At 47.3% G+C, this 108,260-nt stretch overlaps 9 protein-coding genes and 1 long non-coding RNA gene across 15 annotated transcripts; 4 read left to right on the top strand and 6 right to left on the bottom strand.

Moving 5' to 3' along the window:
- Positions 1–25,793: 25,793 nt before the first annotated feature.
- LOC104584213 (antifreeze protein Maxi-like) lies at positions 25,794–26,726 on the top strand. Its single transcript, XM_010238396.1, has 2 exons — positions 25,794–25,926; positions 26,170–26,726. The coding sequence occupies exons 1-2, from the start codon at positions 25,794–25,796 to the stop codon at positions 26,724–26,726; spliced, it is 690 nt and encodes a 229-aa protein (XP_010236698.1).
- Positions 26,727–39,272: 12,546 nt separating this feature from the next.
- Positions 39,273–41,932, bottom strand: LOC112272027. Its single transcript, XR_002965697.1, has 3 exons — positions 41,843–41,932; positions 41,288–41,583; positions 39,273–39,478 (listed from the first exon to the last, which is right to left on the bottom strand). It is a non-coding gene; the product is annotated as an uncharacterized LOC112272027 (long non-coding RNA).
- A 1,906-nt stretch (positions 41,933–43,838) lies between these two features.
- Positions 43,839–48,173, bottom strand: LOC106866494. Its single transcript, XM_014900749.2, has 3 exons — positions 47,812–48,173; positions 47,313–47,620; positions 43,839–44,132 (listed from the first exon to the last, which is right to left on the bottom strand). The coding sequence occupies exons 1-3, from the start codon at positions 48,022–48,024 to the stop codon at positions 44,123–44,125; spliced, it is 531 nt and encodes a 176-aa protein (XP_014756235.1). The 5' UTR covers positions 48,025–48,173; the 3' UTR covers positions 43,839–44,122.
- Positions 48,174–50,188: 2,015 nt separating this feature from the next.
- LOC112272041 lies at positions 50,189–54,954 on the bottom strand. The gene is made up of 3 exons (XM_024462563.1): positions 54,853–54,954; positions 54,313–54,576; positions 50,189–50,390 (listed from the first exon to the last, which is right to left on the bottom strand). Exons 1-3 carry the CDS (start codon positions 54,928–54,930, stop codon positions 50,361–50,363), a joined length of 372 nt encoding a protein of 123 aa, XP_024318331.1. The 5' UTR covers positions 54,931–54,954; the 3' UTR covers positions 50,189–50,360.
- A 23,446-nt stretch (positions 54,955–78,400) lies between these two features.
- On the top strand, positions 78,401–79,866 carry LOC100843485 (2-oxoglutarate-dependent dioxygenase AOP2). Its single transcript, XM_003574440.4, has 3 exons — positions 78,401–78,932; positions 79,048–79,372; positions 79,461–79,866. Exons 1-3 carry the CDS (start codon positions 78,544–78,546, stop codon positions 79,719–79,721), a joined length of 975 nt encoding a protein of 324 aa, XP_003574488.1. The 5' UTR covers positions 78,401–78,543; the 3' UTR covers positions 79,722–79,866.
- Positions 79,867–85,998: 6,132 nt separating this feature from the next.
- On the top strand, positions 85,999–87,545 carry LOC100843183 (2-oxoglutarate-dependent dioxygenase AOP3). Its single transcript, XM_003574439.4, has 3 exons — positions 85,999–86,534; positions 86,669–86,996; positions 87,089–87,545. The coding sequence occupies exons 1-3, from the start codon at positions 86,137–86,139 to the stop codon at positions 87,359–87,361; spliced, it is 999 nt and encodes a 332-aa protein (XP_003574487.1). The 5' UTR covers positions 85,999–86,136; the 3' UTR covers positions 87,362–87,545.
- A 19-nt stretch (positions 87,546–87,564) lies between these two features.
- LOC100823484 (protein CHAPERONE-LIKE PROTEIN OF POR1, chloroplastic) lies at positions 87,565–91,602 on the bottom strand. Its single transcript, XM_003572144.4, has 5 exons — positions 91,409–91,602; positions 91,201–91,310; positions 88,852–89,234; positions 88,247–88,323; positions 87,565–88,160 (listed from the first exon to the last, which is right to left on the bottom strand). The coding sequence occupies exons 1-5, from the start codon at positions 91,483–91,485 to the stop codon at positions 88,010–88,012; spliced, it is 798 nt and encodes a 265-aa protein (XP_003572192.1). The 5' UTR covers positions 91,486–91,602; the 3' UTR covers positions 87,565–88,009.
- A 2,473-nt stretch (positions 91,603–94,075) lies between these two features.
- LOC100842876 lies at positions 94,076–96,048 on the bottom strand. 2 transcript variants are annotated; one of them, XM_024460747.1, is made up of 3 exons: positions 94,937–96,048; positions 94,763–94,856; positions 94,076–94,634 (listed from the first exon to the last, which is right to left on the bottom strand). In XM_024460747.1, exons 1-3 carry the CDS (start codon positions 95,268–95,270, stop codon positions 94,364–94,366), a joined length of 699 nt encoding a protein of 232 aa, XP_024316515.1. In that variant the 5' UTR covers positions 95,271–96,048; the 3' UTR covers positions 94,076–94,363. The 2 variants fall into 2 exon arrangements, with proteins under 2 accessions (XP_024316515.1, XP_003574486.1); XM_003574438.4 differs by having other exon boundaries at positions 95,001–95,019.
- A 493-nt stretch (positions 96,049–96,541) lies between these two features.
- Positions 96,542–97,364, bottom strand: LOC100842569. Its single transcript, XM_003574437.4, has 2 exons — positions 97,146–97,364; positions 96,542–97,058 (listed from the first exon to the last, which is right to left on the bottom strand). The coding sequence occupies exon 2, from the start codon at positions 97,041–97,043 to the stop codon at positions 96,798–96,800; it is 246 nt and encodes an 81-aa protein (XP_003574485.1). The 5' UTR covers positions 97,044–97,058; positions 97,146–97,364; the 3' UTR covers positions 96,542–96,797.
- A 3,249-nt stretch (positions 97,365–100,613) lies between these two features.
- LOC100842258 (RNA-binding protein 25) lies at positions 100,614–106,874 on the top strand. Of its 5 annotated transcripts, none has more exons than XM_003574436.4 (8): positions 100,614–101,123; positions 102,160–102,413; positions 102,547–102,699; positions 103,275–103,671; positions 103,757–104,419; positions 104,503–105,086; positions 105,604–105,862; positions 106,315–106,874. In XM_003574436.4, exons 1-7 carry the CDS (start codon positions 100,712–100,714, stop codon positions 105,853–105,855), a joined length of 2,715 nt encoding a protein of 904 aa, XP_003574484.1. In that variant the 5' UTR covers positions 100,614–100,711; the 3' UTR covers positions 105,856–105,862; positions 106,315–106,874. The 5 variants fall into 5 exon arrangements, with proteins under 5 accessions (XP_003574484.1, XP_014756595.1, XP_014756596.1 ...); XM_014901110.2 differs by lacking the exon at positions 106,315–106,874 and adding an exon at positions 101,429–101,537 and having other exon boundaries at positions 100,981–101,123; positions 101,642–102,413; positions 105,604–106,061; XM_024460744.1 differs by lacking the exon at positions 106,315–106,874 and adding an exon at positions 101,411–101,537 and having other exon boundaries at positions 100,981–101,123; positions 101,642–102,413; positions 105,604–106,061.
- Positions 106,875–108,260: the final 1,386 nt, after the last annotated feature.

The following is a 108,260-nucleotide window of genomic DNA, read 5'->3' as shown; positions in this document are numbered from 1 at the left end:
TTTGTTGTTTGAGGAATCTTAACGACCGAGGAAAAACTTCAGAAAATTAGGGATGCCGTTTTGAAGCAAACTTGAAGGTCATGCAAAAGATGTCGGCTAGGGCAGAGAGGAGGGTGCCACGCTTCCCCCCGGCACCCTGGGCCGCCCCAAAGAGGCGCGTTGGGCCCACCAAATGTCACTGCCTCCGCCCTTCAGTCATAAACCTAAGCCAAATATAAAAGTATTTCCAAGGTTGTAGCTAGGGTATGATTGAGTAATTAATCTTTCCGCAGAAGAAAATAATTCTATTTGACCATTATACATTGCTAGCATTCATGACCACCTACAAATTTCCATGATGTTTTGACATCAGAAAGAAGGCGAAAACAACATAGAGAAAAAAACCTAAAAATTCTTTCATTCAAACAAAGCTTTTAATCGGTCTTGCAACTTCTACCAGTGCAACTAACAATTCCACTAGTGTATATAGTTGGGGACAACAAGACACATTCTGATTCTTCTTTAAGGTCGCTTGACAAAGAAGGGGGTGGGGGAGCAAGCCTCAAAACTCCACACCCCCTCACTCTCCCAGCCGATCTGGACAGGCGGCTCTTCTCCTTCCCTCTCCCAATCTACACTGTCCATGGTGCTACTCACCAACGGGATGTCCACTTTGCCGCCTATCCGCTGTCTCTTCTCGTCATTGCTGGTGGAGCGCCTACCTACTCCTTCTCTTCCGTAACTTAAAGGAACCGCATATATATAGTGCAAATCGAACAGGACAAAACTGATGAAGTCAACAATGTGAAGGAGAATCCCACAAAAAAAATCATGTTAACAGCTAAAATGGGAGGTGTATTTTAGCCAACGATAATAAAATTTATATCACCGGTCACTGCAAAGTGGATACCCTTGAGCAACTCGCGGTATTTGTGCATCACGTATATCCCCAACTTAGGATCATACCATATTTGGTGCAATAAGCATGTTGAAAGTACATTAACATACCCGTTGAAAGAGCAAAACCAAAGGTTGCAATGTCGGTGAGCATCAAACCCATCCTTCATTGTAGGGTTCCTCAGCATACATTTCATACAAATAGCCAAAAGCATAAGTGTACTTAAAGGAACCACATAAACTGTGTCTGGGGCGTGAGTTTGGGCATAGGCAGTGCTCCACCCCCATCGGTCTGGACACTGCTTCTGGGTAGATGCCATCATCACATGCAAATCGTTTAGAGTAACAGAGTAAGCATATAGTTGTACTAGAGAGCTCCAGTAGAATCAGATTTCACTTATGAGTTCAGACAAAAATATGCTTGACATTGATACGTACAGGGCTGTTCGTATCATTTGCACTTCTTTTAGTAGTAAAATTTATTTTAAAAATTTTCTTTTAAAAAAAATATCCTTCCCATTTCATCTGCAATTTTTAAAATTGCGCATAAACTTTCACCTGCAATTTTAGAATCGGGCATAAACTTTCATCTGCAATTTTTTTAGAATCGCACATAAATTTTCACCTGATATATTTTAGAATCGTGCATAACATTTCACCTGCAATTTTTAGAATAGAGCATAAAGGTTCACCTGCAATTTTTAGAGTCGCGCATAACCTTCACCTGCAATTTTTAGAATCGTGCAATAACTTTCACCTGCGATTTTTAGAATCGCGCATAATATTTCACTGCAATTTTTAGAATCTCGCATAAAGTTTCACTCGCAATTTTTGGAATCGCGCATAAAGTCTAACCTGCAATTTTTAATATTTTAGTTGTTATTATTTTTGTTGCATTTTTCCCTTTCTTGTGGCGTTGGCTATGCTGTGCATGTGTGCTTTTGTCGGGATCTGTCATTTTTCAAGTTTCAAGTTTTTAGCACCGATTTAAAATTTGTAGCAATACACATGAGACGCATATAAATGGGGACTGCATCTATGTTACTACAAGGACGAATGCTTTTTATCATGATCTCAAACTCAAAAAAAAACACACACACACACCACACACACATGCATGGCTGTGTGAGCGGAGGGGGCAAAAGTTTAATCACGCATGCATGCGCTGAAGCGGCGGTCGACTGAGAAACATTGTTTCTCGGTTAACTGAGAGGCAGGCATTCCCAAAGCAATATGACGCCAATTCAAACATGAATAATATGATTGAGAAATCTTTACAGATTAGCTAATCGAACCTCGCTTAGTTCTATCATGTGCACTACTAATAGCTTGAAGCCCTGAACACACGCAATGGAACTCAAAGATCTGAATAATAATCTAATCTAAGATAAGAGCAATTAATTAATAGCAGCAACCAGTAAAATACGTTGGCCATTTTTCTCCATGGCGACGAACCTAGAGCAGCACAGCGTCCGAGCCCAGGCGGAAAAGGACGCGCAGCGCGGTACGCCTGTGCTGTGGCGGCACACGGACGAAACATTAACCTCTCGAAGAATTTGTCTCTCTCAGTCTCGGCGTGGGAAGCGGGAGTGCTTGGGATGTGGCGAGGCATACGAGAGAAGCTACAGAACTGAAGTGGGTTTGAAGGTCGGGAGACCCGGTCGTTCTATCGGGTTTGGACATGGTGTGCCAGCACCCGGTGTGGGTGCTTCAGCTAGATGCACCCGTCGACCGTCGTTTACATTTTTTTAAATGGAAATTTTGGTTTTCAGACACCAAATTATCATGTCTAGGAAAATTACAGCAAGAAAGAGGATATACACTGCAGTCGCGTTGACAGATTGTGACTACTGTATTTGAGTACCAAACTCCGTCCAAATCTGAATCGCGCCGACGCATGCACTAAAAACTTGTTACTTTCAATTGTACGAACCAAGCAAAAGCTCTACAGATTTGTTGCCACACACAAGATGCGACACCGCTCCCACCTAGCATGACTCTGCGTCGTTGCACGTACTGTACATTTTTTTTCTACTGCCGCATTTTTATCATGGCCATCGATGAGGACATCACCTCCGACGCTAGCCTGATGGCTCTCGACGTTGCTCCGTCTCGTTGTCAGGATTGACCTAAAGGATAGCAGTAAATATATTCCAATCTGTATGACATCTACCTCTTGCAAAGAGGAATAGCCCTCCGTCGATTTGCATAAGAATGGAGGGAGTAGAATATATATAGCGAATGCTTTTTTTTTCAAAATCTGTTAGATCAGCACAATAAATATAAAAAATATCCAAAAAAAAGGAACACATTAATTCCTTACGTTCAAAACATTTGTTCTGTTAAAAATAATAATAAATCATGCAATAATGCACAGAAATTTAGCTAGTATCATCTTAATGTTAACCTTAGAGGTAACACAGGACCATGATGACCGGAGATAACCACAAGCTTATTCAAAATGACAACCATAGAACCCACTGGCAAAGAAGTAACAATGTATGCAATTGCAACATTAAAATGTAAACAGAGTACACTCATAGCAATTTGTGACATTAATGTCTCCGGGAGTAGTTTGTACCAATAGCAGGGTATTAAAAACAGAGTACAAATTCTACCCTCATATATACACCATATTGTAAGCTTGAAAGGCAGTATCATACGGGAGTACTGAATATCGAAAGAAACTTCATGGCTATTGATGATACTGATCTAGTAGAAAGAAGAAAGTCTGCCAGAACATTGTTTCTCCGGAAACTTGTATCTTTTGGGATCACTCATCCATCAGCAGAGTGGTTACTGTAGCTCCTTGTCAATCTCCCGGACACCTTCTCTTCTTAGTTTCTGCCAATAACCCAACCCGAGCCTTAATCAGACTAGCGGCAGCAAATAGCATTTTTTATATCAACATTAAGGATCCAATATTACAATGGTGTAGGTATTGCACCCCATGTAGACAAATCTAAATATGAAAAGCTCGATAGAGATATACATAAGGCTATACCATTGCCAGCAATAGAGGTAACTTGTATCCTGTGGGATATCATATAGTAATTCATAACTTTTCTGTTCCTTCAACAGCTAACACTAACCAGCACTAACTGATGATACAAATATATAACGCCAGAGATTACCAATACCTCATAAGGAGTAAGAAGTAAGAACCATGTTATATTTATGGCGAAGCATTTTGTCTTGAAAAAAGATTTCATGGAACTATCAACCTGATTGTTTACTGATTGCTAGTGCCTAGTGGTGCATTATCTTAAGACACTCTGACAAAAGGATCTCTCACTCTGACAAAATCTATCATGTTAAGACACTTCTGCAAAAATGCAGTGACATAGCTACAACCACATACAAGTATATTGCCATTGAAGGACTAAAAGTGAGGACATTCTAATTATCATGTTTATTCATCTACATGATCAAATAGTACTTACTTATATTTATTAATTAATTATGAAACATTAACTCGATATACGGAGCATGGAACCCGGCACAAAGACAGTGGAAGGGTTATCTAATTAAGCAGAGTATAATAGAAACCATATCCAGTCTTTGTGACTTCAATGGAGAAAATCAGTGACAGAGTTTCCAGAAAAAGTGCTATATTTGGGTAGTAGCAAACCTCTCTTGTTATAATCCCACTAACTGCACACATAAAGATCACGGTGGAAGATTGAGCCTAAACAGTTGATACTGTCTTTTGGAATACACGACGATTTCGATCAATTAGATGGCCACTTCATATCAAAGGCGTCAGGTAGAATTGCAACAGTTGGAACCAAAACAGTTAATATATTTCCCGTAATACTCCCTCCGTCCCATATTAAGTGACTCAAATTTGCCCAAATATGGATGTATCTATACAAAAAAAGCGTTTAGATACATGTAATATTTCGTCACTTAATATGGGACGGAGAGAGTACATGATATTGATACTTATGACTACCTTTGTAACAAAGTCATGTGGTGGAATCACGCCAGTTGGCCACTCACAAAATTGAACACGGAGGCTAATCCCCATGTTGCGTGAATGCAAATATGGAATGATCAGACGAAATGAAACACCACATACACACATCAACACCGGTAGGCAGTAGGTTTTACAACTAAGTTAGGTGATTACAATTTAACACCGGAGAGAGTGGTTTCCACGTTTATTACGAGGGTCATTAAGAATGTACGGACAACATGGACATTAGGTGAAAATATCGTATGACTCAACACAGGGAACTAAAGCAAAGGGGAAGGTGCCTCGTCAAATCTGTTGGGCTGAGTCCTGATTTTCTTTCCTACTGTGCCTCCAGGTCTTCAGTGCTAAAGCTGGAATGAAAAAGCAAACCGTTTTCTCCCATGACTTCCAAATATCCCCACGTCCACGATCCAAGAACCAATTGTGCCCCCTTGAGATCCTCCACGGGTGATGACATCATGACAATCAGATAACCAGCAACCGTTAACAGGGTGAAGGAAACACACACGATGAATCCAAGGACCACAGTGCGGTGAAACAATTCCAGAGTCGACTTCCGCCTGATTGCTCCAAAGCTCTGATGAGTACAATGTAAGCTTAAAACCAAATCGAATCCGTTTCTGGTTAGAAGTCAAGTCCGTTTAGGTGTAGGTCTCGTATTCAGTGTTCTAGTCTAATTGCATCTTGCCGTGTATATATGCATGTATACGGTACCTGTAAGTTAATCCCAAAAAATAGAAAAGAAAAGACAGGTACGATAAGTACCTGTAGCCATCCAAATCAATTATCCCGTGTGTGCTTGACGTGCGTATTAGTTGCTAGCAATCGATCAGCTTGCTGAGAGTATTGTACGTGCGCGTCTCGCCGGAAATCAATTAGCGTGTTTGTTGTTGCTGCGTGACAGAGATTTTGGGCTGATTTCCAACATTTGGTATCAGAGCTAAGGTTAATCCGGCAAAGCGGTCCCTAGTACACGGGAGCTATGCCGACAGATGCGGGGATGTCGGGAGCCGCGGCTGGAAGGAACTCAGCACCGGCGACGTTTCCGAGGCTCGATCGCAGCGACCACAGCATGTGAGCAATGAAGATGGAGGTGGCTATGGAATCTCAAGAGATCTGGGACGCAGTCGACCCCGGCGGCGACACATACGCCAAAGGAGCGGCAAACTATCGCATTGATCGCCTGGCGTTGGCGGCCATCCATGCGGCTGTGCCGAACATGTGCTACAACACCTGAAGGGAAAGAAATCTGCGAAGGATGCATGGGATACGATCAAGACCCTGCATCAAGGACACGAGCGTGTCCGGGAGGCAAACCTTCAAACCTTGCTGAAGAATTATGAGAGTTTGAAGATGGGAGAAGACGAGGCGGTCGACGCGTTCGCAGCGCGTGTAACGACGCTCGTTAACGGGATCCGCGACCTAGGCGAGACACTCTCCGAGATCTCCGTGGTCGGGCGGTTCCTACGCGCGGCATCACCAAAGTATATCCAGATCGTAACCTCAATCGAGCAGTGTGTCGATCTGAAGACCCTCACGGTGGAGGACTTGGTGGGGCACTACAAGGGGCACGATGAACGACTCCGGATGGTGTTCGGAGACGGCAAAGATGACGAGCATCTGATGATGACCCGTGCGCAGTGGTTTGCTATGGCCACAAGAAAAACTGGTGATTCGTCATCGTCCAGTGGAAGAAGAGATCAAGCTAAAGGAGGAGGTCGAGCACAAGCAAAGAAAGCTCCTCAAGGTACCGAGGAGAAAGGTGCGGCCCCCAAGAAAAAGTTTGATCGCAAGAAGGTTAGGTGCCACAACTGTGGAATATACGGGCACTTCAAGTCGGAGTGCCGAAAGCCACAAAAAGAGAAAGCATATATGGCCAGGGAAGAAGATGATGATCCAACACTGCTGATGGTAGAGATGTGCGAGCTGATGGAAGAAGGTCAAGAGGAAGTCATCGAGGAGAAGTCTGAGTCCGTAACCCTTATTGAAAAGAAAGTCTACCTACATGATAAAGCAAGAGTGAAGGCGGGCAATGTGTGGTACCTTGACACGGGCGCTACCAATCACATGACTGGCGACAAAACCCAATTTGCAGAGCTTAACCTAGCCGTGGGTGGCTCGGTGCGTTTTGGAGATGGTTCCACGGTGGCGATACAAGGGCGAGGCACAGTTCTTTTCGAGACAAGATTTGGCGATCACAAGGTACTAACCGACGTATATTATATCCCCAAGCTAAAAAGCAAAATAATCAGTCTTGGTCAACTCGAGGAAAGGGGATGTAAAATCGTGTTAGAGGATGGGTACCTGTGGGGCTACGATCGACAACGCAAGCTACTGATGAAGGTCAAGAGGGCAAAGAATCGCTTGTATATTCTTGACCTAGACAGAACAGAGCCGATCTGTTTGTTAGCTGGTCTTGATGATCCGGCATGGAGGTGGCACGCTCGCTATGGGCACTTGAATTTTCACTCGCTTCGACAACTCGGCCAGAAGGACATGGTGGTTGGGATGCCGACGGTGGATCATGTTGAACAAGTGTGCGATGGCTGCCTAGTAGGGAAGCAACGGCGAGTGCCGTTTCCCAGAGAAGCAAAGTACCGGGCAGAGAAGGTACTAGACTTGTTTCACGGTGATCTGTGTGGCCTAGTTTCACCTGCAAGCCCAGCCGACAATCGCTATTTTCTACTCGTGGTAGATGACTACAGTCGGTACATGTGGGTTGTGCTGCTTAAAACAAAAGATCAAGCGTTTCAAGCATTCAAGAAGATCAAGATTGCTGCTGAAGTAGAAGCAGAGGCAAAGTTGAAGGCTTTCCGGACTGACCGAGGAGGGGAATTTATCTCACATGAGTTTGCTGCATATTGTGAGGAACATGGCATCAAGCGTTTTCTGACAGCCCCATACACACCGCAGCAAAACGGTGTTGTTGAAAGAAGGAACCAAACCATGGTAGCAATGGCTCGAAGCATGATGAAGAGCAAAGGCTTGTCGGGGAGGTTTTGGGGAGAAGCGGTGACTACAGCGGTATACTTGCTAAACCGTGCACCGACGAAAAGTGTCATTGGCATGACACCCTATGAAGCTTGGTGTGGAAGAAAACCTTCGGTCGACACCTTCGTACTTTTGGGTGCATGGCACATGTGAAGAATGTTTCTGGACATGTGGGAAAGCTGGAAGACCGGAGTAAGCCGATGATCTTGATGGGTTATGAAGCAGGCTTGAAGAGACACTCGAAGGCTTATCGTGTGTACGATCCACAAACAAGAAAAGTTCACGTGGCACGCGATGTCATCTTTGAAGAAGAGAGGGCATGGGATTGGTCCTCAAACAAAGAAGAGAATCAACAAAATTCGGATGATATGTTTGTTGTATCTTACCCTGTCCCTGAGCATGCAGGTCATAACCATGGAGAAGGCCACGACCATGACGCAGGTGGCGGAGATCCACCCGGAACGCCGCCGGGCCGCGGCGCTACACCGGTGTTCAGCTTCAGTAGAGCACCGGCCTCATCCTCTGCCGCGGCAGGGTCCGCGGCAGGAATCTCTCCCGCGGCAGGATCCGCGGCAGGAACAGCGGCAGGAATCTCTACCGCGGCAGGATACGCGACAGAAAATTCTGCCGCGGCAGAAACCGCGGCAGGAAGATCTGCGTCTGCCACGACGAGAGAGACTGCAGAAGTTTCTGCAGCGGCAGAAGATCCCTCTGCCGCGGCAGGAGCAAGTGAAGGGGAGGATGCAACAGCCGGCGGAGATGCTGAAACTTTTACCGTGGCAGCAACCTCTCAAAGGGCATCGACGATGGTACGATCGCCGGTGCAGACTCGGTCGCGGACTCGACGACCGACGCCCGAACGACTTCGACCTCTATCGGAGTTGTACCCTTCTCCAAAGAAGATGATCCGCAAGACGAAGACGATCAAGACGAAGCGCACGGCGAAGGAAAGGTGCTTGTTAAGTACCAAAGAACCAACCTCGTTTGAAGAAGCTAGTGAGGAAGAAAGTTGGCGCAAGGCTATGGAGGAGGAGATGGCGTCAATCCAAGATAACAATACATGGAGCTTGGTTGATCTCCCTGCCGGGCATAAACCCATAGGCCTCAAGTGGGTATTCAAAGTGAAGAAATACTCCAATGGCAATGTGGTAAAGCACAAAGCACGCTTGGTAGCAAAGGGCTGTGTGCAGCAACAAGGCGTTGATTTTGAGAAAGTGTTCGCTCCAGTCGCAAGGATGGAATCGGTACGGTTGTTGATTGCTTTGGCTGCTCAAGAATCCTGGAAGCTGCATCATATGGATGTGAAATCAGCGTTCTTGAACGGTGACCTACAAGAAGAAGTATATGTACAACAACCTCCAGGTTTCGTCGAAGGGGGAGCGGAACATAAGGTGTTGCGACTGCACAAGGCATTGTACGGGCTACGGCAAGCACCGAGGGCATGGAACACCAAGCTGGACGCTACACTGGTGTCCCTCGGATTTGAGAAGAGTCCATTGGAGCATGCTATGTACAAACGAGGTGATGGGAAGAAACGGCTCCTAGTTGGAGTATATGTTGATGATCTGTTGATCACGGGTGCAGATGAGAGGGAGATTGCAAGATTCAAGAAGCAGATGCTAGATCTTTTGAAGATGAGTGACCTTGGTTTGTTGAGCTACTACCTCGGGATAGAAGTATGTCAGCGAGGAGATTCAATAACTTTGTGTCAAGAAGTTTATGCAAGGAAAATCCTTGAGAAGTGCTACATGGAAGAGTGCAATGCTACCTCAGCACCGATGGAAGCAAGGCATAAATTGAGCAAACACGGTGAAGCAGATCCTGTTGATAGTACCGAATATAGAAGTATTGTGGGAAGTCTGAGATACTTGGTGAATACAAGGCCAGATTTGGCATACTCAGTTGGGATCGTTAGTCGATTCATGGAGAACCCCACAACAGAACACTTTGCAGCGGTGAAGATGATTTTGCGGTACATCAAAGGAACCCTGAATTATGGGTGTGTTTACTCAAAGAAGAAAGAGGAGAAGACACAACTAGTCGGGTACAGTGACAGTGATATGGCCGGCGACGTTGATGACCGTAAAAGTACTTCGGGCATGGCGTTTTACCTAGGTGAAAATATTGTGAGCTGGATGTCACAGAAGCAGAAGGTTGTGGCTCTATCCTCGTGTGAAGCTGAATACATTGCAGCAGCTACCGCAGCATGTCAGGGAGTGTGGCTAGAGCGACTGCTTGCTGATCTACTAAACCGAGAACCAGAAAAGTTTGAGTTGAAGATCGACAACAAATCCACTATATCTCTGTGTAAGAATCCGGTGTTTCATGATAGAAGTAAACATATCGACACCCGGTTTCATTACATACGAGGATGCGTGGAAGAAGGCAAGCTTGATGTTGATTATATAAGCACAGGTGAAGAGTTGGCCGACATATTGACGAAGTCTCTTGGAAGGGTGAAATTTCAGGAGATGAGGAAGAAGATCGGTGTTCATGCTGTCAAGTAATTTTTCATTTTGATCTTAGGGGGAGAATGTAAGCTTAAGACCAAATCGAATCCGTTTCTGGTTAGAAGTCAAGTCTGTTTAGGTGTAGGTCTCGTATTCAGTGTTCTAGTCTAATTGCATCTTGCCGTGTATATATGCATGTATACGGTACCTTGTAAGTTAATCCCAAAAAATAGAAAAGAAGAGACAGGTACGATACGTACCTGTAGCCATCCAAATCAATTATCCCGTGTGTGCTTGACGTGCGTATTAGTTGCTAGCAATCGATCAGCTTGCTGAGAGTATTGACGTGCGCGTCTCGCCGGAAATCAATTAGCGTGTTTGTTGTTGCCGCGTGACAGAGATTTTGGGCTGATTTCCAACATACAACAATTTCAGTAACGTGATGGACATGAATATATGGAATTCTTCACAAATGGAACAAATATGAACTGTGTTAGCAACTTAATTCAAATAAGCTACTCCCTCCGTTTCATAATTCTTGTCTCTAATTTGCCCAAATATGGATGTATCTATTCCTAAAAGGCATCTAGATACATGTAATATTTCGACAAGAATTATGGAACCGTCACACCAGTGGCACCCGGGGTGCCACCGCTGCACGACGCGTGGGTCGCATCGCTTGGTTCCTGGGACGATCACACCCCGGGCGGCAACGTACAAGCTGCCCGGCAAGCTACTAGCCCGGCAGGGCTAGCGGGGCTTCGGAGAATAATCTCGCCTGGGCGCTTCCCGGGAGGTAACTTCCCAAGAGGAGGCGTTCCCGTGCGCAGGTTCTTGCTGCGAAGGCGGGGCCGAGCAAACATAGCAGCAGCGCCACGTGGGCGCGCCGCAAGCACCTAGTGTGCAGGGTCGTCAGGACAAGGAGTATAGCGCAAGACACATTTAATGAGCTGACAGGAGGGGGGGTTATCCATCTAGTCAGGCTAACAGTGGCTGCTCAGAGCTAGTTTATAGGGTATTAGACCCCTAGTCGCGGGGCTGGCGCTCTTGCATGTCTGCCAGCGCACCGAGCAGGAGCTGCCCAAGCTCCCCGCTCGTCACTTGTAACCCATGCACCGTGGCACCTGTGGTATCCCCTTGGCCATAAGAGGAGGACCCCCGCCAGCGGTCAAAGGGGTTGGTTATTCAGTTTTTTCGTTTGACTAAGTCATGGTTTGCCACTAGCCTAGCCCAGAGTAGCAAGGAGCACTTAGCCAAAAAGAGAGCACCCGGAGACTCTCCCCCGGCAACTTCTAAACACTCAATCTTTCGATAATACGATCTCAGACAAGCAGGACGTAGGGCTTTACACCTCCGGGTGGCCCGAACCTAGGTAAAACATGCGTGGATGTGTTCGTTGCGTTTTTGCAGGCCACGCATCGGCCCCGCCGGCGACTGCCGGAGCGATCCCCGTCGCCCTCTGCCGAACCTAAAAAGGGGGTGCCCGCACACCCCCGGTGTCAAAGCCCTGTGCTGCGACATCTGGCGCGCCAGGTAGGGGGCGCGTGAGGGGAGCTCGTCGGTGACCGCACACGCGATCACACGACGCGCAACCTGCGTCGCGGGTTTAGGAAAATCCTGAACCCTCACGAGCGCAGCAATCGCAGCTGCCACCCCCACCTCCTCGGCCATCGGCAGACAACCGGCTGAGGGGGCCGGCGGCTCCCAGTGCCAGGGCCAGTCGCGCGAGCAGCCACGGTGCCGCCTGCGCCGGCCAACGAGTCGAATCGCGGGCCGAAGGCGCGCAGCGTCAGCTGCACCACGAGCACACCGCGTCGCGAGCGACGCCGACGGGGTCGCACCCCACGCACCCGGGTGCGCCCGGGGATAGGGCAGAGGGTAGACGATCGGAAAATCGGTTTCCTTCGGCCCAAACCCCGGCGGAAGCTATCATCGCCGCGTGGGTCATGGTGCGGTACGAGTCACAGCAGGGCACGCCGGCACACGAGGCATGGAGCGGGGAGCTAGATGCGCTCCTCGCGCTCGCCGCCCAACAGCCACAGGGCGAGGGCGGCCCGGCAGGCTCTGGCCGCGGGTAGAACCCGGGGTGCGGAGACGCGCCCCGCGCCTCACGACAAGGGGAAAACCCTCCCCCGCAGGGAGGCCCGGGAGGCGGGGACCCGGAGGGATCCTCGGACTTGTCACCGACCGTCACGCGAGGTGACGCGCGCGGCATCTTGAATGCCCGCCAGCAGGAGGATTTGCGTCAGCGCCTGGAGCGCCGGCGCCGGCGCGAGGTAGAGCACCAACGCCCGCAGGAGCAGGAGGATGCTCCTATGGGCCCCGAGAACGGCTGCACTGCGTTCACGCGCGAGCTGCGGCGGGTGACATGGCCCTGCAAGTTCCGAGCGCCCGCGCTCGGTACGTATGATGGGACCATGAATCCCAAGGATTTCCTCCTGACCTACACGTTGGGGATGCATGCCATCGGCGCCGAGGACAAGGTCAGAGCCAACTGGTTCCCGATGGTCCTTAAGGGATCAGCGAGGACGTGGCTGCTCAACCTGCCTGCTGGGTCCATCGCCACTTGGGCGAACCTGCGTGAGCAGTTTGTGAGCGCGTTTCAGGGCAGCTGCAAGCGTCCGGGAACCATGGCGGAGCTGCACACCATGGTGCAGAAGCCAGGGGAGACATTGCGGAGCTTCGTCAACCGCTTCTCAAACCTGTCCTACTCCATCCCGAAGGCGGAGGCTGCCGCCATCATCAACACCTTCGCCATCAACGTCCGCGACCCCAAGATGTGCGAGAAGCTGAGCACACATCGGATCTGGACGACGCAGGATCTGTACGCCCTGGCGCACAAGTGTGCCATGGCCGAGGAAGGGCGCTTAGCACCCGAACTTGCAGGTAAAGCTGCCGCGAGCCCAGGAGAGGGTTCGCGGAAGAAGAGTTCCCGCTAGCGCAGTGGGAAGCAAGTCCTCGCTGCGGACTCGGGGGCTACCCTGAGGCCCGCAAAGAAGGCTTCAGCCGGTGGCGGGTTTGGTGGCAAGCAGGGCGACCCGTCCCGCTGCCCCATCCACGCCAATTCTACCCACGATGCGTAGGACTGCCGCATCCTGCAGGGTATCAAGCAGCGGCGCGAGCAGCGCCACGAGGAGCGCCGAGCGGCCGGCACCTACTTCAACCGCGACGACATCAGGCATCTCTCCTGAGATTGCCCGAACGACCCCAGAGCGGGGCCGAAGCCTGCCGGCGGTAGCGCGGGCAGGGAGGAAGCCCAGGGGGGACGCGGCCAGGCCCGCGCTGGCAAGGAGCACCCTCCCCGGGGGCGAGACAGGACTCGCGCAGAGGAGCAGCGCGAGTCCGACTGCACCGGGGGCCACGAGCCGGGCTTCCAGGAGCCCCGCGGCGTCGCCTGCATTCATGGGGGAGCTTACGCTCTCTCGTCCCACGTCGCGGTAAAGCGCCTCACCCGGGAGGTGTGTTCGCTGTTGCCGGATGCGGAGCCGCAGCAGCCGCTGAAGTGGTCGCACGTACCGATCACCTTCAGCGCCGACGATCAACCAACGCGGCAGCTGGGTTCAGGGGTCATACCCTTCGTGGTCTCACCGATCATCAACAACATGACGGTGACCAAGGTCCTGATGGACAACGGAGCAAGGCTAAATCTCCTATCCGCCAGGTTAGTAGAGAAGCTGCAGTTGCCCGTGGAGCAACTGAAGCCCACTGACCCATTCAGGGGAGTAAACCCCGGGGTCGTGCGCCCCCTGGGGCGCATCACGCTGCCGGTGACCTTCGGGTCCCGGGAAGCGTTCAGGACTGAGCACATAGTGTTCGACGTCGTGCACACCCCGTTACCCTACAACGGGATCCTTGGTCGGCCGGCGCTGATCAAGTTCATGGCGGCGACCCATTGCGCCTACGGCGTGATGAAGATGCCGTCCGTGTACGGAGTTGAAGCGATCCCCCCTTCACCAAGGGTTCGATCTCTGTGCTTACTTGTGCTAGTCCCTGGATCGACTCACTAGCACACACAGTTCAAGATGTAATACCAAGATACAAAGGTCAAAAGTACTTTATTACATCGTATCATCCAGAACTTAAATTGTACTTACAAACTTGCATGACCTCCTCAGCATAAACAAATAATGTTCAAAACCATGATAACAAAGTATCACGAAGCTGCAGCGGAAAAGTAGAGAAAAAGGGCCTCATCTACTCCCAGAGGAGAGAGCATGTTGGAATGTAAGCACATGACCCAGAGAAATATCGATGAACCTCACTCTTCGTCAGTTTCACCTGCATTATTAATTGCAGCCACTACGTGGTCGATACATTTGAATGTATTGGCAAGCTCACTAGAGTTATAAAGGACCTACCAAGTACATGCATAGTTTGGCTAAGTGGGGTTTGGCCATTTTGCATAAAAGCATCATTATTCAAAACCTATCATTTTTAGACAAATAGTTTTGAATTCTATTGGACACGGGGTAGAAACACCCATGCTCCTATTAACCTAGGCACATTGAGTAGAAACATCAATGCTCCTACCCAGTTCAATCCATTCGTTTTATTAGGAAATTGGAATGAGTGAGACTTTCCTTACAACTCCAATATCTAGTTGCTCATAATTGTCCGTATCCGGGGACACGGCTAAGTACTTAGTTTGACACTCTCGAGAGGTGGTACACTTTACCCACAAGAAATCGACGTGTTAATCCCTTGCTGTCCTTAGGGTAGAGTAGCAACGGCATCGACTACAGGAATTTTCAGAACATAATCCCCCAGACCACCTGAGGGACGCGTTCCAACCTACACTGCTACATACCGATGTCACCTCGGATCCAGGTTCATATTTCTTACATCCATCCTGGCAGAGCCCATAATACCATGTGGTTGTACTGGAAGCTACTAAACAGGAAACTAGTCTAGTCTCTGGTTACCCCGGGTGGCATTCCTCGGTTGCAACGCAGGCGCTCCCATAGAAATGGCGAGACGACTCATAGAAATGGACCCATAGAAATGGACCTGACGCCGCATACATCTCCACTTCCTCAAAGCAGCCCACCCAGGACGGTTCATTGAATTACTTGTTTTGCCATACACTAGGAAAACTATATTTGTAATTCAATAGTATCACATTGTAATAATACCGCCCTCGTATATTATCATAGCATAGCGTATCACTACTACGATGGCAATTGGTGGTGAGGAAATGGCAAAGGTGTCCTATACTACTAGGAGAGATCATAGCTAGCATAGGTACAATAATAATCCTAACAATGCAACTAATAAAATCTAGTGCATAATAAAGTAATAGGTGAATGATCAAAGTGAACTTGCCTTGATAGTAATTGGTATTCAAACACTCTTCACAGTCACACAGTTCGCTCTCCGAGAAAACTATACAATCAAGCAAACATACACATACATAAACACACCATACAAGCAAAAGAATATGTATGTCATGATGCAATGCAAAACATGTGACATGAGTTTTGATTTATTTTATTTGGATGATCTGCTGATCCAATGCCTTGAGAATTAAACACATGTAATTAGGGTTTTTAAGCAAAAGCAAAAGCTAGGGTTTAAATCCTAAAATGAGGTTTTATTTGCATCTGCAAAACAATTTAATTCAAAATATTTATTTCTCTGCCCCATTGGACAGACGACATTAAAACAAAATTTTGGGCACTGGTTTCATTCAAAAAGGTCTTCTAAATAATTAGTTATGATTTAAATGGCATAAACCCTAATCTGTAATTTGAATGTGATTCAAATTCAAATTTGAAATTGGACAGTGCCAAAAGATTCTACACTTCCTAAGGATTCCAAAAAGGTGTGGATCACTAAATTTGGCCAAATAGATTTAAAGTTATGATCATTTGAAGTTACAGGGGCCTATCTGCAAAAGTGCCTTTTATTAATTCCGGGGGATTAAAATTACATTTCTATTTTATAAAACCGAGTGCCACGTGGCGCATTATTATTGGACGGTACCGGTTCGGTTTATAAATAAATCCGAGCCGTTAGATCCACAGTGCGTACCGGTTCGTTTTATAAGTGATCTAATCCTAGCCATCGATCTAGATCGGACGGACGAGGGGAGTTTTAGGGTTTTACCGGGCGGCGCGGGCGGCCGGAGTTGGAGGAGACGGCGGCGCGGGCACGGGCGTGGCGGCGCGGGGTGCTCCGGCGTCGCGGGCGGCTCGGGGAAGTCACGGGGAGGCGCGGCGCGGCACGGCGGAGACGGGGGCGCGGTCGGCGGCGCTCGGGGACGGTGCGGTCGGCGCCTAGGACGAAGAGGACGCGGCGGCGCGGGTGCGGCTCCGGCGAGGGATTCCGGCGGCCTGGCCGCGTGCGAGCGAGGGAAAACGGAGGGGGGGGGGAAGAGAGGGGGTCGCGGGGGTTATATAGACGTGCTCGGGCGTGAAAATGGAAGGCCGGAGGAGGAGATTGCGGCGGCGAACGCGCGGGGACGGTGGTCGTAAATCGCGGCGGCGTCGCGAGGGTTTCCTTCCGGGGAAGAAGCCCCTGACAGGTGGGCCCCACCTGTCAGCGGGTGCGGGCGCGCGCGGGCGGCCGGGCTGGCGGGGCCGGTCGGGCGCGGTCAGACTGGGCCGGTTCGGCCCAAAGTGGCCGGGCCGGTCCGGTTTACCTTTTCTTTTTCTTTTAGACCTTTTCTTTTTCTGTTTTTCTCATTTCTTTGATATCTTTTGAGTTTGAACTCCAAATTGGTCCAAATAAATTCCAGAAAATTTGTAAAATCATGTCCTACCATGATACAACTTTTGGGAGTAGATTCCCCTCAAAATAAAATATATAAAAATACATTTGCCCTATAAATGCCTTTAGGGCTATATATCTGTTTGAATAAAATACTTTTTCAACTCCAAATAATGAACCAAAAATTATGGGATAGCTTATATATGCATTAAACCCTTTTTATACATCAACCCTATTGGTTTGAAAATCCAAAGGTTACAGGGGTGTAGACAAAATCTCTTAAAGCCTTTTGTGATTCAAAATTTGAATTCAAACATGCAATTGTGGCATGATGCTCATCGATGCAATGCACATGTAAAAGTTTGAAATTTTGGGATGTTACAGGAGTCCTCTCCATTAGGTGTGACCTCAAGGACGTGGCCTGGTGTGTTGGCGAGGTCGTCAGGGCCGCCACCGCAGCCGACGCCGGTGACGACGACGTTGCCGGAGGTGAAGGGTCACCGGGCGATGGCCCGGCAACTAAGAAGGCCCGCGCTGCCCCGCAAGAGCTTGCTGGGGGAAGCGCAGGCTCAAGCTCGTGCCCCGGCAAGGGCTAGAAGCTCAGGGAGGAGGCCGCCAAGGTGAAGAAGCTGCCCCTCCAGGCCGGCAACAAGGAGCGCACCGTCACAATCGGTGCGAACCTTACGGCCGAACAGGAAAGCGCGCTCATCACTTTACTCCGGGAAAATGCCGACGTGTTCGCTTGGGAGCCGTCGGACCTTCCTGGAGTCCCTAGGGAGGTGATCGAGCATCGACTCGCGGTGCGTCCGGATGCCCGCCCCGTCAAGCAGAAGATTCGCCGGCAAGCACAGGAGCGCAAAGACTTCATCAAGCAGGAGCTGGACAAGCTCAAGGCTGCGGGGGCTATCAGGGAAGTTCTGTACCCCACTTGGTTAGCTAACCCTGTAGTAGTACCCAAGGCGGGAAATAAGCTTTGCATGTGTGTAGATTTTACTGATCTTAACCGTGCATGTCTCAACGATCCTTTCCCTGTACCTAGTGTCGATCAAATAGTTGATTCCACTGCTGGGTGTGATTTGCCGAGCTTTTTGGATGCTTTTTCCGGCTACCATCAAATTAAGATGGCAGTCGAAGACGAGGAGAAAACGGCGTTCATCACCCCGGTTGACTGCTACTGTTATGCACGCATGCCTTTCGGGTTGAAAAACGCGGGCTCGACATTCCAGTGCGCGCTGCGCGAGTGTTCTGGACCCCCGCTAGGCTGCAACGTGGAGGCCTACATGGACGATATCATCATCAAGTCGAAGCGCGGGGACTCGCTGATTGATGACTTGCGGGAGACGTTTGATAACCTCCGCAGGATCAAACTCAAGTTGAACCCTGAGAAGTGCACCTTCGGTGTAGACTCGGGCTAGCTTCTGGGTTTCTTGGTTTCACACAGGGGGATACAAGCCAACCCACAGAAGATAGAAGCTATCGAGAAAATGGAGGCTCCTCGCAAGGTGAAGGATGTCCAGCGCCTCAACGGTTGCGTTGCCGCGCTGGGCCGCTTCATCTCAAGGTTGGGCGAACGCACCCTGCCTTTCTTCAAGGTGACGAAGAAGAAGGGTCCGATTGATGGGACCCCCGAGGCCAAGGCGGCGTTCCAGGATCTCAAACAATACCCGAAGTCGCCGCCCGTCCTCGTCGCCCCCAAGCCAGGTGAGCCGCCGCTACTCTACCTAGCAGCAACTGACCAGGTTGTCAGCTCGGTGCGGGTTGCCGAAAAGGAGGAAGACGTTCCGGGGACTGAAGCTGCGGGGCAGGGGGCTGAACGGCCCCCGGCAACCGCCTCGGACCCAAGGACCACCCCCGAGCCGGCAGCGTCGGCATCGCGCAAGCGGCTCATGCAGCACCCGATGTACTTCGTCAGCACGGTGCTGCGCGACGCCCGTACGAGGTACCCGCAGGTACAGAAGCTCCTGCTGGGGATTCTGCTCGCGTCCCGCAAGCTGCGCCACTGCTTCTAGGCGCACCGCGTCATGGAGGTGTTGGGGTTCTGCCTTGAGCAAGCCCTCACCAACCGTGAAGCCATCGGGATGGTAACCGAGTGGAGGATGGAGCTGTCAGAGTTCGATCTGCGCTTCACCAACTTCAAGAGCATCAAGAGTGCGGCCCTGGCGGACTTTGTCGCGGAGTGGACGTCGACGGGTGTAGAAGAGGAGGAGCCGGAGACCAGCCTGCCAGGCAAGCTGGACGAAGGCCACTGGATCCTGTACTTCGACGGCGCGTTCAGCCTTCAGGGAGCCGGTGCTGGGGTCGTCATCGAGTCACCGACGGGGGATCAGTTGAGGTTTGCTATCCAACTCGATTTCCCGAACTCCACTAACAACACGGCAGAGTACGAGGGTTTGCTTGTCGGGTTGCGGGCAGCAATCGCCCTGGACATCAAGCGCCTGGTCGTTCGCGGGGACTCCCAGCTCGTGATCAACCAGGTCAACAAGGACTACGACTGTCCGCAGATGGCACCGTACGTGGAGGAAGTCCGCAAGCTAGAACACAAGTTCAAGGGTTTGCGATTCGAGCACGTCAAGCGGAAGGACAACTTCGCGGCTGACGAGCTGTCCAAGATGGCAGCAGAACGCCGGAAGCCTCCGACGGGGGTGTTCTGCCACAAGCAGGCGGCGCCTTTAGTCGCCCCCAAGCCGGTTGCCGGGGAAGCCCCTCCGACAACCGAAGGAAACCCCGCAACAGCGGAGGTCCATGCTACTGACGCAGCGGCATGCGTTGGCAAGGAGACCCCTCCCTGGGCGGTGGAAATCGCCCGTTACCTAAAGGGAGAGGCCCTCCCGGAAAACGACGTCGCCGCGGAATGAGTGGCCCGGCAAGTCAAAATGTACACCGTGGTAGACGGGAACCTCTACCGCAGGCGTGCGAATGGAGTCAAACTCCTCTGCGTGCCCCAAGACGAAGGGCGCGTAGTATTGGAGGAGATATATCGAGGCACATGCTCCCACCAGGTGGCCTCCCGGGCGCTGGCCAGCAAGGCGTTTCGGCACGGTTTCTACTGGCCCACGGCCCTGGCCGACGTGGAGCAGCTAGTGAAGACGTGTGAGGCGTGCCAGTTCCACGCGAAGAAGACCAACCAGCCGGCGCAGGCCCTGCAGGTCATCCCGTCCTCGTGGCCATTCGCGGTCTGGGGGCTGGATATCGTCGGCAAGCTACCGAGAGCAGTTGTTGCTCGTGGCCATCGACAAGTTCTCTAAGTGGGTGGAAGTGGAGCCAGTTCGAAAGGTGACTGCCCAGGCGGCCATCAAGTTTTTCAAGGGCATTGTGTGCCTGTTTGGTGTGCCTAACGGCATCATCACCGACAACGGCACACAATGCACGAGCGCAGTGTTCCAGGCCTACTGCGAGGGCATGGGCACCAAGATTCACTTCGCTTCTGTTTCTCACCTGAGGAGCAACGGGCAAGCGGAGAGGGCCAACGCAGAGGTGCTGCGGGGGCTCAAGACGAGAACCTTTGACAAGCTCAAAGGCCACGGGAAGCACTGGATCGAGGAGCTCCGGCCCGTGATGTGGTCGATCAGGACCACACCTAGTCAGTCAACGGGCGAGACTCCTTTCTCCCTTGTCTACGGGGCAGAAGCGATGCTGCCCCTCGAGCTCAAGCACGGATCTCCCCGGGTGCGCGCGTACGGCAACTCCAGCCAACACGAGCAAAGGGTTGACGATCTGAGCTTCATCGAAGAGCTTCGATGCCGGGCTGCTGTGCGAGCCGCGTGCTACCAGCAGGGACTCCATCGTTATCACGACAAGCGAGCCCGTCCCCGGGGGCTCGAGAACGGAGACCTTGTCCTACGCCGGATACAAGGAACGAAGGCCGGGAACAAGTTGACTCCGAAATGGGAGGGGCCCTTCCGGGTAGTGCAGGTGACCAGGCCGGGGGCTGTCCGGCTGGAAACTGAAGAAGGCTTGCCGGTGCAAAATAGTTAGAATATTGAGCACTTGCGCAAGTTCTACCCGTGAAGCGGCGGAGCCCGACCGTCAGGTGATGCCGTCGATGCATACCTCTCGAACTAGTGTGGCCGGGCAACCCCCGTTTGTAAGCCACTAGTTACTGTGAATAAAGATAAGTGTTTTTTCTCGAATTTCGAGATTGCCTCGTTTATTTGCATGTTCCTCCCCCTTCTGTCTCCTGCTCTAAGTGCACAGAAGTCTCTTTCCATACTTGGTTGTGAGCAGGGGGCTGCCGGAGCCTCGAAAACAATAACCCGTCTTTCCATACTTGGTTGTGCATCACACAGTCGCTGCGTCTGGGAATAACCCCTTGCCGGATCACTCCGGCACGGGGCATGCAGTTGCTGGGCTTCCGGCAACGTGCATCACACAGTCACTGCGTCTGGGAATAACCCGTTGCCGGATCACTCTGGCACAGGGCATGCAGTTGCCGGGCTTCCCGCAACGTGCATCACGCAGTCGCTGCGTCTAGGAAATAAAAGTGCTCACATCCAAGTTTGGCATCGACCCTTTTGTGCCCGGGGGCTGGGAGACAGGAGAGTTATCCATACTGCTCTGTGTTTTCATGAATTTCGAAAAAAAATTGCAGCATCTCGGGCTTAGTAAGAATCTAATGTGCAGGGTAAAGGTGGAATCTTGCGCACTGAAATGCTCGTGGACCGCCCACGGGCCGTGGCATGTAGCGGCGCCTTGTGGTGTGGAGTGACCACATCATGAGGGACTCGCCGCACTTCGAGGCCCCTGATTCAGGAGGAAGCAGCCATGTGTGCCACAACAACTTGGCATGCAGAGTGGCGAAGACCGTACCGCACTTCAAGGGGCGGGGAGCCGCGTGAGCTGCAGTGATTCGGCGTGCGCGGTGGCAAGCCCCTTCCCTGCGCCTATAAAGGGGGCGTCCTGGCCATGGAATAGCTCAGAGCGAAGCCAAGGAAGAGGCTACGAAGGCGAGCGGTGCCGCAGAGGCGCGATGGTGGTGCATCCCACCAGCGCTCGGCGCCGGCGGGTGCACGGCCATCGCATCCTTGTCACATCCCTCCACCGAGCCCACGCTGAGGGGTGCCGCAGAGACACGGTGGTGGTGCATCCCATCCGCGCTCGGCGCCGGCGGGTGCACTACCGCCGTGTCCTTGCCACACCTCCTCTAGCGAGCAGCTTCGGGGCGAGGGTTGCTGCGGAGACACTGTGGGGGTGCATGCCATCAGCGCTCAGCGCCGACGGGTGCACGGCTACAGTGCCCCTGCCGCATACCTCCAGAGGGTATCTCCCCAGGCAGCGAGGGCTGCCGCGGGGACGCCGCGATGTCTTCGCCACCCGCGTCTGCCGGTGGTGGCGAGGATGTCACAGCGTCCCTACTGCACCTCTCGGAACAGGTTGTTGGAGATATGCCCTAGAGGCAATCATGTGATGATGTTATTTCCTATGTATTTATGAGTTATTGTTATTGTCCTTGAACAAAATCACTGATATGTATCAATAAATACGTGATTTGTTTGTGAGACTATGTATTCTATGATGTTGTTCTAACGGTCCCTGGTCATTGAGGTTATGCGGACACATAACCTAGACTAGCAATGTGAATCAGTATGATGACTATGTTTCACAAGTCATAGGGCAAGGTGTTGCCGACTGATAGCATGGACTCGACAATGAGATTGTTGAGTCGGACAGACCCGCACTGAGACACAACGAGATGATTGTCATTTGTTAGTATCAAGTACGATGTATATGCCAGTCCTAGACCTGAGGTCATCGCATGAGCTTGGGATGTGAATCGGCCTACTTAGGGGTTGCCAAATGCTACTCCGTAACTGGGTGGTTATAAAGGTAGCTTTCGGATTTGCTAAGAAGCATGCTGCGAGTCATGGTTGATCAAGCTGGGATTTGCCCCTCCTGTTCGGAGAGATATCTCTGGGCCTTCTCGAGTGATCAGATTCAGAAAGCATGGCCATGAGACTTGGGTTAAGTGTTAACCCGTTCGGGAATCTGTATCACAGGAATGAGAAGAGAGTCGAGCTATCCACAAGGATGACAAGCACTCGCCTTGAGCTCGACACACATATCGTGAGGCAAAAGGAATGTTGCATATGACACATTGTATGGTTCGTCAACATACCTTGTGGTTACTCGGGAGTTGGCACGTGCTGCTAGGCGCCGCTACCAACTATCGACTTGAGTCAGTGCCAGTGGACGAGTAAGGTGTTACTCGGACCCGCATTCCGAGCTTGTAGTCGTGTCCGTCTGACCGTGAACCTGTAGGGTCGCATGCTTAAGGGAATTGGATCTGATCCCACTCATATCGGGCTTAGATTCCGAACGGGCCTCAAGTGTTGAAGCCCACCAAGGAGGTCTATATAAGAGGAGGAGGCGTACCCGGTTAGGGTTACACCAGACCAGACGCGAGTTAGACTCGGCCGTCACACCTCCACGCCCAAAGCCTTGCGATCGGATCTAGCAGTCCGCCGCACGGAGTTCCTCCCTGTACGTGTGGATACCTCGGAGGCGCTGCACCTGCAGCGCTTGGACGAACTGTTCGTTGGATCGGCGAGGAGGAGCAAACTGTTCGACTACTCAGCATCGACGCGCTACATCGACTCTACTTCCGCTACGGGTCTGCGCGTCTAGTGGTAATCTCGTGATCCATTATCTACAGCATTGTTACGGGCGGAAGCGGTAGAAATTTTTATTTTGGGCTAGCGTAGCATACCGCGTTCCCCAACACAGGTTCTTCCGAAGGCAAGGGCTCTTCTGAAAGCGAGGGTTGCTGCGGAGACGCAGCGGTAGCATCGTCATCGGCGCTTGTCGCCGGCAGTGATCCTGCCGCAGCGTTCCTGCCGCATCCCTCAAACAGGCTCTCTCAAGGGCGGCGTTCCAGGCGCACCCCTCCGGCAAGCATACTAAGCACAGGACAGAACGAAAAGCTAAGTGCTTGAACCTGAATGATAGACTCTCTGAAAACTAAACATAATTGAACGCTGTCTCGCTAAGTGTGGTCCCGAAACCTGCGTGTGGCCGGGGTGTTAGAAGGACGCTTGCGGGGGGAGTGCGCTTCCCGTGCGGCTTCCGGGTCCGTCCCGGGAGGGCATGCCTGGGAGTAGTTATCCTGCAAGCGGGGTGGCTCGCCACTGCTGCTTGGCCCCAGGTCGGCACTGCGGGTCCGTCCCGAGTTCCTGGTCCGGTTAAGTGTGTGGCGCGCGAGTCCCCGGCAACACAAAGCACAACACACAAGGACGAAGGGATCCACCCCGCGAGGCAACCCCGGGAACAAGGATCAAGCAGAACTAAAGAACTGTATTAACAAAAGTAGCAAACGATTACATGGACTAATAAGACAACAATTGTTTAAACGGCACCAAGCGCCACACTTGTAGGGAACGAAAACAAAAGAAGATAACACAAGGAAACGGCAAGGGCCGGCAGGGGGCTGTGGCGGCTAGTTGCCGGCGTCCTCCGCCGGGGGCTCCGAGGACGGCTCGGGGTCCGGCTTCCGCTGCATCCGCTCGACCACCTCGTCGACAAACCCACGCACCGCTTGAGTGTGGGTGGGTTCGTCCTCGCTGTCCGACCAGGCTTCCAGCAGCGCCTCGAAGGGGAACTCCGGGTGTCGGAGGTGCACCCTCGGGAGGATCGTCCCGGCAACCTCCCGGGCGCAGTTGGCGACCTCGTGGGCGCCGAACTTGGAGATCCAGACGTCGAGCGCCGCGAACTTCCCCACCAAGTCGGAGAAGAACGGGATCAGCGTGGAGACGTCCGTGTCGTCCACCTCTGCGGCCTGCAGCTCGAACCGAGGCAGCAGGTCGCGCAGCGCTTGGGTGATCTTGAGCAGCTTCTCGGTCTCCAGCTGTCGCTGCCCGATCAGCATGACGTGGTGGAGCCGGCCATCGAGCGCGGCCTTCTTGGCCTTGCGGAGGCGGCCCGCCTGCGACGCGAACTCCGCGGCCTTGGCCGCATTGTCCTCACCGGCCTTGGTGAGCTCCTCCCAGACAGCGGCCCGCTCGGTCTCGAGCCGGGCCACCTTGTCCTTAGCGGCGTTGAGCTAGATCTCGTGCTGGGCTACCGCGGTCACCGCACTTTCGGTGGCCTTGGTCTGCACCTCCAGCTTGACGCGCAGGCCCTGGATCTGGCTGCCTTAGCTGGTGATCAGGTCGCTCTTCTCGTCGAGCCAGGCCTGGGCCGTGGCGAGCGCGTTTCTGTGCTCCTCCTCGGCCTTCGCGTGCGCCACGTTCAGCGAGCCCAAGGCCTCCTGGTGCTCGGCGCGCTGAGCCTCCACCTGCCGGTGGAGCTCCTCCTCGGGGGCGACCGGCACTGTGGCCTCGTCTTGGGCTTCCCGGGCGAGGCGAGCCTCTTCCCGGGCGAGGCGAGTCTCCTGCCGCAACTCGCCGAGCTGGCTCTTGGTGATCGCATGGTGCTCCCTCACCTGGTTGAAGGAGATAACAAAGGCCTGCTGTTGGTCCTTGACAGCGTCAAGGAACCGGTGCCCCCGGTCAAAGACGCTCGGATCCTAAGTGATGGGATTCCCAGCCACCCCGACAAGGGTGCCGAGGTCGGTGCTGAAGGTGGCGGCCGACGACGACGAAGCCCCTGCCGCCACCGTATGGCTGGGCGGGGGATCGTCCGCTTGCGGCGGAGCATCCTGCTGCTCCTCCTCCGCAACCTCCCCCACACCCGTGCCTGGGGACTGCAGGGTTGGTGGGGTTGCCGCGCCCCCGGCCGGGGCCGCCTCTTGCTGGGTAGCAGAAGAATCCGCACCGACGGCGTCTGCGACCGCTGGCGTGTCGCTGGACACCGTTCCGATGGCGGCGGTGGTCGCCGCTGCCGCTGCGGCCGACGCAGCAGGTCTTGGCATGGGGGCTGCCTCCGGCTCCTCCGCCGTCCCCGCGACCTTGATGTCGGAGTCGAGGTCAATCACCGTAGCGCCCGCTTCCGGTACGGGCGCGCTTGGGCCTGCAACAGTGGAAAGGGTGAGAATCGGGAAGCTAAATGAGTTGCCCGGACGCAGACGCGAGGGTTTTGGATGAGTACCTTGCGGGGCCACTAGGCTTGCGGGGGGAGCCTCCCCCTCCTCCGTCCCGGCAGGTGTCGTCGGGGGGTCTGTTGCGGGCGGAGCGTCGCCTGCGGAAAAAGAAGGTAAAGTTGCAGGATTAACTGGCAAATGAAAATGCAGGTAAGGACGCGAGGAGGGTGTTGTACCTGTTGCCCCTGGGGGTGCCGTGGCCCGAGGCGCCGCGGGAACCATCGAAGGAGCCGCCCCGGCGTCGGCGGCCACTACGGGTCTGGCTGCCGCCGCGGCGCCGGCGACTGCTCCTGGGGCGGTCGCCGCCGTGGCCCCGGCGACCCCTGCCGGGGTGGTCGCCGCTGGGGTGCCGGCGGATGCCGCCGAGGCGGTCGCCGTCGTGAAGCCGATAGCCGCCGCGAGGGCGGTTGCCGCCGCCGCCACTGTGGAGGTAGCCGCGGCCGCTGCGCTCGCCCTTGATCTGCGCACGATCAGGGGCGCATCGTCGTCGCCCTCCTCCTCCTCATCATTCGCGGGGATGACCTCCCGGGCGGCGGCAACCCGGCCCGCCTCGTCGGAGGAGGACGAGTCGTGGGGCTGGCCGGTCTCCGACTCGCTCCCGCTCTCCTCCTGCGCCTGCTTCCGCGGGGTGCGGGCGGAGGGGAGCGCAGGGACTGAGTGGGGGAATCGTCCATCAGCCCCCACTCTTTGCAGGGTGGGAAGGAGCCAATGATGCTGCTCAAGTCGGGGACACCGGCGTGGAGGGCAAAGACCCCCGGCGGCAACTTCGCGAAGGGAGCATCCTCGCCGGAGATCCCCCACCCACACCTGGAGCGACTCCTGGTCCATGCCCTCCTGGCGGAGGCGCGTCCTGTCTCCGGCCCCCGTGTACGCCCATGCGGGGAGGGAACGCCGCTGAAGCGGCGCGATGCGCCGGGTGATGAAGACCCGCGCCACGTCAAGATCGGAGAGCCCGGCTAGCCGAAGGGCCTTGATCTTCTCCACAATGGGGAGGAGGTCAGCGTCACGGTGGTACCGGTCCCGCCAGCCGGGGGCCTCCCCCGGCAACTCGGTGGGCGGAAAGATGAACTCCTCGGGCTCGTCCACACGGACCCAGCACCAGTCCGCGCGCCACTCCTTCTCGATCTTCTTGTTTGACCGGACAACGAATTCTGACTTCATCCGGTCGCGGGCACGGAACACCACCCCTGACGACATCGCTTTCTTGTTCTCGATGCGGGGGTAGAAGTAGTGCCGGAACAACACCACCGATGGCATCACTCCGACGAATCCCTCGCAGAGGAAGGAGAAGATGGCAAGGAGGTAGAGGGACATGGGGTGGAGCTGCGCCACCCGTAGCTGGTACGTCTCCATCAGTGCGTGGAGGAATAGGGAGAATGGAGGCACCAACCCGGCGAGTATGAAGCGCCCGAACACCCGGAAGTCGGTGGACTGGACGTCGGTGCCGGCGGGGAAGATCAGGGTCTTCCCGTGCTCGTTGAAGTCCGAGGCGACGGCGTGCTGGAGCTTGCCCAGCGCCTCGCCGTTGTAGCCAGGCCGGAAGAAGGCAAGCGTGGCCCGCATCTCCTGCTTCTTCAGCTCTTTCTCTTCGGCGGCCTTGGCTGCCGCCGCGCTCTTGCTCTTTGAGGGCTTCGCCTCCTTCCCTTTCCTCGTTGTGGGGGGACCCATGGGAGCGTGGGTGGGAGATTGGCAAGGTTCTCGTGCGCAAGATGCGAAAAGATGGAAGAAGAAAGCTGGGGGCCTAAGTGTTTACCCCTCAGCACAGCAGTGAAGCTTTATAACACTTCGCCGTTCGGTAACGGTCGTTTCCGAACCCAGCGGGTGCACTGGGGTAACTACAGATCGTGGGGATAATGCGGTAAGTGGCCTTAACTTCCCTGTTTAAGGGGGAGGTTACGGCGGACATCTCGCACCCACCCCTTTCGCCCGTAACGGCGGGGTCACTGGAAGACGAAGAGACACGGGCCCGAGGCGAATCGGGACCCACGCGTCGGTTGGGGCGTAGCCCGGCAACCGGCCAGGTAAGGGTTCGCCCGGGAACAGGTGTTGCCGGCCCACGCCCGGGGGCTACTGTCGCACTAGTGGCACCCGGGGTGCCACCGCTGCATGACGCGTGGGTCGCATCGCTTGGTCCCTGGGAGGATCGCACCCCGGGCGGCAACGTACAAGCTGCCCGGCAAGCTACCAGCCTGGCAGGGCTACCGGGGCTTCGGGGAATAATCTTGCCTGGGCGCTTCCCGGGAGGTAACTTTCCGAGAGGAGGCGTTCCCGGGCACACGTTCCTGCTGCGAAGGCGGGGCCGAGCAAACAGAGCAGCAGCGCCACGTGGGCGTGCGGCAGGCGCCCAGTGTGCAGGGTCGCCAGGACAAGGAGTATAGCGCAAGACACATTTAATGAGCCGACAGGAGGGGGTTATCCGTCTAGTCAGGCAAACAGTGGCTGCCCAGAGCTAGTTTATAGGGTATTAGACCCCTAGTCGCGGGGCTGGCACTCTTGCATGTCTGCCAGCGCACCAAGGAGGAGCTGCCCAAGCTCCCCGCTCGCCACTTGTAACCCATGCACCGTAGCACCTGTGGTATCCCCTTGGTTATAAGAGGAGGACCCCCGCCAGCAGTCAAAGGGGTTGGTTATTCGGTTTTTTTGTTGGACTAAGTCACGGTTTGCCACTAGCCCTAGCCCAGAGTAGCAAGGAGCACTTAGCCAAAAAGAGAGCACCCAAGGACCCTCCTCCAGCAACTTGTAAACACTCAATCTTTCGATAATACGAGCTCAGACAAGCAGGACGTAGGGTTTTACACCTCCGGGTGGCCCGAACCTGAGTAAAACGTGCGTGCATGTGTTCGTAGCGTTTTTGCAGGCCACGCATCGGCCCCGTCGGCGACCGCCGGAGCGATCCCCGTCGCCCTCTGCCGAACCTAAAAAGGGGGTGCCCGCACACCCCCGATGTCAAAGCCCCGTGATGCGACAGGAACAGAGGTAGTAGAACCCAGCGACTAGTCTGTCTGCAGCTACAATTTCTAAGGACAACAATTTCAGTAACCACGCAATGGACAGGAGTATACTGAATGATTCGAAATGGAAGAAAACTGAACTCTGTTAATGATGCACATACAAAAACTTGATCACAATAACCTAGAGTACAGCCACTAGTCTACTTTTTTTTCCACAAAAGAAGGACGATGCCCCCGGCCAGCCACTAGTTTATCTGCCTCCAATGATTCGTCGCTCAAAGGAAAGATCACCGGGAGTTAGTTCCACGATACCTTCTTGAACTCGAAATCGATGGTAGAGCTGGATCTAGATCAATTTCAACCAGGCAGACAAGGCCCAGGCCGCACAGCAGCACAGCTCCGAGCGCGAGGAAGATTAAGATGACCCCGAAGCAGAATTTGAGAGCAGCATAATTGAGCGCGACGAGGAAGACGACGGAGCTGGAGCCCTCGCCACAGACACGGCGCGCCACGACCGCGCCGACCGAGCTCGCGGCCAAAACCCACACACTCGCGAAGCTAAGGTAGGGCAGCGCTTCGATCGCGACGATGAAGACGCGCCCGAACGCCAGCATCGGGGCGAACGCGAAGCGCAGGAGCGCCAGCACCGCGACGACGGTCTGCTCCGCCGCCGGGGCATGGGGAGGAGGAGAGGGCGCGAGCGCGACGGCCATCGGGGACGGTGAACCCTAGCTCCCGGAAGCTTCTCCCTCTCGACGGACGCGGGGTGGTTGGGTTGTTGGCAGTGGCATGAGAGGGGTTTGTGGGAATGGGCTAAATTTTTTTTAAATAATACGAATTTTTTAATCATTTTCGAAAATAATACGTGTTTTTCAAAAATCTCAAAAATAATACGGCTCGGCCTGGGCGAGGCCGATTGGGCCCAGTCGGCCTGGCCCAAGCCAAGTAGGCCCAGTCGGCCTCAGCCAGGCCGACTGCAGGCCGGCTGCCGAGCGCGCGGGGCCCCCATCCACAAGTCGGCCTGGCCCAGGCCGACTGAGCCCAGTTGGCTTCGCCCAGGCCGACTGGCCACTCGGCCTCGCCGTGGCCGACAGGCCTCACCTGGGCCGGGGAATCTCCTTTTCTCTTTTCTCTTTTTCTCTTTTCCCTTTCCTTTCCTCCCTTCCCATCGCGCGAGCCCAGTCCACCGAGCCTTCTTCTTCTTCTTGCTGCCTACACCTTCTGTTCTTCTTCTCCTCTTCTTCTTCCTCAAAAATGCCCCCAAATTCTTGCCAAAATGAGTGAGTTTTGATCCTGTTTAACCCACAAAACTGCATCCCCTTGCTATTTAGCACCCAATGACACCTTGATCTAGTCTTTTCGTTGAACATTTTGAGCTAATTTCGTGTTGCTAAGTTGGGGCAATGGTGGTGGTTTGGAGGAGTTTGGAGGTGGTGGTGGTGCTCATCCGGTGACTTTGACGCTGTTCGAGGTTGGGGTTCACACGCTTCAAGGGTACATCCTAATCTCTCACGTGTGTATGTATATATAGATGTATGTTTTAGCGTTCGGTAGTGCTCATTATTTTGGACAACTGTTAATGTCGTACTGCTTAGTATTTGATGCGTCTAAATATTATGGCCGGTAGTAATATATTTTGATAGAATAGATTTTTTCTGATGCCGTATTGTTTAGTATTTGACGCGTATTAATATTTTTAATATGCCGTACTGCTTAGTATTTGACGCGTATTAATATTTTTAATATGCCATACTGCTTAGTATTTGACGTGTCCTAATATTTTTTATATGCCGTACTGGTTAGTATTTGACGCGTATTAATATTTTTAATATGCCGTACTGCTTAGTATTTGACGCGTATTAATATTTTTAATCTGCCGTACTGCTTAGTATTTGACGCGTATTAATATTTTTAATATGCCGTACTGCTTAGTATTTGACGCGTCCTAATATTTTTTATATGCCGTACTGCTTAGTATTTGACGCGTATTAATATTTTTTATATGCCGTACTGCTTAGTATTTGACGCGTCTAAACATTTTTTTATAGGCCGTACTGCTTAGTATTTGACGCCTATTAATATTTTTTATATGCCCTACTGCTTAGTATTTGACACGTCTAAACATTTTTTATAGGCCGTAGTGCTTAGTATTTGACGCGTCTAAACATTTTTTATATGCCGTACTGTTTAGTATTTGACGCGTATTAATATTTTTAATATGCCGTACTGCTTAGTATTTGACAGTCTTAATATTTTTTTATATGCTGTACTGCTTAGTATTTGACGCGTCTAAATATTTTTTATATGCCGTATTGTTTAGTATTTGTCGCGTATTAATATTTTTAATATGCCGTACTGCTTAGTATTTGACGGTCTTAATATTTTTTATATGCCATACTGATTAGTATTTGACGCGTCTAAACATTTTTTTAGGCATCAGAGATGTCTGGTGTAGTGAAGTTTGTTTTTTACTACGGTTCCGGTACTGTCTTAACAACCGAGCACGGAGCTGATCTGAGTCAGTTTAAGTATGTGGAGTTGGATCTAACGGCCCCTCAAACATGGATGTTTAGTCAGCTGCAGGAATGGTTGGCAGGATGTTTAGCGGTCAATCCTGAAACATACACCGTCCTTGTGCAAGCATTGTGGACCAAGTCAAGTTCGAATATTTTCTGGGTTTTGAGGCCGATAGACCGGGCATCAAAGTGGGTGCGCTGGTTAGAAAGTTGCGAGAAAAGGGGAGCTACACCTGTCGCCTTAATCCAGGTTGTCGCTCATGAGACCAATCCAGCTGAAGGCGAGGGTGAATCAAGTTATGACTTGTCCAATGCAAACTCTGTGTCGAATGCTGGAGGTGGTGGTTATGAATCAGGCCAGAGCTCCGGGGCAGTAGGAGAGGATGAGTACACTGGCGAGGCAGATGCGGACGAAGAAGATGGTCACTTGCAGAACGAGATGGAGGATGAAGATATAGATGGTCGTAGTTCTTATGACGATGAGTCTCATGAGTCAGACGAAGAGGAGGTGCCGATTCCTGCATCATGGAATCAGCACTTCTCTTCAGCTATGACCATGAACGATGGGCATGACTCTGCATGGCAATATCATCAGAACAACAATGCGAAGGGTGCCAGATTTCCTGACAAGAAACCTCTGCAGGATGCCATAGTTGCTTGGGCAATGTCCACACAAAGGGTTTTCAAAACAACAGTCTCTTCACAAAAATATCTGACAATGGAGTGCGAACAAATAGATTGTCCCGGGAGGGTGCAAGGCTATGTTCCTAAGTATGATACAGATTGGGCTGTGAGTGACTTGATGTTGCACACATGTGTCATTCCCAGTATCCCTCAAGACCATCGTAATCTCTCGTCGATGCTTCTTGCTCGGTTGCTTTACATGGAGATAGTGGAGAGCAAAGCAATGGAAGTGAAGGCCATCATGCATAAGGTCAGGGTAAGGTTTAGGTACAACATTTCGTATGGCAAGGCTTGGAGGGCTTAGCAGAGGGCTCTTGAGGAAAGATTTGGTTCGTTTTTTGACTCATACGACTCTGTTGTCCGCCTCCTCCATACACTGCAAGCCCGTAATCCAGGCACCTATGTCGACATCCAACACTTCCTGCACCCAGAGTATCCAACTGTGAGGGTGCTGCAACGACTGTTCTTCACTCTCGGTGTATGCGTCCAAGCATTCCATCATTGTCGACCGGTGTTATGCGTAGATGGCACTTTTCTCACTGGCAAATACAGGGGCCAGATCTTGACCGCCATTGGTCAAGACGGCAACAATCAAATCGTTCCGCTCGCATTTGCTTTCGTGGAGGGTGAGAACACTGAAAGTTGGTTATGGTTTTTCAGGCAGCTCAAGAGAGTAGTTGTGCATGATAAGCCGAATGTGTGCATCCTTCATGACAGACATGCAGGCATACTCAGTGCGATAAGGACACTGACAAACCCTGGGCCTGATGAACAGACTCCATGGCAGGACATGCAGAGTCGTTGGTGCATGCGGCATTTGGGGGCCAACTTCTTCTCGCAGTTCAGGAACAAGTCACTTATGAATCTATTCAAGAAACTCTGCAATCAGAACCAACAATGGAAGTACACTAGGATACGTGGTTATCTTGATGAGTTCACGAATAAACATGTTAGGGAGAGGACAGCGGCACGAAACGCGGCGGTAGCAGCACATGTAGCAGCAGTGGCTGCACAGACAGCAGTTGGAACAGGACCATCTGAGGAAGAACCTGTTGGGTTTTGTGAATTGCCAGGGTTTGACCCTCCCGGCACTAGGAGAAGGGTTGGGAGGCAGATTAAAAACTTTCAGCAGTGGATAGAGCACGAGCCTCTGGAGCGGTGGTCTTTGCTGCACGACACACATGGCGTTAGGTACGACGTCATGACTACTAACCTGGTGAAAGGCGGTACATCCCTGACCCCGGGCTACCGCGGACAGGCACAGGCAGACGCCCGTCCAGGTGCATCCGAAATGATATGGATGAATCTGAAGCCGGAGGACCGTCAAGGCAATGTTTTCTATGCAACCATTTTGGCCACAGGGACACTTATGTCCAACTTTCTGTACTGGTGGAGCTACTGCCCGTGGAAGAGGGAGACGTGGACGACGAGGGAGAGGAAGAAACTAGGCTTATCATGCATATGTGAAACTATGTGTTCATTTGTACCCTATGTTTTAATTTGTACTATATGTGAAACTGTGTGTTAATTTGTACTCCGTGAAACTATGTGTTAATTTGTAGTCTATGTGGAACTAAGTTTTATTTAGTACTCTGTGAAACTAAGTGTTAATTTGTGCCCTATGTTTTAATTTGTACTCTATGTGGAACTGTGTGTTAATTTTACGCTTTGTTCAACTATGTTTTAATATGTACTCTCGGTTTAACTATGCTTAACTTTAATTTGTATGTCTAACTATGTTTATAAATGTTGCAGGTACAAAATGGAGAGAGTATCATTGCTATCTCCAGAGATTGAGAGTAAGCATCGGGCTGCTCGATTGGTGGCGCATCCTGGAAGTGTCGAGCCCCTTGTCACGCGCACTCCTAAGGAAAATTGGATGATACACCCTGCCTGGATTCAGCAGTATTTATTCAATCATCCCTTGCATGTCCATTTTATTTATTCATCCCTTGCATGTACATTTCATTCAACAATCACTTGCATTTACATTTTATTTATTCATCCCTTGCATGTCCATTTTATTTATGTAGTTTGAAGTGGGCTGGCCTTTTACCTTTCGCACGACTTGTTGAGGCAACTCGTGCGGAAATGGTAGAGGGCGAGCGACGAGGCTTCAACCCTACACGGGTACAAATTGACCATTCGCTGCTGAGCTGCTTAGTGGACAGATGGAGACCTGAGACACACACGTTTCACTTTCGCTGGGGAGAGATGGCTCCTACTCTCCAGGATGTGTCGATGCTGCTGGGACTACCATTGGTGGGTGATCCCATAGGACCGTTGCAGGCACCAGCTGATTGGCAGGAGGGTATGACACTACGCTTTCAAGGTATGTGTTAATTCGTGCCATGTGTTTTAATTTGTACTCTATGTGGAAATATGTGTTAATTTGTGCCCTACGTTTTCAAGGTATTCTTGCCGGAGCTGGGCCACTCACCTCGGAGGCTCACGGACCTAAGCTAGATTGGTTGCTCAATTACCAGGTTAGATCGATGTGTTTTAAGTTAATATATCTAAGAGCATAGCTCATATACTTGCATGGGTTTACTAACACTTGGTTTTTGTTGCATGTAGATTCAGAAGTTTAGGTATCCAGAGACCCAAATGACTGAGCCTCAGATCACTTGGAGCCTTGAGGCATATATAATGTGGCTTCTCGGGAAGGTGATATTCACCGAGAACCACGTCACCACCATTAGCGCACGCTATATCCCTATTGCAGTGGAGATCGCGAATGCAACTTGTGGTGACGACATCACACAGAGGAGTTGGGGTTCGGCCGTCTTAGCTGCTACGTACCGAGGTATGTGCAACGCTTGCCAGCTTGCGTCGCCCAAGTCAGCCCTGCTTGGATGTCCTTTATTGTTGCAGCTCTGGTCGTGGGAGAGGTTTTCTATCGGCCGACCAGACGTTACGGGTGATCACCCTAACCCTGAGCAGGAGTTGTTTGACTTAGAACACATCGACCTGCCTACTTTCGCGATAATTTGGACACGTAGCAAGGTATGTCGAATGAATGAAGCTAACTTCTTTTTTTTACAGAGACGCTTTGCACACGATCAGGTCAGGAATTGCTACCCATCATTCAACGAGCAGTTCGACGTGTTGCACTCTGAGGCGGTTGTCTGGGAGCCGTACACACAGGACGCCATCGAGGATAGATACCCTGGCGGGATGTCCACAGTCTGCACGAGAGATTACGCTTACTGGATGACAAAATCAAAGATCATCTTCGACGTCTGCGTGGAGGAGATGGCCCAACAAAGGGTCATGAGGCAGTTTGGGGCACGCCAGTTGGTCGTTGCTCCACCGACGGAGGATCCACTTCCACAGGTCGTCCACAGGTATGTGCAGTTCTCCAATTTATGATTGTCGTCCAGAATTGTCCATAATTTAATTGTTCAACTTTCTATTGCGATCTCAGGTTTACCAAGAAGGGAAGTACCAGGACCCAGACTCAGTGGCTGCAGAGGGTTCAGTCATACGTCATAGAGTGGGAGACTGCGACGACACGGGTTTGGCCATTGGCGGCCTTTGATCTCGATCTATTCAACGGATATTTGCAGAGGTACATGACAGCTACCCGATTGACCATCATTCAGCACTCTCACCCCCAGGAGATAGCCGAGCCGAGTTTGCAAGATATGTACCCTAGCCAGTCTACTTCAGGCTCTAGACAGCACGCGGTAAGTATCTTCTCTTAACATAATGCATGTGTTTGTTACGTACTTTGCCATATATATGTAATACTCTTCGTGCCAATTGCAGGCTCAGTTGACACAGGATTTACAGGCCGAGTTTGCTGCGTATGGACGTTCGCTTTCGACCGGTCCACTTCTACTACCACGGGAGCTGCACCAGTCCTGGCTTAGACGAATGGAGGAGAAGCTACGCTCTGTTTACGCGGCTATCACGTGCACCCGCACTTCCGACGTCGTTCACCACCAGGCGTCCGTACGGCCCCCTCGTCACTCCACGCACCAGCAGCGGCCACGTTAGCAGGAAGCACCGCACCCCCGACACCACCCGCGTCCACGTCTACCATAGCAGTCGACGCCCAGGCCACCTCCTCCTGAGCAGGCCGGAGGTTCGTCGTGGCACCAGCCGCAGTCTTCTTTTGACTATTGGCACCAGCAGCAGCCCTCTTTTGAGGCTGGAGGTTCGGCGTGGCACCAGCAGCAGCCCTCTTTTGAGGCTGGAGGTTTGTCGTGGCAGCACCAGCAGAGTCCCAGGATGAACTTCGAGTTTCGTCCACAGACCCAGCCACAGGGTATGTATATTTCTATCTATTGTGTTCATTACCATGACTGCTACGCAATTGTAATGCTAAGTACTTTCCCACATGCAGAAGCCTACGGGCATCAGTCGTCGTTGTCCGAACCCTCATGGGGTAGTGAGCAGGATCACGCTCAAGGAGAGGACTATTCTGTCCAACACAGCTGGAGGTTCAGTACTCCGCCACCAGACCCCACACAGGAGGATACACAGTATCGTGAGGATGGGTCCGTGATTCCTTCGCGCAACGTAGTGCCACCTCATAGGTATGACTGGACCACGCCACAGGCACCCTCGGAACGCCGTCCCAGACGCCGTGCCTGATATTTGGATGTAGGTCCTATGTATGAGACATATTTCTACCTATGTATGAGAGAGACATGTTACTAATTTTCGCATTCTTATTCAACTTACATTTGCATATAAATAACGGCAGGACTGAAATACATATGCAATAGAAAGAATGAAATTAAAACCGACAACTTAAAATAGACGGGAAACGGTGGCGGTAAAAGGAGGCGGGAAAAGGAGGCGGGAAACGGTGGCGCGAAAACGAGGTGGGAAACGGTGGCGGGAGAATGAGTTTGAGAGCCTATAAATACCTCATCTCCGGTAGTCATCCAAGCATCCTTCCCACTACTGTTTTTTCCAATATTCCGGTGTCTCCAAATGAGTTTGCCTTGCTCGGACCAGGGCGAGAGGCCGAGGAGGATGAAAGATGCGATATCTCAGGTGTTGGTGCGGCAATCTATGCAAGGTGAAGGAGGTCACAGATTTTTCAGATAAACTGGGCATGAGGTTTTTCATGTGCGCGAACTATGAGTATGAACCATCTGTCCCGGTTTCGCCGTACGACAAGCCTCCGGTAAGCACATTTAGGTGTTCTAAAACATGTTTTCTGTGTCATATCAGATTTGTAACAGTAGGCTTTTTTGTAATCTCCTCCGCCCCTATGCATGTGGTATCGTTGGATTGACACGGAGATGCCGGATTGGGCGGTGGAAGAGATCAAAACAAGGTCCTGAAATGCATGGCAGCGTTTCCACGCGGAGGAGCGTGCGGAAAAAGCTGCAGCTCAGGAGAAAGAGGAGCAAGAGAGAGAGATGAAAGAGCATAGGGAGGTATAACGTCGTTGGATTGACGAAGCACTAAGGAAAAACAGGGCTTAATCGGCGTGGGCCAGGCCGACTGGGCCCATTCGGCATCGCCCAGGCCGAGGCCGTATTACTTTTGTAAATTTTGAAAAACGCATATTATTTTCGAAAATGATTAAAAAATTAGTATTATTTAAAAAAAAATTAGCTGGGAATGGGGTGGGGATTAACGACGAACACGGGAGGGGGTTTTACGGTGAGCTGTTCTCGATTCGGGTTAGGGGACTCGGGTTGTAACCGGGGTACGCGAAAATGTGTGCGTGCCCGAATCGTTTTGCTCTATTTCGGATTTGTTAACTTGCAGTTGTCTTTATTTTTCTTTCAAAAAAAATCGCCTAGAGTCAAAAAAAATTGATCATTCCTTTCTTCTTTTTTTCCCCTGGTGTCATTCTTTTCTGTGTTGAGCGGTGACAGCAGGAAACACCGTAGCAATGTCATATGCCTAATCTCGTTTGCATCCGTGGTGCTCATGTATTAAGACGAGAAAAATGTAAAAATGAATAATTGTGAAATAGACACTCTACTACGGACATCTTTCTCATTGAAAATCGCCGGATTGGCATGTGTAGGAGTTTTGCAAGCACTTCAAACAAAAACGAATTGAGCAAACAAGGATTGTTTCAGTAGTAAGTTTCGAAAGTCTTTTCTATTTGACTATTTGAGAGGATCTTTTTGTGAGGGCTAGGTTTGATGGTGTTGTATACGTGTCTTCAGGGGCACTGGTACCTTGTGCTGTGCTTGGTTCTTTGTCAGAAAAAAGAGGGTGTGACCGTTTGAGTTGTCCTAAAATGTTACTCAGATGACACTTCTTTCATTTTCTTTTCTTGACCGGGAGCGTACAGGCTCACGTTTGCAATTGGGCGAGAAGCTAAAATCATCCGAACTTGTGTAACGAGTAACTTCACACTTCTGGCTAGGAGCTTGATACAAAGTTGAAACTTTTCAGATAAAAGTTGGAATCTCGATATGTTCTGAACTTCCGGAAGCCGGAACATTATTATGTCTCCAAACAACCCACCCTCCTCTTCGGATAACCACAACTTCAACAGCCAGTTCTCTTTCACAATACTACTCTGTACTGTAGTTCAATGTAATTTACTAAAAAATCAATGATGATGCCATGCTTGTCAGAGAAATTGACTTCACACAATAAAAACTTTGGCGAACTGTTTAGCAATGTACATCGCTTAGAAATTAGAACATAGTCGTTACAAAAGAATAAACATCTGGGGTAGCAGATTCAAGGTTGAAATCACTTTTTAAAGTTTTAGCTACTTAAGACCTTGAAATCAGCACTACGTAATAAACTCCACAACGTAACGTCCCTGTTTATTTGGGCTTCTGTTTCAACTTTTGGTGCTTCCAACAATCTCAAAAGCACTTCTCCCGTGAGACCTTCATGTGTAAACGGGAAAAGTGCTTTTGAGATTGCTGGAAGCACCAAAAGCTACATTCATGTGTAAACAGGAGAAGTGCTTTTGAGATTGCTGAAAGCATCAAAAGCTGAAGCAGAAGTCCAAACAAACAGGGCCTGAGATCTCCACAAACGTTTTAATGAATTCCATGGGGCCAAAAAGAAACACTAGTCATATAACCCAAAACTGCAAACATCGCAAAATTTTCAAGTCTAGAGTCCTTCGGTAGGATGTTATACCCATCATTTGTCAGGTCACATATTCCAGCAACAAGTAAACACTGAAACAACACAATGTCGAATTACGAGAACTAGCAAAGGGAATATGCAATACTAGCAGTGGACCAAACTACAGTTGAAAATACAGATAACTATTGTTCAGTACTTATCACTGGCCATAATCTTCAGCAAAGAGTCAGTTCTTGTATGCCTTGCCCATCTTCACACCGTCTCTTCAGGGTTTAAGTCTGTTAATGAAAAAGCCCAGACTTTAATTAGATTAGCTGCATAACATAGCACTTGAGGAAAATATGGGTACATGATTTATAGCTTTCTTGTCCAATCAATTACTCCCTCCGTCCGGTATTAAGTGTCGCAACTTTGTCTAGATACGCATCTACCGACACACTAAAACGCGTCTAGATACATGCATATCTAGACAAAGTTGCGACACTTAATACCGGACAAAGAGAGTATTTTTTTATCCTAAGTACCCTTAGACTTAATTAACAGACCACAACTGAAAATAATGAACCCATGATGTCAGATCATCATAAAAGACATCTTACAAGACCTGGGCTGGAATGCAAATTTTCCATGGGATTAACCAGACAGAGGACCTCTTGCCAACATAACCATGGTTGAAACAGGGGTAGAAAAGCCATCTTTGATCTCTAAATTACCATAACTTTATTAGGGACATCTGCCATAATTTTGTGCAGCAGATTACCACAAAATAGTCCATTCTATTGACAAGTGTCATTACCATGTGTCCATGTCACTGCAACTGTTTCAGCAAGAAGGTTTTTTCAGATGAAGAGAAAGAAGGTGTAAGTGGATCCTCAGACCTGATGGAGAATATAACAATTGCAACCTCGCTCGGTAAAAACAACCTAATTGGGAATGTGTGGGTGCCTCAAAGATGCAAATCCAATGTATGCACATGGTTGCAAGCCGAAAATAGACTGAATTGCAGGACAGATGGTAAGGGGTGGCTTAATTCAGCAGTTATCTCACATACAGGCATACGACAAACATCTTTCACATACATTACACACTGAGGACTGGCTGATGGAGCAAAGCATGAGATTCCACACTCCACATTGTACAAAATAATTGCGTAAATAGTGGAATAAAGAAAATTCAATACTAGTGGCATTCTGTAGCTTGTCCGAAACAAATATATTTGTCAGTATGCAGTCGACACAACCATTATGTAATATCTCTTTCCTACTATAATCACAAGCAACTCTTCTTGTCTGTTGTTTCAAAATTTCCTGAGATCACCAATAGCTATAATTTTTCACCAATAAAATGAACAATAATCATACAAACTATCAGAATGATTTCTTGAAAATTGCTCTCATGAGACAATTTAGATTTAGGGAAATATAGGGAAACCGGAAATGTATGGAAGTGAAGAACATCTCATTTGTTCTCAAAGGCATTCTACAAAAAGAGCCATGTAACAACACCACATGCAAGTTGATAACATGGCAATTCAGTTAAAGTAGCAGCATCGAGTACTTTATTTTCCTAACTTCACTGAACTAAAGCACTATGTTCATACATGACAAAATAAAACATGTCACACAAATAACATTGAAAATACAATTAAGTAGATGATGCCCAACAGCTCAGACCTTTGAAAATCATATTTAAGGCTTACCACTCACATAGGGTTTCAGTGGATAATTGTAAGCTGTCCAATCACAATAATCACGGATTCATGGGACTGACTAGACAGGAACAATGTATGCTTGGTTTCTACTGATGATGTCTCCTTAAGCATCTAACTGGCCAATTGGCAATTTGTATGAACAGGTCATTGTGGGTCTACCAGGGATGCATGACAAAATGATTTAGTATAAATTAGTAACACAAATAAGTGTACCCGGTTACATTTATGAATGATTTTTGCATGTCATCAGGATTCATGAAACTAGAAACCTAAATGCTTATCAATAAAATTTATTACATGGCACATAAACACTAGGATAACCAGACTAGAGGGCACATAAACACTAGGATAACCAGACTAGAGGGTAAATACATACCTCAACAGCATAGCCTCAAAATCACCATTCCATCCTCCATTCCCTCAATAACTTAGTTGGCAAGACGATGAAACATTGTGTTGCGCTGACGCCCAACAGCCCCACATCAAACAATACTGAACCAATCCGTTCACCCCCAGATCCCTCCACAGGAGACTGACCCACCACCAGATTAACAGAAATTAGCATTAAGAAGGGAACCGAGATGAGGGCTCCAATCAAATTAACATCCTGGAGCATCTTTCGCAAAATCTGACTTGAGTTTTCAGTGGCTCCTTGACATCCCTTACAACATTCTACACAGAGTTTAAACAAAAAGAATCAGAACAGCGCGGTATTAGGATGCAGATGCAACTACACATAGGACAACCTCTTCTGATCGAATTCAAGAAAAATAATGTGAATTGCTTTTCAATTGTGAAGTTGGCAACATAATTTAAAGCGGGCCAAATGTAAAATCCTATTTCCAGTGCTACAAATAGTTCGGATTAACTTCTTCGGAGCAAATCGGATTAATTAAATATTCAAAGGCACCAAAAAGCTCTTCCGCGGTACCTTCTTGGCGAGGGTTTTGTCGGAGACGGAGAGCATTCCGCGCGCGCCGAGGAGCATCATGCCAACGGGCGCGAGCAATATACCGGACCTATATGAGTTGTGCATGACCAAGGACGCCGCCGGGAGCACGGGGGAACCCTCGCCCATGGCGCGGCTGGCGAAGACCTTGACGAAGGCCCCCGCGGAGCCGCCCCACAGCATCACATAACACATGAAGATGAACGCGTTGATGGGGGCGGCGAAGGCCTTGAGCTTGAGCGCTGACGCCGGAATCGCCCCCTGGGCCTGCGCGAAGGTCATCGTGGCGAAACCCCAGGCGCGGCGAGTGCGGGGTTTAGCGGGAGTGCGGGACTGCCGGACTGGATACGACTCCTGTTCTGGGATTAGTAAAGCGAAGCACAACCGGGTGGTGGTTAAGGCCTGAATGGGCGCCCGCCTGCCGGACTATTACTAATTTGGTAGATGAAATTTTTTTTTTTTAGACGGTCCTGCAAGTTTATATTATTATATTAACATACGAGATCAAAGGACCTCGATGCAAAGTTACCCGAACTTTCATCTGGGATCCGGAAAAGAACAAAAATTACAACTCGATCCCTAGAGGACACGTACACAGGGCACGTGTCGAGTCTTCTCGTTCTGGTAGGCTCACCTCGCTGCCGACCACCGCTAAAGCCTTCGAAGCTTCACCGTCGCCGACCAGCAGCAGCACGAGGCAGGCTCATGGACGAAACCCTCCAGATCTGGAGGAAGAAGAGTCTCTCCCTGATGCCATGGATCATGGTTGCGCTTTTGCGTCGGAGAGTTGGAATTTGCCCCTTTCATGGGCTGTTGTCTTCTGAAATTAGAGTAATCACCAGCGCCCTTCTTCTTGAGAGGCGAAAAAGCCTGATACCCACAAATGGGGCCTCGCGAGGAGGTTGAAGAAGGCCCTTGCCGGGATCGTAGGTGAAGAGAAGCGTGCATCCTCCACCAAAAGACATGATTAAGGTCACTTCTTGGCTGCCGGCGAGCAGAAGTCGGAGATATGAATTCCGGCCGTTGGGGAATCGGGCCTCTGCAGGATTTATTGAAAGGAAAAGCAAGAACGGGAGTAGGCTGGTTCAGGTCACGGCGAACCTCGTCGATTTCACTCGTCTAAGGCAGAGGAGGATCTCGACGAGGCATCGCCATGGTTGAGTCAAGCGCAGCTCCGAGAAGAAATGCCGCCGAGACGACGAAAAGCATCCTAATAAATACAACTAACGCACATACTGCCTTTCCCATTCCACTCCAGCCGACGGAGGGAAGGGAAAGGGGAGCAGGCGAAACTGACGGCACTTGGCCGAGTAGCAGGGTCCGGAGAGCTCGAGCTTGCTAGAGGAGAAGAGAGGAGGGGAGACTGTCGACAGCCACTAGTTCACTGAAGCTGATGCTTCCTTCACACTCCTTACCCCGTGGGAGATTGTTCAAATTAATCAAGTATGTTGCGGAAATATAACTCATTTATGTGAACACTGATCAGTACTTACTTGCCAATCTCCAAACAATTAGCGAGAAAAAAGATAAGATAATGCCAAAAGGCAAAAGGCTGGCCTGAATCAGATGCTCTGATTAATTGCCATTTTAAACGGACACATCGATCCAGTCACATAGTGGTAGCTACTTTGGTTGTATTTCGGTTCACATATGCACTAAAAACCTTTGGAGGAGATGCACAAATGAACACGCGGAGTTTTAAATGGGTATCACATTAAAGACGTTGCTTTATTTTCCTTTGGATCGTTCAGCAAATTCAGAACTAGGAGATCCCCTACTCCTGAGTCCTGAGGTCATATGCTACGCACCATGCTATAGTGAACCAACAACATCATCTCCAGCAGGCAGCCGCGGCGATGTTGCAGGCACCTATCAACTATCCATTGCACAGGCATGCAAACACACATCAGAAATCAATAAGTCTGCACTACTCATCACAAGATGCAGAATCGCTAATTAAGCATGTCTGATCCAAGCACTAATCATCAGTGTTCAAGGAACCAAGGAAGTTCAGCAGCAAATCCAGGAGGCGTCGGGAGCGCATTCTGTGCGTGCCGAGAAGTCTAACGTGGCATCACAAAGACCAAAGCTACAAAGTGCGCTAGCTTAGCAGCTAGAGGTAAAGTGGTAGTTAAGTTACATGACATGCCAAGAGTGGTTCAGAAAACGACGGGCAGTACATTGTTTTAACAGTAGCATTCCTGGGTCTTCTGGTTGCTGGGTAATTAAACTTCGGTGTCGGCTTTTGCAGCGTTGCCGTCCTCAGCAGGTACTGAAATGGCCAGAGAAATAGAAGGTCAATTTTAATGAGGGGGGATGAGCCATCCATTAGCTGCAGATGATATATCATGCACTGAGAACAGTAAAATAAAGTATTTAAAACTAACAGTGAATTTTTGCAAGATATTTATTTGCATTTGAAATAGACTTCAGATTTATTATAGCTCTAATGCATACAATGAAAAACACTATCTATTATATAGCTGTAATAGCTCTCCACATTCTGTAATTTTGACTCGCCAAATAAGGAGTTTACAGTGTAGACCATTTTTTATCAATAAATCAGCGGAGGCATTTCTAATTTTCCAAACCGAAAGCGGTTGATATTTTTAAACACTTCATACACATTTAGAAAGCTAATCAATGGCCGTGAAATCAACTTACGGAAATGCTGATTCAAAACTCACTGAGACCATCTAATGCTGACTGCTTAAAAAAGGTGCTGGCAATATCTTAAGAGTACTACTCCCTCCGTTTCTAAATACTTGTCGCTATTTTAGTACAAACTTGCACTAAAACAGCGACAAGTATTTAAGAACGGAGGGAGTTCATGACAGACCACTCACCCCAAGCTAAAACACGACTGATTGCCAGTGCCAACAGGCATTCGTACCGCATATAAAAAGAACGAGCACAATGAGGCATGTAAAAGTCTCATGTGCACTCCATGCACCACCTGCCAATACTGCACAATCCTCTAATATTGAAAATAGAACAAGTGCATCAAAAAATAGCAAACTACGTAATTTAGTGTCGGACTCCTCGAAGCGTTACATATGCTATAGCGTGCTACAGCAGCCACTAAATCAGTTTATCGTTCGCACCAAAACAAAAAGGCACATATGGCCAAAAAACAAGGGATTTTAGCAGATATAAATATGGTATAAGTACTTTTCGATGACCATCACAGGCATAACCGCCTAAGCAAATAGTTGTCCAATGACCAAACTCCATGGCATAAACACAAGTCCATGAGGAATAAAGCCAAACAGTTAAACACACTAAAGAGTAGATGACTTAACAGTTTAAGATAGCTTAACACAAGAGCACACAGGGCAACAAGTCAACAACATAACATAAAGTGCATAACAGAGTGGGCGAACAGAGCGGATTAGGTTTCTGGGTAAATCAAGAGTATGTTAGGCATACAGGGTCTGGATTTGGGCCAAAAGTGGGCTGTAAATCAAATGGGCTTTGGTTTCGACCATCTGACAACCTGCTCCAGAATAGGCCGCTAAACGCTAATTTGTTTAGCCTCACTATCTTGCTCATAGCGGCTGTAGCGGAGAAAAAGGTCTAAGCGTAGTGGCAGCTCCTCTCAAATGCAATGGCAGCACTATAGTGACACTATAACGCTCTATTGTTTCCGTTGATATAGTCATCCAAACAGACATGTCATATGTATTAATATGATGAATTTTCTGATAGAACGGCTGTCCTTTTAGACTTCAGGTTAACACTTAGAAACAACTGAAGATAACAAACCCATGAAGTCAGACCATGATAAAAGACAGTGGAGAGGCCCTGGCTCTGCATGCAAATTCCTATGAGATTAACTGGACCAAGTGCCTCTTGCCACCAGAACAGCAGGGGCCAACTGGCCCTTGCGGGAAGAAGGCAGCTTTCGGTCGTCTAAAATACCACAAGTGGATTAGGGATGTATAACATACAGTCCTGTGTTGGGGACATGTGGACCACGTGCAGCTGCACAGGACCCTAAAATCATGGGGTCCCATGTTTTTCCTAACCCTCAATCGGTACTAATTAATTTTGGTCTTAGCACTGTCTCGCGCCATCATTGATGATTAATACACCGATTTTCACAATGAACCAATCAATTCCACTTACATCTATACATTGTGTTTCTTTGTGAACACAAGAAAAGTGTCTGCAATCTCACTCTCGTAGTCTCGTGTACTTATTTACCTAGCAGCTGGGTTTTGCAAGCAACTGAGAGATAAAAATTAATTAAAATGCTTGCCTTTATTCCAAAAATAGTTGTTTTACTACAAAAATTGCAGTGCATATGATTGCAAAAATAGGTGTATCTCTCAAACAAATGCAACATTTCTAATGTATATTAGATTAATCTGGAACCATCGAGGTAAGCGGTTTAGACCTCTCTTTTCAACCAATCATGAAAACTTCTGGCCACCAATTGGAAAAATAGATGCATGTGACCAAGAAATAGTTATTCGTAAATAGACAATCTTGTCCGTTCATTCTTTATCCAACACAAATTGGGCAGTCTGCACCCATTTCAGAAATAACTTGCATCTTTAGTTTTAGAAATGTGCAACTGGGCAGTTAGATATTTCTTCATGATGTGCAACCTAGTCGACTAAGAAATAACAATTTATCAGGATTTTGACTGATAAATAGACTACCAGAAAGTTCCTTGCAAATTGGTATTAGAAAACAAGACATTCTTTTGGGAGAATTTGCTGAAGAGGAAAATAACCCACTACAACGTCAACAAGTGTTCTCGAAGGCACTTCTAAAAATGATACAGTGGGATAAGGCATATGCAGGTAGATAACCAGCTGGGATTAAAGGTAGGATCCCTTTTTGATACTGAAATAATTGAAAGGAGTTCATATTTCCTATCTTCACTGAAATATAAAGCACTGAAGTAGATAAGAAACAAACAGAATATCGTATGGACAAGTAACAAGTCAGTGCAATTAAGTGGAAGATGCCTCATGGCCCAGCATTTTGACTATTTTCGGGTTTACTGCTTACATATATACTGAATGCCAACAGAGTACCACCAATAAAGGGTGTGGGCAAACAATTTTGAGCAGCAGTCCACATATCATGTTACAATCTCTCTAGCTGCCCAGCCACAAATGCCAAAGGTATCACTGAACATAAGTATAGCTATCTGATTGAGCCAATTTGGGTCTCGCATTATAGGGATTGGTATTAAATGCAACTATTCAATTCAAATCTAATATTTATCAAACAACCCAGAAAGCAATCATTCATGTATGTCTAACTGAAATGCACCTAAATAAAATTAGCAACAAGAGGTGTTACACTGTTGCATTTAATAAAATGATGGCAACACAGAAGAAATTGTTCAAGTGTAGAAGCAACAGCAAGCTCATAAATAGAAAATATTGCATGGACAATAACACTAGGAGAAGCAAAGCAGGTGGCAGGTGCATACCAGAACAACCTAATCAGGTCACGTCCCTGCTTCATCCTCCACACCTTCAATGCCATAGCGGGTAAACTGATGAAACAAATACTTGCATTGGTGCCCAACAGCCCCAAATCCTTCATCATGGAACCAATTCGTTCCCGCTGAGATCCTTTCTCAGGCGAAGTATCCATCACCTCAGAACCAGCAAGCATGAGACAATTGAAAGGAAAAGCAACGAGCATTCCAAGGATGATACGGTCCTGGAGCATCTTCCGTATAATCACTCCAGCTCCAAGTATCTGGCGAGGGCGCTCTTCAGCGGGCTCCTTGGCCTTCATTACGATCAAAGAACAATTACGTTCAGAGAAAATAACGGAGCTTTATTTATTTATTTTAAACGGAAGAATATCGCAAAAAAGGACTCGATTTAAAGGGCGGCCATGTAAATTTCTACTTCTGCTACTGTGAATCGCTCCGCTAATATGTTCAAAGGCAGAGAAAAGGAAAGGTTATTCAGCTATACCTCGTCGGTGTAGTCGTTGGTGTCGTTGGACTTGGAGCCCATCGTCCAGCAGCGCAGGGCGAAAAGCATGATGGCGACGGGGCTGAGGAGGAAAACGAGGGAAATGGTGTACAAGGGGAACGTGTACAGCACCAAGAGCACGGGGGAACCCTCAGGCAGCACGCGGCGCCCGATGACCATGATAACGGCGCTCGCGGAGGCGACCCACATCATCGCGAGCCACAGGTAGAAGAGCGCGCCGGCCACGGAAGAGGCGACGAGCCTGAGCGCCGCCGCGGCGTCATTGCGTCGGCGATGGTCATGGGGACGGAACCCTAAGCGGCGGCGGCGGGGTGTGTGTGGAGTTTGGTGTGTCCAGTACTCCAGTGGGAGAGTGGGAGACAGAGAGCTGTACGGAGACGATGAAGACGGGGAGTTCGGTTTTTGTAAAGGTAAAGCCACTGAAGCGTAGCGGTCGGGTCGCGAACCGGGTGATGGCAAGAATGCGTGCCCGGATCGTTTGGGTCCGTCAATTCGCTAGGCCCACTAACAGAAAGGCTTTCCTTTTTCTTTTTTACATGAAGGCTTTTCGCTGGATAAGTTTCCGCGGCCTTTTTACTAAAGTTGATGATATTTCTCTCCTTTCAATTCTTGAATAAAGAGGAACTTTTGCAGTAAAAAAAACAGGACGTTCACTCCAGGAGGCTAGCGAGCGAACTTTTGCTCCTTCTAAATTCCATTTCGTTTTTTGAGATGAAATATGTTAGTAGTACGAAAATATACTTTGCTGGCTAAAAATACTGATCGGAGGAGTACCATTTAAACAACTGGCGAGGTAGCCAACATAACATTTTAATGGTGACTTGTGCCTTGACATCCTTTGCAACATCATACACAGGGTTTAAACAAAAAGAATCAGAACAACGTGATACTGTATGCTCAGAAGACTGAAGCTCGTGAAGGATGCATATGCAATTACACATAGGACAACCTCTTTTGAATTCAAGAGAAACAATGTAAATTGCTTTTCAATTCCAAAGTTGGCAACATAATTTAAAGCGAGCCTATGTAAAAATCATATTTGCTACAACTCATACGGATTAACTTCTTCGGAGCAAATAGGATTAATTATTCAGAGGTACCAAAAAGCTCTTCCACCATTACCTCCTTGCTGAGGGTTTTGTCGGGGACCAGTGGCGGATCCTAGCCAGAGAATATGTGGGTGCAACCCCTTACAAACTCTGATTATTCCATAATTTTTTGGCAACAAATATTGTTATATCTCAATGTAATTCCACAATTTATGTGGGTTCATCTGACCCCATAGTCATCAACGTGGATCCGCCACTGTCGGGGATGTAGAGCATTCCGCGCACCAACGAGCATCAAGGCAACATGGGCGAGCAGTATAGCGAACGTATATGGGTAGTGCGTGACCAAGGACGCCACCGGGCGCACGGGGAACCCTCTCCCCAGGCGCAGCGGCGATGACCTTGACGAAGGCCCCCGCGGTGCCACCCCACAACATCGTGTACTACAGGATCGGAAGATGAGGGCGTTGGCGGCGGCAAATCATATGATCGTTTTAAAAAAATGCCATAAGCCTGCTCGTTGACGCCGGAACGCCGCCTAGGCCAGGGCAACGTCATCATCGTGGAGGGGGGGGTGGGGGTTTAGCAGAAGAGGAGACGGGATTTGGGTCGGGTTTAAAGCGATGCTCAAATGGGTGGCGGTTATAAGTCCAGAATGTGTGCCCGGACTGCCGGAGCCCCGGACTGGTTTGGGATCTCCTAATTTCGTAGATGCACCCGGTTAGAGATTGTTCAAATTAATGAAGTATGTTGCGGAAGCATATTCAATTATGTGAACAATGTGCTCAGTACTCCAAATGGCGAGAAACAATTAGCGACAGACAGATAAGACAAGATAATGCCATTTCAAATGGCGAGAAACTACATGGCCTGAACCAACCACTGCGCGGATGCTTTGATAAATTTCCAATTTAAGAGGACACAAGGATCCAGATTGTCATAGAGCTATTTCGATTCACACATGCACCACGTAAAATCTGATGGTTTTGCACAAATGAACACGCAGAGTTTGAAATGGTACCACATTTAAGACGTTGCTAAGTTTATCATCGATCCGGCCGGCAGCCGCGGAGATGTTGCAGGCCCGTATCAACTATCCATTGCACAGGCATGAAAACGCACATCATAACCGATAAATTGCAGACTGCACTACTCATCACGAGACGCAGAACTAGCTAATTAAGCATGCATGTCTGATCCCACCACTAATCATCACAATGTTCAAGGAACCAAGGAAGTTCAGCAGCAAATCCAGGAGGCGTCGGGAGCGAATTCAGTTCGTGCCAAGAAAAGTCTACCGTGGCATGACAAAGACCAAATTAGCTACAAAGTGCGCTAGCTAGCAATTAGACGTAAACTGGTAGTTATGTCACATGTCCACATGACATGCCAAGAGTGGTTCAGAAAACGACGAGCAGTTGATTGTTTTAACAGTAGCATCGCTGGGTCTTGTTGTTGCTCGGTAAATAAACTCCGGTGTCACCTTTGCAGCATTGTCGTCCGCAGACACTGCAATGGCCAAGGAAACAGAGTCAGAGTCAATTTTAATGGGGGGGATGAGCCATCCATTAGCTGCAAATGATAGATCAGGCACTGAGAACAGTAAAATACAGTATCTAAAACTAACAGTGAATTCCTGCAAGACATGTATTTGCATTAGAAAGCCTTAGATTTATTATATGCTCTAGCGCATACAACGGAAAATATATCTATTATATATAGCTGTAATGGATCAAATATTTATGTTCGATATCATATCTCTACATTCTGTAACTTTGACTCACCAAATAAGGAGTTTAGAGCTTACAGCGTAGTCCATTTTATTTTTCTATCAATAAATCAACGGAGGAATTTCTAACCTTCCAAACTGAAAGTGGTTGATATTTTAAACATACATTAATTTGGTATGGGAATGCTTCTTCATAAGGTGACTTGATTTTATTTTCTAACCGTTGGAATACAATCAGTCTCCCACATACACATTTTGAAAGCTAATCAATGGCCATGAAATCAATTAACGGAAATGATGATTCAAAACTCACTGAGGTCATCTAATGCTGACTGCTTAAAGAAAGGTGCTGACAATTTCTTAGAGTACTGCATGATAGACCACACAGCCCAAGCTAAAACAAGACCGGTTGCCAACAAGCATTCGTACGCTACATATAAAAAGAACAAGCACAAACGATACATCTAAAAGTCTCATCTGCACTCCACGCACCACCTGCCATTCTGCCAATACTGCACAATCCCCTAATATTTTTAGTTTTCTAATAGAACTAGTGCATCAGAAAAATATCACGCTAAGTTATCTAGAGTCGTCCTCCTCCAAGCACTACATACGCTATAGCGTGCTATAGCAGCCGCTAAATGATTTAGCGTTTTGTAAAAAAAAAAGGCAGATATGGCCAGAAACAAGGGACTTTAGCAGATATTCAGTAGAAATATCATATAAATACTTTTTAAGTACCATTACAGGCATAACCACATAGTTGTCCAAAGAGGAAATGACCAAACTCCATGGCATAAAACACAAGTCCATATGGCATAAAAAAGCAAGCAGTTAAACACACTAAAGAGTAAAGGACTTGACAATTTAAGATAGCCTAACACAACAGCACACAGGGAAACAACATAACATAAAGTGCATAACAGACTGGGGAACAGGGCAGAATAGGTTTCTTGGTAAACAACGAGTAGTTTTAGGCATACAGGGTCTGGATTTGGGCCAAAAGTGACTGTAAATCGAATGGGCTTTAGTTTCGGCCATCTGATAACCTGCTCCAGAATAGCGCCCCTAAATGCTAAGCCGCTCATAGCGGCTCTAGTGGAGAAAAAGGTCTACGCGTAGTGGCAGCTCCTCTCAAATGCTATAGCGGCACTATAGCATGCTACTTTTCCCATTGACATAGTCATCCAAACAAACAGGTCATATGTAGTAATATTTGTAAATTTTCTGATAGAACAGCTGTACTTTTAGACTTCAGGTTAAAACTTGCAACAACTGAAGATAATAAACCCATGATGACAGTCTGTCAGAAAATTATAGAAGACAGTGAACAGTCCCTGGTTCTGCATGCCAAGTCCCATGACCATGATTAACTGGGCCGAGTGCCTCTTGCCAAATGCCAAGAGAACAGTAGTGACCATTGCAGGAAGAAGGCAGCTTTTGGTCATCTAAAATACCATAGTGGATTAGGGATATCTGACATACAGGCGTGTGTTGGGGACATGTGGACCAAGTGCAGCTGCACAGGCTCGTATTTGATGGTTGGCATGGCAATAGTCTTCGCTTCGTAGGCTGGTTTCCCAGCCGTTTCCCCAAATGGGTCCTATTTTATTCGTAAACCTCAATTGGTACTAATTAACTTTGGTGTTAGCACTGTTTCACACCATCATTGATGAATACACAGATTTTCACAATGAACGAATCAATTCCACTTACATCTATACATGTGTTTCTTTGTCAACACAACAGCGTTCCAGATCTCACTCTTGTGTTCTTATTTACCTATCAAGTGGGGTTTGCCTTTATTTAAAAATAGTTGTTTTGCTACAAAATTGTAGTGCATTTGGTTGGAAAAATAGGTGTATCTCTTAAAGAAGTGCAACATTTCTAATGTAGATTCGATTAATCTGGACCCATCAAGATAAGCGGTTTAGAACTCTCTCTTTCAACCAATCGTGATAACTTCTAGCCCTCAAGAGCGAACAATGAATTCTCGGGTGCAAGGGTCTGATTTCACACCTAACACAGGGCTTTACATTCTCAGGTACGGCCCTGCTGCCATAGTTTTGCATTGAGACTTATCATCAGAATATCCTTCTATGGACAAGGGCAAATACCATGGCAACTGGAACTGGACCATGGCAATTAGGTGAAACCTCAGACCTTATGGGGGATACAACTGAAGCTCAGCATAGAGAGCAAAACTCTTCGCGCTACATACATGGCATTAACAGCCTAACCTGGAAACAATTGGTGCCTCAAAAGTGCCAACCAATTTTACTCGGTAACTAGTTCAAAATATACTCTGGAGTCTTGACTACAGAGATCTAATCCACAGCTATCCCATATGTACCAAACAATCTCGAGACCACAAGTCCCATATATTCACACACATTACACTTGAGGGCTGGTGGACAGATGGAAGCATGGCAGTCCACAACACACAAAAGAATAATATAAAGAGCGGAATCAGAACATTTTCAATGTAAATAGTACGTAGCATCCTGCAGCATATCCAAAACAAATCTACTTATCATACACAGTATTGTTCTAATTTTTAAATATTGTTTCCTAATAAACTCACAAGCAACTCTTATGCCTATGGTTCTAAAATTACCAAAGCTGTCAATTCTAAGCCGACCAAGAAATAATTATTTGTAGATCAACAATCTTCTCTGTTCATTCTTTATCCAGCAGAAATTGGGCAGTCTTCACCCATTTCAGAAATAACTTGCATCTTTAGTTCTAGAAATGTGCAACTGGGCAGTTATATATTCTTCATGATGTGCAACTTAGTCAACTAAGAAATAAGAATTTCTCAGATTTATGACTGAGAAATGACAAATCTGTTGCCAAAAATCACCGCCAACAGTGTTATTTTTATTTGGTTTTTGCACAAGAAGCACCATATATCATGAACGTATAGACTACCGGAATGTTTCCATGTGGATCGCTATTAAAAAATAACGCATTTTTAGGGAAATAAAAGGGGCGTTGAAAATTTGCGGAAGCGGAGAATATCCCACAACAACGTCAACAAGTGTTGTCGAAGGCACTTCTAACAATGATACAGTGGAACAATGGCACATGCAGGTAGATGACCAGCTAGGATTGAAGGTAGGATCACTTTTTGATACTAAAATAATTGAATGAGTTCACCTTTCCTATCTTCACTGAAATATAAAGCACTGAAGTAAGCAACATATAGAATATGGCACGGACAAATAACAAGTCACTGCAGTTAAGTGGGAGATGCCTCATGGCCCAGCACATTGACTATTTTAGGGTTTACTGCTTACATAAAATACTGAATGCCAATAGAGTACCCCCAATAAAGGGCGTCTGCAAACAATTTTGACCAGCAGTCCCAAATCCTGTTACAATCTCTCTAGCTGCCCAGCCACAGATGCCGAAGTATCACTGAACATAAGTATAACAGGCGCTTGGTGTTAAATGCAACTATTCACAAATCTAATATTTATGAACCAAGCCGAGAAAGCAGTCATTCATGTATGTCTAACTGAGATGCACCTCAATAAAATTAGCAGCACGAGGTGTTACGCAGTTGCAGTTAATAAATTGATTGCAACACAGAAGAAATTGTTCAACTCATCAAGTGTAGAAGCAACAGCAAGCTCATAAATAGAAAACATTGCATTGGCCAAAAACACTAGGAGAACAAAGCTGATGGCAGGTACAAACCTGAACAACCCAACCTCGCTGCAGCACCATCCACGCCTGTGATACCATAGCAGGTACAACGATGAAACAAGTAATTGCATTGCCGCCCAATACCCCCAATTCCTTCAATATAGAACCAATTCGTTCCATCTGAGATCCTTTCTCAGGCGAAGTACCCATGAGCGCATCAGCAGCAAGCATGAGACAAGTGAAAAGCGCAGAAATATGCAATCCACTGGCGGTTATCGCTCCAAGTATCTGGCGAGGGCGCTCCTGAGCGGGCTCCTTCACATTCATTACAATTAAAGCAGAATGACGTTCAGTCAGATGAAACTAAGTCAGAAGGACGTACTGAGAGCACACGCACATGTACAGGATTTTGCGATTGCAGAAGCACAAACTACTCTTCTTAATTACACAACGGAGCTTATTTTAACTGGAAGAACAACGCACAAAAAAACTCGATTTAAAGGGTGGACATGTAAATTTCTATTTCAACTACTGTGAGTCGCTCTGATAGGATGTTCAAAGCATAGGAAAACAAAGGTTATTCCGCTATACCTCCTTGGCGTCGTCGGTGTCGTTGGACTCGGAGCACATCGGGCAGGGGCCGGCCATGCAGTGCAGGAAGGTAAGCATGAGGGCGACGGGGCCGAGGTGCAAAACGAGGGTACCGGCGATGTCGTTGAACGTGGACGCCGCCAAGAGCACGGGAAACCCTCAGCCAGCGCGCGGCGCCCGACGACCATGATAAGGGAGCTCGCGGAGGTGACCCACAAAATCGCGAGCCACAGGTAGAACGCGACGGCAAAGACGGCGGCGAAAAGCCTGAGCGCCACCGCCGGTGTCACTACGCAGGCAATGGCGACCATGGTCATTATTGGGGACGGAACCCTAAGCGTCGGCGGCGGGGTGTGTGGAGTTTGGTGTGTCCAGACATTCCAGTGGGAGAGTGGGAGACAGAGAGCCTGTACGGAGACGATGAAGACGGGGAGTTTGGTTTTTGTAAAGGCGAAGCGGTCGGGTCGCAAACCGGGTGGTGAATGCGTGCCCGGCCCGTCAATTTGCCTAGGCCCACGCAGTGAAAGGCTTTTCCTTTTTCTTTTTTACAGGAAAAGGCATTTCGCTTTTTTGAGAGCTAGCCAATATAACAATTCAACGGTGACACGCGTCCTGTATCAACCCACCTTCGGCAATCCACTGAGAGAGCTGTCACCAGCTGAAATGACACCGGAAGTTAAGGTATGCTTGATTCGTGCAACACATAGACATCTCAATTCTAGGCAAATTGTGGCTTGCCAAATTTTGGGCTAATAATTTTTGAGTCCACATTTGACAAAATTTGTCAAAAATCCGTGAGAGTGATGACTAGATGCTCATTGGCAACCAAACTTTTGGCGACACAAAATAAGCACCAAATTTTCATGAGCTATATTTTGACATGTCTAGATTTGGCTCAAAACCAAATACATCCTTATGTTCCGGCTGCCATTCAGATCTCATTTTACGCCAACAATACTTTATCATTGTTATTTGTTGTTTCCAGAAAAAGAAAAGTTGGAATTGGTCTCGAGCACACTGCTCTCCCTATTTGGCACCATCCATGTAGGATCTTGACATCATGGCCACTGATGTCTTCGTCGTTATGTGAGACGGGACTTCATGGCCTGCTGCTGTCCATCGCCACTACTGCCAAGCGCCGGCGTTGCCCAGCCCTGACGCAGGATGCAGGGGAGAGAGAGAGAGGGGGGGGGGGACCAACCTAAACTCAATGTGGAGCTGACGGCAACCTGCGTTTTCTCCGTTTGCCCTGGTCACAAATGGAATCCGCTGTCGTCAGCCTAAGGAATCGGACGTGGGGCGTGAAGGGGGCCGAACGGCCATGATTTGTGGAGTAGAGTGCTCGGGAGTAAAAAATCCTCTCTCTTCCATCAAAAGTTGTCCAAATTGTCCTTAAGAAATTTCCGCCCTGTCTTTTATTTTCCATTAGCATTTTGTCTGCACGTATGCTTGTAGAGGTTAGAAGTCTGTTCTCAAGATGTAATCAGGGTCCTAGTTAACTGACTTGTTAGTTCAAATAATTTGCTTACAATTTAATTTTACAGATTTAAATCTTGCATAAAGGCAGGATAAATAGAAAATGGGATGTGATCCTAGCTCACTTGGTTGGACCAGTGGATGTCCCACTACTACAAAACGGTCTATATCTCACGGTCTATCAGTAACGGGTCCGGAGCGACCGTGAGTGATGAACATCATCACTGTCGGTCGCGTCCCCGACCGTCACTGATGAATTGACTGGGGTCTGCCCATCTTCGACCCACCAAACATCAATGCCGGGCGCGCGTGGCGAGTATCATCAATGGCGGTCACTCTAGGGACGACCGTCACTCATGTTTCTAACATCACTAGCGGTCGCCCGAACGCACCCGCTAGTGATACGCGCGGACACATCAGTGGCGGTCCCATAATTACTCCGCGACCGCAACTGATGTTTGGCACATCACCCTCGGTCGCCCGCGAGCGCCCGTTAGAGATACCCGGCTGATCATCACTAGCGGTCGCCTATTTCTTGACCGACATTGATGTTGTCGCGATTTAAATAGATCGAACAGAGCCGCAGCTGGTCACGTTGTGCGTCTTTGCTGACCAGTTGCGGCCACTTTCCCCTCCGGCGTCGGCGAAGCCCTGGCCAAAATCCATGGCAGCGGCGCCCAGCAGCAGGTCCTCTCCTCTACTTCCTCTCTCCCCTGGCCCCATCTCTTCTCTTATCTTCAATCTAGCTTCTCGAGCTCCCCCGACCGGAGCCGCCATTTTTGGGCTAGCTCGGCCGCTGGCCCCCATCAATTCCGGGCTCGCGAGCTCTCTCTCCTCCCTTTCCTTTGTTTCCCCACCCCGATCTCTCTCTCTCTGGCCTCTAGCTAGCTAAATCCAGCCGCCAACGCCGATGAAGCTCCGTTTTATGAGCTTCGGTCGCCGGCCAAATTGCGCCCTCCTCGTCCCCGAGCTTGCCTCTCCCTTGCGAGCTCTCTTTCCCTCCTGATCTTTCTCTCCGGCCTCCAATTAATTTCTCTTTGAATGTCCCCAATTTCAAACTCCCTAGCTAGCTTCAAATTTCAATTTTTTAGTTAATTAAACCCTTAATCCACTTGGTAATTATTAGTCTAACTATTTTGCTTTGTGTTTTTCTTGTGAATTGTGTTGTAGATCTAAGTACCGTTCTTGGATGTACGTCACAGAAAGAATCAATATAATTTCTGATAAGTCTTTCTGTAGTAGTGTCCAGCCCAACCACTTGTCAATATAATTTCTTTCTCTAATTTTTTTTTTGATGAAAAGAGCACAGCGTGCTTTTCATTGCCAAAGTGGTCGAGAAGGACTCAACCAGGAAGAAAACAAGTTACAAGAAGGGAGGGAAAGAAAGGTAAAAAAAACGAAACTGAACTGAAAAACCTAAGGAACATCATCATTTGCTGAAAGAAGAGCCCCAAGCCCTAAACTATCAGCCTCCTTCCAAAGTCTAGCGTCATCATGAATCAGATCGATAACCGCCCCTGCAGATCGCCTGGAGGAATTGAAAATTTGGCCATTCCGCTCCTTCCAGATGTTCCAAAGGGTAAGAAGGAAGAGGGCAGTGGCTCCCCTGATCTCTGCCTTGGAACGATTAGCAGAAAAGGCATTCATCCTGTCAATCCACCATTCCTTAATCGAAGAAGGGGCAGACCAAGTCGCTGGCTCAAAGCAATCAATGTGAAACCTCCGACCGATGCCAGCCCAAACCTGACGCGCAAAGTTGCATGAAATGCAAAGATGAAAAGCGGTCTCGGGCGTACTGAGACAATGAGGACACCATTTGTCATTGTCGATTCCCCTCGTCTCAAGCAAATCGGCGGTAGGAATTCTGTCATGCACCAGCAACCATCCAAAAAACTTGCACTTCTCCGGCGCCCGACAATTCCAAATCAAATTCCTGTGGGGCTGCCTCACAAGTCCATGGAACTGCGCGAGATATGCCGAACTGGCAGAATAGATATGTGAGTTGTTTACCTTCCAGCTGATGCGGTCAGGTGTTCCGGAATCCAGTTGTGTGGAGCAAACCCCATGAAAGATGTCAACGAATTGGCCAAGCGCCTGTGCTGAAAGGTCACCACGAAGATCCCTGATCCAGCGATGATTTTCAAGAGCCTGCGAGAATGTTCTGTTCTTCCTAGAGGCGCAGGCAAACAGGGCCGGAGCCCGATCCATAAGACGGCAACCCTGGAACCAAGCATCTTTCCAGAACAAAATATTCTGCCCATCGCCGACCGAGATGGAGGTCAAGGCCGAGAACAACGCCCAATCAGGCTCGGTGGGAACCTCCAATCCATGCCACGGTCGATGAACCGAATCCCAATCAAGCCATGCCCATCGCAACCGAAGGGCAGTTGCGAATTTCTCAAGATCCAGCACACCAAGACCACCGAAACTTTTGGGCTTGCAAACATCCTGCCAACGGATCAAGCAGCTAGCACCTGAACAGCTATTCTCACCCTTCCAAAGCCACCCCCTGCGAAGCTTGTCAATTTTCTTGAGGATAGAGACCGGCAGCTGTAAGGCGGTGAGGTGGAACACCGGCGATGAGGAAATCACAGATCTTAGGATGACCACAAATAATAATTTATGTAACCAAAAAGAAAGGAAATGGATTGCGCCTTTTTAAAACCAGGCAAGTGCTTTCCGATATAGGATATTCAGTATTCAAATCGCGTGAATATCGGATCAGTATCATCTACGGATCGGAGTAATTAGAACAACGCAATTACCGTAACTTTTTTTTTTGAAAGATGCAATCAGATTACCGTACGTGATTACACCCTTTCCTAATAGAAAGAAGAAAGACGTCCATAAGTACCGATCGATCGACGCCAAACGCACATCTCTCACTATACCCTCACAGCAAGTCAAGTCAAGCAGATCACCCAACTTCAGGTTTGTACCGGCCGGCGTAAGTATACAACTATCGATCGGTACTACTCCTAGGAGCATTCTTATTCTGTTGTTGGTTTTTCGAAGCAGTCGATCATCGATCCTAGCTAGGAGTGCTGACGAGGAGACGAAGAGGATGAACGAGAGGACGAAGGCGCACAACAAGTGGCTGGAGGCGGAGAACCGCCGCATCGAGACGCAGAACGCCGCGCTCCGCGCGCAGGCGGCGCAGCTCCAGCAGACGAATGACACGCTCAGCGACCAGTACGCGCGCTCCCTGCGCTCCCAGGAGTACAACCACGCCAACTTCTACACGGCGGAGAACCGCCCGTCGGCCTCGCAGCTCCACTCCCGCACCGAGAGCACCGGCTCTACCAGGCCCGGAACGACCACATTTCCGCCGGCGCCGCCGCAGCAAGCCCGACGCTGATGCATGGCGCGTACGTACGCTCGGGCATGGATAGCTGGACCAGAGTTTTGAGTTACTCCGTAATAAGTCAGCAATAATAGTTTTGATCACGGAATCTTTAAAGAAATTGTAGGTGGCGATCTTTGCTGGTAATATTAGTTTCAAGTTGTCGTCGACTCAGTAGTCACTTTTGTTTTTAGTAGTAACAATAGTCACTTTTTCTTTACACTTATTCTTTACACTTATAAAAATCTAGATTGGTGGTCGTGAGTTTACTCCAACAAGATTACCCTTTAATGGTTACGAAATCATCTAATTGTCACTCATTCTGCGTATCATGATCTTTTGACTATGCTTATTGGTTTTCATGACTTTCAAGATAATTGTTGTTTTCAGAAATAGTATTTGACAAAATTCCTATTTATCAGGAATTTAAAAAAATATGAATGACACATTTAAACAACTCATGCATAATACAAATTCTTAATTTCGTAGCAGAGCACGGACATTTAGCTAGTTTTAGAGAAAGGAGACAACACTAGTCACTTCTTGGATACCTTTAATTTCCTTGCGAATTCTGTGACTAAATTTCCATACATATATATGACGTCTCTTTAGTACCGATTATCCTTCTTTTTCATTGTAATTTGTTTGCTTTCCAAATATCTGAAGAATAACATATCTTTTACTTGCTATCTATTAAATATCTGAAGGAAATTTGTTTGCTATCTATGGTTGTTTGCATCAATCGATGAGGAGGCCAGAGGTACTCCCTCCTTTTCGGAAAAAAAAATGGAGTTGGTGGTGACTGGACGGGCGGGCGACCGTAGGTCATAATGATTCAAATTAGGTTTAAACTAAAAATGGTCGTAAATTATATGCAAGCTAATGACGTGAAATTTTGTATGGGCTCATCTTACATATATGCAAGCATGTAGAAAAAGTTTCGGGTCAAAAAGACAGTTGAAAATGATGTGTTTTATAGAGGTTTGAAACATAATTTAACGATTGGTCGGGGAATTTGACGATTGAAATATTAGTGTCTTAAGGATTGCCGATTAAAACATTGGTGTCTTAATGAAACTTTCTTATACAACTAAAATCATGTAGGAATAAGTTCAACTTTTGCTGATTGAAAACATTAGTATTTCAATGAAAGTTTCAATTTTTTTGGAAAAAGTTCGAAATGAAACTTTCATTAAAACATTAGTGTCACAGATATTGACGATTAAAACATTGGTGTCTCGATGAAACTTTCATTAAACATTAGTGCCGCAAGGATTGCCGATTTAAACATTGGTGTCTAATTGAAACATTGGTGTCGCAACGATTGCAGATTGAAACATTGGTGTCTCAATGAAACTTTCTTATACAGTTTCAATCATATTCAATGAAGGTTTCATCGAGACACCAATGTTTTAATTGTCAAAATCCACGACCAATCGTTAAATCTCTTTCAAACCTCTGTAAAACACTTCACTTTCAACTGTCTTTTTGACCCGAAACTTTTTCTACCAGCTCCCATATATTTAAGATGAGCCCATACAAAGTTTCACGTCAATCGGAATTAGTTTACTACCTCTTTTAATTTAAATTGAATTTGAATCCCAGTGATTTCTGGAATTTCGAATTTGCTTGAATTTTTTTGAAACTTTTTCTATATGTGGGAAACACCATCTTAAACGAACACTAAAATTTAATCGAATTCTAATTTTGTTCGGACCATCAAATAATTTGTATAACTAACAAACGTGTTAGTATTGTACTAATACGAAAGAATCATTACCTGGCCATTCTCCACCAAAGAACCCAGGTGCCTGTCCTGGCGTCCGCTTCACTGGACCCACGTCTGGATAGCTCTACGCAATAAAAATCGGCGGAACATGAAAACAGAAGCACGAATCTCGAATTAGGACAAGAAGGACCGATTCTATACCTGTAGATACCCGACCCGGTAAATTAGAATTTTCGGCATGGCAACATGTTGTGCACCCGGCACGTGATTGGCGAGACGATCACGGACACGAGTAGGTATGTATACGACATCAGCCAGCCGTCTGCGCTCGATCCGCATATGCGTGTATTCAGCTCGGCCCGCGCGTATTGCACAAGGACCGTTGAACGGCCGTGAGATAATTAACTAAGTCTTTTTTTCAAAAACAAATAATTAAGTCTGTAGCGAACTGAGTCTAATTTAAGTGGTTGGTTTCTTGTGGTGGAACCAACCCACCAGGTTTAAGTTCCAGACTTGCCATGGGTGCTCTCATTTTCCTGAATTTATTTCAAAATTTAACCGGCGTTGTGTTTTCAGTGGTACTGGCGTTTGTGATGATTTTGTTTTTTCAAAAAAATAAAATTAAGTCGGTAAGTTAACCAAAAATGAAGGAAATAATGGATTGCGCCTTTTAGAAACAGGCAAATGCTTTCCGACATACTAGGATTAAGTATCCAAATCCCGTGAAATATCGGATCAGTATCTACGGATCGGAGTAAATTGGAAACATCGCAATTACCGTACCTTTTGTTTCTAAATATTTTTCTTTTGTCCTTGTGTGCAATAATTTTTTGTGACAAATAATTTATGTAAATTAACCAAAAAGAAAGGAAATGGATTGCGCCTTTTAAAACCAGGCAAGTGTTTCCGATATAGGATATTCAGTATTCAAATCGCGTGAATATCGGATCAGTATCTTCTACGGATCGGCGTAATTAGAAGAACGCAATTACCATAACTTTTTCTTTGGAAGATGCAATCATATTACCGTACGTTGATTACACCCTTTCCAAATAGAAAGAACAAAGACGACTGCAAGTACCGATGAATCGACGCCTAACACACGTCTTTCACAGCAAGTCAAGTCAAGCTAACGGACATCCATCTTCAGGTTTTATACCGCCGGCCCAAGGTATGTACAATGGTTGATAAGACTGTCTTATTTTAGGTATGACACGTCAATTAGAAAAGACAACAAAACATATTGTATGATGGATTATATCTTATTGTTATATCTTAAAATTAATTCTTAGATGAATAAAATTAACTAAATAAATGCTAAGAAAAGACAAAATCTAGTACAATGAGAAATTTGTCTTATCTTTGCCTTATCATTCTTGTGAAGAGATCATCTCTTAATTAAGAGAAGGCTTGTGACTTTTCTTAATTTCTCTCTCTTCCACGTCAGAGTTTATCCTATGTGGCATCGCTAAGAGAAGGCTGACATCACTCTCATTGTACACGCCCTAAGTATACAACGTAACTATGGATCAGTGTTATTATTAGCCCTTGGATCATTTTAATATATATACATCCTTTTTTTTGAAACAAAAATATATACATTCTTATTCTGTTGTTTTTCGAAGCAGTCGATCATCGATCCTAGGAGAATGTCCGACGAGGAGACGAAGAGGAAACGAGAGGACGAAGGCGCAGAGCAGAACAAGTGGCTGGAGGCGGAGAACCGCCGCATCGAGGCGCAGAACGCCGCGCTGCGCGCAGGCGGCGCAGCTCCAGGAGACTAATGACACGCTCAGCGACCAGTACGCGCGCTCCCTGGGTCACGCCAACTTCTCCACGGTGGCTAACCCTAACCGCCCCTCGGCCTCGCAGCGCAACTCCCGAGCCGAGAGCACCGGCTCCACGCGCGGACCTTCCGGTCTGCCGCCGCCGCCGCCGCAGCAAGGCCGACGCTGATGCATGGATAGCTGGACCGGAGTTTTGAGTTACTCCGTGATAAGTCAGCAATAATAGTTTTTGATCACGGAATCTTTAAAGAAATTGTAGGTGGCGATCGTCTTTGCTGGTGATGTTAGTTTCAAATTAAGTTGTCGTGGCCTCACTTCTTGGGTACCCTTTAATTGATTTCCTTGCTAGTAGTTTTGTGAGAATAAATTTCCATGCATGGCGTCTCTTCAGTATCTTTTCCTTGTTTTTCATTGTAATTTGTTTGCTTCCCAAATATCTGAAGAATAACGTATCGTTCTTTTGCGACGTGCATTTGTCGTGCAGAACACACGTACAGACGCACAAAAATGCGCTAACCGAAGCTCACTGAGTTTTTCGCACAAATTCTAGAGATTATTCCCCCTCTGCTCTTATAAATGTAAAAATTTCTACTTTTGTTCTAAATCAAAATTTTGATCTGTGACCAACTTTAATTATATAAATATGTACTAACATCTACGTCTTTCAATTAGTCATATGAAATACTCCTACATCATTAATTATATATTGATATATAGATCTTATTTTATATTCTATGTATTGACACGTTTTTTTCTAAACTTGGTGAAACTTTGAGAAGTTTAACTTGGTACTACTTGCGTTCAGGAACAGAGTAAGAATATCCTATTTGAGCCACAAAAAGTACACGAGTATTTCCGGACGGAGGAGATATGTGTTACATAATTGTGTGTTGCTATATTTTAAAAATGTAGGGGCATAAAATTATGCCAATATCATTTGAATTTCACTTAACGGAACCCGATCCCTGTCCCAATCCTAAGTAGATAGGACAGGTGCGGAAAAAACAATCGCTCCGATTGTTAAATGAGGATGACGATGGGAAGGCTAGCTGCAGACCTGTTGCCATCCCCTGATCTCCTACTGTAACTTGTTTGTGAAGAAATTTAAGATTGGCAAAAATTGCCAAGAAATTGGAGTGCGTGTGGGATCTCGTTATGCGCATGCATTCGTGCATTCAGCTCAGGCCCGGCGTATTGCATTGCACAAGGACCATTGAACGGCCGTAATATCAATATAATTATTTTCTCTCTTAGTTATGGAACTGCAACAAATAATTAGGTAAAAACGACCAAATTAAAAGGATATGGATGGATGGATTGCGCCTTTTAGAAACAGGCAAGCTAGTACTTCCCCACATAATATGATTCATTAAAAATGACCAAATTAAAAGGATATGGATGGATTGCGCCTTTTAGAAACAGGCAAGCTAGTACTTTCCCACATAATACGATTCATTATGCAAATCGCGTAAATATCGGATCAGTATCTACGGGTCGGAGTAAATTGGAAATTAACATCGCAATTAACCGTACCTTTTTTCCTAAATATTTTTCTTTGGAAGATGCAATTGCCGTACTACGTGATTAAACCATTCCAAATCGGAAGAGCAAGGACGACTATAATTACCGGCCGGTGTGTAAGTATACCACTGGTAGTAGGCAGTTTACTTGATCAGCTTTGGAAGCAGAGGATCTCGAGAGGATGGGCGACGACACAAACTGGATGGATCTGAAGCAGAGGATCGAGAAGATGGGCGACGACGCGAGGAGACTGGAAAAGGATTATGTCCGGCGCGTGCAGGTGGAGATCGCCCAACACGAGGCGCGAGTGGCGCAGCTCGAGGTAACCAACCAGGCGCTCCGCGCCGAGCACGCCCGCCGCGCCGCCCAGCAACAGGAAGCCCACCGCCCGCCGGCTCCCCCTCAGCCTCAGGCTCAGGACGGCGCGCGACAGGGGGTATTCCTCTTCGGGACGCGAATCGGGGACGAAGGCCTGACCCGTGATCCCGGCTCCAGCCCCTCGCCATCGCAGCAACAGCAATCCCGGCTCCGATAATAAGAGTTGAAGTAGTCTCTCCGCCCAGCGTGTTTGTCCAAGTCAAAGATATCAAAATTTGATCAATTTTATTGCAAAACGTAGCAATATGATTCCAAATTAGCATATTAGATCCGTTTTGAAATGTAGTTTCATGATATACCGATTTGATGTCATATATGTTGCTATTTGTTTCAACAAAGTTGGTCAAAGTTAAAAAAGTTTGACTTAGGACAAGACTATACTTACACTTATTTGTGGTAAGTGACGTGACTTTATATATGATATTATACAAATCGAAATAAGCGACGTGGCCAAACGCCCGCCGGCCACCGCCGAGAGCACCGCGGCTCCAGCCCCAGCTGGCCGCAGCAGCAGCGAGACCGCTCCTGGTAAGGGCGTGCATGGCGAGCTGCACAAGTAATTTCGAGTAGTAGTACTCCGCAATAAGTAATACGGAGTACGAAATTTTTGGAGAAATAGGTAGCGATTTTAGGTAATTATATGATTTCAAGTTGTCGTGCATGCAATTCTTCGGTGCCTTTGAAAATCCTCGTGAGCTAGTTAATTTTGTGGCTAAATTTACCTGCATGCATGGCGTCTCTCTTCTCTAGTATCTTGTCTTTTTTTGTTGTGATTTGTGAATTGTGATGACATGCACGCTTTCGTTCTTTCCGTTATTCTTGTGAGTGCTGTTGAAAATTCTCCAATATATAATACGGAGTACGTGTGAAGATGGCAAAAACAGGATTCTAGTAAGCGACTCTGGTTGTAATTTTCGGTTGCCAGCTGCATGACCTAAATGCATGTTGTATGCTGCAAGTCTATGCATGCATGTCAAACATATGATCGAATTAATGGATTATTATTTGTAGTAGATGAATTAATTAACAATCGAGTCATTATTAATTGTTTCGAATGAACTGTGAAATTGATTACGCGCTTGCGTGGACTTGTTGATTCATAGCTACTTTGACTATATATGCTTGATTACGCGCCGTACATGGAAGGCAAAGCTGGAGCCGGTTCACTTGCACCCCCGCGCTTCAAGCTGCAAGGATCGGGAGAAGCAGAGGCTTGCACATTGCAAGTTTTCGACTCCCACCCGCGTGCTAGACTAGCATCAATCAATCACCAATATAGCAAAATATATCATGAGTCAGCGACGTATGGCTATGCAAATGCCTGATGAAGATGGCAAAAACAGGATTCTAGCAACCCGTCAATCTTTTTTTTCTTGCGGGAAAAAATATTAGCAAGCGGTCAATCTGTCTATACCTATCATCTTTAGCACAAGTACAAATAACAGAGTACCATAAGCTCCTATAGTACGTAAAATGTTATCCATCTATGCAGTCTGTCAGAGGCTTCTGCAGAAGTAAAATGCATGGAAATATACTACAGAATCCTAGACTCTGGCATGTGTACGCACGATGGTTTCAGACCAGAGATGTACGATAAAACGATGGGTACTAATGTGCAAGTATTCACATCTGTTAGACCACTCCTTGGTGTCGAACAATCAAGCAGAAGGCAAATTTAATCGTTTCCACTCCATTAAATGTCACCCACTCCAAAGCTGAAATCACAACAAGAAAATGTCAATTTAACACGTAGGAATTGCCCATAAAAATTGTATAGAACACAAAGGCAGGAATACATTCATTGTAGCAGTACATCAATATCTATCTTGTCCCATAAAAAAAATCTATGTTGAATGGAATGGAAGGATGAAGTTCACAGGTACTACAGTCTTTTGTTGACATGAAGGAAACCAAAGCAGCTACAGTACTAAACAAGAACCGCCAACTCAATACTCAGTTAATTGCCTGATGCCATTTACAAATTTCACTGCGATTTCACCGATCTATGGACGAGAACTAGGCGCTACAATTGGCTCTTTAGCCACCTATGACCTTCCTGTGATGATTAAAACAGTATACTGCAACAATAACTAAGTGGTTGGACATAGAAATGTCATTTTATAGTGCCAGAGAAAATGCAGAGCCTATATACTCCCTCCGATCCATATTATGATATTAATTGTCTCAAATTTGTTCAAATATGGATGTATCTATGTCCAAAAAGCGTCTAGATGCATGTAATATTTCGACAACTAATATGGATTGGAGGGAGTACAATATAACCACAAAAGTACATAATTAATACCCGTAGCCTCATGAAAAAAATAGAGGCATGCTAACTTTTATTCTCTTTCCACTTTGAACCCAAATTCAAGTACTCCCTCCGTTCAACAAAGAATGTCTCAACTTTGACTAAATTTAAATGCATCTATACACTAAATCACATCTAGATACATCCAAATTTTGACAAACTTGAAACATCTTTTGTTGGACGGAGGAAACATAAGTGAATGAACTGATAACAGAGCAAGTATGTAAATCAATCAAATACGGCTCCAATTTGACTCTTGTGTCTTGTCATCCACATAAACTATTTCCAGCTGTTACTAATGGACAGTAAATCATACACTAAAACACAGTTCAATGATTTCATCCTAAAAGAGGATAGCATTATGTTTAACCTTTTTAAACATAATTTCTTACATAGTGCGGTCAGTGCACATGATTTAGAGCCACTTGCAGAGGTACTAAAGCGGAAAACGCATTAACAACTAAAAGAAGGATTCAGTAGAGTAATCAACAAATGCAATTTATGGACTACTTTATACACAACAAAGTTCGCCAACAAGTTATGCCAGCAGACAGCTAGCTAAACATCATACTTCCTCCGTCCAACAAAGGATGTCTCAACTTTGACTAAATTTGAATGCATCTATACATTAGATGCATTCAAATTTAGTCAAAGTTGAGACATCCTTTGTTGGACGGAGGCTGTATAGACATATAAAGCTTAGGGGGGAAACCATCCGCATGGAAAAATGGTCTCCAACGTTTCAAAGGAACCCCACAAGAATTTCTATGTACGTTGAACGGGCAGTCTAACAGAGTTACCAAAAAAAGGCCTTCTAAACATGTAAGATTTTAACTAGCAACTGAAACATCTCAACACATTTAATCTCACCATCGCCATTGCCCCAAGTAGAGTGATCATGGAGATCAGTCAACATGATTACAAGATTCTACGAAGAACAGCTAGATAGAGCTCATAGTGCAATAATTGTTTGCCGTTCTGCTCGTGAGATAACGAACCTGTTGAAATTTTGGGTTAGGCCTAAGACCCAATCTAAAATTAATTCCTAGAAAATCTCAAAAGCCCATTCATGAAGGGGGATGAGAAAGTGGAAATAGTCCCACCTTGCTAATTTAGGGGGAGTTGGACCAATATATAAGATATGTTGGTTCTCACCTCTTGAGCAAGTGAGTAAGGGAAATCCCCACGCGCGCTCCTCCTCCTCCTCCGCTCGCCTCATCACGACGCGCACGCACGCCGCGTTTCGTGGATCGAGTTTGAGCCGTGCACGTGTCGTGCTTATCTTTTTGGAAGTCGGAATCTGTTGCGAACGCGTAACAAATCCCGATAATTGCGGAGTCGGTTTTGATTTCCTAAACCGAACCGAAGTCCGCCTGCGTGCCTATATAGTAAGACGTCACGCCCACGATCCAATCTCGTTATTCGCCGCCAACTGCTACTCCACCCCGTCGACTGTGTGCACAGATCGCCGAGAGAGCAGGTCTCCGGAACCCCGACCTTCGAGATCCTGCCCGGGAGACGGTCGATAAGGTTTTTGGGGAGCGTTCTCACGCGACTGCTCGCTTCTTCACGTCTCTGTTTCGTTGGCATCTTCATCATCAATGGCCGACGACCTCGGAGATCCCGCGGCTCAGGCTGCCGCTTTAGCTCAGCAGCAGCAAGCTGCACAACTCCAAGCTCAGCAACAGGCTGCCCAACTCCAAGCCCAGGCAACTGCTGCTGCACAGGCGCAAGCGCAGGCACTGGCCGCTGCTCAGGAGGTAGTCAAGGCTGCAGCTGCTGCCGGCGTGAACATCGACGCTACCGGACTCGTCACCAACCTCAACAAACAAACACAAGAAAAGAGCACAGCACCGTACGTAATCTGCTCTTTCTTGTTGATTTTGATTAGTAGTTCTATTATTCATGCCGAGAAATTAGATGAGTTTTATTATTGTGCGTTGCTATTTAATTTGTCTAGTTTGCATAATATAATGTGCTACATGTTTTACACACTGTTTTTTTGGATTAAATATTCATCGAAATTACCTAATTATTCAACAATCCAAAAACCTTATTAGTGTAGGCAATTTTCGATGTCTCAGTTTGCTGTCGCATTGAAACCACCTGTGTTTACTGGACTGCACTTTAAGAGGTGGCAGTATAAATGTCATATGTGGCTCGTGGCTATGGGCGCATGGTGGGCGGTACAACACGGGAAGACTCAAACAATTGCTTCTCAGCAGTTGTATGTTGAGGCTTGTGTTGTAGTCGTCGGTGCGATCTGTAGTGTGCTGGGAGATAAGCTCGTTGATGCTTATCTGCACTATCAGGATGCCAAAGAGTTGTGGGATGCGCTCGATGCTAAGTTTGGCGCATCTGACGCTGGCAGTGAGCTGTACGTCATGGAGCAGTTCTTTGACTATAAGATGGTTGCAAACCGATCTATAGTAGAACAAGCTTATGAGTTACTGACTATGGCTAAGGAACTTGAGCAATTCAAGTGTCCACTACCCGACAAGTTTGTCGCCGGGGGCATCATCGCCAAGCTTCTTCCCTCGTGGAGGAACTTTGCTACTTCACTAAAACATAAGAGACAAGAAATCTCTGTGGAGAACCTGATTGGGACTCTTGATGTTGAGGAGAAGGCGAGAGCAAAAGATGCTGGCCCCAAAGACAACACACAAGAGGGTACGTCCACTGCCAACATGGTTCAGAGGAACAATCACAACAACAGTAACAACAAGGGAAAGGGAAAGGCATTCAATAATGCTGGTCCAAAGAAAACCACTTTCAAGAAGAAGAAGAAAGGAGGCAACAAGGACAAGGATCCTTGCTTTGTGTGCGGAGGACTTGGCCATTGGGCGAGTAACTGCAAGGAGCGCAAAGGAGGACAGATTCGGCAAAAGTTTGCTAATTTGACCATTGGCAACAATGAAGATGCAGGCAGGTATGGTAATTTATTTACTGTATTTTCTGTATGTCAGTCCACCGATTGGTGGGTCGATACAGGCGCAACTATTCATGTGTGTGCTGATATTTCCTTATTTTCTTCATATCAGGCCATCGGCTCCTCAGTGATGATGGGGAACGGCGCCCATGCTTCTGTTCATGGTGTTGGCACGGTGGATCTGAAGTTTACTTCGGGAAAGATCGTGCAGCTAAGGAACGTGCAGCATGTGCCCTCCATTCAGAAGAATCTTGTTAGTGGATCCCTCCTTTGCAAGGACGGATTTAAGTTAGTGTTTGAGTCCAATAAAGTTACTGTGTCTAAGTATGGACAATTTATCGGTAAAGGTTATGAGTGCGGAGGTTTGTTCCGCTTATCCCTTTCGGATTTTTGTAATAAGGTCGTGAACAGCGTCAATTCTATTAATAATGAGTCTAATGTTTGGCATTCACGACTTTGTCACATTAATTTTGGTTGCATGACGCGATTAGCAAATCTGAGTTTAATCCCTAAAATCACTGTGGCTAAAAGTTCGAAGTGCCAAGCTTGTGTGCAAGCGAAGCAGTATCGCAAGCCTCACAAGGCTGCTGAGGAGAGGAACCTAGCACCGTTAGAGCTCATACATTCTGATCTTTGTGAGATGAACGGTGTATTAACCAAAGGTGGAAAACATTACTTTATGACTTTCATTGATGATGCGACTAGATTCTGTTATGTGTATTTATTAAAATCAAAGGATGAAGCATTGCAATATTTTAAGATCTATAAAGCTGAAGTCGAGAACCAACTTGAGAAGAAAATTAAACGTTTGCGGTCTGACCGCGGTGGAGAATATTTCTCTAGTGAGTTTAATTCATTTTGTGAGGAACATGGCATAGTCCATGAGAGGACGCCTTCCTATTCGCCCCAGTCAAACAGGGTTGCTGAGAGGAAAAGCCGCACGCTGACTGACTTGATCAACGCCATGTTAGACACTGCTTGTTTATCCAAGGCATGGTGGGGGGAGGCGCTATTGACTTCGTGTCATGTCCTAAATCGTGTTCCCACAAAAGATAAAGAAGTCACCCCATACGAGCTATGGGAAAAGAAGAGACTCACACTTTCTTACTTACGGACTTGGGGCTGTTTGGCGAAAATCAATGTGCCAATCACCAAGAAATGTAAGCTTGGATCAGAAACCGTTGATTGTGTCTTTCTTGGCTACGCACTTCAAAATGTTGGCTATAGATTCTTGGTTGTAAATTCTGGAGTACCTGACATGAGCGTCGGTACAATTATGGAGTCCAGGGATGCTACATTTTTTGAGGACATATTTCCCATGAGAGATATGCATAGCACATCTAGAGAAGATCATGATGTACCTGCCGAACCCGTCAGTTCAGAGGAACATCAGGATCATGGTGTAGCTCCTGAAGCCGCCATCCCAGTGGAAAATCTTGAACAAACACGTGATGAGATTCCTGAGGAGTATGACAATGAAACCCCTATTAGGGGTAAGCGACAAAGGATTATTAAATCCTTTGGTGATGATTTCATTGTGTACCTTGTGGATGACACCCCTAAAACCATTGATGAGGCCTTTGCATCTCCGGATGCAGACTATTGGAAGGAAGCCATTCGTAGTGAGATGGATTCTGTCATGGCTAATGGTACGTGGGAGGTCGTTGACCGTCCGTACGGGTGCAAACCTGTAGGATGCAAGTGGATATTCAAGAAAAAGCTTAGGCCTGATGGTACTATTGAGAAGTACAAGGCGCGACTTGTGGCCAAGGGTTTTACCCAGAAAGAAGGTGAAGATTTTTTTGACACTTACTCACCTGTAGCTCGATTGACCACAATCAGAGTATTACTATCACTGGCTGCCTCATATGGTCTGATCGTCCATCAAATGGACGTTAAGACAGGTTTCCTTAACGGAGAGTTGGACGAGAAAATTTACATGAACCAGCCAGATGGATTTGTAATAAAGGGTCATGAAGGCAAAGTGTGTAAGTTATTAAAGTCTCTATATGGTCTGAAACAAGCTCTTAAGCAATGGCATGAGAAATTTGACAAAACTTTAACATCTGCCGGCTTTGTTGTAAACGAAGCTGACAAATGTGTATACTACCGCCATGGTGGGGGTGAGGGAGTTATACTTTGTTTGTATGTCGATGACATACTAATATTTGGGACTAACCTCAAAGTGATTGAAGAGGTTAAGACTTTCTTGTCGAAGTGCTTTGACATGAAAGACCTTGGTGTAGCTGATGTTATTCTGAACATCAAGCTCGTGAGAGGCGACAATGGTGAGATCAATCTCACTATATGGAGAAGATCTTGAGTCGTTTCGGCTACTCCTTATGATTCAAACGTTCTGCTTCGAAAGAATCATAGAATTGGAAGAGACCAACTGAGATATTCTCAGATTATTGGTTCACTCATGTATTTGGCTAGCGCAACTAGACCTGACATCTCTTTTGCTGTGAGCAAACTGAGTAGGTTCAATAAGAATCCGGGAGATGATCATTGGAGTGCACTCGAGAGGGTCATGCGCTATCTAAAGGGCACAATGGGCTATGGTATACACTATACTGGGTACCCCAAGGTACTTGAGGGTTATAGTGATTCAAACTGGATATATGATGTTGACGAGATAAAGGCCACGAGTGGATATGTGTTCACACACGGAGGGGACGCTGTTTCATGGAAGTCTTGCAAACAAACGATCTTAACGAGATCAACAATGAAAGCAGAACTTTCAGCATTAGATACATCCATGGTTGAAGCCGACTGGCTTCGTGAGCTCTTGATGGACTTGCCGATTGTTGAAAAACCAATACCGGCGATTCTTATGAACTGTGACAATCAAACTGTGATAGTCAAAGTGAACAGTTCTAAAGATAACATGAAGTCATCAAGACACGTCAGGAGACATCTGAAATCTGTCAGAGCAATGAGAAATTCCGAAATAATAGCATTGGAATATATCCCAACGGCTAAAAATCCGGCATATCCCTTTACAAAGGGTCTATCAAGGAATGTGATAGAATCTGCATCAAGGGGGATGGGGTTGCGACCCACGTGAGTTACCATGGCAGTAAACCAACCTATGTGATCGGAGATCCCGTGAATTAGGACCTGGGAAACAAGTCATTGGATAACTGAAGGGAGTGTACATTCTTTATCCCACTTCGTTGACGATGCATTACTCTCGTGTACGGTATGATAGGTTGTTTAACTTAATGTGTTCTAACGCGTTGCATCAATTTGCAAGGGAGATACTGTCCTACAGAGTAGTCTCTAAATAACACACTTATATGAGCCTGACTGTTGGTCGCAGTCTATGAAATTTGGGTGGTCTCTAATAAGCTCATGAAAAGGCCTGGAGAATGACTTATATGCTCCACACCGCAGGGTAACATTCGGCAGCCCAGTACCAGACAACAATTTAGTGGAGTTTTAACACAGAAAACTGAAAATTCAAGGTTTGTCCATTGTTCAGTTGTGCGTGAGTGAAGCTATTTGTTTAGGTGGATGTTCAACCTTAACCGGTCTCCACTGAAATGCTGGTATATCAAAAACAGAGTTTTGAATCAACGGCAATTTTATGTGCTTATGAGATATTATGGGGGATTGTTGAAATTTTGGGTTAGGGCCAAGGCCCAATCTGAAATTAATTCCTGGAAAATCTCAAAAGCCCATTCATGTAGTGGGATGAGGAAGTGGAAATAGTCCCACCTTACTAGTTTAGGAGGAGTTGGACTAATATATAAGGTATGTTGGTTCTCACCTCTTGAGCAAGTGAGTAAGGAAAATCCCCACGCGCGCTCCTCCTCCTCCTCCGCTCGCCTCGTCACGACGCGCGCGCGCCGCGTTTCGTGGATCGAGTTCGAGCCGTGCCGTGCTTATCTTTTCTTTTTGGCAGTCGGAATCCGTTGCGGACGCATAACAAATCCCGATAATTGCGGAGTCGGTTTTGATTTCCTAAACCGAACCGAAGTCCGCCTGCGTGCCTAGATAGTAAGACTACCCCGGACATGCCACAACCCTAGCCGTCACGCCCACGATCCAATCTCGTTGTTCGCCGACAACTGCTACTCCACCCCGTCGACTGCGTGCACAGATCGCCGGGAGAGCAGGCCTCCGGAACCCCGACCTTCGAGATCCTGCCCGGGAGACGGTCAATAAGGTTTTTGGGGAGCGTTCTCACGCGACTGCTCACTTCTTCACGTCTCTGTTTCGTTGGCATCTTCATCATCAATGGCTGACGACCTCAGAGATCCCGCGGCTCAGACTGCCGCTCTAGCTCAGCAGCAGCAAGCTGCACAACTCCAAGCTCAGCAACAGGCTGCCCAACTCCAAGCCTAGGCAACTACTGCTGCACAGGCGCAAGCGCAGGCACTGGCCGCTGCTCAGGAGGTAGTCAAGGCTGCAGCTGCTGCCGGCGTGAACATCGACGCTACCGGACTCGTCACCGACCTCAACAAACAAACACAAGAAAAGAGCACAACACCGTACATAATCTGCTCTTTCTTGTTGATTTTGATTAGTAGTTCTATTATTCATGCCGTGAAATTAGATAAGTTTTATTGCTGTGCGTTGCTATTTAATTTGTCCAATTTGCATGATATAATGTGCTACATGTTTTACACACTATTTTTTTTAATTAAATATTCATCGAAATTACCTTATTATTCAAGAGAACCTACAGGAAGGCTAATTATATTATGTAAAGGGAAGCATAGAGGCAAGCCCTTGTGTACTTCACTGCTCGACACTTCACTGTTAGTTAATACTATGCCACAGGAAATCAAACTTACCGATGACATGCGTAGACATCATCCGAGACTAAATTACTATTGACTACAGGTGCACAGCTTAGATTTCCAACGAGAACCAACTCAGCAGTAAAAACCAAAATAGAAGGCCCCGGTCTGTGCAAATTAAACTCCAATTTCTACACGGTAGGGTAAGCAATATAGCACGCACACCACAAACAGAAAATTCCTACCACATCATGTCCACATCAACAGATTACTAGTCATACACAGAAGAATGGATGTATACCTTAGACGATTCTCAGATTAGCCGATGGGCAATTCCGTACTTCACTGCAAAGCACTCAGCTGGGAAATCAACTTGCGAATAAAGATGAAGCAGACCATAGCAGAGCAACCGACCCTTCCGTAGTCACAGAACCTCAAACCAGCACGAACGGCGCTTCACCCACCGCCTTTTCCGGAGCATCCAATAGAATCGCGAGACCCATCAGCATGCTCATGGACGAGAGCACGTATACCAGCACAGTGGGAGGACCATAGCCGCAATCGGGACGGAGGCGTGCTCCGGTGCTCTCAGCGGGACGTTGCTGCACGGTGGCGCCTCCTCCACCCGCAGACTGCCATGATGTCTGACCCCAGCAGCAAGACCCGCACATGATTGAGCACTCGTAATGCTGACCAAGGACGAGGACGAGCGAGTGTAACAAATTTGCGGGAAAAAGGAAGGGAAAGGGGTTGGATTGGATTCGCGCACCTGTACCTGGCGGCGGGCTTCAGCTTGGGGGCCGCCAAGGCGCAGCGACAAGAGCAAGAGGGCAGCTGGGCTGAGCAGCACCGTGGCGAGGCAGGAGAAGAGGAAGATATACCACATCCGCCGCGAAGGGGCCATCCCCGACGAAGCGGCGCGCGACGACCATGCCGATGTTGGCGGCGCTGCTCACCCACATCGCGCCGAGAAAGCCGCAGAGCGTGGCGCGAGAGGCCAGCACCAGGAGCCCTCGTAGGACGACGGCCAAGGCGGCTCTCATCGTCGGCGGCGGTGTGTGCGTGGGTGGAGCCGCTGCCGCCGCCTCGACGTCCGCCATGGGGGTGCGCGAACCCTAGTCTCCAGAAGCTGCTCGGAGGAATGCGGCTCCGCGAGGGCGGAGAAGCAGGGGTGCGGGGGCTGGCGAGTTTGGGCGTGGGAGAGGAAAGCAGGAAGACGGGCGGATGTTTTCGGGACCCGTGCCGTGCTTGGCTGTGTCCCGTACTCCTGTGCAACGTGCGGCACATCTTCTGGATCGGGTTCTTAGCGGGTCTAGCGAAATTGTGCGTGCCGTAACCCGGTTAGAGGAGTAGGAGTATTTGTTACCCGCACCAGTTAAATTGCACACCGCTCCTTAGACACCTGTGACCGTGAGGCTCTCTCGCTCAGATGCAAAAACAATGCGCCAGTCTAGGTAAATTAATACTCTCTCAGTTTCAAAACAAGTGACTTGGATTTATATAGATTCTTATACAAATTCACTTCAATTATTTTCGGATCGAGGGAGTAGTATTTCTAAAAAAAAAAGGTACAGTATATGGTTCAACTTTGGGTTCCATGCAGATTTCAGCCATTGCTCAAATTAACAACATGTTTGAATTTGTGCTGAAAATCATAACGTCCTCGGGCATCAGAACAGATTTTTGCCTCACTAAACGACCGGAATATTACAAACTTTTGAAACAAGTATTAATTTGAACAGATCCCATCAACATTTGATGAATCTTGACTTCTGAATTTAGCCTGGAATTCCTAGATACAAATATTCCAACAACGACCCAAATTATTGTAGGTTTTTTATAAGTTTGATCAAATCTTAAGAACTAAATCTCCCCATGACAAACCACTGCCGCAGGTGGAGGGCTCTCGGCGTTTCCTTTGCGGCTGTATGCCTTCTTTGTTGAACATCAAAGTTAACGCACTTACGGATGTGAGGTGCCACAACCGCGCCTTCCGGCTCTTTTCTTCGAGAAGACGAGTACACACTGGTTTCTGCATTACTCAAAAGTTGGCCAATCCGCACCATGTCATACTGGCTTTGACAAATGACTCGGAGTCTCGGAGCGAGATGACCAAACTCACACACACGATATTTGCAGCCACACCGGAAGAGAGTCCCGAGGTTTGGCGTCAATCACAATTCCGCCAGTCAAAGCCAACGACCTCCACCTCAGGGTGTGCGTTCAGTTTTTCGGTTCGGTTTATATGGTTTGTATACTTTGGTTAATACGGTTTTGTACGAGAATACAGTTCGGTTTCGATTATAACCATTTAGTTTCAGTTATAACCAGATTAATCAAAGTTGACGAGAATTTTTGAGGAACAAATAAAATTTGGGTGCAGCTAGTATGCTTGCAGTGAAGGAGACACCAAGAACAAATAAATTTTTGGTGCAATCAAGCAGGTATGGCGCCCGTGCGTGGCTGTGCACTTGATCTCGCAAAATAAAAAAGGAATACATGATTGGATCCACTGAAATCTCGATCCATCTATCGCCAGCCCAACGTCCCAGCCCAAGCAATGCAGCCCAACCACCCTAGGCCCAATCAGTGCAGTCCAAACTAGTTAAAAACATATTCTCCTTAGTAAACTAATAAACATCACTCGGCCCAACTAGCTCGACGGTACATCATGTAGGTGGAGGTCGGGGGTTCAATTCCGGGAGCATATTTTTTACCTCGACGGTACCAGTATGGCCAACATCGGGTACAGGTACCAGGCAGCACCGCAGCAACACTTGGGATTAGGATGAAACCTACCAAGACCCTGTGCATATATTGGCGTACGGCGCCACGCCGGACACTGACATCAAGATAGAACCCGCACCGAGAAGCCCCGAAAGGGCCACAACTCGCATCAGACGCCGGCAGAGAAGCCCCGTCGCCGTTGTGATGCCCGCGCGAGCTTCGTGCCATTGACGTCCTCCGGTGAAGGCAAGGAGAGAGAGACATAAGGGGAAAAGTCGTTAACGTATTGTGGGTGATCGCTAGCGTACATGATTGCATGCCCGGACTTAAAACATCTTTTGTTCGACGAAGAAATTAAGACATCTCTCGCGTTGCAACTAAAAAAACCCGAGAGGGCTACATGATGAACAGCTATCCAAATCCCACAGCTCAGCGGCGCAGCTGACTTTTATAGCTACCTTTGCCTTACCTGCCACATCCTCCATCGCAAAAGGAACGATCCAAGAAACATCAGCGCACCACAGATTTACTGTTCACAAGCCAAAACTAGTATAGCACGAGTTCGCGTTGCACATAAAAGAAACCAAGAGCGTCACATGGTGAACGTCTATCCTAATCCTGTACAGCTCAGCTGCTGACTTTTATATAGCCACAAGCCTTGCCTTACCTGCCACATTCCCCATCGCGAAAAGAAAAGATCCAAGCGCAGCACAGATTTACAGTTCACAAGCCAAAACGATCGATGGGTTCCAGCGACGTCTCAGAGCAGCAGCAGCTGATGGAGATCACCAAGGTCGATCTCCGTGGACTGGAGCCCGGAGGGCCGGGTTGGGGGGAAGCCCGGGACGCGGTGACCGCGTCCATGGTGGCGCACGGCTTCGTCGTCGTCAGGCACGACGCGCTGGGCCCGGAGCTCCGGCAGGCGCTGTTCGGCCGCGCCATGCCGGAGATCTTCACGCTGCCGCTGGAGGCCAAGCAGCGGAACGCCTCCACCCTGGGCCCCTTCAGAGGCTACATCCACAACATCCCCGGCATGAACTGGGAGAGCCTGCGCCTCTCGGACGTCGCCGACGCCGCCCAAGTCCGGGCCTTCGCCGACCTCCTCTGGCCCGAGGGCAACCCAGCCTTCTGGTACCATCACTTCTCTGCTCTGCTCTGCTATGCTCTGTTGTTGCGCATATATTCTGTGGGCAAATGCACGTACTAATAACTTTCTCCTGGTCTCCGTCTCCGTTGTGCACTGCAGCGACACGATCGCGTCGGCCGCCGAGGGCATGCTGGAGCTGAAGCGGACAGTGGAGAGGATGATCCTGCAGGGCCTGGGCGTGCGGGAGGAGCACATCGGCGCGCACCTGGACTCGCTGGCGCACGGCGTCCGGCTGTCGCGCTACGGCGTCCCGCCGGACACGGAGAGCAGCATGTCCATGCAGCCGCACCGCGACGACAGCATGATGACGACGATCGTGCAGCACGAGGTGGAAGGACTCGAGGTGCAGGCCAAGGACGGGGGCTGGCTCGCCGTGCCGCCTGAGCCGGACACGTTCGCCTTCGTCGCCGGCGAGATGTTCACCGTAAGCTAGAGCCGTGAAAACTTGCTAAATTACCTTAATCCATTGCTGAATATATATGCCACGCAGTCATTACACCATATGCACGTAGGTCGTGACCAACGGAAGGGTGCCGGCGTGCCTCCACCGTGTCAGGACGCCGAGCAACCGCGAGCGCCTGTCCGTGCTGTTCGGCAGCCGGAAGAAGGAAGGCGCCATGATGGGCGCCATGGATGAGCTCGTTGACGCAGACCACCCGCTGGCGTACAATCCCTGCAGGCCGGAGGAGTACATTCTGTTCCGTCACTCCGAGGAAGGGCGAAAGCACAGCGATCCATTGAAAGTTTTCTGTGGTGTCGACAAGAGCGTGTGAGCCCGCAAGCAAGCTCGATCGATCACCCGTCCATTTCAAGATTGGATCTGAATACGGATTTCATCAGACTGTGGACTCTGATCGAAAACAGAGCAGACCTGGATAAACGGAATAATCAGATAAATACGTGCACACATAATCTGCATCTCCTTTATCATATCAGCATGGATCGATTTCTGCATTCTAATCTGATATCTTCACTACAATAAAAGACACAATTGATGTCTCGAACTAATTCAAGCATTAGTTAAGTACATCCTCCTCCTTCTTCACAAAGTTCGGCGTATTTGGTTTAACTAGTAAATCGCCGGCCTGCATTCCCCACCTATAAAACCCCCGCTCCTCCTCCCGGGGCCGCTGGGCACCGTTGCCGCCTCGTCCGGCCGAAGGAGCATGAGGCTTCCGGGTGCGCGACCCTGCCGAAGGACGAGCGCCAGGCGCTCGGGCTCCGCCAAGTCGACGACCCGGAGGAGTACCCAGGCCAGTGCACAGCGGAGCAGGACAGCCAGGAGGAGGCCGACTGGTCGGAGAAGGAGCTCCTCGCTTTGTCAAAAGAAGAAGGAGGGCGAGCGCGCGTGCCGCCTCGTCCTCGACTGGTCGGAGAAGGAGCTCCTCGCCTGGTCGGAACGGGAGCACGAGAAAAAGGAGGCCAAGCGCGCGGCGAGGAGGACACCAGCGACGACGATTAGAGGTTTCAAATTTTGTAATATAATTTCGCCCGAACTAGTTAAATTATGCCGTGTTTAGTTAGATTTCACCGTGCTTACTAAATTTTAGCCATTTTTAAATTTATTTTGATTTGGTATGGGGGGCATAGCTGGAAGCCGGCGGATCTCCGATTATTTTTTTGCGCCGGCACCCCTCATACGGCAATGCCGGACGCCGAATGGGGGGAGCGAGTGGAGATGTTGTTAATATGAGTTTATAGCATGCAAATCCTTTATGCAGTAAGAGTTTATAGCGTGCGAATCCTATCATTTTTTTCTCTTTTTTTATATTATACCCTCCGTCCCATATTAAGTGACTCAATTTGTTTAAATATGGATGTTGACGAAGATGTAACTTCGACAATGTCTATATTGATGGACTTGTATCAAGGAAAGATTTCGAATGTGTGTTGGCGAACTCGTCAGCTAACAAGAACACATGGGACACGATTTACCCAAGTTCAGGGCGCTCGGTGAGATAACACCCCTACGTCCTGCTTGTCGGATCTGTATTGATCAGTCGATTACAATGGGGTGCCGCAGAGTCTAGATGCACCGAGTCGTCAAGTGCGTCTAGGCTACTTGTCTCTAAGTTGGAGGTGTCCTCTTGGCTCCCCCTCCTGATCCTTTATATATGCAGGAACTCAGGTCTCAGGTAGAGTCCAAATCGGTTACAATGAGGAGATATACTCTAATTAATCTTTCTTATCTTGAATCGCAAGACTTGGCATGTAGACTCCTGGAGTCGAAGTAGGCTTCCTTGTGGTCCCGCAGATAGGCTGTACCGGGTATACTCGAGTCGAGTACGTGGTTAGTCATAACCACGTCAGTAGCCCCCAAGTGCTTGGTTGAGTCGAAGACTCGACTAGGAACTTTTCCCGTAAAGAATGAGCTTATTCTGCTGTTGAGCCCGTTGCATAATGCTGCAGACTTGGAGTTTAATCCACTTGTACTTCGAATGAGAAGTATTTTCGACTCATAGTGTCTGAGCCGATGCTTTAATGCTTGGTTGTTAAGTAACAGTTCCACAATATGAGCTGATAGTGAATCAATGCGGTGAGTACGAGTCATAGGGATATATGCTTAATGCGCCCAGATACTCGAGAAGTCGAGTCCAGTTAATCGCTCTATGGTGAAAACAACACTAGCTTTCATCAGCATTCGAGTTCTCGGGCTCGAACCTGGCGACCGGTGAATTTTGACCTAGCCTGCTAGGGTCTTATAGAGTCAAATTCCAGTTTTTAAGTAATCGACTCATTCGTCAAGATTACTTGTACTGAAAATACGCAGCTGATACGTTTCCAGGCCCTATAAAAAGCCTACGGGTCTTATTTTCATGTAATGAACATGGTTGCAGAGAGTGACTAGCGAAGATGTAACTTCGACAATGTCCATATTGATGGACTTGTACTAAGGAAAGAGGAGTATGTGTTGGCGAACTTGTCGGCTAATAAGGACACATGGGACACGATTTACCCAGGTTCAGGACCATCGATGAGGTAATACCCCTACGTCCTGCTTGTCGGATCTGTATTGATCAGTCGATTACAATGGGGTGCCGCAGAGTCTAGATGCACCGAGTCGTCGAGTGCGTCTAGACGACTTGTATCTAAGCTGGGGTGTCCTCTTGGCTCCCCCTCCTGGTCCTTTATATATGCAGGAACTCAGGTCTCAGGTAGAGTCCAAGTCGGTTACAATGAGAAGATATACTCTAATTAATCTTCCTTGTATTGAGTCGCAAGATTTTGGTCCGTAGATTCCTGGAGTCGAGGTAGGCTTTCTTGTGAACCCCCAGCTGGGCTGTACCGGGTATACTCGAGTCGAGTACGTGGTTAGTCATAACCATGTCAGTGACCCTCAAGTGAGAATTGTTACGGAGGAATGCAGCTGATGTATATCCAGATCTAATTTTTAGGACCTACCTTAATACAATGAGTATGGATTTGACTGAAAATAACGTAGATGGTACGATTTCAGAACCGTAAAAAAAACTTTCGGGTCTCCTCTGGCCCGAGGGCAACCCAGTCTTCTGGTACCATCACTTCTCTGCTCTGCTATGCTCTGTTGTTGCGCATATATTCTGTGGGCAAATGCACGTACTAGTAACTTTCTCCTGGTCTCCGTCTCCGTTGTGCACTGCAGCGACACGATCGCGTCGCCGCCGAGGGCATGCAGGGCCTGGGCGTGCGGGAGGAGCACATCGGCGCGCACCTGGACTTGCTGGCCCACGGCGTCCGGCTGTCGCGCTACGGCGTCCCGCCGGACACGGAGCGAGGAGGACGCCAGCGACAACGATCAGAGGTTTTGAATTTTGTAATAATTTCGCCCAAACTAGTTAACTTATGCCGTGTTTAGTTTTTAGCCATTTAAATTTATTTTGATTTGGTAAGGGGGGCATAGCTGGGAGCCGGCGGATTCCCAATTGTTTTTTTGCACCAGCGCCCCTCATACAGCCACATTATTGTGAAGATAAAGGATTTTTTTTTTTTGTAAATACGGTGCTTCAGATAAAATAATTATATACTGTGAAGATAAAGGATATTTTTTTCATGAGACGGATATAGTTGTACAGCCAACTTCACTTAGAGTGACCTACATTATAGCGGGCTTGTTTGTTTTCGTCGGGACTAGAGCATATATTAAATTTATTTTCATAACTACCGAACAGCAGATGTGGATGCCATCACAATTCACCAATTACAACGAGAAATAAGGAAAAGATACTAGAGATACGCCATGGAGAGGATTTTAGGAACAAAACTAGCTCACGAGGATATTATTTCGATGATGAAATTTGAAACCACATTATTGCCACCTAAAATCACCACTTATTTCCGTAAAGATTTCGTGTATTCAAAATAAAGTCTTGTCCAGCTAGCCATCCACACACGCACGAACTTATGAGGGGCGGCGGGCTTGCTGCTGTTGTTGCTGTTGATGGTGCTGCAGCTGTTGCTGCGGCGGCCATGGACTGGAGCCGGTGCTCTCGGCGGGGGACGGCGGGCGGTTATTGGCTTGCTGCTGGACGCGGGCCTGCCCTTGGGCGCGGGCTTGCTGCTGCTGCTGGCACAGCCACCTGAGATCATTGTTGGTTTGCTGGAGCTGCGCCACTCGCGCCGCTTCGCGGGCAGCCACCTCCTCCACGCGGCGGCTCTCCTCCTGCATCCACAAGTAAATCGTCCTCGTCTGGGCCCTCATCTGGTCGTCCGCCATCCTCGATCCTCTGCTTCTGAAACCGAGAACGGAATTAATTAACCAAGCTGCAAGTAAGATCAACGTATATTGAACCAATGCATGCAATGGCTAGACTCAAAACGGATCGATAGTGGTATACTTACGCGGGCGGAAGGTATGATAATTAACCCTGATGATCGATGAGTGCCTGCTGGGTCTTTTGAGAGATCTGCGTCTTGCGGTCGGTCGTATTTGTAGTCGTCTTTTGTTCTTCCTATTTGGAATGCACCGTGTAATCACGTACGGTAATTGTGTCTTCCAAAAAAAGAACGAACGTACGGTAATCGCTCTTCTAATTTACTCGCAGGTGATTTGAATACTGAAATCCTGCCATATCGGAAAGCACTTGCCTGTTTTAAAATGGCCCAATGCATTATTTCCTTTCATTTTGGTTAATTTACATAAATGGGTTCATTACGGAGGGCCCGGGTGGGGTGAGGACTGAGGAGGCCCGGGCCGCGCCATGCCGGAGATCTTCGCGCTGCCGCTGGAGGCCAAGCAGCGGAACGCCTCCACCCTGGGCCCCTTCAGAGGCTACATCCACAACCTGCCCGGCATGAACTGGGAGAGCCTGCGCCTCTCGGACGTCAACGTCGCCGGCAGCGTCCGCGACTTCACCGACACGTTCTGGCCGGAGGGCAACCCGGCCTTCTGGTAACTAACTAACTAAAGCCCACCAATCAACAAATCCTCGGCTGTTCCTTTCTCAATTGTAACCGACGGGCTGCGGCTCGGCGGCGGAGGCACGAGCTCGGCGGTGGAGCCCCTCCGTCTACCCGCTCCCCTCTGCCCCCTCCCCTCTTGCCCCCTCCCTCTTCTTCCTCCTCTCCCGACCCCATCCCCAAGAAACAAATCTGAAGTCTCAAATGGTTGAATGAAACATATCAAATTCTCTTATATTCAGAGATGAATTCACAAAAAAATCCAAAAATATTTTCTGAAGATTCGAACGTATGCCGAAAGAAACAAGTTTTCTCCTTCAAGAAAAAAGATCAAATTTAACTATCGCGAACACAAAAGCTGCTGAGTTTTTAGGCTCTATGCAAGAGTTTTTCTGAGAACGGATCAAGTTTAACTAGCACAAACAAGTTTCTCCTTCAAAAGAATTGATCAAGTTTAACTCGCACAAACACGAACACAAGATTCTGACTGTCTGTAGGGATGTAAACGGCGCCGTTGGCCCACTTATCCAACTTCCCGCAGAGGTTTTAGTTGTAGATTTATTTTTTCTTTTGCTGTCAAAAACTGCTGTGGGGCAAAGCAAAACGGGCTCGAACAGGCTTTAACCGGCGCCCGTTTACATCCCTGACTGTCTGAGGCGGCAATACTTCAGAACAAGGAGAACTGTGAGGCAGTCAGGAGTCATGTTCTGATCTCATCTACGTTGTGTTGATGCTCAGCCGTCCAAGTAGTGCAAATCAGTCAAGGCTGAATTAGTAGAAACAATAATGCAGTTAGACATCATGTCACAGTTACTTACAACTGTTCTAGAAGACCAGTAATCATAACCTCAACTTCTTTGAAGAATTAACGAGACATGTCATGTATATAACCTGGAAAACATCACAATGCATTGGTATTGTACAACATTGCTCCGGAGTATGGAATTAACAAGAAGTAGCTAGTTCTTCCATGGAAGCAGACTAGTTCAACTAAAACCTTTTATTTAGAGTTTGGACCATAATTCTTTGTAACTTGTTAGCATGGTCCTAATCGAGTCCGAGCCGCTGCTGACCGGCCAGTGGCAAGTTAACTGCCACGCTGGTTAACTGCCGAGTCATTGCAAATTGCAAATAGGCCCAACCTTTCAATTCTACTCATTCTGTGGTCATTTCTCTGATTCTGTTAAGTGCTATAGCAGTGTCGTGCTAAGTGCTATGCAGTGACTTGTCGCTGCCGTTAAGTGAATTTGCCTTGACTTGTGAATTTGCATTCGTATAATCATATTACCGTATGAATATCAATGTATTAATGTGTACTAATACATGAGAGAGAAAAAAGAAAAAAGAGAGATGGGACCTCACGGTTGGGATGACGTCCACATCATTGATCCCGACACGTTCGCTGCTTGAATTGGTGTCGTGGCTTTGCGCGTAGCCACACTCTGCAAAAACTTTGCGGTGGGCAGCTAGGCACTTAGGACTACGGCAAAAGACATTTTTTCTGTTGAATTTTTACCATGATGATTTTTTCTAGACTAAAGGCATCACAGATTCCTACTATAGTACTAGTTCGTTAGCATTTTTCTAATTTGTTCTATCAACAACCCACGGTAACTTTGCTAGTTTTGATTAACTCATCAGACGACTGAGATGTTCGTACGATATATAAACCCACGGGTCACATGAACGGTTGTCGTACAGCTCAGCCGCTGACTTTTATAGTTGGTACCTTTACCTGCCACATTTCTTCATCGATCGCGCAAACCAAAGAAGCATCACCAGATTCACGGTTCACAACCCAAAACCAAATCCATGGGATGTTCCAGCGATTTCTCAGAGCAGCAGCAGCCGCCGCTCATGGGGATCGCCAAGGTCGACCTCCGTGGACTGGAGCCCGGAGGGGCCGGGTGGGGTGAGGCCCGGGCCGCGGTGACCGCGTCCATGGTGGCGCACGGCTTCGTCGTCGTCAGGCACGACGCGCTGGGCCCGGAGCTCCGGTGGGCGCTGTTCGGCCGCGCCATGCCGGAGATCTTCGCGCTGCCGCTGGAGGCCAAGCAGCGGAACGCCTCCACCCTGGGCCCCTTCAGAGGCTACATCCACAACCTGCCCGGCATGAACTGGGAGAGCCTGCGCCTCTCGGACGTCAACGTCGCCGGCAGCGTCCGCGACTTCACCGACACTTTCTGGCCGGAGGGCAACCCGGCCTTCTGGTAACTAACTAACTTAACTAAGCTCGCCAATCAACCAATCCTCGGCTGTTTTGCTCTGCCCTGTTGATCTGTCTGCATCCACGATTTTGGCATGGAACTCTCATGGGGATCCGTGTCGAATTTCCGATGTCCAGTGACACGCTGGAGACGGTGGGCAAGGAGATGCTGGAGCTGGAGCGGACGGTGGCCACGATGGTCCTGGAGGGCCTCGGCGTCAAGCAGGAGGAGCTCATCGGCGACCACTTCGACGCGCTCGGCTACGGGGTCCGGCTGTCGCGCTACGGGCTGCCGCCGGACACGGAGACCAGCATGTCCATGCAGGCGCACCGCGACGACAGCATGATCACCATCATCGTGCAGCACGAGGTGGAAGGCCTCGAGGTGCAGGCCAAGGACGGGACCTGGCTCGCTGTGCCGCCCGAGCCCGGCACCTTCGCCTTCGTCGCCGGCGAGATGTTCGCGGTAACTAGGAGTTTTGCTGCTGTCCTTTGCACAAGGCGCGCGCGCATCCCCAATTCTGACCATATAATCGCGATTCTGGACATACATCGCAGGTTGTGACCAATGGGAGGGTGCCGCCGTGCGTACACCGTGTCAGGACGCCGAGCAACCGTGAGAGGCTCTCGATGTTGTTCGGCTGCCGGGGGAAGGACGGCGTGGTCCTGAGCGCCATGGACGACCTCGTCGACGGAGACCACCCGCTGGCGTACAATCCTGTCAAGAACGACGAGTACGCCAAGTTCCGGCACTCCGAGGAAGGGCGCAAAACAGCTGATCCATTGAAGGCTTTCTGCTGGGTGAAGAAGGATGGATTACCCACGGAATGATTGATCCAAGTCACAGTTGGTGCTACTGAATTTTACTCCGATTGCTGGGCGTCTTTCGAAACATTTTCTGTAAATTTAACGTCTCGTTTAAGTTTTCTCTTGGTCAAGAACCGCAGAAATCCCTAGTGAAAACATTCTGATTTTACACGACACAAACTGCAACAGACAGGGATGAATTTCACAACGAATGGGTGCACGATAAGTTGGTAGAACAAAGATTGATTGCACATTTGCAACTGTACGAGTCATGTACATACAGTAGCATGCCACTGAACAGTGGTATAGTACTCCCTCCGTTCCATCATTCTTGTCGAAATATTATATAGGAATAGATATATCCATTTTGGGACAACATCGTTCTTGTCAAAATATTACATAGGAATAGATATATCCATTTTGGGACAAATTTGATGGGACGAAGGGAGTAACATAAAAGTGGCATGCTGCGTGTAGAATACTGATCACTACTCTAACAAAAACTAAAGGGATGGGGACAATCATATCATATACTCTGGGATCAAAAAGGCGAAGTAAGGCTGTTTTGCTCATCCGGAATTTCCAACTTCGGTTGAGACTTGAGATCACGTCAGTAGGAGAAGTTTTGCCGAAACAACAACAGTTTCCAGTTGGAATACCATGACCGAGATTTCACTTGAGGAAAGTGCAACCGAAGAACAGAAATGCATACACAACCAGCGAAGTAAGGAGCTCCAGGGACCAAGTTAGTGGGACAACAAAAGAAGGGATCACTGGAACGAGCAGAGAACCTGCTATCCAGCCACAAACAAAGACTCCAAACCTGGAAGGACAAAGGAATAAACACCATATACATGACTAAAGACTAGTTAACTGCTAAGGTATGTTGCTATGGAAATGTTCACTAACCCCATAGCAGATGCCCTGGCAAGGTTTTTCATCTTGTCATTCAGGAAGTATATGCATGAGGCGAGTGACAGTGCAAGCTGCAAGAGAAAAACATCAACAGTTTATGTTAAAAAATTGTCAGAACATACAATACATATCATTACCAGTGTAGTAGGCTTAATCTTATACTCCCTCCGTCCAACAAAAGATGTCTCAAGTTTGTCAAAATTTGGATGTATCTAGACATGACTTAGCGTATCGATACATTCAAATTTGGTCAAAGGAGACATCCTTTGTTGGACGGAGGGAGTAGTAAATCTTAATAATTACTAGTTCCAACTCCCAAACCACGAGGAATATATCTTAAGTTATTATGAGCCCCTGATTTTGTAAACAAATCTTTTAGCAAGAATGTTGGAGGGGACCTCTAGAAAATCAACTAAACTAGTGCATCCCTTCATGGGTTTATTTTTTACCTATATGATGGAAGAAATGTTCACTAACCCCATAGCAGATGCCCTGGCAAGGTTTTTCATCTTGTCATCTGCTAGAGATCAGGCTCTGATCTCTAGCAGGTTAATTTAAAAGGATTATTAAAACAGTTGGAAGAATCACAACAAGCGTACCTGGAAAGTAGGTCCAGTCTCAGCAGAAGTTGCAATGCTCCAGCCAGCAATAAAGGCAAAAAGAGCTAATCTTCTTGACAAAACATCCATCGATGGCACCTCAAAGTAACCAAGCAGTGTCTTAACCCATGATGGGGATTCTTCCACTTGCTTTCTTAGTTTGCTTTTCAAGTTGATTTTGGACCTCTTACGGAGTGAGTAGCTTTTCATCATTATCTTATCATAAGCACCTTCAATAGCCTCTTCGCTTTCTTCATACCCAGCATATTGTTGAAGAAGGAAATTTCTTGCACTATTGATCTCTTCTTCAGATGCATCGTGATCGACACCAAGAAGCTTGTAGGGATCCCATGTTTTGAGTATTGGAAATACCGGGCCATGCTCTACACACATCAAATAAGCTCAAATAAATACAAAATTGCTGAAGATAGCACTGAAACAACCACCAGTATAACAAAGAACCAAAGATGGAGTCTTATAGGTTCAACATAACAGTAACTGACAAAAGAGCAGCGAACAAGATAAGTCTACACTCTACAGAAAACTTGAGTATCCGGCACCCAGGCTAATTATAAAATTCATCACGAGGTTGATTCTCACACAAGTTACGTTAATCTTTGCTAACCAGCGCTAGCAATTGACAAATAGAAGGATTGAATTGCACGATTACAATCAGCCATCACAAAAGAACCCCCCCCCCTCCTAATTCACTAATTTGTAGGAAGGTACTATACTTTCGGCCCATCGAAAATGCAAGAACAGATCAACCTAATTTGCAGATCTCTGTTGCAGCTAAATAAATGAAAATGACCATTGGATTTCTAGTTTTGAATAACAGTTCAACTATACAAAACAGCCTCTTGCAAAGACCCTGTAGACTCACAGAACGATTATAAAATTAGAAGTAATATTTTGAAGTCTCATACAAAAACTTATGTGCCTAAATCAACCTGGGATTATCTCTGCTGGTCAATGAAGCTTGGGGAAATAGATTTGGTGATCCAGTTAATACCAGTTTCCAGATACATAGCAAGTAATAAGGTAGATATGGCTGACTTATTCCCAATACAGCCAGGCTAGATGTGTTGATTTCACAGTACACATGGTTATACGACACTTTTACCTCACAAAATGGCATTGATGAATACTCCAAGACTTCTCTTGCAAAGAAGATTAGTCTAATTCATGACATATGATTCCAGTTCTACGGGTGAAGAAAATATAGAGGAAAAGCTGTATGGTAATTTCCAAGTTCAGATTTCAGAACACTATTAGAAATTATATAGCAGAAAGTTCCTAATGTATTGCACTTGGTACTGCAGGTCTGCGGCTAGTTGTTTTCTTAACGAAGATAACTAGGAAATAGCGAATCAATGGAAATAGTGAACAAACAACTCATTCCCACTCATCACAGTATTGCACTGCCAAACTATATATCATCCCAAAGGTTCAGCCTTAGCACTTCAGCAGCCAAGCGACAAAACTACCAGTTGAGATTGACAAGCAAAAAGAATGCATGAAAAAATAGACATTGAAATTTTACGTTTTAAACCCTTCCAGATAAAAACCACGAGTGCATGGCGGCAAAATTCACTATATCGAGAATGCTGACAGAACACATGGATTTAACAATGAGTTGCCAACCCATCCTGTGCGGCTTACAAGATGTACTTATAGGTAGCTTGTATTCTGACTTGAGTCAACCTAATCCTCCAATCCAAGTAAAAGAATCTGTAATGCAGCCTCCTGAGCTGTTTCAGGTTGGGCATCATAATTTAGCAATCTTCACCTTGATACTAATTTGGTTCTGGTAGTATATGAAAAACCAGCAAATTCAACTCCCTTCAACTACTGGTATTCATCAATGACATTACTAAGTACTCCCTCCGATTCATAATAAGTGTCGGGGATTAGTATAAAATTGCACTGAATTTGTACTAAATCCCCGATACTTATTATGGATAGGGGGGAGTATCAAATATTCCATGAGAGAACAAAGCATATTGATGTGAGATATCACTACATTCGAAATGCTATTGCCAAATGTGATGTCAGGGTACGTAAATTAATACTCATAATGATCCTGCTAATATGATAACAAAGCCAATTCCTATTGCTGAGTCTGAGCTTCGGTCAAGGTTTCTTGCTGTTAAGTACCGTGGTAGTACCAAGCGAACTATGTCGCACAGCAGATTATCAAGAGTCATAATACAGGCCACGTATAAATACCTGTTGTAAGCCGCACGCCATCTGGCTTACAAAGTCAGCAAGGTATCATCATATTATCATGGGGCAGGGCAACACCAACTATCCACAGCAACAACTGGAGCTAGGGTTATCGGTTCTTACCACTGCCGTAGTTGCCGGCTCCGACGGAGAGGCTCGCGAAGCACCGGGCCCTCCTCAGTTGCGTGAGGGACGCACCTCCCCATCTGGACGCACCATCTCCCGCGCCGTCGCTGCGCAATTCACCAACCCACACGGTCCGGTCAGTTCACGAAGGTGGACGCCGAAGATGGAGGAAGGGAATTGAAGCATGGGGAATAATCGCACGTACGCGTGGTAGGGCCTCGGGAGCCGCCGGAGGGGACGGGCGAGGAAGGATGTCTGGCTGACGGCGACGGCCGCCTGCATCTCCGACGCCCGCGTCGAGCTGCCAGCGGAAGATGGGGAAGGAGGATGGTGGATGGGGGACTAACTAGGAGAGGGAGGAAGAGGAAGCAGAGAAGAAAATGGATAGAGGAAGACGGAGGCGGCGAGGTTGGTGGGTGGGTGCACGTGAGCGTGACGCCTTTGCCAGGCCTTTATGGGCCAGTCAGTTTGGGCCGGGCCTTATGGCCAGTTGTCCTTATTAGAATGGGCCGGTGTGCGATCATAAATTCCAAATGGAGGTGCTGCAGAGCTTCATAACTTCGCTAGAAATGAGCTATCGTTCTTATGTTCATCCTTCGTATAGAGAAACAATAAGCTTTTTCAAGGATTATCGTAAACTGTAGATTACGTACACATAAATCCAAGAGAGAAGAAGAAGCGGGCGCGTTGCATATTAATTTTCATGGATCACATGAAAGTGTGGAACTAAAGCGCATACAAGAGTGGTTGACGCAGTGCGTCAGGCCGTCAGCTCGAAAACGAGAGCTGCACGTACCCTCTCGTCAAGAGTTGTATTACATGTATTTAAACACATTTTAAGAATAGATAGATCAACTTTTGAACAAATTTGAGACAAGAATTATGAAACAAAGACACTACTAATTTGCATTAATTTGCATCGATCACATGGAAGTATGGAACTAAAGCGCAGACAAGAGTGGTTCAGGCCGTCAGCTGGAAAACGAGAGTTGCACCTGCATGTACCCTCCCCTCTGCCCTTTGATGCCTTTTCATCAATGCCAACAGAAGTCTAAAGACAATCTCCCTGACATAGCCACGCAACAGAACTGAATCGTACTTGATGTCCTTAAACACGGAGAGATTTTACGGTACCCGTATAGCCAGAGAAGCAGTACATAAATTTACACTGTTGATTTGGAAGGGTGAATTAGGCATTTGCCTTTTAAAAACAATTAACAGTAAATAGAATTTCTAGTAGGCTGAGCCCATTTGCCCTCGTCTCCTAGCTCTGTACGAGAGTCGCTCGTGTGTTTGTTGCCCGGCCGCCAGCGCTCGAATTGCTCCACCGTCGTCGACCTCGCCCCGGCCTGCGGCCTTAGCCTCTTGTCGACCTCGCCGGCAAGCCACAGTCGGCCGGCAGAAGCCATCGTCCACCTCGCAGGCAAGCCCCGCACCGCCGCTGGATCCGACGTCGACCGGAATCCCGCGCCGCCGGCCGCCTCCATCATCAGTGGTCGATGCTTCATGATGCCATGGTTTGGAACGGGGAAGAGAGGCGGCTGCGGCCTGCGGGGGAGAGACGGGATGGGAAACGACGAAGTTTGTCTGGCGTGGGCCGTTTGGGCCGTGCTGAGCGGAGCAAGCGGGCTCAATACTGCTTTATTGGACCTACACCGTTTATTTTATTCTAGCAGTATACTATCACGTGAACCGTTCGATTTTCAACAATAGACGCCCATATTCATTACGGGGTACCAGAGAAGAATTCTAGACACGACTAGGATCAGTTAAATAGAAGAGAACAGCACTTTAATTAATTTGAGACTATCAATTAAAGTCGTTAGGCAAGCCTGCGCGCCATGCATCATCCCTTGTGCTTCATTCTCTTACCTAAATGTATGTAGCAGGATCTGCTCCCGGAGAAGCAATGTCCAATTTGGCAATCCAGAATTAAATAAGAACCCCATGCTCCACGATAAAACTTCCATGTGTGTTCACCGTTAAATAACTGCGGGATCACAAAGAAGATAATACTTCAGGATCATATGAAATCTTTGCTTAGCGCACGCATGTCATGCGCTCATGTCCACCTAACGGCAGGATGGAGGTACAAACGAATGCATTCTGTCGTTCGAATTGTTAACTGACCGTACGCACCGGCTCCGTGTGATTCTTTTTCTTGTCAACTCCTTTTGAGTGGATTGTGTTCCACAACTGCGTATGATGACAGTACTTCCTCCGTCACCTGGATTTATATAAGAATCTATATAATTTCATGTCACTTATTTTGGTACGGAGAGAGAATGATCCCACGTAAGCGTTTGTTTCTCAAAGGCGATGGATGAGCCACGCGAGGAAAGGAATTTCAGAGTGGCTTGTTTATTTACGAGCAGAGTCAGTGAGGATGGAGAATTGGAGGCGCCCGTACTATCTAGTCTTCGAGCGTGCTTCAGTTCCGTGGCTAAAGTAAACTGCAAGTGACAGTCAATTTGGTTCACTGACTACCTACGGAATATATGGGGGAAAAAGGCCAAATAAAAGAGCACATTAATTAGTTCTTTCACCTGGCACACACGGCACATGTGTTCTTCGGTCGCAGAAGTACTTCGCAGTACACCTGCTTGGCCGATCATGTGATCTGTTCGGCCCTGGAAAGGAAAAGCTCACCAAATCAAACCATAAAGCCATTCTCCACGGCTCAAACAAACATAGCCTATGCTTTTACGTGCTTCTGGTGAGCGAACGACAGTTGACAGATGCAGCTAGAATTGACGAAATATATCCCATTTTGATTGCACACAGGGACTGGTTGCACAGATATACTCTCCTTCCTTTTTCTGGAAAGCTACGGCATTGCAAGCTCTTGGTGAGATACATATTAAGTGACTCAAATTGTCCAAATATGGATGTATCTCTGTCTAAAAAGCGTCTAGATACATAATAAAAAGTCACTTAATATGGGACGGAGGCAATATATTGGATTACATCCATGATCACTGATCAGCGAGAGCAGAGAGCTTCCTGAGATCACTTTGGTTCATGTTTGTTGATGGTTTGTTTCTTACAAGGAATGTCAATCCGTGTCGTACTATCGCCTAAAATAGGTTCACATGTTAACTACGACAGCTCTCTTGAATTAACTTGTGCTATCATGCTATGAGCCTCTGGACTCTGGTGATCAGAAGGCGAGGAAGAAGCGCTTGTTCCTGCTCCTGCGGCCGATGGAGTCTGCGGCGACGAGGTTCTTGGCGATGAGCTTCTGCGCCTGCCGGCTCCTGATCTCCACCCTCATGCTGTCCGTCTTTCCCATCTTGTCATACGCCGCCGCCGCCGCCGCAGCCTTCTTGCCGTTCTTCCCGCCGCCGCCGGCCCGCAGCTTGGACTTGATGCCGTCCACGAACCTCCCCAGCTGCCCCATCATCACCATCTCTCTCTCGGCAGCCAATTCCCTGCAAGAAAATTCAGATGACAGATTAAGTACAACACCATGAGCTTAGCTGAACTTGTGCATCAAAAAATGATTAACAAGCTGTTCGCTGCTACTACTACAAATGGATAAAATAGAATCTGGAGATACCTGTGCAGGAAGAGGAAGAAGGGCAGAGGACAAAAGCTAGCCGAGGCAGACAACTGACAACAGAGAGATGGACACAGCGCAGGACAGACAGGTCCTGTACCAGCGGTGGTTATATAGAACCATGGAATGGAACGGAAAGGTGAGGTGACGGATTAGAAAACGACGGCGCTTTACCTCTTAATAAATGGGGAAGACATTTAGGCATAGCGGGAGTTGACGCTGATGATCGAGTTAATACCTTTATTTCCTGGTGGGAAAATCTCCGTACGTGCGCCAGGAAATCAAAGATCGTTCGTTTGCGTGAGGAATATGGCTTTGCTTGCTTGGTTGCGGTCAAGCGGATGCGTCTGGCTGAGACGTAACGCCGGCCGCCGGCCTGATAACAAGAACAGCCCTCGAGAACTCGAGACCAAGCATGACGTAGTAATATAGTTGTTCCAAGCTGGACCATGGACGACCAAATCAACAGACATATAATCCCTGTGCACGCAGATTTGAAGTACACCATGTGGATACGGATCTCATTCACTCATTGGCTCCCATGTGGGTCATCAGCCATCAATAAACAACTCTGCCGTTGGGGATTATCTAGTGGTACTGCCGTCCTGTTAGAAGGAATAAAATCAGAATGTTCTGAATAACATTCTGTCGCAACAGAAGCCTTTTTGTGTATCTTTTTCTTCTCCTCGGTTGCCTTGGTGTTTGGTTCTAAACCCTCTCTTAAATGTGACAAATATTTCTGTCGTCCTTCTTTTCCGGCGATAGCTGTTGGAAGCCCAGATTGTGGACAGCCAATCAACAAATGTTATAAATCCCTGACTCCATGTGCACCTTCTTGATCGCATATTGAAACAGTATGCATCAGTTGCATATTATGGATTCAGTTCAAACCACTCATTGCGTCGCATGTGTGGGTCATCAGCCGTCGGTAAACAACTCTGCCGTTGGGGGTTGATTAATTAGTGGTACTGCCGTCCAGCTAAAACGAATGTTAATTAGTGATAGTACCAGGGTAGCACAAGTTTCAGGCTCCTTGATTATGACCCTTTGGACGACGCCTTATAAAAATTCCTAACGCAGAATAAGGGGAATTCTTGTATACTTGATCCGATTGTTTACCTGTTGTACGGTTCCGTATAGACACGTCACGCTGCGTTGTGGTCGGTGTGGTAACATAATAGCAGTCAAGTTAATCCTCTTAAATTACACTAGCAATTCATACTACCGGTACTTCTTTTTGAGATATTCTGCTGAAAGATTGCAAGTTTGTGCAACAAGTGGGTTAGGTGGCCGTACGTTATAGTCTTTCGTAAGCCGTTTTTCGAGGCAGGAAAATCCTGAAAAGAGATCAGACATGACATGTTTTTGAAGTTACAACCATACGGGCAAAAGTCAATAATCGATGGAAAACAAGCGGTGCCTTTCCGAGAGAAAAAATGAGGAAAAAAAAACAGGCGCTCGTAGTCGTACCAGTTTACTAAAATTTTAGTTTCGTGGTCACAATATTCTCCATGTGGCAGTCTATTTGTTTTTTTTTATTTTGCGAGGAGTGGTAGTCTATTTGGTTCACTAACTGCATAATGTGAAGGGGAAAAAGGCCAGAAGACAATTGCTCACAATATTTTGGCAAGACACATGTATTCTTTAATTTGCGGCACTTATTTCTCCATGAGCTGCTTGCTTAATTAGATTTTCATTTCATCTGTTGCTCTTGGAACTGACAGCTATACTTCTGCAAGTTTGCAAAGATTGTGAGTTGTGGCCCAAAGAAACACCCAGTTTAATTTGTGCTGTCACAAAAACACCCAGTTTGCATTGAAGGTATCAAGAACTTGGAAGTTGGAAACTACATAGCGTGCTTAGGATGAGCGAGACGATTATACATATTTTACGCGATTACACGGGTCATGATCAGATTCACTGACCGCAGAGAAGATTGTCCAGCTCCACAACCACTTGGTAACAACTATGCTAACGCTTTACTTAGAGCAAGCTTACAGGTTAAGTTGGCCTTCTGAAGTTCTGATCAGAACTCTCAGAAGGCGAGGAAGAAGCGCTTGTTCCTGCTCCTTCGGCCGATGGAGTCTGCGGCGACGAGGTTCTTGGCGATGAGCTTCTGCGCCTGCCGGCTCTTGATCTCCACCCTCATGCTGTCCGTCTTTCCCATCTTGTCGTACGCCGCTGCCGCTGCCGCCGCCTTTCTGCTCTTCCCGCCGCCGCCGGCCCGCAGCTTGGACTTGATGCCGTCCACGAACCTCCCCAGCTGCCCCATCATCACCATCTCTAGCTGATCCCTCTGCAAGGAAATTCAGATTCTATAGAAGTTAACAAAGCACTTGATGTATGCACTGGTATTGCACATGCATAACAGAAAAGTGGCTACCTAGAGCCGCGGCAGATGAGAACTGGGAGAAGAAGAGTACAGGAAGGGACAGACATGTCGGTACGATGGAAGTACTGGTGGTTTAAATAGAACCATGCACTGGATAGGCCGGCGAGTGGTGACGTGGTAGCAGAGAAGGGCCTGAAATGGCTTCAGCTCTTCATCAGAGGGAAAAGACACGTTTGGCGCTGACCAGACGGCTTATTAGCAAATCTGATGGGAAATGAAATATGCGCGAGGAATTGTAATTCGTAAGACCTTTGTATATCCTCCATGCTGTTCAGATACAACTTCGGTTCAGGTACGAGAGATGCCTTGGCTTCTGTCGTAGTACGAACGAACAGCTGGGTTCAGACTTCAGAGAGAAGCTCGGTTCAGACTTGAGAGAGAACAACCAGGAAACGGCAGCTCATTTTTGTTTCAAACCAAATCAGATGGTCGATCTCTGCACAGGACTGTGACGTCTCCCACTCGATGCACGCGCGGTTTGAAATTAATATCGGTTAATTGAATTGGATTGGATCGGTTCGGGCGAGGATGCCGTGTTACAGGTCAAAACAGGAAGATGCAGACGCCCGGGATCGATGTTAGCCTATGTTCTTGGACAAGTATATGTGCACAGCGCACATCGATCTCATATGTGAACGCTGCTCTTGTCAGCTGTTGGTGTTCCTTGACAAAAGCAACCACAGATGACAGACGGCTGTACGCGGAACTTGGCTGAACGAGCGGCACACCGAGCTCGAGATCCTGCGGTTCGCTTTCGACGTAGAGAGAAGAGAAATCGCTGGAGGCTCAGATGATGATGGTTTGTGTGAAGCGAACGACGGGTGATAAGTTGGCCATGCTGCAAGTGGTTCTAGGATATGAGGACATACTTCCCCCGATCAATAGTATTGTCGCAACTTTATTTTTATTTAGATACGCACATAATAAAACAAGTTTAGACATATAATTGCCTCGTACAAATAGCGGCGATACAAAATATAAGTTTTTAAAAAAACTCACAAACTAGTTTTTTTAATGCAAAAATAAGCTGTGTTCACTGAAATGATCAAACTTTTGGAGATCTCAAAAAAAAAATTGTCTCAAATTTGAGATAGAAATACTTCGCAAAATCACTGAAATTTCAATGAAATTTTAAGTCGTGACGCTAAGCACTGTTAGCCAAATGTCCGTGCGTTGCAATAGAGAAACAAACAAACCGTAAAACTAGAGAAGGACGCCAACAACCGTCCTTTGTTGTCTCATCCTTGCGCTGGCCATCGGAGCACCAGGTATCATCTAGTCCGAGGTCGAGGTGGGACAAATGAAAAAATTGCATCAATTGATATAAATCAATCATACCATGAATCACCACAAAAAACAAGAGACATTGCAAATGATCTTCATGATGAATGGTAAAAAAAAACCATCTTTTGTCCTGCCCATGACAATAATTAGTGGAGTGCAAGGAATTGATCTAAATTGGAGTGGCTATAGTGGAGACAATGATCGATGACTGTTACTATGCCTCCAGCCTCACCTCAACCTTAACTACAACCTCTTGCCCAATAACTCACCCCTCTATTTTCTCCCCTCTTTAAATAGAACTTCAACCTTTTGGATTAGGAATTATGGCAACGCGTGGCTGAGATTTTCCTTAGACTGTCTTGTTTGACAACGGGGACTCGACCACGTAAGGTACTATCAGCTGCAGTCGTACCATTGGTCGTCTCGCACTCTGAAAATACGCCTGGTGATGTGCTACCTATGGAAAGTGCTCCATTCACGATTACATTAAGGAAATGTGTTTAAACCCCCAATTTAGTCTTCGTAAGAGTTAAGTTTGTGGGTGAATCCTTGGATTGGTTCTGGTTCAACTTTAGGATGTGTCTCAATTGGAATTTTCCACATGCGAACGAGCTCTTGGCGTAATGGTTAAGGGAACAATTATAGCAACACTCCTCATGTTCTGAGTTCGATTCTCAGTGGGAACGAATTTCAGGCTGGGGTTAAAAAATCCCCTCGTCTGCCCCACACCTTAAGCGCAGACCTAAGGACTGCCCGCTCTCACACGGGTTCTGCCCCACGCCTTAAGCACAGACCTAAGGCCCGTCCGCTCTCACACGGGTTTCGGTGTCACTGTGTATGGTGTGGGGAAGGGGTTCGGGGGTTTCTCGACCTGCGTGAGAAGGTCTTCTTCTTAATGCAAAAGCCTGGGGGAGGCTTACCCCTTTGCAGGTCGAGTTTTTTTTGAAATTTTCCACACGCTATGTAATTACATCGGAATTTCAACTTTACTCGTGTTTAGAAATTGTGGGCCATAAATGAATACCGCGTAAACAGAACCCACCCCTAAGGCCCTAATCACGCCCGTCCCTTGCCATACTATATTGCATCGCCGTAGACCCTAGTGAAGCAAAGTCATGTGCTATATCCCCGCAACACGTATTGTACCAAAGTCCCCACCTCTAGCTCTCCCACCCCCGATCCCTTATTTCCCGATGTTCTTCGTTGACCCTCCCCTCGCAAAGAGCGGCGGCGTTTCTACCTAATTCCCTTTGCCAGCTCATCCTCGTGTGCCGCCTCCCCCTCCCCTCCCCCGCTGATCACCGCCGCTCCTCTATTGCCGCACGCCATCGGGAAGGCATGGATGCTGATGTTGCGCCGCAATGGATCCATGGATCTGGGAGCGGATCCACACGCAAAATCGTTGCGCGTTGCCATGGATCCGTGGATCACGCCCTCAGGAAGGCGTCGATGTTGATCTTGCGACGGTGGATCCATGGACTTGGGCGCAGATCTACGCACAAATGTCGTCGTAGATCTTGCGGCACGCCGCCGTGGATCCGCGGATCTCGCCCGTGGAGGGCACTGCCTCATGGAACCACCAGGAGGCGGCGCAGATCGAGGTGCCGCCGGGGAGGGTGCCGGCCGCTCCTCTCATCGCCCTGTTGGGAGGCCAGCGCAGATTGAGGCAGGAAGGTGCGTATGCGTGGGTGTATCATGTGAGTTTGTTTTCTTTTCTTCAAAGTTCTTCTAGAAATTTGAAAAATTGTAAGTTCATGAAAAAGTTCGAAAGTTCATTGCGAAAACCAAAAGTCGACAAAATTTAAGAAAATTTCATAAAATTAAAAAGATTAAAAAGTGAAATTTGTTACTCCAAAATTTAAACCAAAAGCCTGAAAAGGTAAAAGTGAGGACGATTAAAAAATAGGTAGGAATACTGGAATAGCAAACAAAGCAAGAAAACAAAACGAAAACTGGTTCCCACGGCCAAATTTAGCAGGACTGTCTGGCTGTTCATCATCTCAAAAAAAGAGCGGATCATCTTGTTCATGTTTGCCAAATTTCCATCTGTTCTCGATTGGGCCTGACGTGGGAGATGGTACATTCCAATTCCGACCGGGCCAGTTTGCGGGCCTTTTAGTCCCAACTGCTCTTCCGTCAATCACACTTCACACATCGCGAGTTCACGACGGCACCAGCAATCAAGCGAAGGTACCAGCCGTCCAGCCTCCTCTTCGTGCACGAACCCATCAACCCCCATCGCCTCCTCGGCTGCTCCTCTCCCCCTGCCTGCCATGGCGGCCGTGGCGCCTCCCCCCGACATCCCCGACCCACCGCCATCCACTCCCCCCACCGCGAACACCACGCCTCCGGCCACCGCCACCTCCACCCCGCCGAACCCCACAACACCAAACACCCCGAACCCCAACCCCACGATGCCAAGCCCTAACCCTAATCCCGTCGCCACACCTCCGGTCGTCTTGCCGCCGCCGCCCCCTGCGCCGGTTCCCTTTGCCCCTTCCTTCCGCCCGCTCGGCGCACCGCCGCCGCCGCAGGTGCAGCCGTACGGCGCCATACGGAACCCGGGCTACCCGATGGGACAGCCGATGCAGCCGCCAGGCGTCCACCACATCATGCGCCCGCCCACCATGTACGCGCCCCAGCAGGTCCCCTACATGACGCAGCCTGGCGCCGCCGTCCCTCCCGGTGGGTCCCCGTTCTCCATCCATCTCCATTTACCTCTGCGGTGCTTCCTAGGGACTAACGACATTGAATTTATGCTCCGCCCACGAATTGTGTCTGGGAATGTTCCAACGTTTCACGAGTTGTGCTGTAGGAAATCTGGTGGAGTTTGAGGGAAATCGAGTGGATGTGTCATGCGTGGGTAGGGTGTGGGGTTAGGGTTTAGTGTTGGGATGCATCTGATGCTAATGATTTAGTGTTAGAGCAACTGGGATCATGACTGGGATCCACTCGCTTGATAACGATGACAGGGTATTTCTCTGCTACAGCGGTGGTTGTGCCAGCCGTTACTCCCTACCGCGAGAGGCGATGGCTCATGTTTGATTCTGCTGCTCTAATTGAAGCTATAACAGATCATTTTCTCCCTCACTTCGTGTGGTATGCTGAATGTTTGAATTTGAACTTGTTACATTTACATTGTCTAATTGATTTACATGCTTTAGCTGGCCGCTTAATTAGGCTCAGTTTCTTTATGTACTTAGATCCTTCAACAATGGGTTGTTGCAAAAATGGGCTAAGGTACCATGATTTCCCATCGCTTAACTTTTATGTCAAGTATTTCTTGCTTATTTTGGTTTGATTTACTTTCATTTGTTAATGATAAGAAGTTTAGAGATAGTGGTGACACATTTGCTTAAGCTTTTATATCTGAGTAGTGCACTGCAATGGTGTGAGCTATCCCAAGTTTTGCAACTAACCAATACAAGTACGTTGTCCTTCTCATGGGGTGCTCAGAGGTAAGGCCAGCTTTACCTAGTTCTTTTATTTGAACGGATACTGCTTTTGTTGATGTTGACTCCAGTTATTCTGAACATGCAAGATACTTGCTTGTCTATTTAGTACTGCTCTTATTTCTTTATGGCTTATGGTAACATCTTTTCAGATTTCTATTTCCTTTCAGTGCATTTATTTTCAGAAGATCCATTTGTGCACTATTTGTTTTACTTTCTGGACTATTACTGATGTGCTAGCATAGATGTTTTTTTGTTTGTTTCTTCAGGCATGCATCGTTATCCTGGACCATACACTATGATGCGCCCAGGCTTTCCTCCACGCCCGATGCCTCCGGTTGGTGTTGTGCCAATTCAACGACCAGCAATACCTCTGGGAATCCGTGGTGCTCCTCCTATGGTAGCCCCTCCTGTCAGACCCCCTGCTCCAGCTGTTACATTGGCTGACAAACCACCGACTGCAGTTTATGTCGGCAAGATTGCCCCAACAGTGGACAATGATTTCCTTCGTTCACTTCTTCTGGTATATATCTCTTTTGACCCTTATGTTTTAGGATTATATATATAGTTTACTCAGCTTTTCTGTTTCTGCTTGAATTTGTGTAATCAATCGCTTGTAGCATCTGACTTGTCTTTAATGTTTTCCCATCTTTCAGCTTTGTGGACCTGTCAAGAGTTGGAAGCGCACTCAAAATCCAAGTAATGGAAAACCTGTAGGGTTTGGCTTTTGTGAATTCGAATCTGCTGAAGGCATCCTTCGTGCAACGAGGTTGCTCAACAAATTGAACATTGATGGGCAAGAACTGGTGGTATGTATCATTATATGGTTGTGACTTTGTTGGATTAAGACAAAATGGGAACTTAAATTTAAGTTCCTTTTGGATCAGAGAGAAAGTCTTGGGGCCCAAAAGTTCTAATTTGCAAAGTTCAATTCTTAAAATTTATCTGGAACCCTTGGTTTTGTGACACAAAAGAGATGATTCCGCATTCAAGTATAAACAGATTGACCAGTTAAAATTCTTGGTTGTATGGTTGAGAGAAACACCTCCTTGAATCCCTAACCTTCTCTCTTGCACCATCATTCACCAAATTTGTCTGCTATTGTGTGCCTATGCAGAACTTGTTAGTGATGCTTCCGTTGAATTGTTGCGACCAACATTTGGATAAATAAACTATACAATATTTAGCACTATTTGCATAAAGAACATGTTTAGCTTAAAAGTTCTTCATGGTGTAGCATATCGTGATTGTTTTATTTATTTTAGATGGTTAGTTACTTATTTTCTGTTTAATTTCTGTTTGCAATTTCTTTTGCATATGTTCTCAAAGTAATTATAATGCTATTACATATTCTATGTGTCCTTACATTTTTATTTAACACCAGGTTAATATTAATGATGCCACCAAAGAGTACCTGAAGAGACATGTCGAACAGAAGAAGAAAATGCTGGAGAACACCAAACAAAAGGAAGAAGGAGGTGGTGATGGAACTTCTTCTGTCGCTGATAATGAATCATCAAAGCTTATTCCTGATAAGACAGAGGAAACAGAAGATGCTGGAGACAAGGACAATGAAGAAAGCACTAAGAAATTTGGGATAGTTACAGATGACGATTCTGAGGCTGATAAGGAAGCTGCAGAAAAAATAAATAGTATGATTGAAGAGTGGTTAAAGACTCGACCACCGCCGCCACCGCCGCCACCACCACCGGTTCTACCGCCTGCTGACATCTCATTCAAACATAAGGACGGAGAGTCTGGTGTTGACATGACAAAAACTGGTATAGAATGATGCTGACTATTTTATTCTTCCGAAAGTTGCATTTGAATAATTGAATTGCCTTACATACTTCATTGCCGATGCAGATTCTGAAGATAAGAACGGCGATGACATTGATAAAAGGGCTGTTAATGAAACTGAAAAAACAGAAGCTGGCTCTCCTGACAGGAGAAAGGATAGAGAGCATGATAAGGAGAAGCGTGAAAAGGATAAAGAACTTCAAAGATATGAGCGTGAGCGTGAGCGTGAAAGAGTCAGGAGGGATAGAGATAAGGAATACAAGTATAGAGAAGTGGAAAGGCAGTACAAGGATCATCTTAAGGATTGGGAAACCAGGGAGAGGGAGAAAGAAAGTCAAAGACAATACGAGAAGGAGCGGGAGAAGGAAAAAGAACGTGAACGTAGAAGGGAGATTTTGAAGCAAGAAGATGATAGTGATGAGGAGGATACAAGGAAAAGAAGACGAAGGGGCAGTAGCACACTTGAAGAGAGGAAAAGGAGGAGGCAACGTGAGAAACATGAAGACTTGCTGGATAAATTAAGAGAGGAAGAGGAAATTGCTGACGCTAGGAGGCGTGCTTTAGAGCTGCAACGGCAGGCGGATGAAGCCGCTGCGGCGGCGGCCGCGGTAGAGTCTGCTACACCTATGGAGGTTGATGGTGATGAAGAAAAGGAAAGAAATGAACAAAAGAAGCCGATTGTTTCTGATGATGATAACATTGTCAACTTTGCTAATGGTGTTGATGCAGGTGAGTGTGAATATTTGTCCCCAATATTTTTATCGCATTAGCTACAATATATTCCAACCTTTCCTTCTGTTTCCATTCCACAGGTGAAGGCACTCACAAGGACAACAATGGTGATGACGCAACCATGGCACAAGGTCAAATTCCAGACCCCAAACAGAATAGCAATGGTCCAGCAAAGAAACTGGGTTTCGGTCTGATTGGATCTGGTAAGCGGACGTCAGTCCCATCAGTTTTTGCTGAAGAGGATGATGAGGATAACAAGGATAAACGGATAAGACCTTTAGTACCCATCGATTACTCCACTGAGGAATTGCAAGCTGTTGAGGCAGATTCTTCTGCTGGCCAACCAAATATTGTAGCAGCTGCTGAGTTTGCCAAGCGCATTTTGGTATCTAATCCTAAGGAAGAGAAGCCTGAAACCGAGAAGGATAGGAGTAGGAGATCCACTGATAGATCAAGCCAGAGGGATAAAATTCGAAATGATGAAGATGGTGCTCGCATTAGTGATGACAGAAGAGAAAAGATGCATGATCGAGACAGAGATAGGCATGATAAGCCCAAGTCTGAGAATAAAAAGATTTTGGATGCAAAGCAATTGATTGACATGATTCCGAGGACAAAGGAGGAGCTTTTCTCATATGATATTAATTGGGCAATATATGAAAAGGTGAATTGATTTCTTGACTCTGCACTTTTGGTACTTAAAGTTGGATTATGTTTTGTTTCTTCAGCCGTTGTTAAGTTATTGTCATTTCTTTGTGCATGCATGTTATTCCTGTTAACCATGAAGTCTTTATGGAGTCACTTAATTAAATTTGTAACACTCCTTGAACTGTTGCAGAGCTGACGACAGCCGAGTTTAGGTTTCTTGTTGGAATAGATATGTGATCCAACCCAAAAAAAAATTTGACGTTTATAATGTCAAACCTCATGGTATCTTCATAGAGTAACATCCGTAATTTACTAATACGGAGTAGTTTGTTATGTACCATCTGTAGGCTATAGGTCTTTTGACTATTGCTAGCACTTGAAAGTTGGGTCAGATGGGTTTTACTCTGCATTATTTACTTTAGCTCGAATTAAATGCTATTATCAGATGGGTTTTACTCTTGTGTCAGATGGGTTTTACTCGTGTTCGCATCGCGTTTGTATTAAATGCTATTATCATCTTTTTTTTGTGGCAGCATGAATTGCATGAAAGAATGAGGCCTTGGATTTCAAAAAAGATAATCGAATATCTTGGCGAGGAGGAATCCACTTTGGTGGAATATATTGTGTCGTGCACAAAAGATCATGTTCATGCGTCTAAAATGCTGGAGCTCCTACAGTCAATTTTGGATGTTGAAGCTGAAATGTTTGTTCTGAAGATGTGGAGGATGCTAATATTTGAAATTAAGAAAGTTGAAGCAGGACTATCCGGAAGAGGAAAGGCATGAAGTTGAGGTTACTGCCCTGTACAACATTTTCTACTTTTTGTCGGCAATTGTTCTTTTTACCTGTGAGCTTATATTGTAAGACAGCATCTGTAAACATATAAATGGGATTGAAATTGGTGGTTCCATATGTTCTGGTATCTACTGTAGGAATGTATACATGAACTGGTCATAACAGACATTTTTCATCAAAAAATTTCTTTTTATTGTCTCCACTCTCTACTACCTCTGTTTCAAATTGCAAAACGTTTTGGTAGGCCAAAATAACCTACCAAAACATCCTACATTTTGAAACAGAAGTAGGTCATTGGAGAATTTCTTCCTTGGTCGGTTGTCAGAATTGACTTCAAATAAAGTTAGCCGGTGAGCATTTATTTATTCCACCAGAGCGCTTAGTTGCTTTCCATTTCCAGTTTGATGCAAAATTGCTACATATGTAACTTGTAATGTTTTCTGCTGCAGACTGAAAAGCGAAAAGGATGTTATTCGAATTGAACTATGCGTCAGAAGTAGCAACCGCTCCTCCTCAGACTACGTTGTCCTTCGGGGTCAGCGCAGCTGCATGACTACTGTGTCCATGGCGGCTTGAGCTGGCTTGGTCGCTTGGAGTTTGCGGTCATGGGATTCCTTGGTTGAAGATGAACAGAGCGGGAGGTCGAACAGCTAGCTTGGTAATTTTCTGTGGCATACATGCAGCCAGATCGTGGCATGCCGTGAAAATCATGCTCAAAGATGAAACTGGGAGAAAAAGAAGGATGAATTGTACAGTTTAGTGAACTTTCTCCTTTTATTTGCCCTTGCCAGCATCGTAGAACTTAAGAGTTAAAATCTTGCGACTGTTTATCTAGGATTGTGTGTATTGTTCCAAATAGTTACATGAAATCAATATGTAAATCGTGTTGATGGCGTGATAGAGAACAAATTAGAAAGGGCTTTTACATGTTTCTTTTACATTTTAGAGTCAAGAATGGTAGACGATTTTGTTGAAGACGGTGGTTCTTGCTCAATTGTGTCGATTCACCGATGATAGAGATTTGTTGTTGTTGACCGCCAAATTTAATAATAATAAAGAAAGTTACAGGGCAACTCATTCCTCGAAGTACGTGCCCGGATAGCCCAAAATCTCGATAGTTAGCTCTAGGTCTTCCAGTAAAAAAACAACGTCCATGAAGGCGTGTAGGTGCACTATTACGTGGTAGGGGTTGCAATTTTTCTCGCATTTTCGTTTTTTCACTCAAACTTTGCTTCTTATCTTTTTTTTAAAATATTGGCGAATCAAATGATATTTTTGTTCTAATTTCTGCCACTTCTTTTCCCTCTGAATCAAACATTTTTTTGCCATAATGTGCTGTTACTATTATTCACAAGTATAGAGTTCTAATCCTAGATGGAAAAATAAATCTCTCTTACCTCGAGTGCACATGCCTGCTCGATTGTTGATGCCGATTGTTGAGAGTCACGTCACACATAATGCCCTTGAAGACTTTAAGATTGACTGCATGCAAGAACTCTCTCAACTAGCCTGCCACCAGACTATAGTTATAGACTTTCCCGTCTTTGATTTGCGACTCACTATTCTTGTTTTCAGGATGTGCAAAGTTGCATGCTATCGTTTGGAGAACTTTGTAACCCTTGATAGGCAAGCTAAACTAGGACAAGCCTTGGTGAGTCACCGTGACATGGCTCGGTCCACATGATAGCTTTTACTCCCCAATACGAGACGGGAGACTTTTTAATTATGCACAAATTTGTGTTTGGTCAATAGTTAATAATTTAAAATCACATGAGTAGATTGTCACATACTGGCCTCTTATGCCTTTTGTTAAACTTAGACTTTCCAAGACATAACTTACTTCCGCATGTGCTTGGAGCTTGCTCAAGAGACCATAGTTTGTATAAACCCTGTTAAACTTAATACTCAAATGAGTATTGTACTCTCTCCATCTCATATTAAGTGACTTAAATTTGATTAAATATGAACGTATTTATATACTAAAATACGTCTAGATACATGTAATGTTACGACACTTAATATGGACGGAGGGAGTATATTATTGTTCTTGTGTCATACTGTAGCGTAATATTGTGATACCTGTTGTTGTGACATATGTCATGTGAACTAGGTCATGGAGGTTTGTTCATACTTTATTAAGTTGTGATTTGATGATGTGTGAATTATCTTACTTGTATTTTTTTTGGTAAATTTATGTTACTTGTTAAAGAGTTGGGAGCTATAATCAACTTGTGGTCAAACTTTAAAATCGAGCGGTGAATCAAAACAGAGTTGTATTTAAAGAGTGGGAGTAAAACATTCATGAGTCATCGTGGAGTTTTCACAAATTTCTCCCACTCTTTTTAGGTTGTGTTTGTTTGGGCTGCAGCTCCATAACTGCAGATTCTACGGCTGC

This window comes from Brachypodium distachyon, chromosome 3 (genome assembly GCF_000005505.3).
Source record: "Brachypodium distachyon strain Bd21 chromosome 3, Brachypodium_distachyon_v3.0, whole genome shotgun sequence".
Lineage (NCBI taxonomy): Eukaryota > Viridiplantae > Streptophyta > Magnoliopsida > Poales > Poaceae > Brachypodium > Brachypodium distachyon.
The sequence above is the reverse complement of the archived record's forward strand: the minus strand, read 5'-3'. Positions and strand labels throughout refer to the sequence as shown.

Bases quoted from the DNA above. Each gene is read 5' to 3' on its own strand.
- LOC106866494 (XM_014900749.2), bottom strand. From the start codon at position 48,024: ATGATGTGGGTCGCCTCCGCGAGCGCCGTTATCATGGTCATCGGGCGC. The intron at 47,621-47,811 runs GTATAGCTGAAT...ATCGTAATGAAG, and splicing joins CCAACGACTACACCGACGAG to GCCAAGGAGCCCGCTGAAGA.
- LOC100843485 (XM_003574440.4), top strand. From the start codon at position 78,544: ATGGGTTCCAGCGACGTCTCAGAGCAGCAGCAGCTGATGGAGATCACC. The intron at 78,933-79,047 runs GTACCATCACTT...TGTGCACTGCAG, and splicing joins GAGGGCAACCCAGCCTTCTG to CGACACGATCGCGTCGGCCG. The intron at 79,373-79,460 runs GTAAGCTAGAGC...ATATGCACGTAG, and splicing joins TCGCCGGCGAGATGTTCACC to GTCGTGACCAACGGAAGGGT.
- LOC100842569 (XM_003574437.4), bottom strand. From the start codon at position 97,043: ATGGTGATGATGGGGCAGCTGGGGAGGTTCGTGGACGGCATCAAGTCC.
- LOC100823484 (XM_003572144.4), bottom strand. From the start codon at position 91,485: ATGCAGGCGGCCGTCGCCGTCAGCCAGACATCCTTCCTCGCCCGTCCC. The intron at 88,324-88,851 runs GTACGCTTGTTG...TTTCTCTTGCAG, and splicing joins AGACTGGACCTACTTTCCAG to CTTGCACTGTCACTCGCCTC. The intron at 88,161-88,246 runs GTTAGTGAACAT...TTGTCCTTCCAG, and splicing joins GCCAGGGCATCTGCTATGGG to GTTTGGAGTCTTTGTTTGTG.
- LOC100842258 (XM_003574436.4), top strand. From the start codon at position 100,712: ATGGCGGCCGTGGCGCCTCCCCCCGACATCCCCGACCCACCGCCATCC. The intron at 102,414-102,546 runs GTATATATCTCT...CCCATCTTTCAG, and splicing joins TCCTTCGTTCACTTCTTCTG to CTTTGTGGACCTGTCAAGAG. The intron at 104,420-104,502 runs GTGAGTGTGAAT...TCCATTCCACAG, and splicing joins TGCTAATGGTGTTGATGCAG to GTGAAGGCACTCACAAGGAC.
- LOC112272041 (XM_024462563.1), bottom strand. From the start codon at position 54,930: ATGCTTACCTTCCTGCACTGCATGGCCGGCCCCTGCCCGATGTGCTCC. The intron at 54,577-54,852 runs GTATAGCGGAAT...ATGAATGTGAAG, and splicing joins ACACCGACGACGCCAAGGAG to GAGCCCGCTCAGGAGCGCCC. The intron at 50,391-54,312 runs GTTTGTACCTGC...TGGCCATTGCAG, and splicing joins AGCGAGGTTGGGTTGTTCAG to TGTCTGCGGACGACAATGCT.
- LOC104584213 (XM_010238396.1), top strand. From the start codon at position 25,794: ATGGCGGCGGTGGTCGCCGCTGCCGCTGCGGCCGACGCAGCAGGTCTT. The intron at 25,927-26,169 runs GTACGGGCGCGC...AATGCAGGTAAG, and splicing joins CACCGTAGCGCCCGCTTCCG to GACGCGAGGAGGGTGTTGTA.
- LOC100843183 (XM_003574439.4), top strand. From the start codon at position 86,137: ATGGGATGTTCCAGCGATTTCTCAGAGCAGCAGCAGCCGCCGCTCATG. The intron at 86,535-86,668 runs GTAACTAACTAA...TCCGATGTCCAG, and splicing joins GAGGGCAACCCGGCCTTCTG to TGACACGCTGGAGACGGTGG. The intron at 86,997-87,088 runs GTAACTAGGAGT...CATACATCGCAG, and splicing joins TCGCCGGCGAGATGTTCGCG to GTTGTGACCAATGGGAGGGT.
- LOC100842876 (XM_024460747.1), bottom strand. From the start codon at position 95,270: ATGGTGTACTTCAAATCTGCGTGCACAGGGATTATATGTCTGTTGATT. The intron at 94,857-94,936 runs GTAAAGCGCCGT...CCGCTGGTACAG, and splicing joins TCTTCCCCATTTATTAAGAG to GACCTGTCTGTCCTGCGCTG. The intron at 94,635-94,762 runs GTATCTCCAGAT...ATTTTCTTGCAG, and splicing joins TTCTTCCTCTTCCTGCACAG to GGAATTGGCTGCCGAGAGAG.